The sequence below is a fragment of the Carassius gibelio genome, chromosome A4, assembly GCF_023724105.1.
Source record: "Carassius gibelio isolate Cgi1373 ecotype wild population from Czech Republic chromosome A4, carGib1.2-hapl.c, whole genome shotgun sequence".
Classification (NCBI taxonomy): domain Eukaryota; kingdom Metazoa; phylum Chordata; class Actinopteri; order Cypriniformes; family Cyprinidae; genus Carassius; species Carassius gibelio.
In genome coordinates this window covers 17,414,390-17,558,568 of record NC_068374.1, presented here as the reverse complement: position 1 = coordinate 17,558,568, position 144,179 = coordinate 17,414,390, and the positions used below count along the sequence as shown (strand labels likewise).

At 38.5% G+C, this 144,179-nt stretch overlaps 7 protein-coding genes and 3 long non-coding RNA genes across 17 annotated transcripts in view; 4 read left to right on the top strand and 6 right to left on the bottom strand.

Moving 5' to 3' along the window:
• LOC127972132 (transcription intermediary factor 1-alpha) overlaps positions 1–12,338 on the bottom strand; it is a 12,564-nt gene extending 226 nt beyond the window's left edge. Inside the window, exons 1-19 of one of the 4 annotated variants that reach the window (XM_052575440.1) lie at positions 11,796–12,338; positions 11,428–11,546; positions 10,278–10,425; positions 9,936–10,068; positions 8,852–8,968; positions 8,372–8,486; positions 7,750–7,896; positions 7,406–7,520; positions 6,738–7,132; positions 6,461–6,592; positions 5,351–5,501; positions 5,184–5,229; positions 3,690–3,825; positions 3,236–3,456; positions 2,869–2,901; positions 2,425–2,557; positions 2,231–2,305; positions 869–1,015; positions 1–309 (exon numbers count right to left, since the gene is read on the bottom strand). The exon at positions 1–309 is cut by the window's left edge and continues 226 nt beyond it. In XM_052575440.1, coding sequence (XP_052431400.1) covers positions 1–309; positions 869–1,015; positions 2,231–2,305; positions 2,425–2,557; positions 2,869–2,901; positions 3,236–3,456; positions 3,690–3,825; positions 5,184–5,229; positions 5,351–5,501; positions 6,461–6,592; positions 6,738–7,132; positions 7,406–7,520; positions 7,750–7,896; positions 8,372–8,486; positions 8,852–8,968; positions 9,936–10,068; positions 10,278–10,425; positions 11,428–11,546; positions 11,796–12,051 — 2,928 coding nt within the window. In that variant the 5' untranslated portion in view covers positions 12,052–12,338. The remainder of the gene's footprint in view (positions 310–868; positions 1,016–2,230; positions 2,306–2,424; positions 2,558–2,868; positions 2,902–3,235; positions 3,457–3,689; positions 3,826–5,183; positions 5,230–5,350; positions 5,502–6,460; positions 6,593–6,737; positions 7,133–7,405; positions 7,521–7,749; positions 7,897–8,371; positions 8,487–8,851; positions 8,969–9,935; positions 10,069–10,277; positions 10,426–11,427; positions 11,547–11,795) is intronic. The other 3 variants (XM_052575456.1, XM_052575448.1, XM_052575465.1) reach the window with 3 other exon arrangements.
• Positions 12,339–12,889: 551 nt separating this feature from the next.
• LOC127972166 (ras-related protein Rab-21) lies at positions 12,890–21,923 on the bottom strand. Its single transcript, XM_052575496.1, has 7 exons — positions 21,494–21,923; positions 19,683–19,742; positions 18,241–18,348; positions 17,964–18,027; positions 17,658–17,712; positions 15,157–15,245; positions 12,890–14,055 (listed from the first exon to the last, which is right to left on the bottom strand). Exons 1-7 carry the CDS (start codon positions 21,623–21,625, stop codon positions 13,913–13,915), a joined length of 651 nt encoding a protein of 216 aa, XP_052431456.1. The 5' UTR covers positions 21,626–21,923; the 3' UTR covers positions 12,890–13,912.
• Positions 21,924–21,977: 54 nt separating this feature from the next.
• On the top strand, positions 21,978–49,093 carry LOC127972153 (tyrosine-protein phosphatase non-receptor type 5). Of its 2 annotated transcripts, XM_052575475.1 has the most exons (14): positions 21,978–22,287; positions 24,320–24,627; positions 26,346–26,638; positions 34,979–35,122; positions 36,529–36,639; positions 41,609–41,958; positions 42,805–42,994; positions 43,187–43,271; positions 44,616–44,695; positions 44,956–45,093; positions 45,178–45,288; positions 45,572–45,729; positions 46,183–46,296; positions 47,222–49,093. In XM_052575475.1, exons 2-14 carry the CDS (start codon positions 24,570–24,572, stop codon positions 47,313–47,315), a joined length of 1,926 nt encoding a protein of 641 aa, XP_052431435.1. In that variant the 5' UTR covers positions 21,978–22,287; positions 24,320–24,569; the 3' UTR covers positions 47,316–49,093. The 2 variants fall into 2 exon arrangements, with proteins under 2 accessions (XP_052431435.1, XP_052431443.1); XM_052575483.1 differs by lacking the exon at positions 24,320–24,627 and having other exon boundaries at positions 21,979–22,287.
• A 15,536-nt stretch (positions 49,094–64,629) lies between these two features.
• On the top strand, positions 64,630–94,767 carry LOC127972094 (uncharacterized). 3 transcript variants are annotated; one of them, XM_052575390.1, is made up of 10 exons: positions 64,630–65,160; positions 73,739–74,095; positions 74,481–74,892; positions 75,029–75,261; positions 83,653–84,071; positions 92,789–92,817; positions 92,956–93,188; positions 93,297–93,744; positions 94,138–94,406; positions 94,529–94,767. In XM_052575390.1, the coding sequence occupies exons 1-10, from the start codon at positions 65,028–65,030 to the stop codon at positions 94,765–94,767; spliced, it is 2,772 nt and encodes a 923-aa protein (XP_052431350.1). In that variant the 5' UTR covers positions 64,630–65,027. The 3 variants fall into 3 exon arrangements, with proteins under 3 accessions (XP_052431350.1, XP_052431342.1, XP_052431359.1); XM_052575382.1 differs by lacking the exons at positions 73,739–74,095; positions 74,481–74,892 and adding exons at positions 65,463–65,819; positions 66,146–66,710; XM_052575399.1 differs by lacking the exon at positions 64,630–65,160 and adding an exon at positions 73,295–73,436.
• Positions 66,204–86,366, bottom strand: LOC127972120 (uncharacterized). 2 transcript variants are annotated; one of them, XR_008156999.1, is made up of 6 exons: positions 85,271–86,366; positions 76,676–76,999; positions 68,078–68,143; positions 67,250–67,363; positions 66,983–67,063; positions 66,204–66,556 (listed from the first exon to the last, which is right to left on the bottom strand). It is a non-coding gene; the product is annotated as an uncharacterized LOC127972120 (long non-coding RNA). The 2 variants fall into 2 exon arrangements; XR_008157004.1 differs by lacking the exons at positions 76,676–76,999; positions 85,271–86,366 and adding an exon at positions 68,494–68,615.
• On the top strand, positions 67,976–68,746 carry LOC127972107 (dual specificity phosphatase 29). Its single transcript, XM_052575413.1, has 2 exons — positions 67,976–68,297; positions 68,420–68,746. The coding sequence occupies exons 1-2, from the start codon at positions 68,063–68,065 to the stop codon at positions 68,656–68,658; spliced, it is 474 nt and encodes a 157-aa protein (XP_052431373.1). The 5' UTR covers positions 67,976–68,062; the 3' UTR covers positions 68,659–68,746.
• Positions 74,602–75,577, bottom strand: LOC127972129 (uncharacterized). Its single transcript, XR_008157011.1, has 3 exons — positions 75,432–75,577; positions 75,165–75,245; positions 74,602–74,738 (listed from the first exon to the last, which is right to left on the bottom strand). It is a non-coding gene; the product is annotated as an uncharacterized LOC127972129 (long non-coding RNA).
• On the bottom strand, positions 92,515–93,504 carry LOC127972115 (uncharacterized). Its single transcript, XR_008156997.1, has 3 exons — positions 93,359–93,504; positions 93,092–93,172; positions 92,515–92,663 (listed from the first exon to the last, which is right to left on the bottom strand). It is a non-coding gene; the product is annotated as an uncharacterized LOC127972115 (long non-coding RNA).
• Positions 94,768–107,145: 12,378 nt separating the features above from the next.
• On the top strand, positions 107,146–110,471 carry LOC127972087 (dual specificity phosphatase 29-like). The gene is made up of 6 exons (XM_052575369.1): positions 107,146–107,707; positions 107,797–107,924; positions 108,168–108,540; positions 109,377–109,609; positions 109,733–110,140; positions 110,286–110,471. The coding sequence occupies exons 2-5, from the start codon at positions 107,837–107,839 to the stop codon at positions 109,972–109,974; spliced, it is 936 nt and encodes a 311-aa protein (XP_052431329.1). The 5' UTR covers positions 107,146–107,707; positions 107,797–107,836; the 3' UTR covers positions 109,975–110,140; positions 110,286–110,471.
• A 1,821-nt stretch (positions 110,472–112,292) lies between these two features.
• LOC127971937 (receptor-type tyrosine-protein phosphatase beta) lies at positions 112,293–138,349 on the bottom strand. Its single transcript, XM_052575277.1, has 30 exons — positions 137,853–138,349; positions 137,393–137,681; positions 132,470–132,733; positions 131,500–131,760; positions 130,092–130,361; positions 128,550–128,822; positions 127,556–127,822; positions 126,289–126,549; positions 125,133–125,396; positions 123,698–123,961; positions 123,268–123,531; positions 122,848–123,114; positions 121,922–122,185; positions 120,882–121,130; positions 120,335–120,604; positions 119,309–119,587; positions 118,519–118,668; positions 118,127–118,388; positions 117,544–117,650; positions 117,253–117,358; positions 117,099–117,179; positions 116,758–116,839; positions 116,487–116,577; positions 116,151–116,227; positions 115,146–115,280; positions 114,938–115,060; positions 113,691–113,854; positions 113,462–113,597; positions 112,820–112,929; positions 112,293–112,661 (listed from the first exon to the last, which is right to left on the bottom strand). Exons 1-29 carry the CDS (start codon positions 137,904–137,906, stop codon positions 112,822–112,824), a joined length of 5,682 nt encoding a protein of 1,893 aa, XP_052431237.1. The 5' UTR covers positions 137,907–138,349; the 3' UTR covers positions 112,293–112,661; positions 112,820–112,821.
• Between the last annotated feature and the right edge of the window lie 5,830 nt (positions 138,350–144,179).

Below are 144,179 nucleotides of genomic sequence, written 5' to 3'. Positions count from 1 at the left end.
TTTACTGTCCGTTTCAGCATCTACAAGACTGAATCCTGCAGGAGAGCCGAGGCTCTCTGACTTCTCCTCAATGTCTTTAGTGTGTGGTCCCCCCTGAGGGAGATCTTCACCAGAGGGTTTCTCAATCTCCTCTGAAGGACAAGTGTTTTGCGGAGGCGTCTTTGATAAGGGACTTGTAACATCAGGACGCAAAGAAGCAACAGCCTCCTCCTTCACGCCAGGAAATGTCCGGTCTGGATACAAGAGTTTCAGCTGTTCCTCAAAGTAACTCTCTAGATTAGCACCCACACTGGCCATCTCCGTGTCTTCCTACAAACAACATGAATACACACCATTAGATGTCACGTGCAGTAGGTCTCATTCATGCAGTACCACCACCGTTCTTTTGTGTTGAACAGAAGAACGACATTCATATATGTTTGGAACAACTTGAGGATAGGTACATTTTTGTGTGAACTAACCCTTTAAACGAAGTTAAAATATTTTTCACAGCCTTTGAGCAGGTTTCGGTTAACTCGACACATTATCTAGCAGTCAATTAACCTAGAAAACTTTCTGAACTGAAAGAACCCGCCCAAAAATAAATAAATAAAATAATGACACTTCTCTGATGATGTCCAAAGCTTGTCTTATAACCACAAGCGTCAGTATGCTTCCGTATCTCAAATAAATAACTGTTTTAAATATTGTAACTTGTATATCAATCTCAACTATGAAATAACAGCTGAAAGGCTAGGTTAAAATAGATATAACTGCAGATATGTAATGAACCCCTTGAAGATATAGTTGAGAGAAATGCTTTGTTTCACAATTACTACTCATAATATAATAATACAGTAATATTGTAAACTAACGCAAGTCAGCATACCTTGTGGAAAGTTGCACAGTTTTTGAAAATCAACCTGACGTCGTCCACAAAGTCCTCAGTGCTCTTGTATTTGCTGACCTCCAGTTTACTTCTGATCACCGACAGGTCCATTGGCGTCTTTATTATCTCACTGTACTCTGGCATCGACTGCAAATTCGAAGAGTGAACCAGGGACAGATCAGAAACAGTCCTAATCATTAATAAATAAAAAAAAAACTAAAATAAACTACAGCTTTGATCCAAACCCTAGTGAATATATGCGAAGAAAAACCTAATTTATTATATTCATCTTACTGACTGATTAATGAACCTATCAGAAACAACAAATCACAAAAATATATATTTTTTGTACTGTGCCAGTACTTGTCATTTATAAACGCCACCGTTTTTCCATATTTCACTTTGTACTTCCCTCAGCTGATACGTACCTCTCCCGTCTCAGTGCGTGCACTCAATCATTATAGCGTGCGGCACCATGTTAGCATTTAGCTTAGCACCATTCATTCATTGAGATCCAAACAGGGATGAATTTAGAAGCTACCAAACACTTCCATGTTTTCCCTATTTAAAGACGGTTACATGAGTAGTTACACGAGTTAGTATGGTGGCTCAAAAAAAACGTGGCAATTTTCTAAGCGGATAAAAATGATAACTATAATGTATGGTGGAAGAGCACTTTGCAGCACTTCAACCTCGGTACAGTAATATCATCACTCCTTAAAACTCCCCCTAGTCATGTAACCATCTTTTAATAGGGAAAACATGGAAGTGTTTTGTGGCTTCTAAATTCATCCCTGTTTGGATAAGGAATGAATGGTGCTAAGCTAAATGCTAACATAGTGATGCCGCGTGCTACAGCAATAAAGTGCACACACTGAGACGGGAGAGGTAAGTATCAACTCATCTAATCTGAGGGAAGAACATAGTGAAATATGGAAAAACGCTGATGTTTTCCTTTAAGCTAATTTTCCTTTCCAAATTATAATTTCTGTAATGCAAAAGAAATCTCAATACCCTTCTAAAAACAATGATTTGCTTATTTATATCAGCATAAAACAGAACGCAGTAGAAATATTACTAAATGTACAAATATTTTAACATTTAATGATTTGAATTTTTCTTTATTTTTTCGTTACTTAAAATTTTCTTATTATACTTATTTATCATGAAAATAATGTTACAATGCAAAAATTACCATTTATTTTATAAAAACAGGCTCAGATTTTTCTTTACTTGATGCAAAATTCCATTTTTCTTGGGGGTGAAATATGACCCTGACGTGTCTAAAACATTTTTGTTTCCCAAATGAAAATCAAATCTAGTTCATGTGTCTACAATGCCATGTGAGATGCAGGATCTTACCGATGGTGTTACAGGCTCCTGAAAATCCGTGCTGAGCTCATTGCAATAAAGACGAAGCAGTAGCCGCTCGCATTTCTGCATAAACAAAACACAAAATTGAAGCTGTTTTTAAAGATTTTAATTTCAAATTTTAAAACTTAGTAATTCTAAAGTGAAACCTAAAAAAAGCAGAACTAATTGAAAGCAGTTCATACTCTTCTGTCCACAGGAGTGAAAGCCTCAGAATCTGGATCCTGCTTCACATTGTTCGATTCTTCGCTACCACTGATGTTATACTGCATTTCAGGTGAGGTAAGGTCACGGCAGAACGTACAGTACCACTTACCACTACAGATACACACAAACACAACATACATACATGACTGCAATAGAATTAATCAAATAAAACTGTTCTCAAAATCTGACCATTCTCAAAACCTTTGTTGGAAATGTAACAATTTCCAATGAAGATGCTTGCTTTGGGATAATATAACAATTTTTGCTGCTTAACATCTTTGTGGTAACCATCTTTAATTAACAGAAAAAAATTAATAACAATTTATTTAAAATATAAATCTTCTGTAACAGATGTCTTTACTGTCACTTATGATCAATTTAATGCATTTTTGCTGAATAAAAGTAGTAAACATCTTACTTACCCCAAACATTTGAATGGTAGTGCATCATGGTTTCTACGAAAATATTAAGCAGCAAAAACTTTAGTAATACTAATAATAAGAAGAAAACTTTATTGAGCACCAAATCAGCATTAGATTCATTCTAAAGGATCATATGACACATGAAAAATTTAACTTTGCCATGACAGGAGTGAATATTTTACCATATTAAATTTTTTTTATAAATGCAACCTCGGTAAAGAGACTACTAGCCAAAAAATCTGGAATAATTAATATTTATTTGTATGTTTTTGTACAAAGTGTATATGCACACCAAATTAATAAAAACATTTATTTTAAATCCTTACAGTTTAATTGAATTCATATTTTGAGTTGGATCATCTGATACCTTGGAGATGCGGTTAGAGTGGGGATATGGCAGCTGAGATGGAAGACTTTCGGACATCTGTCACAGCAGAGCAGTTCTCCTCCGTTCTGGCACACCGCGCACCAATCCTCATTGGGGTCGTCATCTGCTTCTGGGGTCTTCTCTGACTGCTGCTCACCTTGTGGCATTTGAGACTGAACCCCTGTGCTGTCAGGAAGACTGGCTTTAACACTGCTCTTTACCTATAGATAAAAAAAAATAATAATAAAAAAAAAATTACATGTCAAAAGTGTATATGTATTGTGAAAAACTGTGATTTGGGTGTAAGTGACAAACTATTGAACATGAATTTGCAGTCGCGGTTTTAAAAACAGTTTTGGTCTATTAGGTTGTCAACCAAATGTCACAACCAAATAATTGTGATCTATTCAATCTATTCCTTCCATGATCTGGCGTGGAATGAGGAAAATCTTACGAAATGAACTTCATCGTCATCCTCTGGTTCATCTTTGATGACAATGACCGGGCCTGGAGACGTCCTGCGTCTCCTTTTGGTGGAAGGGTTTGATGGGCCACTCTGCGGGGCTTCTACGCGCTTCCAGGAGCCAGAACTTGAAAAACACACACACACAAAAAACAACTAGATGTGCATTTTGTGGAAGAAACGGCAAGATAGTGATAGAATGGAGGCTTTTCATGTTGTGATAATTCTGAACTAAAATACTAATGTAAATATGTAACACTATGTGTTATCTTAGCTTTTTAAGGCCCATTCAACACCAAGACCGGTAACTAAAAAGAGTAAAAATTGTTCTCATTATTAAAGAATAGCAGAATCCACACTTCAACTATAACCATAAAGGCACAGAGAAACGATTTTGTTGGAATCAGTTTCAGAACTATTTTTTCCAGCTGACGAGCGAAACAACAAATCAGAATCCATCTTGTGCGAAACAAACAATGACAACCAATCAGAATCCATCTTGAGCGAAACAAACATTGACAACCAATCAGAATCCATCTTGTGCGAAACAATGACAACCAATCAGAATCCATCTTGAGCGAAACAAACATTGACAACCAATCAGAATCCATCTTGAGCGAAACAAACATTGACAGCCAATCAGAATCCATCTTGAGCGAAACAAACATTGACAGCCAATCAGAATCCATCTTGAGCGAAACAAACATTGACAGCCAATCAGAATCCATCTTGCTACAACGAGCTCAAAAATGTAAAGCAGCAGACGCACGAACGCTTAGAATAAACAGACAATGTCGTTCACTGGCGTGGACGTTAATATCACTATCTTTATAGTTATCGTTCTTGGTGTGAACGAGGCTTAAATCTGCTGTTATCAATCTTTCTATAGTATTTTCCTTATATGGGGAGTCATGGATAAAAAATAAAAAACAAAATATACAATTTTGTAGTCAATATCATACTCCCCTATATAAACAGTTCTAATGACTGTTGGATACGTAGCACATATTTTGACATTTTTGCCAACTTATTTTTTATTTGATAGGTAAAGTCCAGCTTTACAAGCTCTAAAAGTAATCTTCACATCACTCTCATTATAATGAATAAAGTTACATACGATTGCAGTGTTAACTGCTTCATTAATTAAATGGGAGTGATTAAATGTCGAAGAATCTTCTACGAAGGAAACAACCATCTACACTATGATATACTTTCATCACCTCTCATTTACATCCTCAGCTTGGTCTCAAATGGTTCTAATAATTCAAAACGCAGATAAATGCAAGACTGAAGACCAATCCCAAATCAAGATGCAAATCATTGCTAGTTGATAAAACATCTTAAATCTTTCAAGTACAACAAAAATCTATACGAAGCTAAGTTTATATATGTTAAGCATTTCTAGATTAATTAACTATAGAAGAGAACAAGAACATAACGACTCCAAAGAACTCAAAACTTTTGAGTTAACAGAAGAATATTTACCTGGTCTTTGGTTCTGTTGAGGTCACGGACATTTGTATCCCTTGTACTAAAAGTCCAATAAAATCAAGACAATATTCAGTATTGTAACACAAAGCATTTGATGAACACAGAACATGAACTAGCAAGCCTTCACGTGTCTAATAAACTAAACAAGACAAGGTGGTTACCAATAGCAGCCATTAGTTTTTGCTGATGAAGCGTACCAGTTGGCTCCGTAGGTGTGGAGAGGTGACTGGGTTGATAACTGGGCCTTTGAGCAGACAGCAGCGTGCTGGGTTCACATCTCCTGTTCAGGTACGATGTTGCCTGCATGTTTTGCTTAAAATGTGCAAATGGAATTTTGCGTATGCATTATTAACTATGAGACTGGAGTTATAGAATATATTCACATTAGTGCTGTCAAACGATTAATCGCAATTAAATGGCATCCAAAATAAAAGTTTTTGTTTTAAAAAATGTGTGTACACGTTGCAACATATATTTATTATGTATATAAATATAAATACACAAACATGCATGTATATATTTAAAAAAAGATTTACTTGTGTATAAACATATTCAAACATAATTTATAAATAATTTATATATGAACAAAAAAAATTCTTAAATATAAACTTGTAAATATGTGTATTTATATATACATAATAATTACAGTAAACACACTACACATACATATATTATGTAAAAAAAAACTTATTTTGGATGCAATGAATCATGATTAATCATTTGACAGCACTAATTTACACAGAAACATTATTTTAAATTGCAAAACAATTTCATAATATTACTGTTCTTATCAAATTTTGGATCCTATAAATGCAGCCAAAAAAAAAAGTTTTTTTGTAGCCTGATGTCATTAATACTGTTTATGGGTAATTGACACAAAATGAAACATCTTCATATGTTTTTCTTTCTGAATATATTGAAATATATTTACACTAAACAAACATTATATTTGCAGTAATCATTACATAAACTTACATTTACTGTTTATTTTTAAGAAATGACTTTGTCGAACTATAAGCTGTAAACAAACTCTGTGACTGAATCCTTCCAAATCTTCCATGTCCACTATCGATTCACATGAAACGTTTAGGATCTGCTTTCATAGCCTGACATCATATAAACTACCCATAATCCAGTACCAATTGACATACACAAAACAGCCCACATATACTCAAGGCTACATTTACTCAAAATTGATTCAAAACAGTTGAGGGGTTTTGTAACCTGTACAGTTTTCACCCAGTGCTGATAACATGCCGTCTCACACTCACCTGATTGAACGTCTGTTGAGAGGGAAGTGAAGCGCCGCTGGAGAAAGCAGCACTGTGCGGATAGCGGCTTCTTGGCAGCACCTCCATCGCTTTAGAAGGGTAGGTGGGATTGTTGATGAGACCCCTCAGAGGCTTTAAGAAAGAGAAACAGCAAGTTTAGAATTACACAAGTGTTCCGCCATTCAGAAACGTGCATTATATTAACATGCAGATTTTCAGAAGCTATTACTCCAGTCTTTAGTGTCACAGGATCCTTCAGATATTATTAACACTTCACCTGTGGAGGTGGGTTAGTGGGATGAAGCATAGGTGGGGGGCTCCGTGCACTATATCGCCGTCCGTGTTGTGGCATGCTGGGTAACGTCTGAGATGGCGATCCACCCTGTAAGGGTCTATGTGGAGGTGGCCCTGGTAAGCGCATGCCGTGGTACCATGGCCACTGGTTGGGCGGCTGCTGCTGGCGGTGGGTGTGCTGGGACAGTTTCTCCACCTGCATCTGCAGCTGGGCCAGTGTGCTCTGCCGCTGCTGCTGCTGATGCTGCTGCTGGGACGGGGAGCTCGGGAACCCTGTCTGAAGACCGTCCAGTCTGGGGCCTGGGTTCATCTGCTGGAAAGGAAATGGCTGTGGACCGCTGGGATGACGCACTGGAGTCTTCTCTACGACTAAAGAACCTAGAAAAGATTCAGGAATGCTTCCACTTGAGAAATTGTGGATTTGCAAGAATTTCACACTTTTACTGAAGCAAGCCATTGAAAGAAAGATGGACATATTCGGCATGTGCACACTACTAAGTGGACGTTTGTTTTCGAGGGCTCAATGCACTTGTGCATGTGCTCTTGTCTGTATCTGAAAAGGAATTAAGTTTGGCTTTTTTATCTTCTGGATTTTTTTTACCTAGTTTGAAAACATCACTGGTTGAAAGCCAGTTTTTGTAAGGATCTTACCGAGATCCACATTTGAGGCCCAAAAAGCGGACCGACTGTGGAACCGAACCAAGCTCTGGGGAACATACGTGATGTTGCACTTTGCTCGCATGAGGTACTGGATTTGACAAGTCATCTGAGATGAGAGAAGAAAGATGAGAGACCATCAGCTGAACATCAGGCTCACCCGGCCTGTCACTATTATTACATACAACATCATTTGATCTGACTGGGTTTATCTGTATCAAACAAGATCAATGTGTACATATCGGAAGATGTAGATAAAAATGAAAAATAATCAAAGAAGAAATGCGATATTTGTACACTTTTCATACTAATGTTGACCGATGTAGAAAGACACTTACCAATCGCTTACAGTAAAGGAGGGCCGTCCCGCTGTTACTGGCCGTGGCCCATTTTGTGAAGTTGATCACATGATCGAGATGTGTGGAGAGTGACGTCACATCCTGTTGCTGCTTTTTCAGGAGGGTTTCGTGGTCCTTTGTGATTGCCTAAAAAACATGCTTCTGTAACATCACACAGTTCACACCGATCATATCTGACTGCGTCTAGTTTAATGTAGTCTAGTTGGTATTTTCTTCTACTTTGTGTGGGGTTTTTATGGTTTCTTATAGGATGCTTATATTTTGCATTGTCAATTATGCAGTATTATTTGGTTTTATGACTAAATAAATAAATAATAATAACAAGATTTGTATGCATTTAGAAGTACATTTTATCTAAAGCGACTTACAGTGCATTCAGGTTAACGTTTTTTACCTAACATGTGTTCCCGGGGAATCGAACCCACAACCTTATGCTGCTAACACAATGCTCTACCGCTGAGCCACAGGAACACTATGACTAGTATTAGGTTATTTTTTATTATTATTTATTTTATTTTTTTCTTGCTGTAGGTAACCCATAACACACTCAACACCACCAGTTGGGAAGCACTGCTCTTAATTATGAAATATTGGACACTACCTCGAGTTGATTGACTAATAACTTCCCCTTCCTGTTGATCTCCATTATAAGATTGCAGATAGATTTTTTTATCTCATTGGCCACAGTCTTGCGATTTTCATCCACCTGCTGAAGACTGACAAGAAAAGAAGAAAACATTTGTTTTTTTACATACTAGATTTGTTTACAGTAAGCAGGGTTCCCACATTTTGACAATTTTCCCCACTTCATTTGTCTGTGTTAATATTTCATATAACATTTGATTTAATTAGCTCACGAACCCCCTGCAATTCCCTCATGAACCAGAGACAGTGCACTTTAGAAATGTCCACGATCGTTTAATATATGATCCATTTCCATGTCATTTCTAGGTATTCCACTGAAGAAAACAACAATTTTAAACTTCCTGTATATCTGGATATGCCATGACTGTTATGCCAGTTGGGAACCCTGGCTTTTAATGTTTAGAAGTTGCTTTATGTATATAGGCGTATGACATACCCATTGTTTATGGTATTTGATATGTCCTCTATAGCGTTCTTCTTTTCTTGAAGTTGGCAGGTCATATTTTCCAGATGCTCCTTGTGGTTTTTATATGCATCTTCTAGAAACTGGTAACTGTATTGGGAAAGTCTGTTAGCTGCTATGTTCACTCACTGGTACTGATGAAGCCTTTTACTGCATTCATCAGCAATAAACATTTAATGAAAATGCAGTTTCAGAAGTATAACGCTTTCACACCTGTCTCATATTAACATTAAAAGGGATAGTTCAACTAAAAACTAAGTTTCTGTTAGAATTTTCTCAACCTCTTGTTGTCCCAAACCTGTATGAGCTGGTAAGCAATTGAATTTTGTTATCTAATTAACTACATAATGTGGTGATTATTTAATCAAATCACACATCAAATTTGGAGAAATTGCTCTGAAAATATAATTTAAAGTCATTGTTGTGTAAAGCATCAAAAAGAGATTACAAAAAGTAGGTTCAGCAAGAAATATTTTGTTTGATAAAATTCATTACATATACTCTTTTGGACCATGTGAGTAAATGATGACAGAATTGTCATTTTTAGGTGGATAAATTATCTCTAATCATTTTTTTTCCTAATTTTATTATTATTACTATGAAAATATGAAATAATTCCTTTAATAAAATAATACTCTAAATAATAAACTAAAACTGCCAGGAGGTGGTGGTAATGCCTTAATGATTAAGTCATCGAGTCATTTATTCATTCGATTCGTTCAAATGACTGATTCATTCAGGAGTGAAGTAAATTGTTTCATTGAATGATTCATTGAATCATTAGGCTTGTTCGACTCGAAGCGGTTCATCTTTTGAATCACTCTTCAAAAGATGATGTCATATTGTTTATTTTGATCATCACACTAACCGAAATAAAACAAACACACTAAGACATTTCTCAAAATATCTTCTTACATGTTCCACAGAAGATAGACATTTGAAATGAGCAAAGGACCGAATTTTGGTTGAACTACCCCATTGAACATTATACATGTTGATAAGAGACGGGCGTCATTAGAATGACTTGTTTTGTTAAAGCCATGGATGCGGGTCGTACTTGTGGTCCTTGTGTTTGAGTAGCTGACAGTCTCTGCAGGTGAGGAGATCGCAGGTTTCACAGAACAGCTTCAACGGCTCCTGTCTGTGGATGTCGCAGAAGACGGGCTTCTGTGTGGAAGCACCCATGGCCTCTGTAAACAGGAAGACAAGCTCTTCTCATCTGTGTGACTTCAGAAATGCACTCCTGCAAGTGTCTGTAAAATTCATTTACAGTACTTGCGGTAAAAGACCTAAATCAGTAGAGTAACCAAGAACTCAAGTCACACACGTCGCTCATTATATAAAAACCTTCACCTGGGTCTCACAAGCTGATATCATTTACAAACGTTTAGGGTCGAACCTGAGGACATGTCCGCTATTTGCTGGACTGTGTGATCTCTGGTGAACTTCACACGCTGGTGAGCATCGATGCAGGTGACGCACAGGAACTCCGTGCACTCCACGCAGAAACCGCTGGCCTCCGTGTTATCGTCACAACTCATGCAGAGCTGAGCGCGAAAGATGCAACGTCAACTAATGTATTTCATCACAGACACATTGTATTCGAGACATACAGATTAGAAAAAAAAAAGAAACATTGAAAAAAAAAAAATAAGTTAACTAAAAGATATCACAATACTTAGCCTGTAAATTAATTAATTTATATATATATATATATATATATATAAATATATATATAAATGTGTATATATATATAAATATATATATAAATGTGTATATATATATATATATATATATATATATATATATATATATATATATACACACACAAACACACACATACTATATAGTAATAACTACTATATTAATATATATATATATTATATATATATATATATATACACACACACACACACACATACTATATAGTAATAACTACTATATTAATATTAATATATATATAATATATATATATATATATATATATATATATATATATATATATATATATTAATATTAATATTAATATAGTAGTTATTACTATATAGTACATGTATTTATATATATATATATATATATATATATATATATATATATATATATATATATATATATATTTATTTATTTATATATAGAGAGAGAGAGAGAGAGTATTACAATTTTTCTGAACGAGTATGTTTATGTAAATATGCAAATGAGACATCATCTAATTAAAAATGCCAGGTTCAAAATTCTTAACTTGATCTTTAGAAAGGAGGTATAAAATATTATATAAATTAAGCAAATTACATACAAAAAAATCCCCATGTAAACAAAAAAATAAAAATAAAAACAGGAATGAAACTTTAAAATGCATTGTATGTAAGCGATACAAAAACAACAGAAAAAAAGTAATGCTTTTTAAAAAAAAAAAAACACCTTTACAAAATATGTATTGTATTCGAAAAATACAGACGCAAATCGATAAAGTAAAACAAAATAAACACTTAAATGAGTCTAAGACATACAGTAAGTTTAAGGAGCATGGTCTGACAGAAGTAGACTCACACCTGACAGCTCTTTTCCATCGTGCTGCTCGGCACTTCCACAGAGTCCTTCACAAAGAAATTATCCAAGACTTCAACGTCCATGCACTCCTGCTGACAGACTGGACAGCGGATCGTGCTCACTGATGCAACACAGAAGAGAAGAATGGGAAAACATTTTCAATAACATTTCAAGGACCACACGATGCCCTGACAATGCATCAGCTAATGTCTTACGAAAGGAAAACACTTTATCAGCTGTTAAATATAGATAAATAGCATCGTTCTTTGTTGTAGCTCGTCTTGTCAAGCAGATTTGGGACTCTGCACATCTGTCATTATTAGAGGAATCTGTGATTTGAATAGTAGGTCTTGTGAAAGTGAAGTCTTACCCTGCTGGCCGTGGCTGGCTGTGCTGGCAGGTGTGTTGCGAGAAGGTAAGCATCTCTTACAGAAGGAGTGCAGGCAGGGCAGCAGTTTGGGCTCTCTGCTGCTGAAGCTGAGCTTACACACGGGACACACGTCCATCATCAGAGCCATCACCTTCATCATCCTCACACCCTGCTCTTCATCGGCGCGCTTGCTCTCCGCCTCATTCTCCACGACGATCACCACATCACCGCACTGCATCTTCTCGCTTCCAGCCATCGTTTTACTGCAGGAAGAGCGTCAGAAGAAACATCTTCGGTTCACAGCAGTAACCGCTGCTGTAAGTGGCTGCAGTCCGCGCGCTGCTCTTAATTAACATCGGAATACATCTACACAGCTCTCGTGACAGACGTCACAGACACGAATGCAATCCAACACACAGAATACCGACGGTTTAGTAGCTGACCGATCGCGAATACAGATTATAAACGGGACGCAGCGCTCGGTTATTGACGGACGCAACTAACGACGAGGCCACAGACGCCTCCATTGTGACGTGCCGAGACGGCAGCCGAGGGAGGACAAAACGTCTCACGAGAAAGAAAAAACAAAACAAAAAACGCGCTGTTAGGAAAAAGCGAAAAACAACAACAACAAGAAACGGCTTTATATTAATAAACACGGATCACAATCAAATATAAAGTGTGGTGTTAATTCAATAAATACAAATGTAAGCAACGAAAAAAGTTTGTGAGTTCCACAAAGTGTATATGTAACTTATTTGTGTGTGTGTGTATATACATATATATATATATATCTTAGTTAAGCCCTCAAACAAGCTGAAGTGAGAGAAAACAGAACACTGGTGACACTTATAGCCATGGTTTTATGACTAAGAAGACTTGTAGACAGACGTTTATTGACATGTATGTGATTAAGATTACATAGTGACAGCTTTAATTAGGTTCTGAACAAAGAGAAGGACATTTATGTGTTTTACTCATTTATCCAGTCGTAGAACCATGGTCACATGCGTTACCAATGTCCCACTGTAAAACCTCTTTGAAATTAGGTAAACACAACTTCTTACAAATAATATACTCTGGGAGACAACAGCTGGGTCAAACTAGACACTTTTATTTAAAGGCACAGAAGGCTCACAGCTGCACCTCAGTGTTTACAGGAGATGTGGTTCTGGAAACTATTAGTAATGTCAAAAACCGTGATGTTCAGGTCTTGGTGGGGTAGGGGGGTGCACAATTAACATCATAAAAGTAACAGTTATACAACACAAATACCCCCCCTCAAAAAAGCAATAAAAAAACATTATTACATTCATACAACATTAATATAGAATATTGTACACTTTTCCGACTCACTGTTGCAACTGATAGTTTGAACAAGTAAAGCACACAGTATTGGATATTTTTGGCCGATAGTGAATTTAGCAAGCAGACAATATATTTTAGTTTTACCTTTTCAAATTTTGGATAGTAGTAAATCAGCAAATTAAGGAGAAAAGACAAAATGTACAAGGAGTTTAAACGTTCTAGATTTTAATGTTGCATTTTTAAGAAAGATACAGAAGATATTATGACATACCAGAAGAATGAGACTAGTATAAGAGTGACACAAGCCCATCGACTACGTGAAAAACAAAGGTCTTTGGGCATGTAGATGTTTGATGAAATTGTAAATAAGTTATTAAATAATAAACGATTTCGGTTTCTTTTTTTCGAAGACGTAAAATAAAACGAGGTTTATAGAGATTCTACATGTACAACAACTTGCCGAAAGAAGAAAAAGTGCTACCATATCAGATTGTTAGGGAACTGTATCAGTGCATGTGTGTTTTATATGACTCGGAATCATCATGTTTTACTTATTTGTGATAATATGTTTAAGTGAATATCTTCAGCACAGGTCGATCTGGCATCATTTTGGCCCTAAAGTCTGCCGGCAAATGGATGGAGTCGCAAATCAACCCTTTCAGTATGGACCAAACTGTTAAAGACACGACTGGACAGAGCTGTAGAGCAGTCGTGGATGGCGGTAGATGTGGGAAGTGGCCGTTCTTACACAGAGGAGGGTGAGAGAGGCTGTTATTAGTCCCAGGTTTGGTAAAAGGGGGTAAGTGTGTTTAGCCGGATGTACAGCAGCCTCCGGCGGGCGTGGCAGTCAGCAGCTCATCGTCCACAATCTGTACTCCTCTCCGGGCTGTGCTTGTGTGACTCGCGCCGTTCCCCCTCGACCTCTCCTCTGCCTGAGCCGTCTCCATCATGCCTACAGATGCCAGTGGAAATGACTCAAATTAAAGACAGATAAGTAATAGACTATACAAATATATATATTTTTTAAATGTAATAAACTTTTTGATGTAGCGCTACATGACGCATGATTGTGTGTATGACAGAGTTAAAAAAAAAAACTCCCTGGTTCTGTCAAACATAAGACTCTTGTCCATTTAGGGAACCCACGTCTTTCAATTAAAATAGCCAATCACCTTTTGGGGGAAAGACTTTAAGTTTTTAAGAATAAATTAAAAAAGCCTCATAAAGTAGATTTTTTTTTTTTTACCCCGTTTCTTTCTTTTCTTTTTATTAGCATTTTTTTTTACCTAAATTTATGATACCATCGTTGTGAAATTGTATTGGTCGTCTGACAAATGAAATCCTGACAAGTAGTTCTGGAGAAAAGTCCACAAAAATCAAGACAGGATCATAAAACGAGTGATTAAAAAAAAAAAAAAAAAAAAAAACTATATTCCATAAATGCTAGTTCTGTAATTTTACAGTTGTACTGTAATTATATATATATATATATATATAATTATATATATATTAATCGATTATCGTTAAATATTTTTTAAATAAGAAATATTACTATTATAGATATATTTATGTATTTACTTTTAAACAGTATTTAAAAAAAAATATATATATATATATATATATATATATATATATATATATATATATATATATATATATATATATATATATATATATATATATATAACAGTACAACTGTAAAATTACAGAACTAGCATTTATGGAATATTTTCTTCATTTTCAAACATTACACCAATGAGCTTGAATTTGGGCAGAAAAATGCTGATTTATAAGCACTTCTCATTAAAAACTTGGGAAGAAAGCGGTCATATTTTGTGTTCCTAAATGAATGCCGTAAGCAACGCAAAAGTCAGATGCTGAAATGGGTTTTTTTGCAGAGCAGCATTTACTGTGCCCTGAAAACACACAATAATGAGCTGCTTGTGTGTGAAAGAACACAGTGCCATGTTACACTCTGGAGCACAGTTTCAATGAATCGTGAAGCATTCAACAGACAGACGGATATGAAACACAGCTTCTAAAAACAACTTACGTTTACACAGGTCCAGAAACATCTCTTCAATGCCTTTGTTTAATTTGGCTGATGTGTGATAGTGTTTTGCACCCACTGACTCTGCATATCTGGAAAAAATAAATAAATACATAAAAAATAATTAATAATAATTTGGACAAATACAAATTTCCCAAAAAGCCCTTTAAAGTTCCGCGAGCATTGCTTTTTAATATCACGAATATAATCTCCCTGATAGCTTAAACATTGGTGTTTTTCTTCAATTAAATGTTTGTTGTTTTAGAGATACTTATTTCTTTGTGGAAAACACAACAAGAATGCTGATTAAAAAAACAAAACAAAAAAAATTATATATATTTTTTTTTTTTTTTTTTTTTTTATTAAGGTTGTCTTAAAGGCCAGGATAAAAGCAGGTTGAGAAAAGATATTCATACATTTCTAGGTAAAGATTGTGGCACTTTATTTTCAAATGCAAGACAGAAAAGATCACCATTTAGCGTTCTATTCCTTCCACATCTAGTGGGTAAAGAAAGTATGCCCACATGTTAAAATGAAAGTCTTTTTGAGCTGTAAAAAAATGAATCCAAGATAATTTCTTCCACCTTTAATACAGAATTAAAACCAACAAATTAAACAAACAAATAGAAACTTTTAGGAAAAAACAATGAATGACTTAAAATAAATGGTTGCAAAAATGTGCACAGCCTTCAACTAAATACTTGGTTGAAACACCTTTTGGTTTTAATTCTTTTTTTTGAATAATAGTCCATCAACACAACATCTTGATTTGTCATTTTTCCCACTTTTCCTTGCAGAAGAGCTTGAGATTGATCACATTGCAGGTGGATCTCCTGTGAACTGGTTGTTCAAGTCAATCGAGTTCTTCTTTTTCTCAAATAGATTTAGGTCTGGGTTCTTAACTCAGCAATTCGGATAACTTTCTTCTTTTTCTTCTGATGCTATTCGTGTTTGAGGTTACTATCAAGTTGAAAAATTATATTCAGGTGTGGCCACATGTTTTTGGCAAAATTTAGGTGGGATTTTTTGCAATCAATGACTTAACCCAGATTGACCACATAACCCAGATACTTTATATGAGATAGGTAACAATTACTGTGTCTTTTTTTAACATCTCTAGCACATTTTAACAATACCGTGATAATACCGATAATACGTGATAATTTTGGTCACCATAATCGGGATAAGAAATTTTCAAACCGTTACATCCCTAATATGAAAATTAGATTGTTGCAAGCAAGTTTTTTTGATTAAAGATACGTGCACATGAATTTAAAAATAGTGGGCATAGATTGTTTTTAAACTATTACTTTTCAGTGAGAGTTTGAATGTGATTGGCTTATTAAGTACATTTATTTTTTAAATATCTATCTTTTTACATTCATTTTTGTTTGTTTCAATATTACTTTAAAGGCTAAAAAGATCAGAATTTCTGCATTTTTACATCTCAAAAAGAGAAAAAAAACAGGGGTGTACCGACTTTTTATACCCACTTGTGTGGACTGATCTTGTGACTGTTTAATCATGTGACCAGTCTTTAAGTGCATGTGATCGTCATACACTCATAGCCAAAAGGGTATAATAAACCATGTTTAGTTTGAAAGACATTATAGATTACGTATATACAAAACTGTATGTTTACATTCATAATATATACAAAAAAACAAATACATCGTAGTCACATAGACATTTTACTGTATATAATATCTATGACCAATACAGCCTTTTATGAACCAAATCTGATCATTGATTATCCAATACTGCTCAATGCTGATAAATGGAGCCAAATGTATTTATTTAATGCCATATCATCAGCAAAGATACTTATTGTGAAAACTGAATAACAAATGTCATACATTTAACAAGAAGCTATATAAGACAATTACGATTAAAATAACTACACAGAGAGACAAAAAAAAAAAAAAAACATTCAGGTGATACTTTTTTTAAAAATACACCAGTTCTGAATAAAATTATCTCTGAATAAAATTGTTGTCTATTTACATTAAAAGAGTACAGTCAAATACATTTTTTTAAACAGATTGTACTATGTTCATCTTTTAATAAATAACTGTGTCAGTCTTGTATGCCCTAAACGGCATATAGTAAAAAATAATAACTTAGGTATGATAACTTGATCATACCTAGATTAAAAAAATAAAATAAAAAAAAAACTAAGATTAATTCCTAGGTTTTATTTCAGGTAACTTATTTCCATGCCATTCATCCCATTCCATCTGCCATATGTTATTATTAATGTAAGATTTTAGAAATGGTCTAAGATCAGAAGGTGACTATAAGAGCCTCCTTTTGCAGCGATGCCTGCTTTCTAATTACCAGACAGGCCAATATAACCTAGATTTGAAGAAAAATTAAACCAAATACAGCTCTAGCAAAATTGTAATAAAGTCTTCATTTACGTGTACAAAACCACATTAAACAGAAAGACAAGGTTTCCTTCATATTCCTTCATGTTATCCACAATGCATACTTAAAGTACATACCCCTCTGCTTCCTCCACTGAAACATGTCGCTCTTTTTCCAGGTCAATTTTATTGCCTATAAAAAAAAATATTATAGTAAATGTTCACAGCAGAAAACCATAAATATAATATATATATAATATAATAATATTATATAATATATAATAACATGTTTATATCTTTTTGGCAGATTTGCCACCAAAACCAGTGGAGAACAAGGCATTTGTAGAATTGAACTTCAAACTGTTATACCGAATAAATAAAAAACACAAACAAGTGTTAGACACAAAGCATAAAGCATGTTAACAAATGATGAACGTTGCTCACCTACTATACATAAACAGATCTCATTCCCCAACATTTTCCTTAATTCTTTCACCCAGTTCTTCACCTGACAAGAAAACAAAGGTTAGACTGTTAGTTTACAGCCAGAACAAATCATATTTACCGCATTTATCTACAAGCTACAATTCAGGGGATAATATTGCGTCTTGGAGCACAATAGAGAACTTGCCAACTGATGTAATGCTTTTATTGTTGGTTCTCATATATTTATTATTTGATTTTGATGTTTTAAAGTAGACGTAAGTGAGAAAACATTCACCTTCTGAAACGAGTCCTCATCTGTGACGTCGTAAACCAATATTGCGCCGTTGGAATCTCTGTAGTAGATGGGTCCAAGGGCATGGAAACGCTCCTGACCAGCAGTGTCCTGTGAGAAACATGAACACTTTAAATACCAAAACTGCAACTCTAACAGATCAGAAAACTGTGATTGAGAAAATACTCTTCATCCCCTCAAACAAATTATTTCTCAAACTAGCTTAACCTAGAAGTTAGGTTTATGCAGCTGGATCCTGATTAATGCTAAATAGTAAGTGTGAAAGTTGTGACATTTGACATTTGCTCGGAATTGGTGCTCTGCATTTAACCCATCTAAGTGCACACACACAGCAGTGAGAAGTGAACACACTGTGAACACACACCCCGAGAAGTGGGCAGCTATATATCCAGCGCCCGGGGAGCAACTGGGGGTTCAGTGCCTTGCTCAAGGGTACCTCAGCCATGGGTATTGAGAGAGGAAGAGAGCACTGTTCATTCACTTCCTCCCACCTACAACTCCTGCCAGCACCGAGACTCAAACCAGCAACCTTCTGGTAACTAGTCCAGCTCTCGAACCATTAGGCCACAGCTGCCCCAAATAGGGTCAATTATTGTGTTTGACTCTTTTGACTATGAATTCGATAAATTATTCAGTGTGAAAGCAAAACTGTCCCCATTTACTTTTTTAATACATTTACATTTATTTATTTAGCTGACGCTTTTATCCAAAACGACTTACAATTGCTATATATTGTCAGAGGTGCGCAAATCAATGGTGATAATGAAGTGAATTCACGCACCTGATGGTATTTACCGCTGATTAGAGAACGGGCTTTACTGACGAGATGCGCATTAATCATCGGCCGATTTATATCATGCACACCTAATCTTTTATCCAAAAATTTATTACATAGCTCAGTGAGAACATTTTAATTCGCTTCGCTTCTGACGCATCGATCCTATCCACCTTTTTCTTGTCGTAAAAATGGGCGCGACCATTTGTAAATTCTATGAGTCTTGCTTCCGGTCTCATCTGCGGCCACTCTGTCCAGCTTTTTTTAGCTGAACAAAACAGTTAGCTTTGCTGCTTGATCTATAAAGTTGGCGTGTCTTTTACCATTGACTGCACATTGTTATTCTCCTCGTTATTTACCTATAGCGGCTAATGAACCGGAAGTCTCACCCATAGGCTTACTTCCTCTTTGAAGAAAAAGGTGGATACAGCAGACATGCCCTCCAGTCAGCGGTCTCCATTTAATAATCCATTTGAAATAATATCTTGGACAAACATCCAGTCTTACTTTCTCATTAAATAAGAGAAACAGAATATGAACGACACCAAATTTCATCATCCATCCAAAACACAGGCTTTGCTTAATCTTTTATTCAAGATAAACCTCTACACAAGTGCTACAATCATAGTGTGCAACATGTGTAACTCACCCATATCGCCAGATTTACTCGCTTTCCTGTGATGTTGAGCTTCTTCGTGAGGAATGATGCCTGCAAACATAGGCATAAATTGGTGTTAATTCTACTTCAGAAAACTCATTTGATGTATAGTAATCTAAAGTCATTTAAAGACTTAAATGCAGCAGCTCAGACACCCTACTGTAATATTTAAAAACATTTATAAGAATTAGGGTTGGGTATCGATTGGGTTTTTTTACGATACCGGTGCCATTTCAATATTTTTAAAACGGTCCCGGTGCCTAAACAGTGCCTGAACCGATACGTACAAAAATAAATAAATAAATAAAAGAGCCACAATAAACTATGGATAACATTAAAGAACATTAAAAATATTTAAAATAAATCCATAGCTTTCACACGCTCCTTGGATGCTCTCATTTTCCAAGTTGTGCTTCCCTTACTCGAAGGCTTTTAAATGTATTTCATGATCTGGGTCATTGTTTAATATAAAACCACACATAATGTTTCTACTTTGACGATCACTCTGATATTTATTCTTTAATCAGTTCTGTGATCAACTGTACGCTCATTCTTTTTAAAGTAGCAACAATGTGGTTTGTAAAGTACAGTACTGTGCAAAAGTCTTAAGCACATTAGTATTTTCAAACCAAAAAAAGGTTTTAAGCCAGTTATTTATATATATTGCTGTAGTGTGTCAGTAGGAAATATCAGTTTACATTCCAAACATTCATTTTGCCATTAATTTTAATAATAATCTAGTGAGATATTTTAATGCACAAGCAGATATCCTCAAATAAAGTCTTGCTGAGTGATCTCAAACTGTTGAACGGTGGTGTACAGCACGAGAAAACATTCATCACATGTTCGGTGATCAAGATCTCATCATGGCAAAGATCATTCAAGGGACTTCTGAACAATGTGACATGGACTATTTTTATTATTATTTTTTTTTTTATATATGTATATACGGTACATCATATGTTGCTGTTGTTGTTGTTGTTAATAATACTAAAGTTAACTAGTAGACAGATAACTTTGGGTGTATTTGGTAATTATGTCAAATCAAAAACTTCCTGAAATTTCCTGATCCTCATTCTGTCACTTCTCATCCGCCATAAGCGAATATTAGTGACAATATCCGTGTGTGTGAATATATTGTATATGCAATATTATGTGTATGCATAAATCACAAATAAATTAAATGTTTTGGTTCTCATGAGAAAGAGAAAAACTGATTCTGAAAGCACAGAATATTTGCAAGTTGTGTGATGAATAACTTGGATGTTAAGTCAGCGCCCAAATCAAGACTTGGGGTTAAATGTATGTGAATGTTTACTATACAGTCAAAAGATTTGTAGTAAAAAAAAAGTACAACAATTTCATATTGTAACATGAAAAACGGCAAGCATAACACTCAAAAATCTGTCAAATTGTGTGTATTATAAATCAAAGTATAGCATTTAGCAACGTCACACTGCAGGCCACTGGTTGATATTTCACATTAAAAACCTTAAGTATTTTTTTTTTTTTTTTTTACATACATTACTATACACAGTAATATCAGTAGCCTACACAGTAATTATATATTATTTACTCTGTATTTTTGTACTAACGTAGCGCTATATGATCTATCGCTACAGGCCCATAATCTAGTGCTTCAATGAAAACGAAACTTAAGAGCCAAACAACTTAACAAGCTAAAAAATATTTTAATAAACCGACAAAACCACTCGAAACCACCAATAAACGGGTGAAGACGGAGTCACACACATTGGACAGTTTGATTCGGATTAGCTCATCTGACTCTCTCTCTCTCTCACCTGAAGAGTGGTGATGTGTTTGTCGTTGAATTTGTTCTCGCAGTATCGTAGCACCAGCGAGGTTTTGCCGACGCAGCCCTCCCCCAGCAGCACCACCTTGAACGAGTACGTCTTCCCTCCAGCCGCCGCCATGCCCAAACTCTCCGCCCGACGCGAAAACAAAGCCTGGTTCGAGCCCCTAGCCGAGCACAGCAGCCATTGAGATCCACGGATGACAGCGACACACACAGAGAGCAACCGATCCGCGCCTCGCGTGAAGCCTTCGCTCTGATTCCTCTGTTAAACACTGATTCACTCCTGATGAAGCTTTGCCATCGATCTGGATATAATGGCGTTGAAGCGCTCCGCTCTGTGACGCTACGGGCTGGGGGTCAGGTGATCGACACGGCCAGATTTCCTATCACTCTCTCTCTCTCACACACACACACACACACACACACACACACACACACACGTTCGGGCAATAATTCCTCCAGGGGCGCGCGGTGGCCACAGTAAAAGAAAAGCACATCATTCTTCCATTGAGCTGCAATCATCAGGACTTTTTTTTTTACTTCATAAATTTGTGTGCTAAAATGTATACCTATATTAAATATTTTGTTTAAAAAGCTTTTACTAATCTAAATATATACGTAAATCTGCTTCGCCATCCTCTGAAAAAATGTTTTACCACAAGCCAACAGGTGATCAAAGACGACTGCGATTGGTTTATCCTGATCGGTGCAGAAGCAGAATGACCAGAAACCACGTGATCACCGTGGTCTGGACAGAGATTTGCAGCTGAATAATAGAAAGTACGTTACACACGTAATGGATCATTTAAATTAAAATGTGAAGAGAGATTTTTAGATTACTATTTAAAAATAACATCTCCGACCAATCGGGGATAACATCCGGGCCATTAAGCCCCTCCCATTTCGACACCTTACTTCCATTCTATCAGCTGATTATTTTTGTGTTTTCAGAAGTGACAGTAGTTGCTAGAATGTCATATGATTTTTAAAAGCAGCAGATACCATCTAATTCGCCAGTGGCATATTGCATGTGGAAAATATAAGTGAGGTAAAATAATTAAGATGCGAATGGACGGCTTGTTGTTGTTCATCGACTGTCAAACATCAACTCTTAGTAAACTAACATCCGTTCAGTGTGTGTTTTATTGCTTATTTTTTTATTAACCACATGGAAGCGTTTTATGCATGGGAACATAATAACTAATTAAAATTACAATAATATTAGTAGAATAACTTAGTTTAGTTTTATATATATACCCGCGTGGACTAATCACATAAAACGCATCAGGTCTATTTTGGGCGATGTATTTAGGCAGGGCTGCTTGTTGCTGCAAGGTGAATGTCAGACATCAGATTACCATGGCAACAGCAGAGAGCTGCATGTTTGCCACGAGATGACACAGCAGTGAGACTGACCTGAGTTGTGTAAGAACAGAACAGATAGCATACATCTTCTTGGGAGTGCATGGGTCAAAAATGGAGGATTTGTGATGCGCCTGATGTTTATGATCACAAGGTTTTGAAGATGGCGGTGAGGCGTGCTTGAGGAGATTCCTATAGGGAAACTGAAACAGGATTGTTATTGTTAACATTAAAACTTGAAAATGTTGAAACAAACATTCACTTAAATGAAATATAATAAAATGTAAAACATAAAAGAAAAATCTCAACTTATTTTTCAGCTAGTCGCAAAGGCAGCATTTATCATTTTCACTGAGTTTGTACTAAAATAACTAAAAATAAAATCTCTCTCTCTCTCTCTCTCTCTATCTATCTATCTTTCCGTCTATCCATCCATCCACCTATCCATCCCTCCGTCTGTCTATCTATCTATCTATCTATCTATCTATCTATCTATCTATCTATCTATCTATCTATCTATCTATCCGTCTTTCCATCCGTCTATCCATCTATCTATCTATCTATCCATCCATCCATCCATCTGTCTATCCATCCATCCATCTATCCGACTGTCTGTCCGTCCATCCATCCATCCATCCATCCATCCATCCATACATCCATCTATCTATCTATCTATCTATCTATCTATCTATCTATCTATCTATCTATCTATCTATCTATCTATCTATCTAATTTGTCTGATCCACGCTGTATATAAAAGCCCAACACATTTTATAGAGCAGGAGAACTCTATTGGTCTGTCCTGGATCAAATCTGATCTCTAAAGGTTTTCGCACCAAAGATCCAAGTGATGCTGACAATCAAAGGGCCACATTTCTAGCGAGACCACTCTAATATCTACAAAGCTTTTACATCTTTGGTGCCTTGGGATTTTTTAATCCTCTAAGTGCAGGTACTATTACTACCACCACTACAACAACAACAACCAATAGCCTAATAATAAATTGTTTAAAACGTGTATCATTTATTGAGGGAATTTAATTCGGTCACTGTATAATATTTTTAATGTCTCCATGCTACCTATAAGTGTGCTCATATTGGCAAATTTTCTTTGTGCAAATTTCATTTTTCAGCTTGTTTTTTTTTTTTCTCCACCTACTCTCTTCTGAGAACTATTATGATTCACGAACAAATCGTTTCTCTGATACGGTTCTTAAGATTCATTCGAACATGATTCAAACATGATCGCAGAGTTTGAATCATTGGACGAAATAAACTTTGATTGTTAGGTGCGTGTTTGTTTGAATGCGAAACAAACTAGTATTTACAGTAACACAGCCTACAGACCTAAATATAGAAAACAGCTTAGGTGAACAGTCGGATTAATTCAGAAAAAGCCGCCTTGTTCCGCGAGCTCTGTATGTGTAAAGATGCATTATTTATGTTCTAGCAGGGACCGGACATGACAGGTGTGGATCGGCGTCTGAATTGGTTCTTTGAAACGAATCAACCAAGCGAATCGATTCTCCAAATGGATCCATCCTCTCAGCGCTAGAGTCACATCGGGGTGTGTGATCCTCAGCAGATGCAGAATAATTGTGTTAAACAGTCATCGTTTCAGTGTCTTAACCTTAGAGACACTGTAGCCTCAACTGGTCTTCATAAAGCCACAATGTATTTGTAATACAAGAAGAAGAATCATGTTCGTAAACACGGCATTAGCCGTTATTTCTTCATTGATTGGATTGCACGTCACAGGTGAGGCTAAAAACAATATCGATAACGTGCGTTTGTTTTAATTCCTGCTGTACTATTTTTCTTATTTGCTATTGTAATGAGTGATCTTGGCGTTTATTTGCAAATACATGGTGAGTTTAATAAAGCGGACAATGGGATCATTTGAAGAGGTAAATAAAACCAGTTTAATATAACTAAAACACACAACAAAGTGAAATATACAGACCTTTATTCGACAGGGAAATGTTTGTTTGGTCAACATTTCTTGTCAGTTAGCTCTAAAATGAATAATAATGCACCCATGTGTCTTTTCTGAAGCTTAAACCAGGTAGACTACGGTAGAAATTGAACATTAGATCAATTATGAGGTTGTCTTGTGGCTGTGTATGCTCGTTACTGTAGATCATATTGCATGTGGTTCCCCTCCATAGTTATGGTTTTGCTTCTTATAACAGGCTTAAATGCATCTTCACTTATCAAGCGCTTAATCAACATAACCATATTTGGTCATTTTTTGATGTAGTTATTTATGTAGACTAATTTGAGTGCACTAAAAACTTTCAAACAAAAACTGCTAGCAAATTTCACAATTACAAAGAAACAGCAAGGAACACAATGAATTAAATGTGAAGTGGAAATGTACGCAACATACTCTAATAATGAATGTTATATTTACAAATAGGAAAAACAATGTTTTTTTTTTTAAATCTTTTATCAAAATGTTCATCGATTCACTTTACATCTGTCTACTTACATCTTCTGCTTCTTGACCTGGTGTATGATATTCATCATTTTTATTTCTTCCATTGAATGCCAAAGGAGAAATATAATGTAAATTATATTATAATTATAAAATTATAATGTGTTATATTCTCAGTGTTCTGAAGTCATATGATAGCTTTGTGTGAGGAACAGGCCAAAATTTAATTTATTTACCTCTAATCTTCGTCGCTGGTGCTTTTTTGTCATTTTTGAGATTGACATACCCATTCTCTGTGGCCAGGATGTGCATTTAAAAAAGATGGTCAATCTAGATGAGTAAATTATGACAGACTTGACATTTTGGAGTTAACTGTCCAATAAGCCGCATTTATTGTCATCTTTGGGTTTATCAACACTTTTAAAAAAGGTTTTAAAACAGGGTTTTTACCACAATGTCATAGAAGGACAATTTTGGGTTCCCCTTTCAGTGAACAGTTCTTAAAAAAAAGAAATTCATATATATAAAGTTTCATGTATTAGAAAGTTTCCATGGATATTAATGGCTCTTCATGGAACCATAGAATAGATGCCAAAAAAAAAAGAACCTTTATTTCAAGGGTGAAAGTCATTTATTTCTGTTCGGTTCTCAGGTTTCTCATTTATTTGGCTCCAAGTGTTCCAAGTTTTATGTTTGTATTGGAGATCCATAACCATTTCCTTTATGCATGATCACACAGTGTTTTACATTGTTACACTCAGGTGGTTTGGAGTTCTTCAGAATGGTTAACATAGAGCCTAAGTCAGGTTTCATTAAAATTTTGACAAAGGTATATAGATAAGCTTATATAAAGTTATTCAGCTTTTAACTTTTACTTTTTTCATGTATATATTCACTGTACAATGCACTTGTTCAGTATGCAAAAATTATATTATAGAAAATGGACAATTGACGTCCTGCAATGTATTTGGTCAGTAGGCTATTTCAGTCATTATATAGTAACAACTATGATGTGAAACTCTGTTTGTATATATTTCAGGTGGCATCTCTGTGGACGATGAGGTTTATCAGATTCTGCATCGGCGCATGGTTAATGGAGTGACTGGCCCCGTGTACCAGCACATGGGTGTTCTCAGTCAGGAGAAAGCTTCAGAATTTAATGGGGAATTGCTTCAGGCGCAGTCTCGTGGATGGGTGGCTAAGCTGATGCCCGCAGTGTTTTTAGAAACCCATTTCCAGAGAAGTCCACAGAGGCAATCAGATGTCAGCTTCCTGCAAAACATTGACCATATGGAGAACAAGCCTGTATCTGCCCACGATACGGTCACAATGGTGAGCGCCTACACAACTTGTGATATTTTTGTTGCTTTGAGATGGCAGTGAAAAAATGTAGAAGCCTGGGGAGTAGAATTAATTGATGAAAAAAGAAGGGTTGGATGAAAAGACTGACATCTTTGCCAGTACAAATGTTTCAAGACGTATACACACATATGCATACATAAGCTATATCTATTTAATATTTATATTTTAGATATTTAATAAAACACTACTAAGTAGCCTTCTGTGAATGAAGGCCAGCAACACTAATTCATTTTTTATTTTTATTTCAAGGGATAAAATTAATATTAAGATTAAAATTGGAGAAATTAACTACTCACAACTGCTACTTTATCGCACATCCATTGCTCGAACAACACTGGTTCAACATTATTGAATGTTATTATGCAGGTGGAGTAATAATTTAGAGGGAAAATTCGCCCAAAAATGAATATTTAATGTTTATCTGCTTACCCCCAGGTCATCCAAGATGTACAGTAGGTAACTTTCCTTCAGTAGTAAAAAAAACATCTTAAGGCTAAAAGTAGCTCATAACTAAATAATTTAAAAAACAATGGGCGTGTCAGTACTAAATTAAGGACATTTTTGTTCTACGAGTATTTGACAAAGAAACTTAACTCCTAAATCAGTGAAATGTTAGGAGTAGTGAAGAGGACTCCTAAGTCACTAAGAACAAACCACAACAATCCTCATCTTCTCTTCTAAAATGGCTGTTGTCAGCAGTCTACTTCGGAATATAAACATTTTAGAAACATTTGACGATAATGAGCTTTTTAAAAGCTATATGCTTTGGTAAGGAAGTGCCCCCTTAAAAGTGTTTCAAAATGACCTAGTGATGTACAACAAGCTGAAGGTAGAACAACACTTTTCCAACTCTGATCCCCGACGCATATGGCAGGGCATCCAGGTCATCAGTGACTACAAGTCAAGCAACTCTACTCCAACGGTCACAGACGTCTCCTTCCTTAACAAGCTAAATGACTTTTATGCCCGCTTCTACAGCGACAGCAAGGAGACGGCCACCAAGATCACATTCTCAGCAGACCACCAACCCCTCAAACTCACCTCCACAGATGTCCACACTGCATTGAGCCGGATCAACGCACCCAAGGCTGCTGGCCCAGACAGCATTCCTGGACATGTGCTAAGGGCATGTGCAGAGCAGCTGCAGGGGTCTTCACAGACCTTTTCAACCTGTCCCTCACCCAAGCAACTGTGCCAACATGTTTTAAGTCCACATCCATTGTGCCAGTGCCGAAACACTCCTCCCCGACGTGCCTGATGACTACCGCCCCGTAGCATCCACACCCATCATTATGAAGCGTTTTGAGCGACTGGTCCTAGCACACATCAAAAACCTCCCACCCACACTGGACCCACACCAATTTGCCTACCGCAGAAATAGGAGCACAGAGGATGCAGTATGCACAGTGCTGCACTCTGTTCTCACACACTTGGATAATAACAACACATATGTATGAATGTTGTTTGTTGACTTCAGCTCAGCATTTAACACTATTATTCCCTCCAAACTGACCACAAAACTTGGAGACATGGACATTAACACCTCCCTCTGCAACTGGATTATGGACTTTCTGACCAACAGGCCTCAGCATGTTCTGTCAGGCCACACCTGCTCCACCACCATCATATTCAACACCGGCGTACCACAGGGCTATGTGCTGAGCCCATTCCTCTTCTCCCTCCACACCCATGACTGCAAGCCTGTGCATGGATCCAACTCCATTATTAAGTTTGCAGTTTGCAGATGATACAACGGTGATTGGCCTCATCAGAGACAACGATGAGACTGCCTACAGGGAAGAGGTACAGCACCTGGCCGCATGGTGTGCTTACAAAAACCTGCTCCTTAACACCAGTATGATGATTGTTGAACGTGTCTTCAGCTTCAAGTTTCTGGAAACCACCATCATGGTGGACCTGTCCTGGACACCTCCAGCCTGGTCAAGAACGCTCACCAGCGCCTCTTCTTTTCAGGACACTGAAGAAGAACCAGCTGTCTTCAGGCATCCTGGGTGAACTTTTACCGGTGTCTGATAGAGAGCATCCTGACCAGTTGTATCACAGTCTGGTATGGGAACTGCTCAGTTGCTGACCGCAAGGCACTGCACAGGATGGTGAAAACTGCGCATCACAGGGACACCACTTCCTGATTTTTATGACATTCAGAGAAAACGCTGTCTACGTCGAGCTCAGAGCATTCTTATGACTCCTCTCACCCTGACCTCACCTCTTTAACCTCCTGCCCTCCGGGAGGCACTTCAGAAGCCTCCAGACAAGGACCAGCAGATTCAGGAACAGCTTTTTCCCTAAAGCTGTCTCCATACTGAATGCCGCCCTCTGACACCCCCCCCCCCCCACCCCTCCACCCACACACCAAACACACAGACTCGTCTCCCCTCCTCAAGGTTTTTTTTGGTTTACAAACAAACAAAAATTGTTCACTTGTTATTACTTGCAGTACTGTCTGTTCATCCAGAATACTGAATGATCCATTTGCGCACTGGGATATTTAAAATTTTCTATGCATGTTTTTTTTCTGTCCATTGCACTAGTGTAAATGATGTTCATAGTATCTGCTTATAGTGTACATACACTTGTTACATAATCCATATGTATAGTATGTTCATAGTACACCTATCTGTATATCATGCTGAGAGTATTTAAAATCTGTAAATTATGTCCATAATACTGCCTTATTTTTGTATTTATTGTATATTTGTAACATTGTAGACACTTTTTATCCTGTACTTACTGCTTATTCCACTTCTGGTTCGATGCTAACTGCATTTCGTTGCCTTGTACCTTACATGTGCAATGTCAATAAAGTTTAATCTAATCTAATCTAATCTAATCTAATCTAAGGACTCTACAACCTTACATTCAGTACCTAATTTTGAACAGAGGAGGGCGCCTAACTATAACCTTTAAATTAAGACTAAACATCAAATGTTCTTGTAGAACAGCCTAACAATACTTTTGGGAAATGAATCTCTGGGTTTTTTGTTTGATTATAGCTGTCTAGGCATGAAAGGAGTCCATGCTTGAGTCTCTGTGATTTGCCGGTCTCTATAGCTCTGGTCGCTATTTCAATGCAAGTCTTTAGGATTTTTCATCTGTTTTATTGTTCACCATTGTTCATCACTTAAGTAACAATGAAACTGAAGAAGCGACAGATGTTTTCTTCTGTGTTTGGATGTGTCCAAGTGTGACAGATTTTTGAAAATGAAATAATGTAGTTGCATTGTTTGTGGATTGGATTTTGAGATGTGGGTGTCCTGCATTCGTCACCAGAGATAAATGATGTTTTGAATGATTCAAGGTGTTTTATATGCTAATTTAGAGATATTAATAACAGTAATAGCTATACTTGCCTTAGGTTTGACATTGAGTGTGGCTCTGAACATTTGGCATCTGTCTGTACATACCAGATTGAATGATGTGGATGTATGTTTGTCAGTATCACAGTGTGGAGAATGTGTTTTATGGTGGAGGAAGATGAACTCTCTTGCCCTCAAAGCTAATTACACTAATGCACCTGATGTGAAACCTTTGTAAGCTTCTCCACTCCCACAAGGTGTCCAAAAAAATCAATCATGGCTCGCATATATCACCACTTCAGCGCACAGCACTGCCTGTGAGACTCACACATTTATATAATTATTTGCTTTAATGCCGGTGAAGCTTAATAGGGATGTGCTCAGTACACAAAAGGTCATTGCAATTTGCCCATCAAAATGAATGCAGGTTTAAGAGCAACTTCAATGTGGGTGGTACTTAAAGTCAACACGAAATCAACATCAACCCTGTTCATGTCATATACAGTGGGTATAGTAAATAATAATCAAGTGTTGTTTGCTTTGCAGCCTGAAATGAAGATGGTTTTTGTTTTATTCAGCTGTATTTACTCAGTGCAACTTATAACATCTAAGTCAGAGATATAACATCAACATGTCCGAAAAAAAAACTATTAAAAAACAGAATCACTGAGTTGGAAAATTGACTTGTAAACTCATTCAGGTGTAGCTAATCACCTTTTCATAGGCCCACAAAGCCATTTGACTTTTGCATTTCAGTCTTTAACTATAGCAAACAATCATCTATGGGTGGCAAGGTGCGGTCAAAAGATCTCTGGGATAAAGGTAGGAGATGGATACAAAAACATTTAAAAGGCTTTATTAATGTCTAGAAGCACAGTGAAGTCTACAGGTGCATCTCAATAAATTAGAATGTCATGGAAAATATTATTTATTTCAATAATTCAACTCAAATTGTGAAACTTGTGTATTAAACTCAGTGCACACAGACTGAAGTAGTTTAAGTCTTTGGTTCTTTTAATTGTGATGATTTTGGCTCACATTTTACAAAAACCCACCAATTCACTATCTCAACAAATTAGGTTTTATTAACAAAGTTCGGGAGAAGCACGTGCAGATAATTAACACAGATGGAGAGCACTCAGCAATCAATGTTAAGAGGTTTATATACAGCAGTCTCACCGCAATTCATTTGACAGTCTCACAGCAGTTAGTAGCTTTTTGGTCTCAGCTCTGCTACCATGTCTAAATTAAGCTCTTCATCCGATGAGGACAGAAACATCAACAAGGATGCACTTTCGCATTCTGCCGGTCCCACGACCATCCCTCCAAGGCCAGTCTTCACCGCCCCAGGCAAGGCTTCCACCTTCTTCTCCTACCGCTTGGCCGTCACGATGAGCCCTGTAATTATTTTAACAATGGTAAATGTAACAGAGCGCGCTGCCAGTTTATGCACATCTGTAGTTTCTGTGGCGGCGCTCATGCCCGCATCGTATGTCCAGTTTATAAATCTTTGAAATAAAAATTCTAAAAATTATTTGGCGACTCCTTTAAATATTTTGCGCATGCACTTCGAGCTAGCTCATCACCCGGACGCTGAATTTACTCATTATCTGCTGTCAGGCCTAAAAAACGGCTTTAAACCCGGCTTAGAGTGCCCACTCTCCCAAAACATCACATGTAATAATCTTCAATCTGCCCTCATAGAACCTGAAGTCGTCAACAAACTGATCAAAAAAGAAGTTGAGTCAGGCTTCATGATCGGTCCGTTTGACAATCCTCCATTTGATCTGTTTCGTATTAGCCCCATTGGAGTGGCTACAAGAAAATTCTTGGGTAAAAAAGGGCTAAAAATCGATCTGTCAGCCCTGCACAATCCCCCGTTCCCAAGCGTAAACCGCTTGATCCCTCTCAATTAATTTTTGCTTAAATACCACGACATAGATCAGGCTATCGACATAATCAAAATCGTAGGTCGGGGTGCTTGGCTTGCAAAAATTGACATTACATCTGCTTTCAAAGTAATGCCCATCCATCCAGATTCATGGCATCTATTTGGAGTTTGCTGGCTCAGGAAATATTATTTTGCAGTGCGTTTAACTTTCGGATGCAAAAGCAGCCCTAAAATTTTCGACATGCTATCAGAAGCCGTCTGCTGGATTTAGGCAAACAACTATGCCATTCCCCACCTCATTCACGTGCTAGACGATTTTTTAATAATCTCGCCTCCCAATGGCAATCCCAGCCGCGCACATCCTCACAGTCCAAAACGTTTTATCTGAGCTAGGAATTCCTATCGCAGAGGAAAAAACCATGGGCCCTGCTACATCCATTGAGTTCCTAGGAATTAATTTGGTTTCAGACAAATTCCAAGCATCCCTGCCCAAAGAGAAAATTGACAGAATAATTCTCGTCTCTTCTGCTTTCCTTGAAAAATCTAATTGTTCAAGACGCGAACTCAGGTCAGAAAACCAAATCGCTGACTCCCTGTCTCGTTTTCTGTTTCAGAACCCACTCGTTAAAACCCCTGCTTGACGCATCGCTCGACACTATCCTCCAAGCAGTTTCTCCCAGAACCCTCCAATCCTACGTGACAGCTTGGGGATGTTTTAAAACATTCCATGTCTCTTATAACATGCCTTTGCCTGATTTTTCTCTTCTTTCAGTCACCTCTTTTATTTCCTACCTTAATAGCATTAAGGGCCTTCAAGTCGGGTCCATCAAAGATTACTTGCGCAGCATCCAGTTTTTCCATAAATTGATGTACGGCGCTCCTTCACCTAAGATAAACAACATTGGGCCTCAATCTCAAGAAAACCTCAAGAAAATTCTCCAGTCAAGCTCTCATATTCCTATTTCCTGTTTCCTCTTTCAGTGCAGCGAGCATTTGGTCTCACAGCGGACACAGCAAGAACTTTCCAGGTAGAGCACTTACGTTTTCTCTTTCGTCCAGCGAGTGTTGGGTCTCACAGTGGACACAGTGTGAGGAAAATCTCCCAGTCAAGCTCTCATTTTCCTCTTTCCTGTTTTCTCATTTTTGTCCAACGAGCATTCGGTCTCACAGCGGACGCAGCGAGAACTTCCCGGTAGAGCACTTACTTTTTCTCTTCCGTTCAGCGAGCATTGGTTCTCACAGTGGACACAGTGTGAAAAAAATCTCCCGGTCAAGCTCTCATTTTCCTCTTTCCTGTTTTTCTCTTTCTGTCCAGCGAGCATTGGTCTCACAGTGGAGAAAGGCACAAAAACTCGCCTGATCGGTCACTCCAAATTACAATTGCTCCCCGTTGCAGGCCAGCAGGGCCTGTCAGTCCAGGTACAGTGATCCGCCATCACGGGCCCACTTGCCAAACATTCAGACCCTTTCTCGAGATTCCAGCCCGCCAAACGCGGCACTCATTTGGGGGGGTCTTTAGTTCGGCGGCTGTCCTCTGCTCTTTAGCTTTTTGGGGGGAGTACTCTGGGTTCAGTCTCGCAGCATCCCCCACCACCCCTTCTCCACACTTCTAGTCCTAAACCACTTACATAGGGGGGAGTACTCTGGGTTCGGGCCGAACTCCGAAGCTCGGTGCCCTCCCTCCGGACAGCACGCCAAATAAGCATTAAACTTTACCCCCTCAATTGTATTAAAGTGTGAACTCGTGAAATTAGAATATGGCGACATGCCAATCAGCTAATCAACTCAAAACCCCTACAAAGGTTTCCTGAGCCTTCAAAATGGTCTCTCAGTTTGGAGGGTTAGCCACTACCATTCATTGCCAGCTGGCTGGCTGTTCACAGAGTGCTCTATCCAAGCATGTTAACAGAGAGTTGAGTGGAAGGAAAAAGTTTTTAAGAAAAAGATGCACAACCAACTGAGAGAACCGCAGCCTTATGAGGATTGTCAAGCAAAATCGATTCAAGAATTCACAAGGAACTTCACAAGGAATGGACTGAGACTGGTGGCAAGGCGTACAGATGTGTCAAGGAATTTAGCTACAGCTGTCCTATTCCTCTTGTTAAGCCACTCCTGAACAACAGACAAAGTCAGAGGTGTCTTACCTGGGCTAAGGAGAAAAAGAACTGGACTGTTGCCAAGTGGTCCAAAGTCCTATTTTCAGATGAGAACAAGTTTTGTATTTCATTTGGAAACCAAGGTCCTAGAGTCTGGAGGAAGGGTGGAGAAGCTCATAGCCCAAGTTGCTTGTAGTCCAGTGTTGAGTTTCCACAGTCTGTGATGATTTGGGTTCCAATGTCATCTGCTGGTGTTGGTCCACTCTGTTTTTTGAAAACCAAAGTCCATATTTGTACATGTTATGAATAAATGGTATCTGTTCAAGAGTCATTACCTCACTGTGACCGACACACAGACACAGTGTAGTGTTTCATAATCTAGTAGGCGTTATTGACGTGTAAATGTGGTCATCTGTTAATGTTTGAAAGTTTCATCTGTCATCAGGAAGCCTCAGAAGTTCAGAATGAATGTCGACACCCCTTTGTGTTAATAAAACCTCTTTTTGACTAAGGAGGTGGTGCAGCATTTCATTGTTTTTTCAATGTTCAATGATCCTTCATCTCAAAAGATCAAAGAAAATGTGATTTGAAGCCTTTAAAGTCATGCACATGTTTAATCTTTCATTGCACCACACAGGGTTGTCCCTGTTCTCTTGCTTCTCTCAGTTCCCCTTGTAGGTTGGGAGACTCAGTCATTGAAAGATTTTATGTCTCAAAAAGTTTCTTGTGATCTTTGATGTCAGTGTTTCTCTATCAGTGAGTCCTGATGTTGTAGCTTGTGCTCACACCACCAGAGGGCACCATCCCCAGTCACTCCTGACCCATACATATAGCCCTTGGTGGAAATACAGTCACTTATTGTGAAGTCTTGTTCGTCAAGCTGTAGTCAGATTTTGATGGATTTTTTAAAAATAGCCTAATATTTATATTTAAACCAGTTAAGTTGACTTATGTAATTGTTTAATTGTATAAGCTATTCTTCATTCACGATTCTTCATGGTTTTAGGAGGAAAATGATGACATCGAGTTGTATGTGTCATCTGTTGGAGCATCAGAACCTGTGGCTCATGAGGAAATGATCCGATTGCTCAACATCAACACCCTTCAGCACAGCTCTGGGCCGCTCGCCACCACTGAGGCATCCACTGAGGTTTGTGTCTCAAGAACTCTAGGATGAAGTTACAGTCTGCTGTTAAACTGCAGAATGTTCAGTTGTTGCTTGGCATAGCAGTAGTTGACTAAAAATGGTAGCAGAGTAACAGTCCTGCCTCCTACATATTGACCTTTTCTGGCAAACCTATCCGATTTGCATCAGTGGGCCGTAGTGAAAGCCACTGTCAGCTTGCACCATATTTGTGCTTCCTCTGGCCGCCTTAAGCAGTGTTTCCTGAGACTAATGATTACGAAATAGATTTACATCTTATTTATTTAATTTTATTTCTTAAATGCAAAAATATAAGGGATGATAATAATAATATTACAATAAAGGAATAGTTCACCTAAAAAATCGAAATCTGTCATCATTTTTATTCTAATAGAATTTTCTATTCACCTGCACTTCAATGTATGCAAAGCAGGATTATTATAGATATTTAAAATAAGAAAAGTGACTAAAAAAATTAACTGAAATAATATATTTGAGTTATTTTCCAAGGCATAATTTCTCATTTTTGTTTACTTTAACTTGAAGTACTAAAGATATTAAAACTAATTGAACTGAAACTCATAAATACAAGTAATAAAAACTATATAGACATTTTAAAACAAATAATAATAATAAACAAAAAAACAACAACAAATTATAACTGAGACTTTAAGTGAAAGCAGAAATTAGAAAAATTTAATCTAATATATTTTAAAAAATAGTATATAATTTATAATAAAATAACACTGATACAAAGTTTACTTACTTTAGCTGTATTTTTATATATATATATATATAAAAGGTATAATGCATTTTACCACCTGATAATGAATCATATAGCACATCCTCTTTGGTGCTGACGCTGTTTTGTAATGAATCATTGTCTTTATATAATGGAAATTACTCATTATATAAATTATTCATTGTATAATTATTGTAGTTTTGCCACAATTATTTTTTTTAGCTTTTTTTTTTTTGCAGCATGACAAGTTCATGTTTAAGTACAATTATGTCATGCAGTCTCTTGTTTAATCTGATACAATTAATAGTTAAATAACATATTATTAAATAGTGCGACATCAAGAAAGATAATGTTTCAAATATGATTAAACTGAATAAAGCACATCACCTTAGACGACCCTGCTGCCCAAGTACAGGTGCATTTGTGCTGCAGGACGTGTCAGCTAGTGTGTGTGTGTGTGTGTGTGTGTGTGTGTGTGCATGCGTGGGCAGATTTAGAGGTGGAGTCAGCTTCTGTCAATGTCTTCCTTAAGATCGCACTTGTTGATCCTTGTATCACTTTTACTCAAGCACAGTATAAATGTATGTATATATGCACTGCAGATCAGATGAGGTCTGACATGGTTGGGTCTACAGACTGTTGATGTTCTTTTCTGTCTGGCTTTGAGCAGAAGACTGTTTTCAAAGACCACCATGAGAAGAACAGCATCTGGGGTAAAGACGGCTTCTATGTGCTGCTTACCAGCCTCACAATATTCATCATCGCCGTCACCTGTTTAATGGTACGTATCCCTCAAAGTCTACTACCATATGCTTGATATTCATGGTATATGATGCTACATGGGAAGATACGACCCTATAAAAGCGTGTACGTGTGTGGTGTTGAGGTTGCGTTAATGAAATACTCTTTATTATCTCATTTGGTTATAATATCAATTGTTTCAGAAGTTTATCCTAAAATTCCATCATAGGAATACAAACAGATTCAAACGAGTAGATAATTGTCATATAGTGAGATATTAACATGTGAAATGATAAATATGTTGAGTTCGTATTGAGTTCTCTGACTTTTGATGTGAGATTACTGGAGTATTTCTCAGGAACAACATCTGAGAAGTAGGAAACTTTGGTAAAATCAAGACACATTTAGTTATGTAGGCTTTATACAATACAAGTAGCTTCACGTTAATAAAATAAAACAATCGATGATGCATACGTCTTCAACTATGAGACAAATTCTGCTGAAAATTTGCTCTAAAAGGACAATGGTGCCATTATTTCACTAAAGTCACTTCAGAGTAAGTTCAAATTCGGTCCGATAACTTTCTCTCCATTAACTCTCCATTTCATCTCAGTGCTGTCTTAGAGAAACAAATAAGATATTAAAGCGATCTCATGTTTGATTTAGCTGTTATACCAATCTGAATATTGAATATATATTTGCATGTACCAGTTGAAATAGTTCCTGCATGTCTCAGCAGAAACCCTTGTAAAGTAAACACCTACGCTAATTAAGATTCAAACTCAGATTATTTAAGTGCGTACACACTGAAGACTCTTGGGTTGTATTATACAGTGAGTAATTGTGAGAAAGACCCGAGTAGATGCAGAGACACAGGATACGATACAGAAACAGTCATTGCAAAACGGATGTATTGTGGCAGAGGAAGTTGCATGGTTTCCTCTGGTGGTTCAGCACTTTAAAGGGATCAGCGCTGCCATCTTGATCACACCTGACTCTGCCGTCTGATTGGCCGATGCTTGCTCTTAACGTTTAAGTCTGTCTTAAGTCCGGTAATGACATCATAGAGCGCCCTCAGAGCACACTCATACTCTGGTGCTGACGGACTGAAGAGCTTAAGGAATAATTGCCATGTTAAGCTGTGAGCCGTTCACAATGACAGGGACTGTTGAAGCATCATGAGCATTGTGATTCTGTAAATACAAGGACAGGGCGGGTTTGTAAACGTTCCAATGCCACGGACCACCAAATATAATGATCCTCTTGCAAGGGACACTGCTTAGAAAGGCCATTTTTTTATTTTAGATCAGGGACGATGCACATTAATAATACAGAAATATGTAAAATACCGACCAGATACAATACTGATTTTGGCGGGATTTTTTAAAATCACGTTTATTGTGTTTCGGAACCAAACTCTTCATATATACACATAAACGGACAGAATGCACGTTTTTATGTTGCACAAGGCATGTGGTATTGCGTTTCTGATTGTTAAGCAACACTTTGTAGTAATGCTCACTAATAAGTTATTAATAAACGTTATTGCATGGCTCGCTAGTATACTTGATTGGTAAAAATGCTATATTCCTAAACAAATCATTCAAATGTGTGACATTTTGAACTATTTCAACGTACATTTACAAGGAATCTGCATTAAATAGCAGTATTTATTAAGTGATATCAAGTTATTATTATAATATTATTCAGTGCTACTTTATGATGTAAGTAGGTGTCAATCATGAATCGAGAGACTTGTGAAACTGATTTTAACCCTTATAGAGCTGCCACATGCATTCGCAAGTGTCATTACACAATCCAAAACCACATTGAGGGCCAATAATGAACATAAATTGTTGTTTTACAAAGTTGAAGTTCATTCATTTGAAATCAGGCCCAAGGATGCACTGAAACTTTAAAACATGGCTCATTGCGATGAGATAGAGACCTCTTGTGGGAAACTTGGGAATTCTGTGATGCAGTTGTGAGGGCATTTATGTTCAGACCAGAAAAGCATGTTCGTGTTATTACTGATCCAGTTGCGTTGTTAAAATAGACAAGATTCAGACTGGTTTTACATGGACTGCTTTCATACCTATCATAAAGAAGCTGACTTTGAATTATGTCGATTAAATTATGACCCTCAAAGCAATGTTGTATTAGTTTTAATAATACACTGCATGTTCTTATGCGAAGCAGAGTGTAGTTAAGATTATAATAGCTCATTTAATTTTTAACAAGATTTGAAACTGACTGAAAGTGTTCAGTTTAAGAGACAGTAAACTAGTTCATTAAACAAGTGGGTTAATACATCTAAGCTTAGTCATTTTAAGTAAAAAAAACTCCCAGTTAATTGTCATTGTTTTCTGCAACTTTTGTATATAGTAAAAGTCGAGTATCTATATTATTGTTGTATTATCATTTTAGTCATTGTCTTGTTTTCCCTTAATAAAGCGAACGTGTCTTCTACATGGAATTAATGATTTACATGGGTATAAAATGGACGGATAAGCAGTTGAATTTGGTTAACAGCAGTGACGTGAGTAATAGCAATAAGACATTTGAGGTTAGTGAAGAAATATTTAGAGACAAGAAGTGACGAGGAAGTATCGTGCAAAGAGATGTCCTGTGAGATCTTAAAAGTCATCTGTGCATTACAGGAAACTTTAAGAAGTAGTACATACATACACACACACACATATATATACATATGTGTGTGTATTACTTTTATGCTGAAATTAATAAAAACTGACAATCATTATTCATGAGAGTTATAAAAATGATTTGATAATTTTCTATATGTAATCAAATTTATTTGATTTATTCATTTTAGAGAGAATAAGTTTCTGTGAGATTTAACCTAAGCCTAGCTGTGAGTAATAGATTGTTATAAAGCAAGATTTCAAGTTCAAGTTCAAGTTCAATTTATTTGTATAGCGCATTTACAACAGCCTCCTGGCTGACCAAAGTGCTTTACATAAGAGCAAGAATATTACACATACATAAAAAAAATAGACCAGACAAAAATTTAAAACCACCCATTTCAAAATGTAGCATAACACAGTAGTCAGTACACTAAGGAAAATAAAAAAGTTTTTAGCAAGGATTTAAAAATAGACAAGGAAGGGGCCAGTCTGATCTATAAAGGCAGGGTATTCCAGAGTCGTGGCCCAGCCACTGCAAATGCACGCTCCCCTCTACGCTTTAGCCTAACGCGAGGGACCACCAACAGAGCCTGGTCATAGGAACGTAGGTTTCTTGATGGAGTATAAGGTTGAAGAAGTTCAGATAAATAGACAGGAGCTTTGTTATGAAGGGATTTATAAATGAAAAGGAGAATTTTAAAGTCTATTCTCTGAGAAATTGGTAACCAGTGAAGGGATCTGAGAATTGGGGTTATGTGTTCATGTTTACGACAGTTTAAAAGAAGTCTGGCTGCAGCATTTTGGACAAGCTGAAGTCGTGCAATTTGAGATTTAGATATACCGCACTATAAAGAATTGCAGTAATCTAGACGCGATGTAACAAATGCATGAACAGCCATTTCTAGAGTTTTTGAAGTGAGAAAGTTTTTAATTTTAGACAGTAAACGAAGCTGATAGAAACTGGATCCAATAACAGAAGAGATATGTCTATCAAATTTTAAGTGTTGGTCAATAGTAATACCTAGGTTCTTCACCCGTGAGGATCTAAAAACGGATAAACTTTCTAGCCCAGGGCTTATACACTGAGAGTTATCATTAGGACCGAAAACAATTACCTCGGTCTTGTCCTCGTTTAAGAAGAGGAAATTTTGGGCTAGCCATAATTTCACCTCCTCTAAACATTGGAGAAGAGAAGTGATCGCAGTGGAGTTGTTTTTCTTAACTGGAAGATAGATTTGAGTGTCATCTGCATAGAAATGAAAAGACACACCATGTTTTCTTAGGAAAGAACCCAGAGGCAGCATGTACAGAAAGAATAGAGAGGGAGCTAAAATAGAGCCTTGAGGAATGCCACAGGTCAGAGGAGCAGGGGAAGAGAAATAATTTCCCAGTTTCACTAAAAACCTTCTGTCAGATAGGTATGACTGAAACCATTTCAGAGCATTTGCTTTTAGACCTACCCAAGACTCTAATCTAGATCATAGTATGGAGGTGTCTATGGTATCAAAAGCAGCTGATAAATCTAAAAGAATAAGAACCACAGAGTCCCCGGAATCAGTGGAGAGGTAAATATCATTTAACACTCTCAAAAGGGCGGACTCAGTGCTGTGAGCAGACTTAAAACCAGATTGAAAAACCTCATAAATAGAATTACTAGTCAAAAAGTGTTGAAGTTGATTCAGCACAATTTTCTCTAAAACTTTTGAAATAAAAGGCGAAACAGAAATTGGACGAAAATTTTTTAGAACAGTGTGGTCCAGTGAAGGCTTCTTGAGAATAATTGAAAACAAAACCTTAGGTTTAGAGTGATTTAGTTTCAATTATGTTATGGAAAAGTATGCAGCTTTTGCAGACTTAGCTGCAGACTGCTATGAAGTAAGAGAGTCTCTGAACATTTGAAGAGAGATATGCAGCCTGTCTTTTTTTCCATTTACGTTCTGCCTTTCTACAGTTTTGTCTTAGGAGACGGGTATCAGAGTTTTGCCACAGTATAGATTTTGTTTTCTGCTTGTGAGGCTTAAGGGGGGCAGTTGCATTTGCTGCCTTAAGCCAGGCAGAGTTCAAGAGGCTAAGATGTTGATCAGCATCCAAGTCAGATAACGGTTGATCTAAGTGCAACTGTGAGCAACAATCAGCAAAACACAAGTTGAAATTTGTGCTAAACTGCGGAGAGTAGAAGCGAGAAAGATTTACAGTAGTATTTGAAAAGTAAGAGAGCTCTGGAAGATACAGTGTGAATAATATAGGCTTATGGTCAGAGATCATAAAATCAGAGAGCACAACATCAGTCACATCAAGCCCATATGAGAGTACAAGATCCAACGTATGACCCTGAATATGAGTAGCGTCATTTCCTTTCTTTAGGTGCTTTACCGACTAAAGGAGAAGGAATTCTTGGATCATCAGCTTAAAGACCCATCCCCACCCAGTCTGGACGTGCAGCTGGCACCCATCCCTGCTCATGGTGCTCAGCCCCCTCTGACCCTCAAGAACAGTATGGTCCAGGCCAACCAGACGTCCAAACCCAGTGCCACCCACTCTACCAGCAGCACAAGCACCCCGTCCTGTAACATCAGCATCCATCCGACTCATTCCAGCGTGACGACGACAGAGCCGCAGTGCCCACCCGGCCAATCTGTGGCTGAACTCAAACCCACTGTGACCTCCACACATTCACCCTTCAGAATGAAGTCTGTTGCAGGCCTGCAGGAGCGGTAAGACTTCATCTGTGCATGAAAGACTTTTGATAGAAGTTGTTCAGAAACAGTGCTGACTGATGCATAGAGAACAGCTCCCTTGGGAGTGGACTTTGTGGTTTGTAACTTTGCAGATCTGTTTCATGCTCAAACAGCAACATTACACACTAAAGGAAGTTGAATGTGTAAAAAGCATAATAGGTCATTATGTCATTATTTCTTCAAATTCGCATGGTGTTATTTTAATGTAAACTCCTTTTATAAAGGAGACTTTTAGAAGAATCTGCTTTTGTCAAGGCTATATTTCAAGAGGTTTGATTCTGTTTTTACTAAACATCATCGATTCGTGTGTGTCATAAATGCACACAAATTTGCAGAATCCAATATGAGTCTTTAGCGATCTTAGCTTATCAAGCAACTAGATTTTAATGACATAATCATGTCAAATACACTCTATGACGGGTTTCCCACCTCTGGTCCTCGAGATCCATTTTCTTGCAGAGTTTAGCTCCAAACATGAAGAAACTCACCTACCTGTAACCCTTAATAATCCTGAAGACCTTGTTTGATGAGGGTTAGATCTAAAAATGGATCTCGAGGGCCAGAGATGTGAAACCTGTCTCTATGACTTCATTTTCCATCATAAAATGCTTCTGTTCAGCAAGTCATCTTCAGAACATCCCCACAAAAATGTATGAAATTCAAATTGATTAGTCTAACCGTTCTCAAATAATGCAAGATTGAATGTGTGCTTGACCGTAGTGAAACCAAACCTGGTACCTGTCATGATAAGCATAGCCTGAGGTTATTTGCAACGTTTTATACTCTTCACATATTTTTGTTGTATCTCTCTGTCTCATCCAGACGTGGATCTAATGTCTCACTGGTGCTGGATATGAGCGCTTTGGGTTCAGTGGAGCCTTTGAGTAGTGGGGTCGTGACCCCACGTGAGCGTGTAACTCAGGAATACCTGCAGTCAGCCGGTCGGGTCCTTTCACGGCAACAGCTTCGTGATATCACACTGAACACACAGATTCTGCATGCAGAGTTTGCCGTAAGTAACACACCAGTGCACCACTAATACGTAGCATTAATGTGGTTCAGTTTGGCTTTACTTAATCATGGGAATCACAAACAGTTGGGGTTCAGTTAAGGGGTATTTTAATGATGTAGGAGATCTTTCAGTGCTTATGTATTGACAATTTACCAATTTCCATCGTAGTTAGTATGTAACCTTTATTCGCAGGAAATTCCAATGAACTTTGTGGATCAGAAGGAACTGGATATCCCAAATCATGGATCAAAAAATAGATACAAGACCATTTTGCCAAGTTAGTATCAGAATATTTCCACTGAATAGCATTTGACTGTGTCATTTCACTATGAGCTGAGTGTTTATCTTCTTTATTAACAAGTGTCACAGAAAGACAGCATTGTCGAGTATAATTAGCAACAAGTTTTACAATAGGCACTAATAGGCACTGCTTTCAAATCATATACCCATTTCTGTGCATGCTTTTTGAAGAGTGTCGAAGGTTCATAATCACAGACGTGTCTGTTGAACATGTGTACGCAATGGCCAATCAGAGGTGTTTAAGTTGGCCAGTATCAAGTTTTGTGTGCTTACGAAACCTTTTGTTACAACCAAAAAGTATAAAAGCAGTGTAACTAAGAGATTTATTTTTCGACCGCTGTTTTGATTATGAGAGTTTTTAATATGGTACAATATTGGTGCAGAGAACCATGAAAGTTTTATTGGTTTATGTGCTGCTACATTTAAATGCAACCAAATTAATTAGTAATTGGATTGATTGCTCAATTGGACTAAAAAGCATTCATGTAAACTTATTGGTTAATCCAACCAAACTTGATCAGAGTGAAGTTTCGTCCCAATTGAAAGGGGAGGTTTGTATGTTTGTTTGTGTATTTTTATTTAAATCTTACGAACTGGTCAGTAAAAGAGACTGATTATTTGTTACTTATTTTCCAACAATTTTTATCAGCCTGCATTTAAGATTTAGATTTCCATTTAGATACTCAGTAGAATCTGAAGCTCCCCAACCTCTACTACTCTTTAGATAATGCTAAAGCTACACACTGTTAACCCTTGCTGTAATTTCTAGGGTAAAATAAGCCAGCAAGTTTTTTGCTGTAATATCGTGAGAACAGTATTTTACTGTAAAAAAACAAAAAACCTTAAGTTCTTACAATGCAGCTGAAATGCAGTTTGGTTTTTCACACATTATCTGTTTTCTACTCAATATCGCCAAAAAAGCAGTCCATTTGACAGAAGTAGAGACTGTCTGTGCAGCTAAGTTTAGTCCTGTTTTCCTGATCTGTGACACAATCTTGTATTGGAAACTACTATTTTTGTGTACCGTTGACCAAAAAATCTCAAAAATTCTTAGCATCTCAGTTTGAATATTGTAGTATAGGCTTTAAACACAGGTAAACTAATTTGAAGGTTAAGTTTAAGTTTCATACATTGTCTAATGGTGTAACAAAAAACAAATTTTGAACAGTTTTTACTTCCAATATGGGATAATACACACTGAGCCATCATATTGCACCATCAGTCCATTTTGTGGTGCCATTTATCAGCCACAACAGAGAGTGCATAAAAGCTTACGTAAGTGTGCTACAGAAATGTTCACAAAATTCACATTTAATTTCAGATCCACATTCCAGGGTTATTCTGAAGACTAAGAACTCCAACGACCTGCTCAGCAGTTACATTAATGCCAACTACATTCGAGTAAGTTCAATTTGCAGTGACGCGTAATTTCTTCAGTAGCCCATGACAAAGAGCCACTGAATGTCCTTCATGGGCTAACTTAAATCTACTGGCATCAGAGATTGTAACGGGAAACATTATAACAGCAGAGTTCATTTTGATCTCAGAATTATCCATGAGAGTCTTGCTGATCTAAATTGGCTGTGCTGGTGCTTTATACTTGCAGTTATGCTCTGTGACATGTCATGAAATCTGTTTAAGTTCAGCACTTCTTCTTTCAGGGCTATCTTAGAGATGAGAAAGCCTTCATTGCCACTCAAGGTCCGATGATCAACACCGTGAATGACTTTTGGCAAATGGTCTGGCAAGAGGACTGCCCTGTCATCGTCATGATTACTAAACTAAAAGAGAAAAATGAAGTAATGTTCAATAAAAATGTCTATAATTGTCTTATTATAACAAAATAGACTGTGCATGTGCAACGATTTGTTTGACTTTTTCAGAAATGTGTTCTGTACTGGCCTGAGAAGAGGGGGATCTATGGAAAGGTGGAGGTCTTTGTTAATAATGTGAAGGAATGTGAGCACTATATAATCCGCACCCTTATACTAAAGGTATTTATATTATAAGATAAACACTCTATGAAAAAATGATTAAAAACAGCAATGCTATAATCTGAGTATGTGGCAAGTTTTGCTCAAGGATTCATTTACCTAAAGGAAGTTGCTATTCATTGATAATCCTTGTCTTGTGAATTCTATCTTTTAGCATACATGTATATTTATTTATTTTGGCAGACACTTTTATCCAAAGTCAATAATACAAGTGGAAGTGGTTAATCCAAGAGAGGTATACTTGTCAGATACTCTAATGGAGCATATGTTTTTGTACCCTCAGCAAGGAGGACAGAGTCGTAAAGTACAGCACTACTGGTATACCTCATGGCCGGACCATAAGACCCCAGAGAGCGCAGGACCCCTGCTGCAGTTAGTGAATGATGTTGAGGAGGACAGGAGGGGCTTTACATCCGGTGGGCCAGTTATTGTACATTGCAGGTACAGGAGCTTACCAGCAAAACATTACAAAGTGTCTGCCGGTTAACACATTTCTACTGTTGCACAGTATACACAGTATCGCCTGTTTAATATAGTAAAAAAAAATGTTAACACATTAGTTAAGGGACCAATTCTTACTTTTAACTAATTGCTTATTAGCGTGCATATTACTAGTATATTGGCTGTTTATTAGTACTTATAAATTAATAATATATTATATAATTTCTTATTCTGCATGACCATCTTTCAGATTCTACCCAATACCTAAACCTAACAACTACCTTACTAACTATTAATAAGCAGCAAATTAGGAGTTTATTGAGGCACAAGTTGTAATTAGTTAATGGTACAAATTGGTCCCCATACTAAAGTGTGACCAAAGAAACAATACATCATTCAGTTACAATACATACATAAAAGCAGTTATAAACCATTTAACTTGAACTTTTGTAGCGCTGGAATTGGTCGGACAGGGTGTTTCATTGCTACAGCAATCGGCTGTCGTCAGTTGGAGCTGGAGGGAGTTGTGGATGTGCTGCGAATTGTGTGCCAACTTAGGACAGACAGGTACAACTGGTTCCCTGTTTTGATATTAAGAAAATACAAATGTTGAAACTAACTACTGTATTTATTGGACTATAAGTCGCACCTAAATATAAGTCGCATCAGTCCAAAAATACGTCATGATGAGAAAAAAACATATAAATCGAACTGGACTATAAATCGCATTTATCTAGAACCAAGAACCAAGAGAAAACATTACCATCTACAGCCTCGAGAGGGCGCTCTATGTCTTCAGTGTAGACTACAGGAACACTGAGCAGCATATAGCGCCCTCTCTCGGCTGGAGACGGTAATGTTTTTCATTGGTTAATTTCTCTCGGTTCATGTCAAATTAATTTGGATAAATAAGTCGCACCTGACTATAAGTCGCAGGACCAGCCAAACTATGAAAAAAAGTGTGACTTATAGTCCGGAAAACACGGTACTTAAGATACTGGGATAGTTCAACCAGAAATTAAAATTAATTTCTATGCGAACAAATGAGCACACAGGCAACCAAGCCACAGAGATTGAGATGTACAATTTTATTAAAAAGCATGTATTTTAAACACCATGGACAAGGCTCAAGTGCAAGCACTGTACAGGGCTCATAAAAATGTGGAATGTTATAACCAAAATCCAACAGGAATAACCCAACATTTTCAGCATATTCCATATTCCATGTTCATGTCCTTTTGGAAAAAAGCTGTTACAGATTTTGGACCTGAATAAGTAAATTATGTGCATGCAAACTCGATCATGATGTGTGATTTCCAGAAAGATTAAAATCTATAGATTCACTGTTTTGGAAGAAAATCCCATAAATCACCTTTTTCTTTCGGTAGCAACAAAAAAGCAAAAAAAAAGCAAAATGATTTTCATAAAATTGTGACTTTTATTGTGATTGTTGCAAGGCTCGACTGTAATCATGTGGTGTCTTTTTCCACAGGGGTGGTATGATCCAGACTGAGGAACAATATGAATTTGTGCATCATGCCTTGAACCACTATGAAAGCCGCCTTCCTGTGGAACCTGCACAGTGAACAGCTGGAGGAGCGTCATTTTTCATGCCAAGAGATCTGCTATTGCCATGAGGTCTCTGATTCAGGAGAGAAGGCGACAGATACTGTTTGTGATGATGGATCTTTTTGCTATGTGCGTGTCAAGGCAAGGGTTGCACACATCACACCATGCCGGGCAAATCTATTTTTTGTCTTAACTTTTCAAGGCCACTAGTGTTAAAGTGTATCAAAATACCATTGTACAAGGTCTAGTTCCACTAAACAGTACACACTGCAAAAAGAATGTTCAAAGATGGGTTGCTTCATTTTATCTGAATGTAGGTTTGAAAACATCAATTGGGCATTTTAAAATACTGAACTGTCTACATTATGAAGTATAAATGAGGTAAAGTTAAAGTTCTTTATGTGATAGTATGCTAATCAAATGTTTATTTAGAACACATATTCTTTTTTCACTTTTGTACTTTTACACTTTTGGTTAATGGGTTGTAAGCATATTTTTTTTTTCTGCTGATGCAGAACACAATTTAAAAGTATTCACACTGTGTTTCCTGTGGTGTTGCTGCTCAAGCTCCAGCACTGCAGAAGAAATGTTTTGTTTGAGCTGCAGATTGCAGTATGAATTGAATGTTGAGAGAGAGAAGGACTGGATGTCTCCGAATTTCTATTGCGTTGTCCTTGCTGAATGCGCATAACGTCAAACCAACAGCAAACCCTGAACAAATGACTATTATGAGTGGATTCCTTTAACTAACACATGGAATTCATGATCATTTGAATTGTTCTAGAGACTCACTAAATCTGTCACTGATTCTCAAGGGGATCCTGAATTATCAAGTGAATAAAAAAATAAAATAAATAAATACATTGAATAAATATTCAGTCAAGATTCAAGACCGCTACAAATCCCAAATTAAAAAAAAAAACAATATCAAACACATTTGGGAGGTATTATGTAATTAATGAGATTTTACTTAAGTGTAGAGGTAAAATAATTATTAAATATGAATAATAATACATACAGTTTTAGTGTGAATCATGTTTATGTATCCTGGGACCACAAGGGTTTAGCCGCTAATAATACTGCAATTGTTTATGGCTTTAGGAATTAATATGTTGTATGAAATCGAATATTTCTAATACATTTATTTTCTATTGTATTTATTATTCTAAAAATGATTGTTACTATTTCCTGATACTTTTATAAACTATGGTTATTGTCAGTGTGCACTGTTACGCTATATATATTTTCCACTATGTGGGCTTAATGTTAGGCAGTCTGTGACTTTCCTATTTATGCTTAATGATGATTCATGTGAATTCTGTGAATAATAAACAAACCATCATAACCACAAAAATAATATTTTAAACTGCACATATGGATGCCTCAGACAGTGAGGGTAGTATAAGCAACCCAAACTGATATTGTGAGCTGTTTTTATATCATACTTTGGTTGTGGTAGAATTGAGTCTTGCGTATTGGTACAGTCTGTATATTATAAATGCATAACTTGGTCCAGATAAAACTTTAGAAGTTATGCAGACAGTTCTTTCCATTTACATTGTGTTTTCAGTCCTATAAAAATGTTAAACCATCACCTAAAGCCATATCTCATGTTTACATTTTTTGCACTGCAAGTTCATCCAATGTGCTTATTCTGTTATTCAGCTCTGTCATGTGAAAACACGATTTTGTAGTATAATTAAGTAAAACTTTGCCTAGTCAGAAAGCAAAGTACAGGAATGACGACTAGTGACTTTATGGTCATTTCTGCCAATAAATGGACCCTCAGTTGTCATGTCTGGTTGAATTATTTCTGTTCTAAGACACTTATTTAAATGTTCTTTTCAGATATCACACATTAAGAGTTGTGTGCAATCTGCTGTGACATCACAATCATGTCGCACTGTGGTATATGTGGCCGGCCGAAGTGTACATGGGTTGTTGACACAGCATTTTCACTGTCACACAAGATAAAAATTTATATACGTTTTTTAATATAACTAAAATTGTCATTATTTAAAATACAGTAAATGTTTAAAATAAAAGCTGCCGTGTTTCTCAAATCTCAAAATTGTCCTATTGACCAAACTGACTGTCTCACTGATTCAATAAATTACAACCTTTAAAAAAGAAAAGCATAAAAATGTTAATTAATACCTCAGGCATAATTTTTGTAGTGTCTATTTTAGTAAATGGCAGTCATTTTTTTTCACCCATATATTTCTACTTCTAAAAGTGATGGAACTTGATAATTTTTTTAACTGAAAACCATGTCCCTATATCCTGGTTTTAAATTGGACAATTTTAATTAGTTGAAGGACCCCATTCAAGATCATGTTACTGAAGCCCCAGGGATAGGCAACTTCAGCCCTGGAGGGCCACTATCCTGCAGAGTTTACCCAGCTAACAGGGAACGTTCCCACAACATTCACTAATGTTCTTTAAAAGTTGTGTAAATGTTAGTACAAAACGTTATTAAAATAATGTTTTTGGAACATTCTTATAAAGTTGTTAATGTTCTTGTAAGGTTGATAGAAAACGTTCTTAGAACAACGTTCTCGGAACGTCTTTAGGACGTTATCTGTACTTGCTGAATGTTCTCCAAACCTAATTAAACACACCTGAACAAGGCAATCAATGTTTTCGGGATTACTAGATAGATACAGGCAGGTGAGTTTTTATGAGGGCAGAAGCTAAACTCTGCAAGATAGTGGCCCTCCAGGACCGCAGTTGCCTATCCCACATGCACATAAGTTTTTGTCTAAGAATTGTTCAAATATTTAATTTTTTTGGAACCATTGCAAGGTTGTTATGTTTTGTAGTCCTTTGGTGCAACACCTCTACAATTTTTTTTTTTTTTTTTTATTATTAAAAACTGTATGTTGAACTACAAAATTGTAGAAAATTATACAAATATGTCCTGCTAACTGCTAATGACAGGTTAGTACAGAATAGCAAAGACATTAACTGACACAAAAGGCTGAAACATGCTTTGTACTGTCACACAAGAAGACAAAGATGTCACACAAGAGGACAAGGTCTCTTTTAAATAATTAAATAAGATTTGTTTAACTCCTTTTTTTGGGATTTTTCTTCATCTTGATTGTATTTGTTGGACAGTTATATCTTCTTATTGTAAAGCACATTTGTCGGAGAAAGTGGAAAGGCGGGCTCCGAATCTAAATGCCTCTTTTTGGCCATTGCTTTCATAAGCTCAACAAAATCATCTGTGATTGGTTATAATGTTCAATGCTGAAAAACTGCGAAAAAATAAATCTGATGCCACATGAGCAGATATAAATTCTAGCCTTTTCATTTCATTTTAAATAACTTTAACAGCCCCTAATACATTTAATTTAACTGTGCAAGGGTATTTTTGTCCAATATGGTGGTATTTTTGCTCATAGCGTCCGTTTATTTCTACCACAGTCAGGGCCGTCGCTAGTGGGGTGCAAGATGGTGACGATTATAGGGGGCCATGGTTGAGGGGGCCCCCCCCGGCGATCTCAACTGACTGGCTGAGGCCAGACTGAAAAGACGCTCATGATGCGGGAAAGCTCAACTGAGTAGCTGGTTACTCACACACTGTGTTCGGTGCGCAGAGAACTTCTCACGGAAGTTCGCATTCTCCTGCACCTGAACGAACAAATACAAATCGCAGTTTAAACAAACAGGAAAAAAGATGTGAAAGAGCCCAATTCAGGTCTGATGTTCAGGGCGCACGCAGAGAAGTGTCTAAAACCGTTTAACCAGCCGGCCTCTTCTTGCTTTTGTACTGACAAACTAGTTCATTTATGTAAGTGAGGATAGCAAAATGAAGTGAAGTGTGACATATTATACCCAAACATTCTTCATACTGTACTACCAGTGAAATTTATTTAAAAAAAAAAAACAGTCATTTCCTGTTTGGGACTATTTAACATGTGTCAGCTTGTTACTTCACTGTGAAGTACTGCCAGTTAACCTGCCTTACCAAGCATTTTCCTTGTGAGTATTCTCACTGCCTGTTTGTTCACGATTCTGCCTATTACCTCGTTCACGTCTCTTGGATTGCCCCTTTGGATTTACTGTTTGATTGGACTGATGTTTGTATTTGACCTGTTTGCCTGCCTACTCGTCTCTGCCTACTGGATAACCCCTGTTTATGTTGAAAGATCTGACTGCCCTTACGGTATAGACACTGCCTGGTTACACGACTCTGATTGTAAGATTTTCCTTTAATAAACTCCTGCAAATGGATTCACATTCTGACTCTTCGTTACAGTATACTTCGCCTCAACTGAATCCAGCAGATGTTACTAACATGCAAGCAGCGTTCGCTTATCAAAGTGAAGTCTTAAAGGGGTACCAAGATCATTTGAGTAAACTTCAAGCAGTCAACGAGCACTTGACGAGCTACATCCAGTCACTTCCATCAACCACGCCTAGAGCGGTGAGTTTTGCACTACCCGATAAATTTGATAGTTCTGCCGATAGATGTCGGGGCTTTGTTCGTCAAATGAAGATTTACTTCGACAATCAGGAAGACAATTTTAACTCTGACGAAAAGAAATGTGCCGTCATGATGTCCTTGTTGTCTGGGAAGGCGATCGACTGGGCTGCAGCTGTTTGTGATACTGACATGAGATTGAGACGATCCTTTGACTATTTCCTGCAACAACTTCGAGAAGTGTTTGAATATCCCGCAGGGGCAAGGATATATCAACTCAACTTATGCAAATGTCACAAGGAAACAGAACAGCCGCAGAGTACACCATCTTGTTTTGCACCCTTGCTGCTCAGAGTGGGTGGAATAATGTTTGTCTAAAAGCCATATTCCAGAGAAGCCTCAACACGGATCTCCAGGCAGAGCTAGTGTGTAAAGGAGAAAATTAATCGTTTACTAACTTCGTCACGCTTGCAATCAAGATGGATAATTTGATGAGACAGACTCTGCGAGGAAGGTATGTGAAGGAAATACCGCCTGTTCTCCCGACTGCAGTGAAAACTATAACGCCGAAGAACCCATGCAAGTCAACTTTACCAAACTTTCGGAAAGTGAACGAGCACGGCAATGCCATCTCCATCTCTGTTTCTACTGTGGTGAACCAGGCCATCGTTGCCAGAGATGTCCACACAAGGCCCAGAAGCCCATTTTGGTAAATATGGAACACTTGTCAATACCTAATAATCAATCTTTCAAACTTCCCCTTACCTTGAAAACTGAAGAACTGTCCATCTCATTGACAGCAATGATCGACTCCGGAGCTGCATTAAATCTCATTCATGAAGATATCGTCAAGAAGTATAACTTACCCATCCAACCATGTAACCCACCCATTAAGATCAAAGCAATCAACGACACAGCAATCGGAACTGGAATAATTCAACAAACCAAAACACTTACATTGCAAGTGGGGTTATTTCACCAGGAGTCCATATCCTTCTATGTCGTTAACTCTCCTAAGCATGAAGTCATCCTCGGATTCCCATGGCTGTCCATTCACGACCCCATCCTGTCCTGGCATCAGGGTGAGTTGACCAAGTGGTCAGCCTTTTGTGAAAGTCACTGTTTCTCGTCAGTTCCCCAGCCTTGCTGTATCACTACTGTTGAAAGTCCTTCGAGTACTAAGACTGTCAATATTCCCCCCTGTTACGATAACCTAGCAGAGGTCTTTAGCAAAACTAAAGATTATCAGGTCATGCCGTATTGACTTGCCAACGCACCCACTGTCTTCCAGTCCTTCATAAATGAAATTTTCCGGGACCTGCTTAACCAGTACATAATCGCTTACATTAATGACATGCTCATCTACTCCAAGTCTGAAGCAGAACACACAGACCATGTCAAGACCGTCCTCACTCAGCTCGTGAAGAATCACCTTTACATCAAGGCAGAGAAATGTGAGTTTCACGTCAAGCAGACATCATTCCTGGGTTATCACATTAGTCATCAAGGCGTTAAGATGGACGAGGCCAAGGTCAAGGCAGTAACAGAATGGCCCCAACCTTCCACGGTCAGGGAACTTCAGAGATTCCTGGGATTTGCGAACTTTTACAGAAGGTTCATTAAAAAATTACAGCATGGTTGCAGCACCACTGACATCACTCCTCAAGGGGAAACCTTCCAAGCTCAGGTGGAGTGAGGAAGCTACTCAATCATTCAGTATCTTAAAAGTTTAATTTACCATGGCTCCTATCCTCAAGCACCCTGACCCCAACTTACCATTCATCATGGAAGTAGATGCCTAGGACTCAGGCATTGGGGTCGTACTCTCCCAGCCCCATGGTCAACCGGGTAAACTGTACCCTTGTGCATTATTTTCCAGGAAGTTAACGGCAGCCGAACAAAACTACGATGTAGGGAATAAGGAACTCCTATCTATGAAAGCAGCGATAGAGCAATGGAGGCACTGGCTCGAGGGAGCAGTCCACCCATTCCAGGTGATTACCGATCATAAAAACCTGGAGTACAATAAAAGTGCAAAACGACTCAACCCTTGCCAAGCTCGATGGTCCCTCTTCTTCACATTCTTCCAATTCTCAGTGACTTATCGCCCAGGAAGTTAAAACAGTAAGGCAGATGCTCTATCCAGGCAGTATGATCTCCTTATGGACAATAAAACCCCAGAATACATTCTTCCTCCATCGGTAACCATTGCCCCAATTACTTGGGATATAATGGAGGAGATCCAACGGGAACAGATCCAAGATCCAGCTACTACCAACTGCCCTCCTAACCTCCATTACGTTCCACAAAGTCTGCGCCCCAGAGTCATTCAGTGGGTCCACTCCTCAGTCAGCTCTGGCCACCCAGGTATCTCCCGCACTCTACACCTGGTACTTAACTCATTTCGGTGGCCTTCAATGTCCAAGGACGTCACTAATCACGTCAAAGCTTGTCAGGTTTGTGCTCAAAGTAAGACCCCAAAGAAATTACCCTCTGGACTCCTGCAACCTCTGCCCATTCCACAAGGTCCCTGGTCTCATCTCTCAATAGACTTTGTTACAGACTCACCGCTGTCCCATGGTTTCACGACAATCCTTGTTATCATTGACAGATTATCCAAGTCCTGCCGGTTAGTCCCCTTGAAAGGACTCCCCACCAACATGGAGACGGCACAGGCTATGTTCCACCACGTATTCAGGAACTATGGAGGATTTTGTCAATGACAGAGGTACCAGGTTTACATCCCAAATATGGAGAGCATTCTGCAAACAACTGCATATCAACATCAGTCTCACCTCTGGTTATGATCCCCAAGCCAATGGTCAGGTGGAAAGATTGAATCAGGAATTAGGCAGATACAGATACTAGGTCCTATTGCAGCAGAGAATAGCATCAAAGGTCAGAATTCCTCCCATGGGCAGAGTATGCACAGAACTCACTGACTCACTCGTGAACAGGTCTGACCCCTGTCCAATGTGTCCTTGGATATCAACCCCCTATGTTCCCGTGGTCTTGCGAACCATCATCAGTCCCCGCTGTGGATGACTGGATTTGTTGGAGCGAGAGGGTATGGGACAGTACTCACGTCCGCCTCCAACGAGCTGTCAGAGTACAGGAACTCCAGGCTAACAAGCGACATCAGCCACATCCTTCCTACCAACCAGGACAACGAGTCTGGCTCTCTACAAGGGATCTCAAGTTGCAGCTTCCAAGCAGGAAGCCCAGCCCAAGGTATGTTGGCCCTTTTAAAATTCTACGAAGAATCAATGAAGTCACGTACCAATTAGAGCTTCCTGCTAACTACTGTATCTTTCCCTCCTTCCATGTCTTACTGCTGAAACCGGTCCAAACAGATGCTGACCCAAATCATGAGGCTCAAGAGCCACCCCCGCCACTGGACATTGATGGAGCACTGGCCTACAAGGTCAAGGAATTATTGGACTCGAGAAGGAGAGGGGTCAGCTCCAATATTTTGTGGACTGGGAGGGCTATGGACCTGAGGAGAGGTCATGGGTAGCCGCCAGCGACATTCTGGATCCATCTCTCACGGAGGACTTCCATCGAGCCAGACCCGATCGACCAGCTCCACAACCACTGGGACATTCGAGTCGAGTGCCAGGAGGCACTCCTAGGGAGGGGGATTCTGTAACGCCATGCCAGCAGAGGGAGCCCTAACCGGAGTATTGACTGTTCACCACTCCCTCTGATTCTACAGTCACTTCCTGTTTGGGACTATTTAACATGTGTCAGCCTGTTACTTCACTGCGAAGTACTGCCAGTTATCCTGCCTTACCAAGCATTTTCCTTGTGAGTATTCTGACTGCCTGTTTGTTCACGATTCTGCCTGTTACCTCATTCACATCTCTTGGATTGCCCCTTTGGATTTACTGTTTGATTGGACTGATGTTTGTATTTGACCTGTTCGGCTGCCTACTCGTTTCTGCCTACTGGATAATCCCTGTGTATGTTGAAAGATCGGCCTGCCCTTACGGTATAGACACTTTGCCTGGTTACACGGCTCTGATTGTAAGATCTTCTTTTAATAAACTCCTGCAAATGGATTCATATTCTGCCTCAGCCTCTTCGTTACACATGACCGCAGGTCTCAATTCCCCTCAAACACTTTCCGTCTTTGCTCCTAGTCCTCCAAAACCATTTTTGTAAGTACATGCTTTGTTTGTAACAGCACTATTTTGGTTGTTTTTTTTTCTTCTAAATAATTCTAAGTGATTTATTTTAATGAAAAAATGTGATAGGTGGCTGCTGTCCATCAGTTATGTGGATCTTGTGGTTAAAATACCAAGGGATCAAAGATGGACCACATAATGAGACCGAGGAGTGAGATGATAAACAGGTCATTATATGACAAAAATTTTCAGAACCTTTGCTTTGCATCAGGTTTGTGTGCTCTGATATATGTAATTTATGATTCACAACATACTGTATGCAGTAGATTTGTCATTAAATCTAAAAAACAAAGTGCTGAAATAATTAATGTTAAACCATTTGTTATTACTTAGGTGGCTCTGCAGTTGTTATGTGCCCCTGTGGTGTCGTGTACACCATGAAAGTCTTAATAAAAGAGTAAAGTCTAAAGGACATCACTGACCTATTGCTGTACTGGAAACACCTAGCTAACATAACAATATATGACTTTGCGAGAGGACTGGCCTCTCATGCCAATCTCCATAATCCAGACATAATTCCCTTCAGCCCACATGAGGGTCAGCTTTTGGAGCCAAATGAAGCCGATATTGCAGCAGTGGAAGAGGGAAGACTTAGAGTTTCATTTGAATGCCTTAAAAAGAAAAAGAAGCCTGTTGATGTGAATGGGCATCCATTAACTGGCTCATCTGAACACTATGTACTTTACAACAGATATCATCAAAACAACACAAAAGATTCCTGTGATAAACTTTGTAAAATACAGCTTGTGCCTGAGTTGGCTGGAAGTTTTAAATTTTCAATGTGCTGAGAAGTTTTTTTCTTAAATGGGAAAAAAACAACTACTTTCTAAATGTTATGAAGCCAACAAACCACTTGTTCCTCATGCGAAACCTGTTGCACCATTACAATGTTGCAATAACCACTAGGTTTGCTGATCAACTTACCAAGCATGTTGGTTGCACTCAGGTAGTCCTGAACAAGCATGGCCAAGCACTTTCAGGTAAAAAAAAAATAAAATGGCATAATGTTTGCATTCTTTTGCACCATTTAATGTCATTAGCATGGTTTTCGACTCCCAAACGTTTAATTTCCCACTGGTATTGAATGCTTTATTCTAGGGAGTTCATGTAAAAGCACAATTAAAGTGGATGATGAGCCAAGTACACAAAAGGTGGCTGTGAAGAATGTCTGAAGAATGTAATGTCAAACAAGACCTGCTGGAAACCATTCAGTGAAGCAATGGAAGAAAAGGTGATTGCTCTTTGAAGGTAGTAATGTTATAAGCTGTGAAGAATGAATACCTCAAACATTTTGTAGTGAATGTTGTAATGTTCTTTTTTCCAAATAGCTCAGACGTGATAGACACAAAGAAAAATGAGAGGGAACATGTGGCACGTGTTTATTCTACCACCCTCAAGATTTTCAGACATTGGGATTGCAGCGCAATGTGGAGGCAACAGTAAGGATCATCTTAATTAGTTTGATCAAAATTACATTTTCTATTTATTTTCTTAATTTCGTTTTTAATTGAAGCTGTGGTATCTTAACATATTCTGAACTGCTGTTTCAAGAAAACAGAAGACATCAGCAAATGGCAAGTGACTTTGAGGGAGGGCGAGTGTGCCCGAGCAACTTTAAATAACAGAGCAGCTTATAAAAAAATAAATAAAAAAATAGACCCACAACAGTCAACCAGAGTTGTATTATAATAAACATATTATAAAAATTATTACAAAGCAATAGGCCTAAATAAAAAGTTTTTCTTTCCAATATTGTTTTTAAAGCTGCGGTAGGTAACTTTTGACGCTCTAGCGGTTAATAAACAGAACTGCTTGCTTCTTGCGGAAAAACATTGTAGCCGGAACTACTTCTCTCTGTTTATGTCTATGAGGAATCTCAAAGGTACTGGGTTAGTCCGCCGCAGTACCCCCGAAGCAATCTAAAATAATCCGAATATAAACACTTATTATAGGTGTACCCTAGTGATTCAGGACAAGCTAAAAACACGGTTTGGAAAATGGTTTCATGGTGTACTCTCTTATTATATACATTTTTCTACATTTTGAACACAAACAAAGTTACGGACCGCAGCTCTGATTGGTTGTTTCTTACCAGGAGCAGATGGCTTTCTGCAAATGGCAATAGGACCACTGGGAGGAGCCAGAGGAGCTTGATTTTTTCACAGATTATCTGTCTCATATTCTACTGTCAGGACATAATGACAGGTTTAACAAATATGTAAAAAATATATTTTTACAAAAGTTACCTACTGCAGCTTTAACGAAAACAAAATAAAAATACCTGAATTAATTAAATAAACATAAACTGTACGAATAGGAACGAATGGCAAGTGGCATCAAATCTTGTCAAGATTTTTCGCTAGAAAAAACAGCATGTTTACTTTGTCCGTCTTTAACAGGACACGTTGTGGACCGACAACTTTACCTGCGGTGCTGAAAACCCGCTTCGATGGTGTGCTTGTGGCACAGACGCACAGATACTTTCGTGCCACTCGCAACCATAGACAGTAAAAGAAATGGACACAGCGACCCCATTGGAACTCAATTGAGACAAGTGAAGCCCATTTTTAGCGTTTTTTAGCACTTCCGTTTCTGACGCGCAGACTCAAACGAAGCTTGACGACGTCAGCAACCTGTCTGACAGATGTAGTGGCTGTGCGTGCAAACTGCCATCGTTAATCTTGCAGAGACGGCGAGCTTGAGCGGGGAGTTCTTTGTCATGAGTGAGCAGGAGTAAGTATTCTGATTCATTATTTTGTATAGTATTTTAAAATGCCAGTACGCCATATTAAGTTAATTGCCTGCGAGCTTCTCCTACTGTCTGTACGGCAATGAGACAGAGAGTCGAGTGGTTATGACGCAATCGTTAGCCTATTTTTTACAAAAACTGTTTATACGGGGCCATAATGTAACATAGAAGGTAATGGAGCACTTTATACATTGTCGTGTATCTTTAGAAATAAATAATGGACAAACGGAGTCTTTAAATGCCTCAGATGTAAAATTGTTCGCTGTCAAAGTGACGCCAAAATGAATGGGAGTCAATGGGAATGCTAACGCAAGTGAAGTTCTGCTACAAGATGGCAGCCCCCACCCGACTTCAACTTCCGGTCGACTTCCTTGCCGCCTGCTCGCGACATCTGGGGAAAACGCCCGGCTGTTCACTGGCGGTGGACCTAGATGTTGATCTTGAAGTTGAATTACTGAAATAAATGAACTTTTCCTCGACATTCTAATTTACTAAGAAGCACCTGTATGTTTTTAAGCAAAATGTTGTATTATTTACAAACCTATTGGCAAAAATGGACACAAGAATTACCTGTTCTTAATGATTAAGACATAATCTATTCATCAATAATTGTTTGTTGTTGTTTTTAAAATAAAAAAAAGATATGCTATCAAAGAAAAGCTCATTACTCATTTACATTATTAACATGTTATGATAACTATAATATCCATAACAAGGTGGAATATTTTCATTGCCAGTGTCTAAACAGTTCACCCATAATTATTATTTTTTGAGTCTCCAAATTTGTTAAACATGCCACTATTTTGGTAGAATGCATAAAACATAAAAATCATATAACAGAAAACACTTATGAAGCCAAATTGTTACCGCATACCAGGAATAACCCACATATTATGTATATAAATAGTCTATATAGTAATGTTAGTTCATTATAAAGCTCTTATTTTTTATTTGTTATTCCGAATTGTGCTACTGTAAATTTGCCATTCAGCTTTATGAATGAATATACCTGTTGTATTTTCGGAAAAACGACTAGAATTTCAGAAATAGCCTTCTCACCTCGAGTTGTTTATGAAGAACAGAAAGTCCATACTTTTCTCTACTTTTCACCCATTATTTATTGGACGTCACAAGCCATAGCTGCCACAAAGAAAACAATTTTATCCTCAATATCCATATTTTTATGAATCGCGCGAAACGTAATGCTCGCGACGCGTCAGAGTGAGAAGGGTATTCCTGCACAACCGGAGGCTACAGTTACAGGACCGCAATTCTGTGACCGCAGCTTTAGGACCCTAGTAGCGCCACCTACTGTACTGAATCAACACTAATTAAAGATGGACGACGTGGACAGCAACCAGACGGTGAGTATCGATATTTAATTAAGTTTTATTTTATAACGTTTAAACGGTGCAAAGTTTACATAGTGAGAACTGCTACCTATGAATTAATAATTAATTCCCACCAAATTAAGAATTTGTGAGCTAGTTTTATTAATTACTACGACGTTAATTCGTGGCTATGATTTCATAAATTATAATTGTGTTTTAATGACGAAGTATTATAAGTGAATCTAGCCTGCACATTAATTAAACTTATCAGATGACAAGAGCATGGTTGTTGTAAGGTTTGTAAGATTTACCTGCAGCTTAATGTATTAGAGTGAATACTGGCTTAATAGTCCATAGTCCATTACCATATTTAGGTATAAAATATATCTCATAATTAAACTTCACTGACTGCCTAGTTGCAGTATGTGTTAGCCTGTTGTTTTGGCTTTATTTTGCAATGGTAAACTAGGCATTTGGCAATTTTAATAGTTTGTTACAATTTGGCCTAATCTGCAGGTCTACTCCACATACAGTTATACATTGCTATCATGTGTTAGTTTCTGTCATGTTCTGCATGGCCAATATGAAGTGATTTTATGGATTCGATTAGGCTCATTGTAGGACAGATGATTAAAAAAGGCACTAGGGATATTTTCATGATCTCAAAATATTCTAAACAAGTACACTCTCACTTTTCCAAGATACATATAACAATCAAAAAGGGAAATCCCTGCCCGAATTGAAGAGATGCACCACATGCTGCAAGGACTTTCACTTTCCCCATATATATATATATATATATATATATATATATATATATATATATATATATATATATATATATATATATTCCAGTTGAATATGTTAAACAAATGTTTCTTATTTATCTCTCTCTGTCTCTCGCTCTCTCTTTCTCTAGAGTTGAAGCCTACAGCCATTCTATCCATGCAGCAACTGATGGAGAAGGGGTTCACTTTGGTGCTGTTGTGATGTTGATGCAAAAATGACATGTAAATTCTGTACAGACCAAGAGTTTGGACACACCTTCTCATTCAAAGAGTTTTCTTTATTTTCATGACTATGAAAATTGTAGATTCACACTGAAGGCATCAAAACTATGAATTAACACATGTGGAATTATATATGGAATTATATACATAACAAAAAAGTGTGAAACAACTGAAAATATGTCATATTCTAGGTTTTTCAAAGTAGCCACCTTTTGCTTTGATTACTGCTTTGCACACTCTTGGCTTTCTCTTGCTGGTCTAGACAACTACTGTTGTCTAGACCAGCACGCACTGCCCCATCTGCCCCCTGGCTGTCCGAGGTTCTCCGTGAACATCGCTCTAAACTCAGGGCTGCAGAGAGGAAATGGCAGAAATCAAAAAACTCTACGGACCTCAGTGTGTATCAATCACTCCTCTCTTCCTTCTCTGCAAAGGTCTTAACAGCGAAAACATCCTACTACCACAACAAAATTAACAGCTGCTGTGACGCTCGGACATTATTCAAGACTTTCTCTTCTCTTCTTAATCCGCCGCCTCCACCTCCTCCATCGACCCTTACAGCGGACGACTTTGCAACTTTCTTCACAAATAAGACGAGATCCATCAGTGAACAATTCTCCACACCACAGACTGAGGAAAACTTCACAATGACTGATGCACACTCTTTATCCTCCTTCTCCCCACTCTCAGAGATGGACGTCTCCAAAATTCTCCTGTCCAATCATCCTACTACTTGTCCACTTGATCCTATCCCCACTCACCTCCTTCAAGCGATCTCTTCTTCAGTCATACCTTCACTTACTCACATTATCAACTCCTCTCTTCAATCTGGAACATTTCCCTTAGCATTCAAGCAGGCTCGGGTAAGCCCACTGCTCAAGAAACCATCTCTAAATCCAGCGCTTCTTGAAAACTACAGACCGGTATCCCTTCTTCCATTCATTGCAAAGACACTTGAGCGGGCTGTGTTCAACCAGCTTTCTATGTTCCTTGGACAGAACAACCTCCTGGACAGCAACCAATCTGGCTTCAAAAGTGGCCACTCAACTGAGACTGCTCTGCTCTCGGTTACTGAAGCCCTGCGACTAGCAAGAGCAGCTTCAAAATCCTCGGTACTCATCTTACTGGACCTGTCTGCTGCTTTTGACACTGTCAATCACCAGATTCTCCTGTCCACCCTCAGAAAGATGGGGATCTCTGGAACTGCTCTCCTGTGGGTTAAGTCCTACCTCTCTGACAGATCCTTCAGTGTGTCTTGGAGGGGTGATGTTTCAAAGTCACACCACCTTGCTACTGGGGTTCCTCAGGGCTCAGTACTTGGACCACTTCTCTTCTCCATCTACATGACATCTTTAGGATCTGTCATTCAGAAGCATGGCTTTTCTTATCACTGCTATGCTGATGACACCCAACTCTACTTCTCATTCCAGCCTGATGACCCGACGGTAGCTGCTCGCATTTCAGCCTGTCTGAGTGACATTTCCCGCTGGATGAATGACCATCACCTTCAGCTTAACCTTACAAAGACTGAACTACTGGTGATTCCAGCTAACCCATTGATTCATCACAACTTCTCTATACAGCTGGGCTCGTCAACCATAACTCCTTCGAGGACAGCCAGAAACCTAGGAGTTGTGATGGATCATCAGTTAAGCTTCACTGACCACATTGCTACAACGACCCGGTCCTGCAGGTTTGCCTTATACAACATTAGGAAGATTAGACCCTTCCTGTCAGAGCAAGCAACCCAACTTCTTGTCCAAGCTCTTGTTCTCTCCAGACTGGACTATTGTAATGCTCTCCTGGCTCTTCCTGCATGTACTGTCAAGCCTCTGCAAATGATCCAGAATGCAGCAGCGAGGGTTGTCTTCAATGAGCCAAAAAAAGCTCATGTTACTCCCCTCCTCATCACGTTACACTGGCTACCAGTAGCTGCTCGCATCAAATTCAAGGTACTGATGCTTGCCTACAAGACAACCACTGGCACGGCACCAACTTACCTAAACTCACTGGTTAAATCCTATGTGCCCTCCAGAAGCTTGCGCTCTGCAAGTGAACAACGCCTTGTGGTGCCATCCCAAAGAAATTCAAAATCACTCTCACGGACCTTTTCCTGGACTGTGCCCAGCTGGTGGAATGACCTCCCAATCTCAATTCGTACAGCGGAGTCTTTACTCACTTTCAAGAAACATCTAAAGACTCATCTTTTTCGCCTGCACTTAACCTACTAACACCAGTACTTTTCCTTTTCTTGTCTTTTTCATTTAATTAAAAAAAAAAAAATAAAAAAAAAATTATATACACCTGGCTATGCGTTCTATACTAGACTAACTGAGACTTGTCATGGCACTTGTATTCTGTTGTTGTTCTCTTGTTGACCTGACTGCTTCTATTGTTCTCATTTGTAAGTCGCTTTGGATAAAAGCGTCTGCTAAATGATTAAATGTAAATGTAAATGTGATGAGCTTCATGAGGTGGTCACCTGAAATGGTCTTCCAACAGTCTTGAAGGAGTTCCCTGAGAGATGCTTAGCACTTGTTGGCCCTTTTGCCTTCTGTCTGCGGTCCAGCTCACCCCTAAACCATCTGGATTGGGTTCAGGTCCGGTGACTGTGGAGGCCAGGTCATCTGGAGCAGCACCCCATCACTCTCCTTCTTGATCAAATAGCCCTTGATGCCTTCAGTGTGACTCTACAATATGTATATAAATAAACATTCTTGAATCATTCTTGTGTCTTGTCTTGCTTCTCAACAACTTTTAAAATATTGGCAGTAATTTAGTGACTCCATATGCTGATTCCAACTTTAACTTACCTGATAATGAGCTAATTCACCTTAAGGAAGTGAATAAATATACTGTATAATTCAAGAGACATTTCAAGACTTTTAAGGTTCTTCATTTTTTACAATTGTTTTAACATTGATATACATCAATTTTACAAAATTGATATTTCATTTATATTTTGTGTAAATTCATGTTTAAATTTAAAATTGTGACTCAAAGCACACTTAGTAATTTAACTCTGCTGCATTTTGAAGCTTACATTTAAAAACATGCTACTGAGATTAATATATTGATGCTATATACAAAGTAGCGTGACTGCAAACGTGACTGCAGTTTCAGGAACGCAGTTTACAACAGGATACTAGAACTGCGTTCCTGAAACTGCAGCCATCGCTATATTGGCCAGTACGGTAGGTGGCGCTGTCAGGAAAAACTAGGGTCCTAGAACTGCGGCCCAGATCTGCGGTCCTGAATCTGCAGCCTCCGGTTGTGCAGGAACATACTATTGGTCAGAGTTTGTAAAATCGTAATGATTTCAAGTGTAACTGTCTCCGTATGATTTTCGGTTAAACTCAATCGTGACTTGTGCGCGGGTTCACGAAGTTCCGACCTTCAGAATCGCACCGTGTACTGTACGGCCTTTAGAGATCATTAGCGCTATCGAAGTCTTGCAGGGTTGCCAGGTTTTCACACCCTCCCAATTGCTACTCAAAACTAGCCCAGGCTTTTGAGGGGCGATCCCCCGGTAAACTTCGCGTTCCAGGGGGTAAAATATATTTTTTTTGGTGGGGTCCCCAGGGTTAAATATCACGTCATTGGTGTTGCTTCTCCCCTTAACATTAAACACAGCCCGTGGCAACAGTGTAATGGTTTTCGCGGACTTGGCAACACTGGTGTCTCGGCCGCTTGGGGTAAACATTCCGTTTCTATGGCAACTGTGGAACTTCAACGAGACTAGTCGTTTGATTACGTCATAGAACAGGCTGCTTATAAAGAGCTGCGCGCTCGCAGAAGTTCTGAAGTTCAGTGATAATCCGAGCCGAGGCGAAGAGTCACCGAGCAAAGAATCTAAGCGAAGTCTACGAATACTGAGTACAGTCCAGACTACAGATGGGCCATATTTAGTGTTTATGAAAACATACAGTTTATTCACACTGTCTGTAGTCTCACTCACAGTGTGTATCAGATACAGTTTGACAACAATATCTAACAGCTACTAAATAGAGTACATCAGAAATCATGTCCACAGACTCCACACAAAAGAGAGATGTGCAGCTAAAGGCTGATATCAGCAGCACTGTCTCAGAGAATGGAAATGATCAGAGTGGCATGAATATTTCTCCTGCAACCAATGAGAAGACCAGATCAACAGGTGAATGTCAACAGACCATTTGAAATACATTACAGTGAGATGCAAACACAAATGTGGTCAATTATGAAATATGTGTATGTGTTCTAAATGATATTTAAATATTTCAATCATCATTTAATGCAACAAATATAATGTGTACCACAGAGCAAAAACTGCATGTTGGCTCTGTTAAATAAAGTCACCAATGTCAAACAGCACAACATTAGCACAGTCTTATAAGTTAGATAATTATTCATGTTTAATCTGTGGTGTTTCTAATAGTTTGTTATTTGCTTTCTATCCTCTTTCTGAAAATACTGAAGTGAGGAAGAGCAACAAAACCTCTGCATTCCTCCGAAGAACATGGAAGGCTGTGAAAAAATCCTTTCAGAAAAACAGAGTGGATCCCTTTGGAGTCTCAGCACAGTCTGATCCAGAGCCATCGTGTGTCCCAGATCCTGAAGCAGAAGATAAAGTGGACCTGGTTGATGAAGAACAGTTGTGTGCTGAAGGCCAAAGTGGTGCTAAACTTCAAGTGACAGCAGAAACTCCCAAAACTCAAGTGACAACAGACTCCACACAAAAGAGAGATGTGCAGCTGAAAGCTGATATTAGCAGCACTGTCTCAGAGAATGGAAATGATCAGAGTGGCATGAATAAGGAAAAGACCAAATCAAAAGGTGAATGTCAACAGACCATTTGAAATACATTACAGTGAGATGCAAACACAAATGTGGTAAAAGTTGAAATATATATATATGCACTTTTTATGTGTTTAAATGATACTTAAATATTTAAGTCATCCATTAACACAACAAATCTAATGTGTACTACAGAGCAAAAACTGCATGTTCGCTCAAACTTTAAATAAAGTCACAAATGTCAAACAGTGCAGCATTAGCACAATCTTACAAGTTAGATCAATTATTAATGTTTAATCTGAGGTTAGAGGTGTTTCTAATAGCTTGTTATTTGCTTTTCTTCTTTCATCTAAAAAAAAAAAAAGTGATGAAGAGCAACAAAATCTGTGCATTCTTTCAAACAAGATGGAAGTGTGTGAAAAAATCCTTCCAGAAAAGCAGAGTGGAGCCTATTGAGATCCCAGCACAGCCTGATCCAGAGCCATCGTGTGTCCCAGATCCTGAAGCAAAAGCTGAAGTAGAGCTGGTTGTTGCACATCGTGTCCCAGATCCTGAAGCAGAAGCTGAAGTAGAACTGGTTGATTCACATCGTGTCCCAGATCCTGAAGCAGAAGCTGAAGTAGATCTGGTTGATTCACATCGTGTCCCAGATCCTGAAGCAGAAGCTGAAGTAGATCTGGTTGTTGCACATCGTGTCCCAGATCCTGAAGCAGAAGCTGGAGTAGAGCTGGTTGATGCACATCAGTTGTGTGTCGCAGGTCCAAATGGTCCTGAACCTCAAGTGAAAACAGAAACTCAAGTGACAACAGAGTTGCCAATGTTACATAATGTCCTTCTAAACATTTTCCAACTGGAGCGTCGCATGTGCAAATGTAGAGTTATGTGGACACCTATCGCTGAGGTCTGGCCCAGTGTCTTCATGGGAAATGAGTAAGTCAACACACTTCTATCACATGAACCAAACACTATGCAGTTATATTTCTCTCATTGTCAGGAGTTATTTTTTAATTCTTCACTGTAAATACTATTTAATGAAAGACTAATCGGCTGTTGTGTTCTTCCGCAGGGAGACAGCAATGGACCGAGTCAAACTGAAGGAGATGGGTATTACTCACATCCTGAACACTGCGGCATACAAGGAATATCCAGAAGGAAAGATTAATACAAAAGCGGAATATTACCAAGAAATGAACATCACTTACTACGGCGTGCTTGTAACGGATGAACACAGGTTTGACATCAGCAAGGACTTATTCCCAGCTTCAGAATTCATCCACAAGGTCCTGAGTAACACAGAAAGTAAGAGCTGACACACAAACACAATTTATCATACATCATTTATCTTACAGTGATAAACTGTCTATGGATGAATTTGTTTTGAATGTCTTTCTTTTCTTCTTTTCTCAGATAAGTTGTTAGTGCACTGCATAGATGGTGTCAGCCGCTCTGCCACATTTTTTCTGGCGTACCTGATGATCCACCATGAAATGTTGTTGGAGGATGCCATCGACCACGTCATAGACAAGAGATGGATCAGGCCAAACAGGGACTTCTTGAAGCAGCTGATAACCCTCAATTCAAACCTCGTAACACAGGGGAAACTACAGCTAAGAAAACCCATAAACACAGATAAAACAAAAAACGGAGAGGACGCAGTTGCGCCCCCTGTTCCAGAACCATTGTGTGAGCCAGGTCCGAGCAAACCTAAACCAGAACCTCAAGTGACAAAAGAGCTTTCAGTATTAGAAAGTCATGTCTCTCTAAGTGTCCTTCAACTCCAGGATCGCGTGGATGAATATACACTGTACTGCACACCTGTCACTGAGGTCTGGCCCAATGTCTTCATTGGAAATGAGTAAGTCTACAACACATATGACATATAATACAGTATGAACAGGAATCAAACAGCAGTCATATTTGTTTTATAATTTTTCATTGTGAAAGACTAATTAGTAAATGTGGCAAGTGGGGTGGGGTTGAGAGCTGTGGGAACGGGTCGAGGCCGGTGGAGTAATTGGAAATGAGCGACACCTTGCCACTCACTGGTCTCGAGTCCCACAGAGGAGCTCCAGAAGGATAAAAAGAGGAGTTACGACAGTGAAGGCCTGGGTTTTATTTAGTGTTTCAGTTTTGTTTGTGTGTGGCAGTCATCTGCAAGGGGCTGTCATGCTGTTGTGTGGTTATTTTAATAAAGTTCTGCTTCCTTTTTTCCGAGTTATTACAGTGAAAGTGTTGTGTTCTTGTGCAGAGAGACGGCAAGAAACCGCGCCAAACTGAAAGGGATGGGGATTACTCACATCCTGAATGCTGCGGCAGTGGAGAAGAGCTTGAAGGTCTTGTCTGAAATTCCAAGCAAGAAAAGCCTAAAAGGAAAGGTCAATACAGGAGAGGCATATTACCAAGGCAGGAGCATCAATTACTATGATGTGCCTGCAGAAGACAAATGCTCATTTAACATCAGCGAGTACTTCTTCCCAGCCGCACAGTTCATCCACCAGGCCCTGAGTAACCCAGAGAGTAAGAGCTGATGCACACACACTCACAACATTTATTTGCTTGTCATTTATTAAGTGTCCTACAGTTATAAGCTTTCTAGGAATGACTTAGTTTTGAGTGTCTTTTTATTTTTATTTCCACAGATAAGGTGTTGGTGCACTGCAAAAAGGGTCTCAGCCGCTCTGCCACACTTGTTCTGGCATATCTGATGATTTACCATGACATGATGGTGGAGGATGCCATTGACCATGTCATGGAGGCGAGAGACATCAGGCCCAACATAGGCTTCTTGAAGCAACTGACAATCCTCAATTCAAACCTCAAAAGTCAGCGGATACTACAGTTAAAAAAACAGATCAAAGTTGAAAAAGAAACGGATTAAAAACACTTGATGCAAAATAAAAACAAATATGTAAAACAGTTTGTCTAAATTTTATTAAATTGAGCATTATTTCTTAAGTCCTGTGGAGTAGCATCATGTTACTAAAGCAATAGAGATACACACGTAGTACAAACTAAAAATAAAAAAGTGAAGTAACACCTCGCCTGCAGAAGAAGTAAGTGCCTCTTCAAAAGCACATAGAACTAATTACTTTCAGTCATAGACAATCAAAATTTGACCTACTCCAAACCTACTTTAAGTAGGTTTTTTTAAGTAGTAAACCTACGTTAAGTGGGTTTGGAGTAACGTCATTAAGTACCTGAAATGTTGCTGAAAATGTCAATAAACAATAAATAAAGTCTTTCTAATGGCCTCATGTTTGCTTCATTGCAGAAAGGTTTTATGAAATGTTTCTACATTCTGTGGAAACCTTCTTCATTGGCAAAAGAAGAAAATATTAACGTGATTCCAAACACACATTTCGCATTAAACGGATTGGCTGTTAGGATCTGCTTACAAGCCGTCTGCGATTGCACAGTCCTTCTTAAGTTTTTGCAAGATCGCTGCCTCGAGTCCTGGCTTTTCTGAGGTGGTGTATAGGTAGCCACACTCGCCTTCTGACCTTGTCTCCAGATAGGGGTAATTACTGGGTCAGAAGAGGAGTTTAATGGAACCTGACCAAGGTGGAGATGTATCACTCAAATGCTGCTGATCTAACCTTCGCCCCCTGAAATTCTTATCTACGTCAGTGTGTGGGAAGATTTACATAACGCCGCCCAGATGTTCATGCAAATAAAGTAGGCTTACCTTTTATTGTCGTTGTAGTATTGTTGCCGCTGCCGCCATGTCATATAGACACTGTGTGTTTCACTGTGAAAGCGAACCTACTTTGTTTGGCATTCCAAAGGAGGTCGATATCCGCTTTGTCATGCCTGGAGCTGATCAATGCTGGTCGCTGAGGAAATACATCAACTTTGCATTGTGGATCGCCAAATAAGGTTTCACTGTGGACAAAGCGGCCCGAGGTCGTCACATGTGGTTGCTGCAAGACCAAGGTACGCTCCTTCAAAGAATCCGCCTGCTGCACTGTTCCCAAGCATGACTAGAAATCATGTTTATATCACATTTACAATGGGTTTTATGTTTTTGTCTCGTCGCTCTGGCCGGACAAGGCTTCACACTTATGTTAAGAGGCGTAACATTTCCATCTCAGGCTTGAGGCATTCTGCCAATCACAACACTCTGGACAGCTGGCCAATCACAGCACACCTCACTTTTCAGAGAGATGAGCCTTGTGAAAATCACCTCGTTTCAGAAGGAGGGGCATATGCAGTATGTGGAAAAGAATGTTTTTTTTTTTTAACCTTAAACTGCATAAACACATTTCACTACACCAAATACACCAGAAATTATGTTCTTTTTAGCAGCATAATATGACCCCTTTAAACTAATAACAAAACATACTTACAGTAGCTGATTCAGAAGTGCCGGATTGTTGTTTCAAAGTCAGAAGTACCTCCTCTCCTAGGTTTACATTTACATTTAATCATTTAGCAGACGCTTTTATCCAAAGCGACTTACAAATGAGAACAATAGAAGCAGTCAGATCAACACGAGAACAACAACAGTAAACAAGTGCCTGACAAGTATCACTTAGTCTAGTACAGAACACATAGCAAGTTTATTTTTTATTTTTAAAGAATATCTCTTTGGTTTTGAGACTTTAGTCTTTGCAACTTTAAAAAGTGAAAGTCGTTACATTTGCCAAGTAAGGTGACCCATACTAGGAATTGGTGCTGTGCATTTAACCCATCCAAGTGCACACACACAGCAGTGAGAAGTGAACACACACCCAGAGCAGTGGGCAGCTATAGATACAGCACCCGGGGAGCAACTTTACAGATCTTATTCAGGCACCAAGAGCTTGTAACACTCCAAAGAGAAAGGAAAAATTTTAATTGCACCATTTGACCCCTTTAAAATCGAATGGAGATTTTTGCTTGAGTCTCCCATCTCACAATGGTCTCCTTTAAAGCTTTAAAACAGGATGTGAGGGCTCTAGATACGGCTTTGGATGCGTCTAGCTCAGGGAGTCCTATACATTGTTCGGTTCCGGTAACAGCACCTCTGCAGCAGGGCAACTGGGTCATGGGGTCAAAACACCGCTCTTCTGTTCCGATCAAAATATTAAACAGGTTTCTTCCCACTCAGTGATGCACCCACGGAGAAACCTGATGAAAGTGCTCTAGTTATTGGTGATTCTATTGTATGGAATGTGAAAACGTTGTGGACCGACAACTTTACCAGCGATGCTGAAAACCCGCTCCGAGGGTGTGCTTGTGGCACAGACGCACAGATACTTTCGTGCCACTCGCTACATCTGGGGAAAACGCCTGGCTGTGCACTGGCGGTGGACCTAGACGTTGATCTTGAAGTTGAATTACTGAAATAAATGAACTTTTCCTCGACATTTTAATTTACTGAGAAGCACCTGTATGTTTTTAAGCAACATGTTGTATTATTTACAAACCTACTGGCAAAAATTGGCACAAGAATTATCTGTTCTTAATGATTAAGACATATTCTATTCATCAATAATTGTTTATTGTTTTTAAAATAAAAAAATATATGCTATCCAAGAAAAGCTCATTACTTATTTACATTATTAACATGTTATGATAACTATAATGTCCATAACAAGGTGGAATATTTTCATTGCCAGTGTCTGAACAGTCCACCCATAATTATTATTTTTTGAGTCTCCAAATTTGTTAAACATGTCACTATTTTGGTAGAATGCATAAAACAAAAATCATATAACTTTTTTAGAAAACACTTATGAAGCCAAATTGTTACCGCATACCATGAATAACCCACATATTATGTATATAAATAGTCTATATAGTAATGTTAGTTCATTATAAAGCTATATTTTGTATATGTTATTCCGAATTGTGCTACTGTAAATTTGCCATTCAGCTTTATGAATGAATATACCTGTTGTATTTTCGGAAAAACGACTAGAAATTCAGATATAGCCTTCTCACCTCGAGTTGTTTACGAAGAACAGAAAGTCCATACTTTTCTCTACTTTTCAGCCATTATTTATTGGACGTCACAAGCATTGCTGCCACAAGGAAAACTATTTTATCCTCAGAATCCATATTTCCATGAACGGCTCGAAACGTAATGCTCGCGACGCGTCAGAGTTTGTAAAATCGTAGTGAATTCATGTGTAACTGTCTCCGTATGATTTTCGGTTAAACTCAATCGTGACATGTGCGCGGGTTCACGAAGTTCCGACCTTCAGAATCGCACCGTGTACTGTACGGCCTTTAGAGATCATTAGCGCTATCCAGAGCCATGGCTCTGGCCAAGGGGCAAGGAACTCGACCGGAAGTTGAAGTCGGGTGGGGGCTGCCATCTTTTAGCAGAACTTCACTTGCGTTAGCATTCCCATTGACTCCCATTCATTTTGGCGTCACTTTGACAGCGAATAACTTTACATCTGAGGCGTTTAAAGACTCTGTTTGTCCATTATTTATTTCTAAAGATACACGACAATGTATAAAGGGCTCCATTACCTTCTATGTTACATTATGGCCCCGTATAAACAGTTTTTGTAAAAAATAGGCTAACGATTGCGTCATAACCACTCGTTTCTCTGTCGCATTACCGTACAGACAGGTGGAGAAGCTCGCAGGCAATTAACTTAATATGGCGTACTGGCGTTACATTTTAAAATACTATACAAAATAATGAATCAGAATACTTACTCCTGCTCACTCACGACAAAGAACTCCCCGCTCAAGCTCGCCATCTCTGCAAGATTAATGATGGCAGTTTGCACGCACAGCTACTAGAAGATTTACATCTGTCAGACAGGTTGCTGACGTCGTCAAGCTTCGTTTGAGTCTGCGCGTCAGAAACGGAAGTGCTAAAAAACGCTAAAACTGGGCTTCATTTGTCTCAATTGAGTTCCAATGGGGTCGCTGTGTCCATTTCTTTTACTGTCTATGGCTCTGGCGCTATCGAAGTCTTGCAGGGTTGCCAGGTTTTCACAGCAAAACCCTCAACAATTGCTACTCAAAACTAGTCTAAGCTTTTGACGGGCGATCCCCCGGTAAAGTTCGCGTTCCAGGGGGTAAAATACATTTTTTTTTTTTTTGGTGGGGTCCCCCTGGTAAAACTCGCATTCCAGGGTTAAATATCACGTCATTGGTGTCGCTTCTACCCTCGAACATTAAACACAGCCCATGGCAACAGTGTAATGGTTTTCGCGGACTTGGCAACACTGGAGTCTCGGCCGCTTGGGGTAAACATTCCGTTTCTATGGCAACTGTGGAACTTCAACGAGACTAGCCGTTTGATTACGTCATAGAACAGGCTGCTTATAAAGAGCTGCACGCTCGCAGAAGTTCTGAAGTTCAGTGATAATCCGAGCCGAGGCGAAGAGTCACCGAGCAAAGAATCTAAGTGAAGTCTACGAATACTGAGTACAGAGTCCAGACTACAGATGGGCCATATTTAGTGTTTATGAAAACATACAGTTTATACACACTGTCTGTAGTCTCACTCACAGTGTGTATCAGATACAGTTTGACAACAATATCTAACAGCTGCTAAATAGAGTACATCAGAAATCATGTCCACAGACTCCACACAAAAGAGAGATGTGCAGCTAAAGGCTGATATCAGCAGCACTGTCTCAGAGAATGGAAATGATCAGAGTGGCATGAATATTTCTCCTGCAACCAATGAGAAGACCAGATCAACAGGTGAATGTCAACAGACCATTTGAAATACATTACAGTGAGATGCAAACACAAATGTGGTCAATTATGAAATATGTGTATGTGTTCTAAATGATATTTAAATATTTCAATCATCATTTAATGCAACAAATATAATGTGTACCACAGAGCAAAAACTGCATGTTGGCTCTGTTAAATAAAGTCACCAATGTCAAACAGCACAACATTAGCACAGTCTCATAAGTCAGATAATTATTCATGTTTAATCTGTGGTGTTTCTAATAGTTTGTTATTTGCTTTCTATCCTCTTTCTGAAAATACTGAAGTGAGGAAGAGCAACAAAACCTCTGCATTCCTCCGAAGAACATGGAAGGCTGTGAAAAAATCCTTTCAGAAAAACAGAGTGGATCCCTTTGGAGTCTCAGCACAGTCTGATCCAGAGCCATCGTGTGTCCCAGATCCTGAAGCAGAAGATAAAGTGGACCTGGTTGATGAAGAACAGTTGTGTGCTGAAGGCCAAAGTGGTGCTAAACTTCAAGTGACAGCAGAAACTCCCAAAACTCAAGTGACAACAGACTCCACACAAAAGAGAGATGTGCAGCTGAAAGCTGATATTAGCAGCACTGTCTCAGAGAATGGAAATGATCAGAGTGGCATGAATAAGGAAAAGACCAAATCAAAAGGTAAATGTCAACAGACCATTTGAAATACATTACAGTTAGATGCAAACACAAATGTGGTAAAAGTTGAAATATATATATATATATATATATATATATATATATATATATATATATATATATATATATATATATATATATATAAATTTTTTATGTGTTTAAATGATACTTAAATATTTAAGTCATCCATTAACACAACAAATCTAATGTGTACTACAGAGCAAAAACTGCATGTTCGTTCAATGGTTTAAATAAAGTCACAAATGTCAAACAGCGCAGCATTAGCACAATCTTACAAGTTAGATCAATTATTAATGTTTAATCTGAGGTTAGAGGTGTTTCTAATAGCTTGTTATTTGCTTTTCTTCTTTCATCTAAAAAAAAAAAGTGATGAAGAGCAACAAAATCTGTGCATTCTTTCAAACAAGATGGAAGTGTGTGAAAAAATCCTTCCAGAAAAGCAGAGTGGAGCCTATTGAGATCCCAGCACAGCCTGATCCAGAGCCATCGTGTGTCCCAGATCCTGAAGCAGAAGCTGAAGTAGATCTGGTTGATTCACATCGTGTCCCAGATCCTGAAGCAGAAGCTGAAGTAGAGCTGGTTGATGCACATCAGTTGTGTGTCGCAGGTCCAAATGATCCTGAACCTCAAGTGAAAACAGAAACTCAAGTGACAACAGAGTTGCCAATGTTACATAATGTCATTCTAAACATTTTCCAACTGGAGCGTCGCATGTGCAAATGTAGAGTTATGTGGACACCTATCGCTGAGGTCTGGCCCAGTGTCTTCATGGGAAATGAGTAAGTCAACACACTTCTATCACATGAACCAAACACTATGCAGTTATATTTCTCTCATTGTCAGGAGTTATTTTTTAATTCTTCACTGTAAATACTATTTAATGAAAGACTAATCGGCTGTTGTGTTCTTCCGCAGGGAGACAGCAATGGACCGAGTCAAACTGAAGGAGATGGGTATTACTCACATCCTGAACACTGCGGCATACAAGGAATATCCAGAAGGAAAGATTAATACAAAAGCGGAATATTACCAAGAAATGAACATCACTTACTACGGCGTGCTTGTAACGGATGAACACAGGTTTGACATCAGCAAGGACTTATTCCCAGCTTCAGAATTCATCCACAAGGTCCTGAGTAACACAGAAAGTAAGAGCTGACACACAAACACAATTTATCATACATCATTTATCTTACAGTGATAAACTGTCTATGGATGAATTTGTTTTGAATGTCTTTCTTTTCTTCTTTTCTCAGATAAGTTGTTAGTGCACTGCATAGATGGTGTCAGCCGCTCTGCCACATTTTTTCTGGCGTACCTGATGATCCACCATGAAATGTTGTTGGAGGATGCCATCGACCACGTCATAGACAAGAGATGGATCAGGCCAAACAGGGACTTCTTGAAGCAGCTGATAACCCTCAATTCAAACCTCGTAACACAGGGGAAACTACAGCTAAGAAAACCCATAAACACAGTTAAAACAAAAAACGGAGAGGACGCAGTTGCACACCCTGTTCCAGAACCATTGTGTGAGCCAGGTCCGAGCAAACCTAAACCAGAACCTCAAGTGACAAAAGAGCTTTCAGTATTAGAAAGTCATGTCTCTCTAAGTGTCCTTCAACTCCAGGATCGCGTGGATGAATATACACTGTACTGCACACCTGTCACTGAGGTCTGGCCCAATGTCTTCATTGGAAATGAGTAAGTCTACAACACATATGACATATAATACAGTATGAACAGGAATCAAACAGCAGTCATATTTGTTTTATAATTTTTCATTGTGAAAGACTAATTAGTAAATGTGGCAAGTGGGGTGGGGTTGAGAGCTGTGGGAACGGGTCGAGGCCGGTGGAGTAATTGGAAATGAGCGACACCTTGCCACTCACTGGTCTCGAGTCCCACAGAGGAGCTCCAGAAGGATAAAAAGAGGAGTTACGACAGTGAAGGCCTGGGTTTTATTTAGTGTTTCAGTTTTGTTTGTGTGTGGCAGTCATCTGCAAGGGGCTGTCATGCTGTTGTGTGGTTATTTTAATAAAGTTCTGCTTCCTTTTTTCCGAGTTATTACAGTGAAAGTGTTGTGTTCTTGTGCAGAGAGACGGCAAGAAACCGCGCCAAACTGAAAGGGATGGGGATTACTCACATCCTGAATGCTGCGGCAGTGGAGAAGAGCTTGAAGGTCTTGTTTGAAATTCCAAGCAAGAAAAGCCTAAAAGGAAAGGTCAATACAGGAGAGGCATATTACCAAGGCAGGAGCATCAATTACTATGATGTTCCTGCAGAAGACAAATGCTCATTTAACATCAGCGAGTACTTCTTCCCAGCCGCACAGTTCATCCACCAGGCCCTGAGTAACCCAGAGAGTAAGAGCTGATGCACACACACTCACAACATTTATTTGCTTGTCATTTATTAAGTGTCCTACAGTTATAAGCTGTCTAGGAATGACTTAGTTTTGAGTGTCTTTCTATTTTTATTTCCACAGATAAGGTGTTGGTGCACTGCAAAAAGGGTCTCAGCCGCTCTGCCACACTTGTTCTGGCATATCTGATGATTTACCATGACATGATGGTGGAGGATGCCATTGACCATGTCATGGAGGCGAGAGACATCAGGCCCAACATAGGCTTCTTGAAGCAACTGACAATCCTCAATTCAAACCTCAAAAGTCAGCGGATACTACAGTTAAAAAAACAGATCAAAGTTGAAAAAGAAACGGATTAAAAACACTTGATGCAAAATAAAAACAAATATGTAAAACAGTTTGTCTAAATTTTATTAAATTGAGCATTATTTCTTAAGTCCTGTGGAGTAGCATCATGTTACTAAAGCAATAGAGATACACACGTAGTACAAACTAAAAATAAAAAAGTGAAGTAACACCTCGCCTGCAGAAGAAGTAAGTGCCTCTTCAAAAGCACATAGAACTAATTACTTTCAGTCATAGACAATCAAAATTTGACCTACTCCAAACCTACTTTAAGTAGGTTTTTTTAAGTAGTAAACCTACGTTAAGTGGGTTTGGAGTAACGTCATTAAGTACCTGAAATGTTGCTGAAAATGTCAATAAACAATAAATAAAGTCTTTCTAATGGCCTCATGTTTGCTTCATTGCAGAAAGGTTTTATGAAATGTTTCTACATTCTGTGGAAACCTTCTTCATTGGCAAAAGAATAAAATATTAACCTGATTCCAAACACACATTACGCATTAAACGGATTGGCTGTTAGGATCTGCTTACAAGCCGTCTGCGATTGCACAGTTGAAAAGATTGCATATTGGCCAAGATGACTTGTCTAAGATCCTTCTTAAGTTTTTGCAAGATCGCTGCCTCGAGTCCTGGCTTTTCTGAGGTGGTGTATAGGTAGCCACACTCGCCTTCTGACCTTGTCTCCAGATAGGGGTAATTACTGGGTCAGAAGAGGAGTTTAATGGACCCTGACCAAGGTGGAGATGTATCACTCAAATGCTGCTGATCTAACCTTCGCCCCCTGAAATTCTTATCTACGTCAGTGTGTGGGAAGATTTGCATAACGCCGCCCAGATGTTCATGCAAATAAAGTAGGCTTACCTTTTATTGTCGTTGTAGTATTGTTGCCGCTGCGGCCATGTCATATAGACACTGTGTGTTTCACTGTGAAAGCGAACCTACTTTGTTTGGCATTCCAAAGGAGGTCGATATCCGCTTTGTCATGCCTGGAGCTGATCAATGCTGGTCGCTGAGGAAATACATCAACTTTGCATTGTGGATCGCCAAATAAGGTTTCACTGCGGACAAAGCGGCCCGAGGTCGTCACATGTGGTTGCTGCAAGACCAAGGTACGCTCCTTCAAAGAATCCGCCTGCTGCACTGTTCCCAAGCATGACTAGAAATCATGTTTATATCACATTTATAATGGGTTTTATGTTTTTGTCTCGTCGCTCTGGCCGGACAAGGCTTCACACTTATGTTAAGAGGCGTAACATTTCCATCTCAGGCTTGAGGCATTCTGCCAATCACAACACTCTGGACAGCTGGCCAATCACAGCACACCTCACTTTTCAGAGAGATGAGCCTTGTGAAAATCACCTCGTTTCAGAAGGAGGGGCATATGCAGTATGTGGAAAAGAATGTTTTTTTTTTAACCTTAAACTGCATAAACACATTTCACTACACCAAATACACCAGAAATTATGTTCTTTTTAGCACCATAATATGACCCCTTTAAACTAATAACAAAACATACTTACAGTAGCTGATTCAGAAGTGCCGGATTGTTGTTTCAAAGTCAGAAGTACCTCCTCTCCTAGGTTTACATTTACATTTAATCATTTAGCAGACGCTTTTATCCAAAGCGACTTACAAATGAGAACAATAGAAGCAGTCAGATCAACACGAGAACAACAACAGTAAACAAGTGCCTGACAAGTATCACTTAGTCTAGTACAGAACACATAGCAAGTTTTTTTTTTTTTTTTTTTAAAGAATATCTCCTTGGTTTTGAGACTTTAGTCTTTGCAACTTTAAAAAGTGAAAGTCGTTACATTTGCCAAGTAAGGTGACCCATACTAGGAATTGGTGCTGTGCATTTAACCCATCCAAGTGCACACACACAGCAGTGAGAAGTGAACACACACCCAGAGCAGTGGGCAGCTATAGATCCAGCACCCGGGGAGCAACTTTACAGATCTTATTCAGGCACCAAGAGCTTGTAACACTCCAAAGAGAAAGGAAAAATTTTAATTGCACCATTTGAAACCTTTAAAATCGAATGGAGATTTTTGCTTGAGTCTCCCATCTCACAATGGTCTCCTTTAAAGCTTTAAAACAGGATGTGAGGGCTCTAGATACGCCTTTGGATGCGTCTAGCTCAGGGAGTCCTATACATTGTTCGGTTCCGGTAACAGCACCTCTGCAGCAGGGCAACTGGGTCATGGGGTCAAAACACCGCTCTTCTGTTCCGATCAAAATATTAAACAGGTTTCTTCCCACTCAGTGATGCACCCACGGAGAAACCTGATGAAAGTGCTCTAGTTATTGGTGATTCTATTGTATGGAATGTGAAAACGTTGTGGACCGACAACTTTACCAGCGATGCTGAAAACCCGCTCCGAGGGTGTGCTTGTGGCACAGACGCACAGATACTTTCGTGCCACTCGCGACATCTGGGGAAAACGCCTGGCTGTGCACTGGCGGTGGACCTAGACGTTGATCTTGAAGTTGAATTACTGAAATAAATGAACTTTTCCTTGACATTTTAATTTACTGAGAAGCACCTGTATGTTTTTAAGCAACATGTTGTATTATTTACAAACCTACTGGCAAAAATTGGCACAAGAATTATCTGTTCTTAATGATTAAGACATATTCTATTCATCAATAATTGTTTATTGTTTTTAAAATAAAAAAATATATGCTATCCAAGAAAAGCTCATTACTTATTTACATTATTAACATGTTATGATAACTATAATGTCCATAACAAGGTGGAATATTTTCATTGCCAGTGTCTGAACAGTTCACCCATAATTATTATTTTTTGAGTCTCCAAATTTGTTAAACATGTCACTATTTTGGTAGAATGCATAAAACAAAATTCATATAACTTTTTTAGAAAACACTTATGAAGCCAAATTGTTACCGCATACCATGAATAACCCACATATTATGTATATAAATAGTCTATATAGTAATGTTAGTTCATTATAAAGCTATATTTTGTATATGTTATTCCGAATTGTGCTACTGTAAATTTGCCATTCAGCTTTATGAATGAATATACCTGTTGTATTTTCGGAAAAACGACTAGAAATTCAGATATAGCCTTCTCACCTCGAGTTGTTTACGAAGAACAGAAAGTCCATACTTTTCTCTACTTTTCACCCATTATTTATTGGACGTCACAAGCATTGCTGCCACAAGGAAAACTATTTTATCCTCAGAATCCATATTTTCATGAATGGCTCGAAACGTAATGCTCGCGACGCGTCAGAGTTTGTAAAATCGTAGTGAATTCATGTGTAACTGTCTCCGTATGATTTTCGGTTAAACTCAATTGTGACATGTGCGCGGGTTCACGAAGTTCCGACCTTCAGAATCGCACCGTGTACTGTACGGCCTTTAGAGATCATTAGCGCTATCCAGAGCCATGGCTCTGGCCAAGGGGCAAGGAACTCGACCAGAAGTTGAAGTCGGGTGGGGGCTGCCATCTTTTAGCAGAACTTCACTTGCGTTAGCATTCCCATTGACTCCCATTCATTTTGGCGTCACTTTGACAGCGAATAACTTTACATCTGAGGCGTTTAAAGACTCTGTTTGTCCATTATTTATTTCTAAAGATACACAACAATGTATAAAGGGCTCCATTACCTTCTATGTTACATTATGGCCCCGTATAAACAGTTTTTGTAAAAAATAGGCTAACGATTGCGTCATAACCACTCGTCTCTCTGTCGCATTACCGTACAGACAGGTGGAGAAGCTCGCAGGCAATTAACTTAATATGGCGTACTGGCGTTACATTTTAAAATACTATACAAAATAATGAATCAGAATACTTACTCCTGCTCACTCACGACAAAGAACTCCCCGCTCAAGCTCACCGTCTCTGCAAGATTAATGATGGCAGTTTGCACGCACAGCTACTAGAAGATTTACATCTGTCAGACAGGTTGCTGACGTCGTCAAGCTTCGTTTGAGTCTGCGCGTCAGAAACGGAAGTGCTAAAAAACGCTAAAACTGGGCTTCATTTGTCTCAATTGAGTTCCAATGGGGTCGCTGTGTCCATTTCTTTTACTGTCTATGGCTCTGGCGCTATCGAAGTCTTGCAGGGTTGCCAGGTTTTCACAGCAAAACCCTCAACAATTGCTACTCAAAACTAGTTCAAGCTTTTGACGGGCGATCCCCCGGTAAAGTTCGCGTTCCAGGGGGTAAAATACTTTTTTTTTTTTTTGGTGGGGTCCCCCTGGTAAAACTTGCATTCCAGGGTTAAATATCACGTCATTGGTGTCGCTTCTACCCTCGAACATTAAACACAGCCCATGGCAACAGTGTAATGGTTTTCGCGGACTTGGCAACACTGGTGTCTCGGCCGCTTGGGGTAAACATTCCGTTTCTATGGCAACTGTGGAACTTCAACGAGACTAGCCGTTTGATTACGTCATAGAACAGGCTGCTTATAAAGAGCTGCACGCTCGCAGAAGTTCTGAAGTTCAGTGATAATCCGAGCCGAGGCGAAGAGTCACCGAGCAAAGAATCTAAGTGAAGTCTACGAATACTGAGTACAGAGTCCAGACTACAGATGGGCCATATTTAGTGTTTATGAAAACATACAGTTTATACACACTGTCTGTAGTCTCACTCACAGTGTGTATCAGATACAGTTTGACAACAATATCTAACAGCTGCTAAATAGAGTACATCAGAAATCATGTCCACAGACTCCACACAAAAGAGAGATGTGCAGCTAAAGGCTGATATCAGCAGCACTGTCTCAGAGAATGGAAATGATCAGAGTGGCATGAATATTTCTCCTGCAACCAATGAGAAGACCAGATCAACAGGTGAATGTCAACAGACCATTTGAAATACATTACAGTGAGATGCAAACACAAATGTGGTCAATTATGAAATATGTGTATGTGTTCTAAATTATATTTAAATATTTCAATCATCATTTAATGCAACAAATATAATGTGTACCACAGAGCAAAAACTGCATGTTGGCTCTGTTAAATAAAGTCACCAATGTCAAACAGCACAACATTAGCACAGTCTCATAAGTCAGATAATTATTCATGTTTAATCTGTGGTGTTTCTAATAGTTTGTTATTTGCTTTCTATCCTCTTTCTGAAAATACTGAAGTGAGGAAGAGCAACAAAACCTCTGCATTCCTCCGAAGAACATGGAAGGCTGTGAAAAAATCCTTTCAGAAAAACAGAGTGGATCCCTTTGGAGTCTCAGCACAGTCTGATCCAGAGCCATCGTGTGTCCCAGATCCTGAAGCAGAAGATAAAGTGGACCTGGTTGATGAAGAACAGTTGTGTGCTGAAGGCCAAAGTGGTGCTAAACTTCAAGTGACAGCAGAAACTCCCAAAACTCAAGTGACAACAGACTCCACACAAAAGAGAGATGTGCAGCTGAAGGCTGATATTAGCAGCACTGTCTCAGAGAATGGAAATGATCAGAGTGGCATGAATAAGGAAAAGACCAAATCAAAAGGTGAATGTCAACAGACCATTTGAAATACATTACAGTTAGATGCAAACACAAATGTGGTAAAAGTATATATATATGCATTTTTTATGTGTTTAAATGATACTTAAATATTTAAGTCATCCATTAACACAACAAATCTAATGTGTACTACAGAGCAAAAACTGCATGTTCGCTCAAACTTTAAATAAAGTCACAAATGTCAAACAGCGCAGCATTAGCACAATCTTACAAGTTAGATCAATTATTAATGTTTAATCTGAGGTTAGAGGTGTTTCTAATAGCTTGTTATTTGCTTTTCTTCTTTCATCTAAAAAAAAAAGTGATGAAGAGCAACAAAATCTGTGCATTCTTTCAAACAAGATGGAAAAGCAGAGTGGAGCCTATTGAGATCCCAGCACAGCCTGATCCAGAGCCATCGTGTGTCCCAGATCCTGAAGCAAAAGCTGAAGTAGAGCTGGTTGTTGCACATCGTGTCCCAGATCCTGAAGCAGAAGCTGAAGTAGAACTGGTTGATTCACATCGTGTCCCAGATCCTGAAGCAGAAGCTGAAGTAGATCTGGTTGATTCACATCGTGTCCCAGATCCTGAAGCAGAAGCTGAAGTAGATCTGGTTGTTGCACATCGTGTCCCAGATCCTGAAGCAGAAGCTGGAGTAGAGCTGGTTGATGCACATCAGTTGTGTGTCGCAGGTCCAAATGGTCCTGAACCTCAAGTGAAAACAGAAACTCAAGTGACAACAGAGTTGCCAATGTTACATAATGTCCTTCTAAACATTTTCCAACTGGAGCGTCGCATGTGCAAATGTAGAGTTATGTGGACACCTATCGCTGAGGTCTGGCCCAGTGTCTTCATGGGAAATGAGTAAGTCAACACACTTCTATCACATGAACCAAACACTATGCAGTTATATTTCTCTCATTGTCAGGAGTTATTTTTTAATTCTTCACTGTAAATACTATTTAATGAAAGACTAATCGGCTGTTGTGTTCTTCCGCAGGGAGACAGCAATGGACCGAGTCAAACTGAAGGAGATGGGTATTACTCACATCCTGAACACTGCGGCATACAAGGAATATCCAGAAGGAAAGATTAATACAAAAGCGGAATATTACCAAGAAATGAACATCACTTACTACGGCGTGCTTGTAACGGATGAACACAGGTTTGACATCAGCAAGGACTTATTCCCAGCTTCAGAACTCATCCACAAGGTCCTGAGTAACACAGAAAGTAAGAGCTGACACACAAACACAATTTATCATACATCATTTATCTTACAGTGATAAACTGTCTATGGATGAATTTGTTTTGAATGTCTTTCTTTTCTTCTTTTCTCAGATAAGTTGTTAGTGCACTGCATAGATGGTGTCAGCCGCTCTGCCACATTTTTTCTGGCGTACCTGATGATCCACCATGAAATGTTGTTGGAGGATGCCATCGACCACGTCATAGACAAGAGATGGATCAGGCCAAACAGGGACTTCTTGAAGCAGCTGATAACCCTCAATTCAAACCTCGTAACACAGGGGAAACTACAGCTAAGAAAACCCATAAACACAGATAAAACAAAAAACGGAGAGGACGCAGTTGCGCACCCTGTTCCAGAACCATTGTGTGAGCCAGGTCCGAGCAAACCTAAACCAGAACCTCAAGTGACAAAAGAGCTTTCAGTATTAGAAAGTCATGTCTCTCTAAGTGTCCTTCAACTCCAGGATCGCGTGGATGAATATACACTGTACTGCACACCTGTCACTGAGGTCTGGCCCAATGTCTTCATTGGAAATGAGTAAGTCTACAACACATATGACATATAATACAGTATGAACAGGAATCAAACAGCAGTCATATTTGTTTTATAATTTTTCATTGTGAAAGACTAATTAGTAAATGTGGCAAGTGGGGTGGGGTTGAGAGCTGTGGGAACGGGTCGAGGCCGGTGGAGTAATTGGAAATGAGCGACACCTTGCCACTCACTGGTCTCGAGTCCCACAGAGGAGCTCCAGAAGGATAAAAAGAGGAGTTACGACAGTGAAGGCCTGGGTTTTATTTAGTGTTTTAGTTTTGTTTGTGTGTGGCAGTCATCTGCAAGGGGCAGTCATGCTGTTGTGTGTTTATTTTAATAAAGTTCTGCTTCCTTTTTTCCGAGTTATTACAGTGAAAGTGTTGTGTTCTTGTGCAGAGAGACGGCAAGAAACCGCGCCAAACTGAAAGGGATGGGGATTACTCACATCCTGAATGCTGCGGCAGTGGAGAAGAGCTTGAAGGTCTTGTTTGAAATTCCAAGCAAGAAAAGCCTAAAAGGAAAGGTCAATACAGGAGAGGCATATTACCAAGGCAGGAGCATCAATTACTATGATGTTCCTGCAGAAGACAAATGCTCATTTAACATCAGCGAGTACTTCTTCCCAGCCGCACAGTTCATCCACCAGGCCCTGAGTAACCCAGAGAGTAAGAGCTGATGCACACACACTCACAACATTTATTTGCTTGTCATTTATTAAGTGTCCTACAGTTATAAGCTGTCTAGGAATGACTTAGTTTTGAGTGTCTTTCTATTTTTATTTCCACAGATAAGGTGTTGGTGCACTGCAAAAAGGGTCTCAGCCGCTCTGCCACACTTGTTCTGGCATATCTGATGATTTACCATGACATGATGGTGGAGGATGCCATTGACCATGTCATGGAGGCGAGAGACATCAGGCCCAACATAGGCTTCTTGAAGCAACTGACAATCCTCAATTCAAACCTCAAAAGTCAGCGGATACTACAGTTAAAAAAACAGATCAAAGTTGAAAAAGAAACGGATTAAAAACACTTTAACAAATATGTAAAACAGTTTGTCTAAATTTTATTAAATTGAGCATTATTTCTTAAGTCCTGTGGAGTAACATCATGTTACTAAAGCAATAGAAATACACACGTAGTACAAACTAAAAATAAAAAAGTAAAGTAACACCTCGCCTGCACAAGATGTAAGTGTCTCTTCAAAAGCACATAGAACGAATTACTTTCAGTCATAGACAGTCAAAATTTGACCTACTCCAAACCTACTTTAAGTAGGTTTTTTTAAGTAGTAAACCTACGTTAAGTGGGTTTGGAGTAACGTCATTAAGTACCTGAAATGTTGCTGAAAATGTCAATAAACAATAAATAAAGTCTTTCTAATGGCCTCATGTTTGCTTCATTGCAGAAAGGTTTTATGAAATGTTTCTACATTCTGTGGAAACCTTCTTCATTGGCAAAAGAAGAAAATATTAACCTGATTCCAAACACACATTACGCATTAAACGGATTGGCTGTTAGGATCTGCTTACGAGCCGTCTGCGATTGCACAGTTGAAAAGATTGCATATTGGCCAAGATGACTTGTCTAAGATCCTTCTTAAGTTTTTGCAAGATCGCTGCCTCGAGTCCTGGCTTTTCTGAGGTGGTGTATAGGTAGCCACACTCGCCTTCTGACCTTGTCTCCAGATAGGGGTAATTACTGGGTCAGAAGAGGAGTTTAATGGACCCTGACCAAGGTGGAGATGTATCACTCAAATGCTGCTGATCTAACCTTCGCCCCCTGAAATTCTTATCTACGTCAGTGTGTGGGAAGATTTGCATAACGCCGCCCAGATGTTCATGCAAATAAAGTAGGCTTACCTTTTATTGTCGTTGTAGTATTGTTGCCGCTGCCGCCATGTCATATAGACACTGTGTGTTTCACTGTGAAAGCGAACCTACTTTGTTTGGCATTCCAAAGGAGGTCGATATCCGCTTTGTCATGCCTGGAGCTGATCAATGCTGGTCGCTGAGGAAATACATCAACTTTGCATTGTGGATCGCCAAATAAGGTTTCACTGCGGACAAAGCGGCCCGAGGTCGTCACATGTGGTTGCTGCAAGACCAAGGTACGCTCCTTCAAAGAATCCGCCTGCTGCACTGTTCCCAAGCATGACTAGAAATCATGTTTATATCACATTTATAATGGGTTTTATGTTTTTGTCTCGTCGCTCTGGCCGGACAAGGCTTCACACTTATGTTAAGAGGCGTAACATTTCCATCTCAGGCTTGAGGCATTCTGTCAATCACAACACTCTGGACAGCTGGCCAATCACAGCACACCTCACTTTTCAGAGAGATGAGCCTTGTGAAAATCACCTCGTTTCAGAAGGAGGGGCATATGCAGTATGTGGAAAAGAATGTTTTTTTTTTAACCTGAAACTTCATAAACACATTTCACTACACCAAATACACCAGAAATTATGTTCTTTTTAGCAGCATAATATGACCCCTTTAAACTAATAACAAAACATACTTACAGTAGCTGATTCAGAAGTGCCGGATTGTTGTTTCAAAGTCAGAAGTACCTCCTCTCCTAGGTTTACATTTACATTTAATCATTTAGCAGACGCTTTTATCCAAAGCGACTAACAAATGAGAACAATAGAAGCAGTCAGATCAACACGAGAACAACAACAGTAAACAAGTGCCTGACAAGTATCACTTAGTCTAGTACAGAACACATAGCAAGTTTATTTTTTTATTTTTAAAGAATATCTCTTTGGTTTTGAGACTTTAGTCTTTGCAACTTTAAAAAGTGAAAGTCGTGACATTTGCCAAGTAAGGTGACCCATACTAGGAATTGGTGCTGTGCATTTAACCCATCCAAGTGCACACACACAGAGCCGGATTAAATAAATGGACTACACTAGGGAGGCTGCATTTTTTGGGACCCCCTTCATCGATGTTATTTATGAATTGAAATCTGAAACTTACCAAAGTTACTAATAAAAGTTAATTCACATTTTAAATAGCCTAGTCTTTGGTTACAAATTGGTTGTGTTGTATATTAAACAGTCTATCAGACTATTTTTTGATATTCATTATTTATACGCCATTACAAGGCTCTATTAAATGCTGTTAAATTATAAGTCATGGCCGCAGGAAAATTTTAGGTGGGGGGAGTGCATGCCATGTACAGTGCTCTCTCCACCCTCAATACCACGTAGTAGGTGCCCTTGAGCAAGGCATCGAACCCCCAACTGCTCCCCGGGCGGCGCAGCATATGGCTGCCCACTGCTCCGGGTGCGTGTTCACAGTGTGTGTGTGTGTGTGTGTGTGTTCACTGCTCTGTGTGTGTGCACTTCAGATGGGTTAAATGCAGAGCACAAATTCTGAGTATGGGTCACCATACTTGGCTGAATGTCACGTCACTTTCACTTTCACATTCACTCATCCATTGGGAGTGTCATTGTTAAGGCAGTAGTACCAGTAAATAACCAATAGGTGTCAGTAAGCTATGTAAACAGAGCAAATAAGATAAACTTTATCTTAATATATTAAGATTATATTATTTGCTCTGTTTACATTTAATCAACACATTCAATTAAGATTTTTTGCAAAATGCAATAGCTTACAACAGTGGTTTTCAACCTGTGGGTCGCGGTGGTATTGCGGGGGGGGGGGGGGGGGGGGGTGCCAATTATAATATCGTTAACATATATAAAAATGTCTAAGTCGTAACATAATAACATCATTTCATATATATAATTAAATAACAAAAAATAAATATAAAACTGTAACTTTGCTTCCACTATTCGGGCTGGCTGATTGGTTTAAGAATAAACCACCAATTTATATTTTTCCTGCATATGCTACAGAACAACAAATTCAAACATGAATAAATGGCTGTCAACATGTTTCCTCCTAACGACTTGCTCTGCTGTCTACCGCTGCCGAGCTCTGCCTGGATCTGGTTTTCCCGTTTTGCTGAGCGGTGCAGCCAGAGTTATTTTCTGTTCGTTGCCAGTTCATTCTAGGGCTGTGCGATTAATAGAAATAGTCATAAAATCAGAACCAATCAGATTGCAACAAAACAGAACAGACTGGGCATATGCCTAACTCCAGGTTCACACTGATCCCATGTTAACGGATCAGAGCGTTCACACTGCACGCGCTAAAAGGCTAGAAATAAAAATGTGCGAAAATAATTAATATCTAGCACATGAGCGTAGATGGAGTTGTGAGTGCACAAGACACAGTTTGAGTGACAGGAGACATGTTTTAAGTGCGCGAACTCTCTCCGGGCGATACAGAGTGTATCTGAGCAAGCACGTCTGTTTTTGTGACAGAGAAAAAGGAAATCTGCATGCGAACAGAGAGATTCGCACTCGTGCATTATTTTGATGTGCTTTCGCGTTACAATAACGCACTCTCACTGCTGCTTACACAGTATACGCACTGAAGACGGAGTAGGCCTATGTGTGAACCTGTATTACAAATCTATTTTAACACCTGAGGTACCGCTACAATTAATGAGGTCTATGAACAATGCATTGCATTGCATCTTCCACCGCGTTTTCGGGCCGTGTCTCCGGGCCTGGCTCGGCCTCTGGCTCCGCTGACTCGAGCAGGTTCACAGCTGTCGGACGGCTGCCCGACAGAAACTTCTGTAAAGCCCCCCGCTGTCTCTTCTTTTGTTTCTCTTTATTTTTTTTATTTTTACGTTTCGCCGCACCCGAAAGCATCTTGAATGTTAGCCTACTCAAAACACACCTGCCTGCTAGCTTTGTTGTCCCGCTCTGACCGCCGCTGACGTCTCCTCGGATTTAACTGGCTGGCGCCTCTATATAAATACAGTCATGGGCTGGCGTTAATGTCACGTAATGTAACAGTCTATGGTTAAGATAAACATTGTCACTATTTTTAGTTAATTAATAAATATTGATATAAATTGTAGATAGGACATTTGTACATTTTATTTTATTTTTTATTATTATTATTGTTTTATTTATTTTTTTTGTCCCTCTGTCTGGGCCCCATCCTGCCAATCGGGCCCTAGGCACGTGCCTAGTTTGCCTTTGCGTTAATCCGGCTCTGCACACACACAGCAGTGAGAAGTGAACACACCATGAACACATACCCAGAGCAGCTATAGATCCAGCACCCGGGGAGAAACTTTACAGATCTTATTCAGGCACCAAGAGCTTGTAACACTCCAAAGAGAAAGGAAAAATTTTAATTGCATCATTTGACCCCTTTAAAATCGAATGGAGATTTTTGCTTGAGTCTCCCATCTCACAATGGTCTCCTTTAAAGCTTTAAAATAGGATGTGAGGGCTCTAGATACGGCTTTGGATGCGTCTAGCTCAGGGAGTCCTATACATTGTTCGGTTCCGGTAACAGCACCTCTGCAGCAGGGCAACTGGGTCATGGGGTCAAAACACCGCTCTTCTGTTGCGATCAAAATATTAAACAGGTTTCTTCCCACTCAGTGATGCACCCACGGAGAAACCTGATGAAAGTGCTCTAGTTATTGGTGATTCTATTGTATGGAATGTGAAAACGTTGTGGGCCGACAACTTTACCAGCGATGCTGAAAACCCGCTCCGAGGGTGTGCTTGTGGCACAGACGCACAGATACTTTCGTGCCACTCGCGACATCATGGGTAAAACGCCTGGCTGTGCACTGGCGGTGGACCTAGACGTTGATCTTGAAGTTGAATTACTGAAATAAATGAACTTTTCCTCGACATTCTAATTTACTGAGAAGCACCTGTATGTTTTTAAGCAACATGTTGTATTATTTACAAACCTACTGGCAAAAATTGGCACAAGAATTACCTGTTCTTAATGATTAAGACATATTCTATTCATCAATAATTGTTTATTGTTTTTAAAATAAAAAAAATATATGCTATCCAAGAAAAGCTCATTACTTATTTACATTATTAACATGTTATGATAACTATAATGTCCCTAACAAGGTGGAATATTTTCATGGCCAGTGTCTGAACAGTCCACCCATAATTATTATTTTTTGAGTCTCCAAATTTGTTAAACATGTCACTATTTTGGTAGAATGCATAAAACAAAAATCATATAACTTTTTTAGAAAACACTTATGAAGCCAAATTGTTACCGCATACCATGAATAACCCACATATTATGTATATAAATAGTCTATATAGTAATGTTAGTTCATTATAAAGCTATATTTTTTATATGTTATTCCGAATTGTGCTACTGTAAATTTGCCATTAAGCTTTATGAATGAATATACCTGTTGTATTTTCGGAAAAACGACTAGAAATTCAGAAATAGCCTTCTCACCTCGAGTTGTTTACGAAGAACAGAAAGTCCATACTTTTCTCTACTTTTCACCCATTATTTATTGGACGTCACAAGCCATAGCTGCCACAAGGAAAACTATTTTATCCTCAGAATCCATATTTTCATGAATGGCTCGAAACGTAATGCTCGCGACGCGTCAGAGTTTGTAAAATCGTAGTGAATTCGTGTGTAACTGTCTCCGTATGATTTTCGGTTAAACTCAATCGTGACGTGCGCGGGTTCACGAAGTTCCGACCTTCAGAATCGCACCGTGTACTGTACGGCCTTTAGAGATCATTAGCGCTATCGAAGTCTTGCAGGGTTGCCAGGTTTTCACAGCAAAACCCTCAACAATTGCTACTCAAAACTAGTCCAAGCTTTTGAGGGGCGAATACTTTTTTTTTTTTTAGTGGGGTCCCCCTGATAAAACTCGCATTCCAGGGTTAAATATCACGTCATTGGTGTCGCTTCTACCCTCGAACATTAAACACAGCCCGTGGCAACAGTGTAATGGTTTTCGCGGATTTGGCAACACTGATGTGTCGGCCGCTTGGGGTAAACATTCCGTTTCTATGGCAACTGTGGAACTTCAACGAGACTAGCCGTTTGATTACGTCATAGAACAGGCTGCTTATAAAGAGCTGCGCGCTCGCAGAAGTTCTGAAGTTCAGTGATAATCCGAGCCGAGGCGAAGAGTCACCGATCAAAGAATCTAAGCGAAGTCTACGAATACTGAGTACAGTCCAGACTACAGATGGGCCATATTTAGTGTTTAGGAAAACATACAGTTTATACACACTGTCTGTAGTCTCACTCACAGTGTGTATCAGATACAGTTTGACAACAATATCTAACAGCTACTAAATAGAGTACATCAGAAATCATGTCCACAGACTCCACACAAAAGAGAGATGTGCAGCTAAAGGCTGGTATCAGCAGCACTGTCTCAGAGAATGGAAATGATCAGAGTGGCATGAATATTTCTCCTGCAACCAATGAGGGCCAGATCAACAGGTGAATGTCAACAGACCATTTGAAATACATTACAGTTAGATGCAAACACAAATGTGGTCAATTTTGAAATATGTGTATGTGTTCTAAATGATATTTAAATATTTCAATCATCCATTAATGCAACAAATATAATGTGTACCACAGAGCAAAAACTGCATGTTGGCTCTGTTAAATAAAGTCACCAATGAAATAACACAACATTAGCACAGTCTTACAAGTTCGATAATTATTCATGTTTAATCTGTGGTTAGAGGTGTTTCTAATAGTTTGTTATTTGCTTTCTATCCTCTTTCTGAAAATACTGAAGTGAGGAAGAGCAACAAAACCTCTGCATTCCTCCGAAGAACATGGAAGGCTGTGAAAAAATCCTTTCAGAAAAACAGAGTGGATCCCTTTGGAGTCTCAGCACAGTCTGATCCAGAGCCATCGTGTGTCCCAGATCCTGAAGCAGAAGATAAAGTGGACCTGGTTGATGAAGAACAGTTGTGTGCTGAAGGCCAAAGTGGTGCTAAACTTCAAGTGACAGCAGAAACTCCCAAAACTCAAGTGACAACAGACTCCACACAAAAGAGAGATGTGCAGCTGAAAGCTGATATTAGCAGCACTGTCTCAGAGAATGGAAATGATCAGAGTGGCATGAATAAGGAAAAGACCAAATCAAAAGGTGAATGTCAACAGACCATTTGAAATACATTACAGTGAGATGCAAACACAAATGTGGTAAAAGTATATATATATGCATTTTTTATGTGTTCTAAATGATACTTAAATATTTAAGTCATCCATTAACACAACAAATCTAATGTGTACTACAGAGCAAAAACTGCATGTTCGTTCAATGGTTTAAATAAAGTCACAGATGTCAAACAGCACAGAATTAGCACAATATTACAAGCTAGACCAATTATTAATGTTTAATCTGAGGTTAGAGGTGTTTCTAATAGCTTGTTATTTGCTTTTCTTCTTTCATCTCAAAAAAAGTGATGAAGAGCAACAAAATCTGTGCATTCTTTCAAACAAGATGGAAGTGTGTGAAAAAATCCTTCCAGAAAAGCAGAGTGGAGCCTATTGAGATCCCAGCACAGCCTGATCCAGAGCCATCGTGTGTCCCAGATCCTGAAGCAGAAGCTGAAGTAGATCTGGTTGATTCACATCGTGTCCCAGATCCTGAAGCAGAAGCTGAAGTAGATCTGGTTGATGCACATCAGTTGTGTGTCGCAGGTCCAAATGGTCCTGAACCTCAAGTGAAAACAGAAACTCAAGTGACAACAGAGTTGCCAATGTTACATAATGTCCTTCTAAACATTTTCCAACTGGAGCGTCGCATGTGCAAATGTAGAGTTATGTGGACACCTATCGCTGAGGTCTGGCCCAGTGTCTTCATGGGAAATGAGTAAGTCAACACACTTCTATCACATGAACCAAACACTATGCAGTTATATTTCTCTCATTGTCAGGAGTTATTTTTTAATTCTTCACTGTAAATACTATTTAATGAAAGACTAATCTAGGCTGTTGTGTTCTTCCGCAGGGAGACAGCAATGGACCGAGTCAAACTGAAGGAGATGGGTATTACTCACATCCTGAACACTGCGGCATACAAGGAATATCCAGAAGGAAAGATTAATACAAAAGCGGAATATTACCAAGAAATGAACATCACTTACTACGGCGTGCTTGTAACGGATGAACACAGGTTTGACATCAGCAAGGACTTATTCCCAGCTTCAGAATTCATCCACAAGGTCCTGAGTAACACAGAAAGTAAGAGCTGACACACAAACACAATTTATCATACATCATTTATCTTACAGTGATAAACTGTCTATGGATGAATTTGTTTTGAATGTCTTTCTTTTCTTCTTTTCTCAGATAAGTTGTTAGTGCACTGCATAGATGGTGTCAGCCGCTCTGCCACATTTTTTCTGGCGTACCTGATGATCCACCATGAAATGTTGTTGGAGGATGCCATCGACCACGTCATAGACAAGAGATGGATCAGGCCAAACAGGGACTTCTTGAAGCAGCTGATAACCCTCAATTCAAACCTCGTAACACAGGGGAAACTACAGCTAAGAAAACCCATAAACACAGATAAAACAAAAAACGGAGAGGACGCAGTTGCGCACCCTGTTCCAGAACCATTGTGTGAGCCAGGTCCGAGCAAACCTAAACCAGAACCTCAAGTGACAAAAGAGCTTTCAGTATTAGAAAGTCATGTCTCTCTAAGTGTCCTTCAACTCCAGGATCGCGTGGATGAATATACACTGTACTGCACACCTGTCACTGAGGTCTGGCCCAATGTCTTCATTGGAAATGAGTAAGTCTACAAAACATATGACATATAATACAGTATGAACAGGAATCAAACAGCAGTCATATTTGTTTTATAATTTTTCATTGTGAAAGACTAATTAGTAAATGTGGCAAGTGGGGTGGGGTTGAGAGCTGTGGGAACGGGTCGAGGCCGGTGGAGTAATTGGAAATGAGCGACACCTTGCCACTCACTGGTCTCGAGTCCCACAGAGGAGCTCCAGAAGGATAAAAAGAGGAGTTACGACAGTGAAGGCCTGGGTTTTATTTTGTGTTTTAGTTTTGTTTGTGTGTGGCAGTCATCTGCAAGGGGCAGTCATGCTGTTGTGTGTTTATTTTAATAAAGTTCTGCTTCCTTTTTTCCGAGTTATTACAGTGAAAGTGTTGTGTTCTTGTGCAGAGAGACGGCAAGAAACCGAGCCAAACTGAAAGGGATGGGGATTACTCACATCCTGAATGCTGCGGCAGTGGAGAAGAGCTTGAAGGTCTTGTTTGAAATTCCAAGCAAGAAAAGCCTAAAAGGAAAGGTCAATACAGGAGAGGCATATTACCAAGGCAGGAGCATCAATTACTATGATGTTCCTGCAGAAGACAAATGCTCATTTAACATCAGCGAGTACTTCTTCCCAGCCGCACAGTTCATCCACCAGGCCCTGAGTAACCCAGAGAGTAAGAGCTGATGCACACACACTCACAACATTTATTTGCTTGTCATTTATTAAGTGTCCTACAGTTATAAGCTGTCTAGGAATGACTTAGTTTTGAGTGTCTTTCTATTTTTATTTCCACAGATAAGGTGTTGGTGCACTGCAAAAAGGGTCTCAGCCGCTCTGCCACACTTGTTCTGGCATATCTGATGATTTACCATGACATGATGGTGGAGGATGCCATTGACCATGTCATGGAGGCGAGAGACATCAGGCCCAACATAGGCTTCTTGAAGCAACTGACAATCCTTAATTCAAACCTCAAAAGTCAGCGGATACTACAGTTAAAAAAACAGATCAAAGTTGAAAAAGAAACGGATTAAAAACACTTGATGCAAAATAAAAACAAATATGTAAAACAGTTTGTCTAAATTTTATTAAATTGAGCATTATTTCTTAAGTCCTGTGGAGTAGCATCATGTTACTAAAGCAATAGAAATACACACGTAGTACAAACTAAAAATAAAAAAGTAAAGTAACACCTCGCCTGCACAAGAAGTAAGTGCCTCTTCAAAAGCACATAGAACTAATTACTTTCAGTCATAGACAATCAAAATTTGACCTACTCCAAACCTACTTTAAGTAGGTTTTTTTAAAGTAGTAAACCTACGTTAAGTGGGTTTGGAGTAACGTCATTAAGTACCTGAAATGTTGCTGAAAATGTCAATAAACAATAAATAAATAAAGTCTTTCTAATGGCCTCATGTTTGCTTCATTGCAGAAAGGTTTTATGAAATGTTTCTACATTCTGTGGAAACCTTCTTCATTGGCAAAAGAAGAAAATATTAACCTGATTCCAAACACACTACGCATTAAACGGATTGGCTGTTAGGATCTGCTTACGAGCCGTCTGCGATTGCACAGTTGAAAAGATTGCATATTGGCCAAGATGACTTGTCTAAGATCCTTCTTAAGTTTTTGCAAGATCGCTGCCTCGAGTCCTGGCTTTTCTGAGGTGGTGTATAGGTACTATCTTAGATAGTCTTAGAGTTTATACCTGACTAACTGGGGCCTAGGTCAGGAAGCAGAGAGACTGGCTAAACCGACCCTCTGCTAGCCGCCCCACGCCACAGAAATCAGTTAATACACTCTTTCACCTATATATGTCTGTTCCCTGAACTGGAAAATACAAGGCTAAAACCTGATGATAACATTATTTTAAATGAGTCTACCCCCCTCCTGGGGTGGTGCCGCTCTTCTCTCTAGAAATATGGCACATGTGAAAGCCGTGACATTTTGCCAAGTATGGTAACCCATATGCAGAATTGGTGCTCTGCATTTAACCCATGCACGTGCACACACACAGCAGTGAGAAGTGAACACACCATAAACACACACCCAGAGCAGTGGGCATCTACATCCAGCGCCCAGGGAGAAACTGGGGGTTCAGTGCCTTGCTCAAGGGGACTTCAGCCATGGGTTTTGAGGGAGGAAGCACTGTTCATTCACTTCCTCCCACCTACAACTCCTGCCAGTACTGAGACTCAAACCAGCAACCTTCGGGTAACTAGTTCAAGTCTCTAACCATTAGGCCACAGCTGCCCCACATAGTCTTAAAGTTTGTACTTGACTAACTGGCACTGCATGAAAAGAAGAATATCTGGGACAAATCTGACATGGGAAATTGCAGTTAAGGTGTACGACCCATGTACGAAAACTTCCCAAGCAAGTGTGCTGAGTCCCGTACACGACCATACACTTGAGATGCACAGAGATTTCCGAATACAGGATATTTCTGATCGCATACATTGGACGAGTTCAGAGATTTCCAGTACAACAGCCCTCATAAAAATTAAACATGGTTTTATAATTGTGAAAGTGTATACTATGTTTTTTGGCAAATAAGCTACCATGAAAAAAGATGGTTAGTGTAATATAGTTAATTTATGGTTACCATGGTGAGTACAAAATCTATTATTATTATTATTATTTTTTTTTACAATTTATTAATATATTAATTAAGGGAGCAAGCGCTCTCATGTTTTTTTTTTTGTGGTGTTTATCTTTTTGCAAAATTTGAGTGAGATTAATCAAATAAAGTCCACACTATTCGCAGTAGTGCTGTATCTCGAGGTTTGTTGTAGTTTGGTAATAGAAGTAATGAACAGTAATATTCATGCACTGACATTCCAGGCCTCTCATTCACAGACACAACATTTATTTGCTTGTCATTTATTAAGTGTCCTACAGTTATAAGCTTTCTAGGAATGACTTAGTTTTGAGTGTCTTTCTATTTTTATTTCCACAGATAAGGTGTTGGTGCACTGCCACACTGTGATGAGCCACACTGATGTTGTCAAGTGCCCAGAGGTCACTCCTGTCATGTCCACAGATATTGTGAAGTGCCCAGAGGTCACTCCTGTCATGTCCACAGATATTGTGAAGTGCCCAGAGGTCACTCCTGTCATGTCCACAGATATTGTGAAGTGCCCAGAGGTCACTCCTGTCATGTCCACAGATATTGTGAAGTGCCCAGAGGTCACTCCTGTCATGTCCACAGATATTGTGAAGTGTCCAGAGGTCCCTCCTGTCATGTCCACAGATGTTGTCAAGTGTCCAGAGATTACACTTTGAGAGGTTGCCCCAACCTACTTTGTCTGTTTGGCCATCGAGATTGTTCCTGTCTTGTCAAGTTCTCATGTGTTTGTTCCTACTGGTCACATCTGGGCCATGTAAAGTGTTCCTGCCTGTCCTGTCAGACCTACAGAGGTCATTCCTACCTGTTGGGTCAAGACCGTAGACGGTGTATCTGCCTGTCAAGTTATGGTCATGTAAAATGTTCCTGTCGGTTTGGTTATGTCCTGACGTCATCTTTGCCAGGTGGGTCATGGCCATGGATATGTGTTCCTGTTTGCCTTGTCAAGCCCATGGAGGTTGTTCCTGCTAGAGGTTGCAACCACAAGATCATACCAGACCAACTGTCTGCTGCTTCTGACGAGTCCCTCTGAGGATGCTCCTGCTAGTTGTCAGCCATCTGAAGGGGCTATCTTGTCTGTTATCTTGTCTTTTAAAGGTTGTTTCTGTTTGTCTTGTCAAACTCCCAGAGGTAGGCCCCTTCCTGGAGCGTCAGGTGATCCTCCTGGGAGAGGGGGTACTGTCAGGGTTCGGGCTAATCACCTGCCTTTTGGGGTTGTGACCATGTGTTTGGATGGTTTGACAGCTCTCTGTGTCCACCTGTTTGATTTGAGTTTTCCCCGCCCTCCTTGTTTCTCCGTTGTTAACCTTAATTGTTTGCCGCCACCTGTTCTCAATGCTCTTATTTTTTCCCTTTATAATTCCCTGTGTTTCGCTGTTCATTGCCAGACTGTTGTAACTCTTACCAAAAGCTCGAGCTGGTCTGTGTACTCCCCTTGTCTTTTAGGCTCCAGTGTCTTTTGCTGTTTTGCTCTGTCTCTTGTTCTCACGAATGCAGTACAAGAGGAAGATTCCAGCTCTCATGTCTCTGGTATTCATCTGTCGAACGAGCTAAACTGTGGAACGATACTCATCTGCTTTGTCTCATATGCTTTCAATAAAGCTGTGTAAACCCGCAACTGAATCCTGCCCGTTTCATCCTGACAATCTAGTGTTACATTTGTTTAAAAAAAAAACAATTCTTATACTGAACATCTTGTAAATTCTTTCTTGTGTATTTGGAAAATGTGGTGTATACAATATGCTGAACATTGAAGATCCATTTAAACACCCAGACATCATTCAGACAGCAAGTGTCATTTGATCAGTACTTGTCTTTTGAATATCTAGGGATTGTGCTGAAAGGTGCTCCACACATTCTGTTTATTATTTACAGTAGAGCTGCACGATTAATCGTTAAAAGATCGCGATCTCGATTCAGACACCCTCTCGATCTCATTTCTAAAAGACAACGATTCCCCGAGTCTGTTAAACCTTTGACAAAGTCTTACCGGATCATTCAAATCCGTGCGCGCACTGCCGCTGACACAGAGAGAGCTCTTACCATGTTTGGTTAAGAAACATCTTCACAAACAGTCTTTTCAACTACACAGTATTATATCTGTCTTACAGTCATTTATATTATCACAGAAATACTGGGATAAAGTTTATAGTTTAAATATAAACATTGATGTCTATATGGCAGCGATCAAAATATAACAAATCCCCTTTTGAAAGTACTGCGCTTTAAATAACGTTTGTGTCGATTGCATTGTTTCACCAATAGGTGGCGACAAGTGTCTTAATTTATTTGTCAATGAATTAATTTTTCATTCAAGAGAATCGTTCAAAAACGCTGATTCATCCAGAAAATGAAACAAGTGTAGTAGGTTTATGAGTGAGTCGTTGAATCAGTGATCTAAACAACTTTTTCATCATTCTAATATTAAAAAAACTGGGGTTTTAAATATATTATATATACACTACCAGTCAAAAGTTTTTGATGTGTAAGATGTGTAATGTTTTTTTTAAAGTCTCTTCTGCTCACCAAACTATATTTATCTGATCCAAAGTACAGCAAAAACAGTAAAGTTTTGAAATATTTACCATTTAAAATAACTGCTTTCACTTGAATGTATTTTAAAATGTAATTTATTTCTGTGGTGTGCAGCTGTATTTTCAGCATCATTACTCCAGTCTTCAGTGTCACATGATCTTCAGAAATCATTCTAATATGCTGTTTTGCCGTTCAAAAAAAACATTATTATTATTATTTATTATTATTATTATTATTATTATTATTATTATTATTATTATTATTATGTTGAAAACAGATGAGTAGATTTTTTTCAGGTTTCTTTGATAGAAAGTTCAGAAGAACAATAATTGTGTGTAATAGAAATATTTTGTTATAAATGTCTTTGTCACACTTGATCAATTTAAAGAATCCTTGCAAAATAAAATAATTAATTTATATACTTGTGATAATGATAATGTTAATAGTAATAATAATAATAAAGAATCGTAGGAGAATCGTGATCTCTATATGAGATCAAAAAATCGTGATTCTCAATTTATCCAGAATCGTGCAGCCCTAATTTACAGGCCTCAAAAATACTCTCCAGCCTTTGTTTGAAGAGGTCACAGAAATGTTATCAATGATTTCCTCAGAGTTTGACTTTTGCTATAGAGCATCACAGTCCTGCCCACAGCAGGTGCCGGAAGTAAAAATTCAATGCAATTTCTGCATTGACATTTGGGGTATAAGCCATAAAAATGTAACCATACATGGTAGACTTGAAACCAGCTACGGCTGTACTAAGCGATAGTATATGCTCATATAAACGCAAAAGGATCATGGGGCACTAACCTTGTTTTGATATAAATGCCTCTTATTCGCGATGTCTTAGCTAAGTACTTCATTACCCACAATCCTGAACAATCCCACAGTGATGCATCTGATTGGTGGAGCTCGTGTAACCATCTGGTTAAACCCCGCGAAGGTCGAAGGCGTTTTTGCACGGTAGACTTATCAGTGCAATCATGATCTCCATGGCAGCCACGAGAGTTTTGCAGGGAGGTTGGTAACTTTAGTTAGCATTATCGTCAACTTTAGCTATGCTTCTGTAGCCTTCATATGGTATGAGTCATATCAAGCATTTTATAATGCCACTGTAAAAACAATATTTAGCCTAGGCATGTGCATTTACTAAACATTTGTGTAATGGCAACGACATGTGTAGACGACTGAGCGGTGATTGCAGTCAGGTACAAAGCACTGCACCATGTTGCTGACGTTGTTAACAACTTTCACACACGCACACAATATATAAAATACACAATGATAAATATAAAAATCAATACATAATACCTATATTAAACACTATTTATTTACACAATTGTAAATTCACTACATTCACTATATAAAATAAAATTCACTAGAGGAAAAAGTTTGCGCGGGCGGCCATCATCAGATTTGGATGTTGCTCAAAAGGCTCGTTGCCTCGTTTGCGGCTGTGGGCTTCAGTCGAATTCAATGAGGTGCGGTGGTTTATGGGATGAGTAGTTCCTGTGCTCGAAATGAAAATATGTACACAGTCTTGTACCTTAGACTTTTTTTGGATTTTCTCTTAATTTTTTCACTCGAAATGATATGTTATATGCTTATGAGTTCAGCTGTAGCTGGCTATCCTCACACATGCTCTAAAACTCTTTAGATACGGATTTTTCCGAAGGTCAATGGGAGAAATGAATGAGAAATTTACTTCCGGCTCCAGAGCTCTCTCGGGCTTTGGGCGGGACTGTGATGCTCTATTGCAGGTGATTTTAATATTCACATAGACAATTCCGAAAACAAAACTACAAAAGAAATAACGGTTTTAAATACTTTTGACCTGATTCAGCATGTGCATGGACCCACACACAAAGGTGGACTCACTCTAGATTTAATCATCAGTAGGGGTCTAAACATTTCATCCATTGTTATTAAGGATCTGATCAATTCTGTATTGATCTCTGCTACCTCTGTCAGAAGGAGATGCATGAACGAGAACACAAGTGTATTATTTATGGAGGCTATATCTTTAACACAAAGCATTTCTGCAGACTCTGTTGATATTCTCCTTGATTCATTCAACTCAAAAGTTAAGAATGTTATTGATGATATTGCTCCAATAATAGTCAGTAAAAAACAAACAGACAAAAATCAATTAACAAAAATCTAAAATATTTAGTGTTCAAGACCTTTTTCTTAAGTTTCCCTCTTATGGGAAAATTTAATCTTTGGCTTTACTGACTATTGTGAAGAAGAGGAAACCTTCTTTTACTTGATTAATTTACTTTTACTGCTGACTAAATTTTACATTCATACAAATAAATATACCAATAAAAAAACAGTTGAATGGTTTTGTTGACTTGTTGGCAGTATCAGAGACGAGATAAATAAGAGAGCTTTAAGAATTTGTAAAGCTTGTGATCTTCATAATATATTAATTTTATTTTTATGTATGCATTTATGTATGTATACGTATATCTTGTATCTGTGTTTTGAATACTTTAATAATGACCTCCCCCCTAGTTATTTTAGATTTTCCTTTTCTTCTTTTTTAATTGCTGTAAAGCAAAGCAAAAGTTAGTGAAATTGAGGAAAAAGGCGGGCTTTATTTATTTATTTATTTATTTGCTAAGAAGGTACATAGAGGTATGTAATTTTACAGATCACCTTTCACAATCTTCGGTTAATTATTATTATTATTATTATTATTTTTCAAAAATTACATATGGTGCGACCCTGATTAGTCAAGCCTTTCTAATGTATTTCACATAAATAAATAAATACATAAATACATAAATAAAATGTATAATATGTGTGAAACAAAGAATGCAATAACGTTATGAAATCGAGTCAGTAAATTTAATCTGATCGCAGGGATTTGTCAACATGTTAGGGAATTTAAGCAACAGCCTCTGGTGGAACCATACACAGTAAAAGAAACGTTGTATTGCGCATGCGCGAATTTAACTGCTACTTTGTGACGTTCTACTTTAACGGTCTAGTACGGGAGAACAGCTGATTTGCCGGAGTCGCTACAACGTGAGAGATTAGGTAAATAAACGTTATTTTTTATGGCATATGACACTGTAATTTGCATCAATTTATGATTGTACCACTAGTGTTTTACATAATATGTGTTAAAATGTTTTAAACTTCAGCTAATTTTAAAGATTTTTTCCGTTTGTATAAAGATATGTCTGTTGTTAGCAACAATACCTCAGGCTGCATTGAGATTAGAGATGATGTGAAGCGAACAATGTAAGTATTGCATTTATCCTTCTCAAAATCCATGTTAAATGTATTACTATTACTATGCTATTAAAATATTTTTAATTGGGTAAAGTAGATTAACAGATTAGAAATACATTATTAGTAGATGTAATAGATGTATTAGTTATTTTTATTAGTAATCTATCAAGACTGTTAATTATACTTACTTTTCAAAAATTAGCTATATTTACTTCATGTTTCTTGTTGATTAGAGTCCCTATGGAGTGGAAAGAGCAACACGATGTGCTTCTCTGTAGAGAAATCCTGCTCACAGAACCATACAGGTACAAAAAGGGAAGTGTTGACAAGGGCAAGGCCTGGTCAAGTATAGCAGACACACTGAATTGCTCTCAAGAACCCAAATTCAGAGTTATGCAGAGGTCAGTGAGGGAGAGATTCAACTTGATTCAGACGAAATACAAGGCCAGAAACAATAAAGACGAGAAGAGCAGTGGAACATCTGCAGAAATAACAGAACTTGATGAACTAATTGAAGAAATAACAGAGAAAGAAAGAGCAGCTGAGGAAAACAAAGGGAGTGATGAGAGTATGAGGAAGTTAGAGACGGACAGGGCCAAAGCAGAAGAGGCAAGGAAGAAGGCCATGGAGATGGTTAGCCAGACCAACAGGAGGCTTAGTGGAGAGGGAGAGGACTGGACAAACAACAAACGTAGGAGAAGGAGTGGGAATGACACCATTGAGTTTTTGAGGGAGAGAAGCCAGACTGAGAGGGTTCTAAGAGAAAAGGAATTGGAATTGAAAAAAATACAGTTTGAAGAGCAAGCAAAAGCAGCACAACAAACACAAAAGCAGATGAGTGACATGATGCAACTAATGCAACAACAGCAACAGCAAATGCAGGCATTACTTAGCCTCATTGAAAATATGTCAAAGAAATGATTATTCTTTTGCAATTTAAAAACATTTATTTGTGATTTCATTCATAAAACATTTCAATGTATAAATCCTTCTATTAATAATAAAATATTAAATCTGTTAACATAAAATAGCATATTTTTAATAACATGTAGCCTATACTTTATTACTTTACTTTATGTATATTGTGTATTTGTGTAAACTAACTATGTATACTATATTTTTGTTAATAATAAAATAAAAAATGTGTTATTAGAAAATGTCTCATTCTTTTTAAATACAATTCTGGTTTTATATTGTGTGTTTGTATACTATGTTATATTTATTTATCTTTATTTTTAAATGTATTTATATATGCATAGGCCTACATAGCAGTGTATTTTTGCATGTATGTGTTACCTCATGAAAAATAGTCACGAATGTGTGGAGGATCCAAGTTAAAAAACTGCGATGTCTGATTACCGTACAGACAAGTTAGTGCATTTCTTAACAAAGCAGATACAACATACAATTTTCCAACACTACTCAAACCAATTTTTAAATTCTTTTTGAAGTCCATGAACTTGAAGTAGTTTGCTATGTCCCCAAACAACCACTCCACAGACACTCTGACTTCACTCATTCGTTTGTTGTATTCCATCATTTGAGGGGTGAGATGAACATGTCGAAATGGGGCTTGCAGATGCACACGCAGTGGGTATGCTGGGTCCCCATACACACACATTGGATGGCCATCTACAGAGATGGCATGACGTTGCAGCAATGCCAACAGCCCAGACTCTGCCAGCATTCCAGAGTCATGCTTCTTTCCCTCTGTTAAAATATATTTTTAAATTAAAAAATGTTTTTATTTTATTTTATACATTTTAAAGGGAATGACAATGTTTCCATAGATGGTAAATTATTCAGACATACCTACAGGGCCGTACAGATGAGCAATCAAACCATTAGGGATGGCTACAGCCTGGTATTTTAGACTGTGGATGCGTTTGTGTCCATTATATAGGATCCTCTGTGTTACACCTGGTCTGGCAATGGGTCGTACAGTGCCATCAATAAACCCAAAGCAATTATCCAGAGGGGCTCCCATTTGGAGGATGCAGTCAGCATTAGAGTTGGGTCCGAGTCCACCTTTGTCGAGTACGAGTCAAGACCAAGTCCACAAACATCGAGTCCAAGTCCGAGTCCGAGTCCAAAAGAGGCCGAGTTGGACTCAAGTCCGAGTTCTTAAAGGCCGAGTCCGAGTCGAGTCCGCCCGAGTCCAGAAAGTAATTAAATTAAAAAAGATTATAAATTGGTATTGTACATTTTTACATTCTATTAATATTTTAACCTTTCAACCCATTAAACCAATGGCAATATAAAAAAGTAATAAAAAAAAATACCACTGTTACATCTAGTCATTGCCATTGAACATTTTTATTTTATGTCAACAGAACTAGTTTCCTATCAAAAAAGCTTTCAAAGGTTTTTTTTTATTACAAGTGCATGAAAATACAAATGAACCTATTTTATTATTGTATCACACTATATTGTCCTCCAGTTAAAGATGACATTTCAGTTATTTAATGCCTCTCCCCCACATTTGACAGAGGTAAAGTGCAGCCAATGAGGAGATCCTTAATGATGACATTATGAATTTCTTGTTGTCTTGGAGAACTTGCATCATAAAGTAGCACTGCTTGTTTGGTCAGTTCTGGTCTTGCAAATCCTGCAATGCTGAGCTGTGCAGCATCTGTTGGTTGCTGCTGCTGTCTTTGGTACTCGGTTGCATCGATTTTCGGATCACCAGTACACTGAACCGAAAACCGTTTCTTTCGGAGGCGTCCGACGATGAACTGATGATACTGCGCATGCGTGTAATTTTTCAAGTATTTTGTTAAACATCGGAAAGTGTAATAAAACTATATATATATATATATATATATATATATATATATATATATATATATATATATACGTTTTTTTTTAAGATAGGGGCTATAGGGGCTACATGTTCTAATCTGTATATTGTAGATTATGTATGGGCCAAAGGGGTTTTCAGGGAAGTTGGACAATAATTAAGACTCTAAAGACTCCATGTTTAATATGAATAAGGGATGATTTATGAAATATCTGTACTGTATTTATAGTTAATGATGACAGATTCACAAACTGAGTTTGTAGTTAACAGAACATGAACACGAGTAGAGCAGCTGATGATACTGAACTGCAGCATGTGCCGGTGTCCTGACATTTTATCCTACCCTGTCAGATTTTCCTACCCGGGTTTTGAGCGATTCTCGTTCTCGAGTCAAGAACCGGTTGTATCAGTTTTCAGATCATCAGTACACTGAACCGAAAACCGTTTCTTTCGGACGCGTCTGATTCGAGAACCGAGAAGCTGATGATACTGCGCATTCGTGATTCAGCATGAAGCCGAATGACTCACAGCGCGTCTGAACCGAACTGATTCTTTTGGTGATTGATTCTGAACTGATTTTGTGCTAATGTAATGAGTGCGGGTAAACCGAGGGCTTGAATGAAGGGCAATCTGACGAAACGTAAGTTCATTTAAATACATCGCAATGGATTATGTATCCGGTGAACTGTTTTTTTTTTTCAACCGGTTTATTGAATCAAACCGTCCGAAAGAACAGGTTCGCGGAAAAGAATCGAACTTCCCATCACTAATCCACATTGATATCCTGTGAGTGGTGCGTGTGTTTCGTCTGCAAGCATGAGACTTCTGCCTGCCGGTGTGGTGCAGTAAAATGACAGAAGGGGAGACATTCATTAATTTATCATTTCAATTTTATGCTGGTTTTATTGTTACACATGACGTGGACTCGACTGTACTCGGAATATTTTCCGAGTCCAAAATGTTCAAGTCCGTGTCAAGTCCGAGTACAAATTCACCCGAGTGCGTGACAAGTCCGAGTTCATTCAAAATTGGACTCGAGTCCGAGTCCAAGTTCGAGTACCCCAACTCTAGTCAGCATAGTTTCTCAATGCTACAGGGTTCAGTATGTTTACATTCCACTGCGTGATCCTGTGATGATGTGCAGAATATATATAGTCCAGCACGGAGTTTGTGGCCATGCACAGGACTGGGACTTGTCGGTGACCAAACCTTTGCATCATGTCACTGTACCGGCGGCAAGGGTATGCCAGCCTCTTAAGGAGCATACACAGCGCCTCGACTCCTCCCACAACATTTCTCTGATCACAAACGATCTCATTGGGAATCCCGAGAACATCTACCAGAATTGGTAGGTCACATTTTCTGACACGAAATTCATTTAAGCATTCGTCTTCCTCCATGTAATCAAGGTTAAAAGGCAAGTATTGCTTACATGGTAAATCTAGGTTTTTAGACTTATTTACATCATGCAATATTAAAAACTCCTCTTCTGACTAAAGATTGATTTTTTTGTATCTCAATAAATGAATTAATGCTGCGTTGCCCTGTCCTGTTTACCGTTGCTTAGTGATTTTTACGTTCTTGGCTACGGCGGTGTGACAGCAAACTTCCGGTCGCTGTAGCCGTTCGCACGTCCTGATTCTGATTATTATTATTGCAGTATATTGATAGATTAATCTTGGTCTAATATTAGATATTGTATTATTATTATTAATAACAATAATAAAATGAAGTGATTAATTACTGTTTGTCTCATATTAGATGAGCTATAAAGAATGACGTCCCTGGGTCATCACAAGAATATGACGTCCCTGGGTCATCACAAGAATATGACGTCCCTGGGTCATCACAAGAATATGACGTCCCTGGGTCAACACAAGAATATGACGTCCCTGGGTCATCACAAGAATATGACGTCCCTGGGTCAACACAAGATATTATTATTTGTATTATTATTACTACAATATAGTGAGAGATTAATGATTGTTTTAAATTGGATATTGTATTATTATAATAATGATTATTATTTAAATACAGTCATTGATAAATGTGTGTCATACTGTATATTGGACGGGTTAATGATGTCGCCGGGTCAACACAATATATTTCCTTGTTTATGGACGACAAACCCCCAATCCATCCGCAAAAGTGTTTAGCCTTTCTTTCACAGAAGGATTAGTATCAGCATCTGCTAAACGAATACATGACAAAAGTGATATAAATAATCGTACAAAAAGATCCGACGACGCGATCACGGGGGAAACGCCACACCGGACCGGGGCAAAACGATCGTGGGCACCTTCCTGTCCGATAGGATCGGGGTTTGGCGATTTGGACCTTAATATATGCGCAGTTCAGCGAATGTTCGCGTCAGTTATGAATAATATATTAATAAAAATAATATATTATGCTGAGCAGGGATGGACACATTTGAAATGGCACATTTTAAATAATATGCACTTACCTTTGTAAAATGAAGGCGACGTCAAAGCACACAATTCAAATAGTGGCGCGCAAGCTGAGGCTGGGCACATGTCACGTGACGTGAGTAATCTGATTGGTTGCTCAAATTTACCTTAAGCACCTCCCTTGTTGACCCAGGGACGCGTCGAACTCGGCAGAATCAGGACGTGCTAGCCGTTCCATTCGCAGCTGTTGCTTAAAGTCCCTATTTCGTAAGATTAAACTCCGCTGTTTTAGCAAACATCCTGTTTCCATGGTAACTTTGGAACTACTAGAAGCGCCGCTTGATTACGTCATAGAACAGGTATACGCGCTTAGAAACGATCAGACCACAGAAACAGACGCCAGCTCATTTAGATAGACTGTATATTGATTTATAGACCATCTGTACAGACACAGAGTGAAGTGCTGGGATTTGAAGGGATCTGAAGATATGACTGAGCCAGCAGGAAGCAGCAGTGGGAATGATCAGGGAGGCATGGACACTTCTCCTACAACCACTGAGAAGACCAGCCCAACAGGTGAATGTCAATAAAACATGTGAAATACATATTATAGTGAAATGTGGACTTTATTACTTAACTCTGCATCAATACTTTTGATTGCTACATTGGCCTCTTGAAAATCACCAATGTCAAGTAGCACAATATATTAGGCCAATTTTATAAGATGGACTAGTTTTTAGTGTTTAATCTTTGGCTAGATATGTTTAAGTTAGCTGCTTATTTGGTTGTCTGGTTTTCTTTTGCTTCTTCTTTTGTCAGAAAATACCAAAGTGAGGAAGACCAACAAAATCTGTGCATTCTTCCGAAGAAGATGGAAGGCTGTGAAAAAAATCTTCCAGAAAAACAGAGTGGCGCCCATTGGGAGCTCAGCACAGCCTGATCCAGAAACAGTATGTGTCCCAGGTCCAAGCGATCCTAAACCAGAACTTCAGATGGATCTGGTTGAAGCAGAGCAATTGTGTGTCCCAGATCTAGTCTGTCTTAAAACAGAACAGCAAGTGGAAACAGAGCTTTCAATATTACAAATGTATATCCCACAAAGTGCGATCCAACTTCAGGATCGCTTGGAGCAATGTACACTGGACTGGACACCTATCACCGAGGTCTGGTGCAATGTCTTCATTGGAAATGAGTAAGTCATCACATTTAATGAAACATATATGACATAATACCAAACATTGTGATAAAGTAATAATGTACTGCAGCAGCAAGCACAATGCAGTTATGTTTATCTCACTGTCAGTGGTGTTTTATACATTGTACATATTTATTAAAAGATTGGGGTGTGCTCAATCATCTTCCTCTGTCTCAATCGCAAAATCCATGCAGCACACTGAAATTTTCGCTCCCTAAAAATCCCACAATGCACTGAAAAAACAAAAGAGCCGAGCTATGTTCTTTTGACTAGTATTCGATCACTTTTTTAAAGCATGATTGTTCCTGTGGCTCAGTGGTAGAGCATTGCGTTAACAGTCTAAAGAGTTGTTGGGTTCGCAGGGAACACTCATACTTGTAAAAAAAAAAAAAAAAGATATAGACGGAATGCACTGTAAGTTGCTTTGGATAAAATCATCTGCTAAAATGCATAAATGTAAATTAAACATAAATTGAACAAGCCAACTCAATAAACATGACACATAATAGAAGTTTTAAAAAGACAATATAAAAAAAAGAAAAGAAACTTGAAATAACACATTGCTAGGCAGGTAGTACACATACTCTACTTAATATTTATGCATACAGTTTGACAAAAATGTTGCAGGAACATAACATAAACAAAACATTTAAAAAGCATATAAAACAATGTCAACCTGTTTTAAAAAAATTCCAGAGGTATTGTTTTACAACAGTGTTTAGTGAGCTAGGACCCTGTACTAATGCCCAAATTTGTATACGCGATTTACTGGTTCACAAGCTAGGGAGCTGATTGCAATGTAACCCTAATCTAGCCTGCTGGGTTTTGTGCAGGGAGACAGCAAAGGACCGAGCAAAACTGAAAGAGATGGGTATAACCCACATCCTGAACGCTACAGCAAGTGAGGAAGATCTTTATGGAAAGATCAGTTCAAGGGAGGAATATTACCAAGGTATGAACATCACTTACTACAATGTGCCTGCAGTGGATGAAGTCTGGTTTAACATCAGCGAGTACTTCTTCCCAGCTGCGGAATTCATCCACAAGGCCCTGAGTAACCCAGAGAGTAAGAGTTGACACACACACACCATGTATCATCTATTATTTATCAAGTCTCTTATGATGATAAATAGTCTGGGATTTGTTTTGAGTGTTGAGATTTGTTTGAAATTCTGTTGCATTTCCACAGATAAGGTGTTGGTGCACTGCATACATGGTGTCAGCCGCTCTGCCACACTTGTCCTGGGATACCTGATGATTCACCATGGCATGATGGTGGAGCATGCCATTGACCATGCCACAAACGTGAGATGGATTGGGCCCAACGTGGGCTTTTTGAATCAGCTGACAGTCCTCAATTCAGATCTTGTAGAGCAGCAAAAACTACAATTAAGAAAGCAGTTAGACAAATCTAAAGAAACAAGGTTTTGAAACAAGGTTTTGAAGCCTGTTTTAAAGCCCCAGGCCCAAAACAAGAACCTCAAGGTAAAACAGAGCTTTTGCTGTTAAAAAAGCATATGAAGCAATGCCAAGAAAAATGTGCACTGGACTGGACACCTGTCACTGAGGTCTGGCCCAATGTCTTCATAGGAAATGAGTAAGTCTACAACACTTTAACTGGCATGTAAGTTACCATAAATTATAGGAAACCAAGTGATAGAGTAATAATGTAATGCATCATTGTCCTACAGTGACAAACTCTTAAGCAATGAGTTTTTGTTTTGTTTTGTTTTCTACATAAGGTGTTGGTGCACTGCATAGATGGTGTCAGAAGATCTCCCACACTTTCTGATGATTCACCATGACATAATGTTGGAGGATGCCATTGACCATGTCATAAAGGTGAGACGTATCAGGCCCAACATGGGGTTCTCGAAGCATCTGATAATCCTCAATTCAGAACTTGTAAGTCAGAGAAAACTACAGTTAAAAACTACATAAAACACACATATAAATAAATTACATGAGCAAAATTAAAACAATTATCCAGCAATCATAAATACTTAAAACCTTTTGACAGAAATATATATATATATATATAGATGAAAAAAAACATTTTGCATAAATTATACTTAAAAGAGCTTTATTTTTTAAACTGTTTCTCTAACTGTCAGAGCACTTAATCTTTCTTGGGTTTTAAAATAGCTCTAAAGCATTTGCATATGGGAACGTTTAGATCCTACCTGTCCGATCGCTTCCATTTTGATTTTTAAATGGGGAGTCATCTCATTTATCACCAGTAAAATATGGAGTGCCACAAAGATCTCTTCTAGGTCCCTTTCTATTTTCAATCTACATGTTGCCCATTGGTAATATTATTAGAAAATACGTTATGCTGATGATAATCAAGTATATATCTCAACGAGACCAAATGAAACGTCTAAATTATCTAAGCCAACAGAGTGTTTTAAAAAATGTAAAAGATTGGATGACCAATAATTTTCTCCTATTAAATTCATAGGACAGAAATATTTCTTATTGAACCAAAAAACAGTACAAACAATTGAGTAGACTACAGTTTGCAACTAGACGGATGTGCTGTTACTTCCTCTATAGTCAAAAATCTGGGTGTTTTATTACAGCAACTTGTCTTTTGAAAACCGCATTTCCCATGTTACAAAAACAGCATTTTTCATCTTAGAAACATTGTTATGAAATATGTTGCCTGTTTCTGATGCAGAAAAGCTAGTTCATGCATTCATGACCTCTAGACTGGACTATTGTAATGCACTTCTAGGTGGTTGTCCTGCTTCGTCAATAAACAAGCTACAGGTAGTCCAAAATGCAGCAGCTACCGTCCTTACTAGGTCAAGAAAATATGATCATATTACCCCAATTTTACAGTCTCTGCACTGGCTACCTATTAAGTTCTGTATCAGTTACAAATTATCATTACTTACCTATAATAATAATTGGTTTAGCTCCTGCGTAACTAACTAGCTTATATCACGTTACAATCCATCACGGACCGTAAGGTCACAAAACGCTTGACTTTTGGTAGTTCCTAGGATAGCAAAGTCCACTTAAGGAGGTAGAGCTTTCTCACATTTGGCTCCCAAACTCTGGAATAGCCTTCCTGATAATGTTCGGGGTTCAGACACACTCTCTCTGTTTAAATCTAGACTAAAAACACATCTCTTTTGCCAAGCATTCTAATAATGTATCTCTTAAATTGTGAGTGTAGTTGCATCTGATCAAATGCACATTCTTATTCTTTAGCTTGGTTTAAACTAATTAATCTTACTTTGTTAGAACAGCAGCTACGCTAATTATGTCTGTATTTGTTTCTCTGTTTTGCCACGGGATTTACATACTGTATGGTAACCAGGATTTACACAAGCTCCAGTCTGGATCCAGAACACCTGAGAAGAGATGATGCTGACCCTCAGAGGACCCCAGATGATGCTAACCCTGAAACAACATACAGAACTAACAAATGTTGCTACTTACTATGCAGTCACATTATAATTGCTGTCAATAGTGTTCATATGCATATAAACTGACAGTCACCACTTATAAGCTACTTCTAAATATTGTAGAAACTTAATTTTCTGTAAAGTTGTTTTGCAGTGATATGTATCGCAAAAAGCGCTATACAAATAAACGTGAATTGAATTTAATTGAACGCCTCTTCTCCAAGTTCAGTTGCTGTTGAACAATAAATAAAGCAGATACCTGTTCAGTTCCATAAGCATTAATAAAAAATAATTAAGCAGCTACTATACATGCAGAAAAGCTAAAATGAGACATTTGTGCATTTGTCATATTTCTTTTATTTAATACTTTTGCTTTAGGTCGTCCATTAAGAACAATTGTGATTTTATATCCAGCTACAGAAGAAAATTCACACTTTGTATTCAATGCATTATGCATTTAAGAAAATTACTAGTAAAGTCCAGTAAGTGCCAGTAGTCTAAATACAATTTATTTAACAAAATTAGCATACAACATAAATAATTATAAACAGAGGTACACAAGTATGAACTAAAGTACATAAGTATGTCATGAAAAAGTTGTATAAAAATAAAGCATATATCTTTGCACTGCTATCAAAACTGTCGATGAAAAACAAAAATGTCTTCTGCTCTTGTTCAATATAGAGGAAAGACTTCATGATCCTGTATACAAACACAGATAAAATAGATACAATTACATAAGATCAAACGGAGCCCCTCTGGTCCCACTTTGTCAAAGAAAAATTATAACTATCTTGTTCTTATATATATATATAAAGAATATGGATATATAAGTCTAAGTGAAACAAACACATACTTACCTTTATAACAAGTTGTTGTAAATGGGGTAAAGAGGGTTATCTTGTTGACAGTGAAGTTTTCGAGCTCTTAAAACATCCCGCACACACTGATGGATATAAGCATATTGAGACTGCAAAAGAGAAGTCCATCTTATTAGGGTGCTTATAAACCAATTCACACATTTCATGAAACCTACAGAGGCAAAATAGTGTAACTACATTGTTATGCAATTCTGAAATCATTGCATAATGATTTATTGCACGTATTGCAATGATTTATTGCACGTTACGCCCCAAAAACATCCATTACTCTTTAAGACAATAGGGACAACCCATGCCCTCGGGCACGCCGATTGTTCTTCCATCATTAAACTAGCAAAAGTGAATTCGGACATGCAAGTACACAGCAACGTGTGTATTAGTCCATGTGCTTATATCACTAAAATAGGGCCCTAATTCTATGAGAATAGACTACAACTTTAATGACAGAAAATCTATCAAAAATGCATTTTTCTCAGTTCCAGTGTTGCCATAGATACTGTGTTTTACCCTTGTATGACAGCAGTACTTTAGATTTACTTCAACTGAAATGATTTTGTTAAGCATTGCTAGTCTGACACCAGTATAAACGTTGCTGATGTCACTGTACAGATATACTCATACCTCAGTTTGTACCATGTATGAGCGATGCAGGCGTAGATCAAACACACATCCGTAAATGTCCACTGTGCAGTTCCTGTCAAGTTGCTGTAAAACACGATCCAGCACAATGAAAGTGCCAGTCCGGCCCACACCAGCACTGAGGGAGAGAAAAGCATATCCATTGTAAATATATTTTGAATGTAAACACCCTAAAATGTCTGTTAAAGATGTTTAGATGATACACAGATACCTGCAGTGTACTACAGTGACTCCAGGACTGGTTGTCCTGTCAATGTATTCTCTGACTGTTCGCACAAACTGAACAAGTGATTGGGTTGTTTCCGGTACACCATGATCTGGCCAAATGGTGTAATGGAACTGACGCACCGTCCTGGGATATCTCAACTGACCCTCCTGAAAAAAGACAGTGCATCATGTCACCTCATCTTCCAAAACTATCCCAAATCTACTACTAGTTGCTATTTTCTTCATTCATTCATTCAGTCATTTCATTTCTTTATACAGTATATGCTTAAAAGTGTTTCTGTACCACTAAATTGCAAATTACAAAGTTGCAAAAATAACTTTCCAAACCTGTTGAATCTAGCAAAGAAATGTCTAGATCAAACTTTACCCCAAAAAGGACAAATACAATTAAGCATGATTTAATTACTTGAGTACACAGTGAGTAAATGAGCGAAAAACAAAGAGTGAAAATCATGTCACAATGCAAAAAAACCCTCATTTGTTTATATTTTTCTTTTGATTAAGTCAAATATGACCCAACATTTTTGTTTTACAGTTTACCATTAAAAAAACGACACCATTAAAGGGATAGTTCACCCAAAAATGAAGTTTTTTATGTTTATCTGTTACCCCCAGGGCATCCAAGATGTAGGGGACTTTGTTTCTTCAGTAGAACACAAACCAAGATTTTAAGCTCAAACCGTTACAGTCTATCAGTCTTATAATGTATCTTCCTGTGTGTGTTCTCATCAGCGGGCATGTGAGGCGTCTTTTTCATCATCCACTTCTTCTTCTTCTTCATCCACCATAAAACAAGAAGAAGAAGACGATGCCTCACACACCTGCTGCTGAGAACACGCTCAGGAGAGTTGTACAGTAACTAGTTCTGCCTGAATCAGAGGTAAAAAAAAAACATAAATACTGTTCAGTTTCTTGCACAGACTGATTGTTTTGTGTCTTTATACATCAATGTATTGCCACGAACCACAGAGTTTAATTCGGTTTTGTTTGTGTATGTTTTTTTTTTAAGTTGTATGTTTTAGCCGTGATTCCCATCCACTTACATTATAATACTGATGGACTGCAACGGTAAAAATCTAAGCTAAAAATCTTTGTTTGTGTTCTACTGAAGAAACAAAGTCACCTACATCTTGGATGCCCTGGTGGTAAGCAGTTGAAGATTTTGGGTGAACTATCCAAGTAATAAATAATTGTTTTTCTGTTCAATATATCAATTTATTTGACACTTACAGATGATATCTTGAAGTCCCGAATGGTCCACTCTGGGAGGATCTTCTCAGATTGCAGTTGCACACCAACATCACCATAATATAAAGGCTCACTGTCAGTTGGCCAGTATCCATCACACTTCACCTGAATCAAATACATATCCACAAAAATATGACATGAAACCAGCACACATCACCAGCAAAACAGCACCAGAAGCCTCTGCACTCACCATGCCCCTCTCCACACACTGGGTCACCATTACAAGGCTGTGCACTTTCTGTTCCCACACCATGCGCCAGAAATCATCCTTGGTACCTGGGAGAGGCCCTTGTGTGGCAATATACTCTGATCTGAAATTGTTTCCCTTTTAAACAGACAGAGAAATACTTCTGAGCCTGAGGACAAAAATGACCGTTTACTGCTCTGAGAATACAGTCACAGCGTTAACTTTCAATGAACAGGGTACAAATATCTAGTTTATTCTTTTAGAAAGAAATTGTCAGTAAAGGAGGTGGTCGACCATAAACCGTAAATGTTGGACTTTCAACCTCAGGAGGAGAAAGTTTTTATGACATTTTCTAATCATTTTCTAGTTTCTGTGGTTATTGAAGCCCTGTTACTAAAATCAAATCTGAATACAGAGTGAAGCGCTGATGTTGCCAATTTAGTTTTGAATAAACACCAAAGTAAAATACACACACACAGACACAAAAATCTATTACATATTGAGTAACAGTGTTAAATGTTTCAGTGTTTCACAGTTATAAACTGTTTCTTGGTATTTTATATATGTTTTGTGAGTTATCATGCAGTCATTCCTACATTTTAAAATATTAGTTTGAATTTATTTTTGATTTTTTTGCACAATAACTTGGTTGGTTGAACTTGATGAATGCAGGTAATAAACAGTGTGCTGAAATCGAAGTAGAAATGGTCATAATGTCAGAAATGTCACTCTATTACAATTTTAAGACATTTTATATTACAAATCATGTGGCAATACAAACTGTAGCTGTATTTTTTTTTAACAATAGGGTCCAATGTTGTTTTGAAAAAAATTATAATATCTTCCCATGTGTTCCACAGAAGATAGAACATCACACATATTTAAAATGACATGAGGGCAAGTTCAAACCGAAAGTAGTGATTGTACTTTGAGATCACATTACTAGATGAATATTACTAGATGAATAATCCTCAATAAACCTCCAAAATCAGATGAAGAACAACTCACAGGTATGTAGTTAGCATTGATGTAGTCTGAATAGGGGTCATCCTCCAAGTAAGACAGTCTTACCCGTGTTGAGTCGTCTGCAGTTAAATCAGTAAGGAGGTTAATGAGCAGAGGGACTAAACTACAAGTAGTCCATGTTTAATTTGACCACACAAATAAAAGGATTACAACTTTTTAATAAAAAAAATAGTTCAAGCTGCTTTGCATTTGGAAAAGACCACAAAGCACCAACTAAACCAGCACCAACTATACTGGTATAAGTAGAAGTCTAGTATACCTTGAGATGTAAATGTATAATACTTGTATTTTACATAAGAATCATTTGTCTTTACTTACAGGGCAGTATATTGTTGTAGCGATTTTTGCTTCGGTTTTCGGGTAGACGTGCAGCATTCTGAGCTTGGGTCCGTCCCACGTCCTTTAGGCCCTTTTCAACATTGCATAAATGTTGAATGCAATAATCAATAATGCATTCAGATGTTAAAGTTTGGCTTATTATCTGATAAATGGTCTTTTAGATTAAAGTGGAATGATGTCTTGACTAGGCTATCAACTATACTATTCTGTAACTGCTTTGATACATATTTAGTGTTTGATTTTTTATTACCTCAAACTCTTCAGATAGAAGGTAACTGCAATCAGCTTGAAGTTTAGCAAGATGTGACTCAAACTGGGCTGCGTGGACTGGGCTAGTGCATAATAGCGAAAATGCATGCTTACAATAATAATAATGTTTAAAACAAATGCTCCAATTAATGAACAAACTTAAAAATATAAAACATTATTATGTATTTGTGGCGAGTGGGGCGGGGCCGAGAGGCGTGGGAACGAGGAGTGAGGCCAGGTGTAGTGAGCTGCACCTGGCCTCACTCCTCGTTCCCACGCCTCTCGGCCCCGCCCCACTCGCCACAGTATTTTCCTCTCATTTAAATAAACAGATTTTGGTACCTCCTTATGCCTGAGCACATCTGTGAAGTAGGCAACTCTTTCCACATGCACGTTTTCATCACGGGACTTTCCTGCACGGCTCTTGAAGAACAGTAAAACACAAATAAACATCAGTAACAAATGTGTGTTAACAAGAGTGTTTGCGTGTACTCACATTTTGTGAGCCCTCTTTCTGTAAATTAGTAAGGCAGTCACAGCGAACACCATGGTGACTAGTAACGTAGCAACGGTGATTCCTCCTGTTAGGCCATTTCGTGGAGCTGAATGACAAAAACTTGAGAAATTACACTACATAATAAAAATTAGGTTGGAGTCATGGCAAAGTGGTATTGCACATGGGGAACTGGTTTGAGTCTGACCTGAGTCATGTTCTCATCTCAACAACCCTAAACTCAACTGTCCTGTTGATTCTTAACACTAAAAAAAAACGTCGACGGTTACTTACCTGATTGAGTTAATAATGGGAGGGAAAGGTAAGTGTCGGTGTAAAGGGGATGCGCACATTCGTTGTTCTCTTCATCAAACAATTGAGTGAAGGCACGGACACTTAATCTGAGAGAGTAAAGTAAGACGTTTAAGAATTACACATCTTAAACTTAATTTGAAAACTATTTCAGTTAAAAATTGAAAGGTTGTCCTCATTTACTCATATTCACGTCACATTAATACAATAATTTGATGCTGTATCATTTTAGTGATATCACCTTTTGATCATTTTTAGATCTTGCCATCAACATTCTCGTCACTTTACCGAAAAAGAACACTATGAACATTATTCTAAACATCTCCTTTGATGTTCCACAGAAGAATTAACATCATACAGGTTTTGAAAAATATGACTGACTATGAGCATTTTTTAAAAAAAAATGCTTATTATCAATTTTGTTATGCTTCAGCATACAATATTTTTATATGAAGACAAACTTATTTTTAATAAAACACAATGATATTGAGATGGATGAACATTAAAATCTTCAGTTTAAAGTAATGTACTACAACAAATAATACATAAAGCTATTCAATAGTACCGATATGAGGTTCTGGGTCTGAGCGGCCCGTCACAGAAATGTGTTCCATGTTGGGTAGATTCTGGATCCCGTTTGCAAGCTCCCCCCAGATGTTTCATCCCTGCTCCGAGGTTGATCTCAAAAACACGGATCTTGCTGTCAGATCCCTCGGCACACAGGCTGTGGAAGTAGCCGGTCTGGTATGCTCTGATGGAGAGGTTTTGTCTGTAGTCTAGATAAGATGGCAAAGGATGTCTTTGCTCTGGGAGGATATTATCAACATCTGTAAATTAAATTAAATAAGACTGGATTCAGATTCAGAGTTAAGACATAACCACAGACAAACAGCAATAATATTGGCATAAATTCTGCTAATCTCAGTTTAAGAAACAGAAATGTAAAATGATTGGTACCATTTGACTCGGTGACGATTACTGTGAAGAAACGAATAGCCCCATTAGCATCACTGAACCAGCTGCAGTTGAACTTAAACAGGATGGAGAAATGGCTGATGGCCGTGGACTGCTCACTGACCCGTACTGTCACCGGTGGGACAGGGGGCCCTGAAAAACCAATATGGACCTCTTGAGATTCTATTGTAACATTTTGACAATTTAGGTATATCTCAATCATATATTAGAAGTATTCTATATAATTAGGCTATTAAAAGCTGGAATAAATTTAACAACTTTTAAATATGGAACAGATTTTAAAACACTTGGCCTCATAAAGTTTGTCTGCTTACTTTGTAAAGGGTTCAAGACAAAAACTGGCCATCATAAACTAAATGACTGAAGATCACACGGTACTAGACTTTTTTTTATTATTATTGTTCCAGAAGCAGCAAACCCACAAAGAAAATGGTGCCTTGTTGCTAGGAAATGCAAGACAAATTGAAATAATATGCATTCTAAAATTGGCTCAAAATATCAAACATGACTGACAGCCATGATTGAATCGGCTGAAAATCTGGGCAGAAGTCGGTGGAAAAGTCATATTCCAGCTGTACATATGTCATTCTTTAAATTCATTTAAATTTTGTATTCTAGAAAAGATTGTTTTATTTTCATGGAGTGGGTCACCCTTCACAATGGCTGCCATGTTGAGAACACATTATGCAGTGATGTAGAGCACCAAAGTGACCATAAGTCATTCATTTCCATTCATTGGTGATTTCAAGAAGAAATTTATACTGTCACTTACTGTCGATCATTGTGATAACGCTGGTTTTTGTGGTTGAACTCTGCTTGTCTCCAGACATCACTGTGATGTAGATGGTGTAGTTTCTAAAGGGTTCCAGCCTGTTAAAATGCTGCGAGAGATCATCGTGTCCCAGTGTGTAGTTGTACACCGGCTTCCTGGACCCTTGTTTGTGGCATTCCACGACATAAGAGTCGAAATCAGACTGTGGGGTTGCCCAGGAGCAGGAGACAGAAGTGGAGCTCAGGGGGAAACAGTGGATGTTTTGAGTTGGATCTGGAGCTATAGAGAAAAGGAATCTCTTATGAACACTTTTGTTATAATATTCCCAAAGTCCTTCTCCAAAACCTTCACCCTCTCTGCTCCTCCCAAGTGGAATGAGCTGCCAAGATTGCAAACATCACATCTTTCAAAAAGCACCTAAAGACATACCTCAAATGCAAGTCTTTAGTTACTTAAACCAATGGTCTTGCTTGTAAGTCGCTTTGGATAAAAGTTATTTCCATGTCATGTTGGTGTATCTAAAACCACAATCCAAAACTCACATATGTTTCCATTATTCTTATGAACTGAATAAGAAATCAAAAAACCCAGGATAGAATGCTTTCAGTTCATTTATACATTTTGCTGAAATTAGTTCCCAATTTTATACTTATTTTTATCGACCCTCAAACCTCCCATATACTATGGCTGGAAGTTGATCCAGAAAGTGTACATTATCTTAGTTACCAAACTACTGCACATTCCAGAAGAGCTGGGATGGGAATTATTCATTATGATTTGACACTTTTTTGATTTGATTCTCTTCATCAAAAACACTCATTCAGATTCATTCTCTGCTTAATTTTTTAGTTGGATACATAATTACACCAGCAGGTGGCGACCAGTGCACGCTTCCAAGTGAGTGAGCTTTACATAAATAATACTTTATTTCAATACTGTAGGATGCAAAACTTGCCACAAGTGACTTTCGGCATATATTTTAGCAATGCTGGTGTGATCTCGAGTGGTCGATGATTCTGTACTCACGGATTCTGATGGTGTGGTAAACAGGACTGCTGTAGGTCACAGGACCCTCTTTTGTCCCACTGACAGTCCGGAGGCTGATATTATAGAGCCGCCCTGGATAAAGTCCTTCCAGTGTGCGCCAAGTGGGATGAAGAACAGAAACATGCAGTACATCCTGAGGAAACCATGCCACTTCAAAATCATCACAGTCTCCTGTTTCTGGGACATGCCACTTTATCTGCACCGAGCCGGAAGAACTGCTGACAGACACCGATGATGGCGGTGCAGGAACTGTGGTGATATAATAGAAGTCATTTAGCTTTCAGGACTGTGATGCACTGGTTTCGCTTTGGTTTAAGCAAAATGTCCAAGTTGTTCTTTAGCTGCTGAGCTCCAAGAAGACCACAAATCAGTATACAAGCATCACAAATGTTTCATTAATATGACTTGGGCACTATATTTCAAGTCTTTTCAGATTGTATGATGCTTTGAATAACTGGAAATGAATCACAGAAGACATATCTTTTAAACATATCTTCAGGGCTTTACGGTTTGCAGCAGTACTGACCTGTACGCCCTACTGCTGTCGTAGTGTTGGTCAGATCTTCACTCCAGCTCTGAAGGGTAGCAGAATAAAGCCGACCAGCTACCAGCCCGTGGACGACCACCTGTGTGCTCTCTGGACCCAACCGCTGTTTAAAACCATCTACAGTGACAGAATATCCAGTAAGTCCTCCAGGACCACGCATCCAGCTCAGAAGAAGACTGTCCATTTGACCCTGATTCTCAACATGGAGGTTTATGACAGAGGCAGGAGCTGTAAAAAACAAACAAAAAAGACTTTAAACATCCAAACAAAAAATAAAGATAAAGATTTTTTTTTATTTTATTTTTTTATTAGAGAAATTAAAAAGAGTAAGAGTCAGAAAGTACCTTAAATTAGGAGGTCAAAGTGAGAAAAATGCCACAGGCTTTCACTGTTAATATACATTTTGATATACGATACAGTACTATCAAATTAAATTCTGCGCCTATTACAGTTTTGTAAATTGGAAGCTTTGGAAGTGTATGTTTTATGTAGTTTTATTTTGTTTTTGTTCAGAAACAGTTTTTAGTTTGTTTGTACTTTTGGAAAATTTGAACTTTTGTAATTTTAGATATTTTACATGCCGATCAAACAGCCATTTATTGTTTAATAGCACAGAATACTGAAAATTGGGTTTGAGAGATTGATTAATTAACTAACTTCGACCACTATTTGAAATTGTCAAAACTAAAGTCATCCTATGCAATTTCGTTCATTTTTATGCATATTCTAGCACACATTTAAGATTTTTTAAATTACTCTTACGTTTTACTGTAGTCAGATATAGTTTACTTCTAATTTTAGTTTTAGTAATCACTTTTTACAATAATATCTTTGATATATACTTATTTGGATTGAAACTAATCAAACATAAAGGTGAAACTGCTCCTAAAAATTAAATCCAAGTATTGGTTTTTAATAAATACAATTTCTGAAGAGTGACGGGATACCGATAGCAGGTAAATGCTGTGAAGCATTTTAACTAGGAAACATTACATACAGAGCAGAGCTTTGGTACTCACCTGTACGTGCCCATATAGATGACTGACTACTCAGCTTCCCACTCCTGCTGATGATCATCATCTTATACAGCGTCCCCGGCAGCAGGTTTGTGAAGGACCATTCCAGGGCATCTTCTCCCAGTGTCCAGTGTGACTGTATTTCCTCAACCTGATCATACAGGTACAGATCAAACCTGTCCACCCGGCCCTCCGGTGCAGCCCAGCAGAACGAAAGTTCAGTGCTCATGTTGGAGCATATGTATAGCCCGGTCACTGCTGCTGGACCTGAGGAGATTAGATTAGGACATCAAGTCGTGTAAACTTGCCATGACGTGATTCTGGGAAACACTTGGAATCTTTGTTTTTCCATTAACTTGTTTGGAACATCTGTGGAATTCTGCAGAATTGATCTATTTGAAGTAAAATGTGCTAAACAGAGCTCAAGTGTTTTAAATGCTAGATAGTAAGATATGTTATAATGTAGATAAAAATGTCATGAGAGCCATTTTGTTCAAATTAAATACATTTGAATAAGATATATATTTGCAAGCTTGTTTTTCCTGTTTTAATACGACATTTCAATAAATCTCAATAATATATATATATATATATATATATATATATATATATATATATACATACATATATATATATATATACATACATATATATATATATATATATATTCTAGCATTTAAAATAACTTTTATATATATATTAAATATATATATTTTTAATGTTTTTATATTATATATATATTACAGGTTACTGGTAGGTCTAAGAATGTTAATGTAATGTAATGGTTTGGTTTTATCCATGTGGAATTAACTGGATGCCTCAAAAAAATATCTAAACTCAAAATACATGTATGGGTCTAATTTTTCTTATTTTTTATCATGTGAGTGATTCAGTCATGTGGTGAACTGATGACAAGATGAGTGTCTTACATGTTTGTCCCTCGGCAGTGATGTCCTTGCTTTTGGCAGTGCCACTGAGTGTCTGAATGTGTGCTGTGTACCACCTTCCTGGAGTTAACTTTTTAAACAGGTGGTGCTTGTTAGTAGCAGGTACAGAAGCGCTGGCGATAACTGTGTCACTCTCATCTAGTAACTGTAGACTGTATCCATCATAAACACCCAGAGCTGCCTTCCAGCTCACTAACAGACTGTGTGTGCCGAGTTCATTCAGTTGCAGGTTGGTGACTGTGGAGGGGTCTGTAACACACATTAGCACACATTAGACTATACTTTATGGTTTCAAACACTTCTTGTCTCCCTGAGACAACATTATTGTATTAATTAAATTCATGTTTCCACTAAAAAATCTGGTTTTGACTTGTAAATACAGTTAATATTTGTTATTCCCACCTGTTCTGCCACTAGCTGTACTGTTGTTTGTATGCGTTCCACTGACCGACTGCACAGTAACTGAGTACAGTTGACCAGGTACCAGGTTGTCAAATTCTGTCTGTGTGATGTGTTTAGGAACATGTATGATGTCCTTGACATGTGTCTCATGAAAGAGATACACTAAGTGAAAGTCCAAGTCTCCTTCACCAGAGGACCAAGAGACTCTGAGACTGCTGTCTGTGGAGCCAGCGCTGAGACGAACACTTCTAACCTGACTGGGTTCTGGGTGGGAAAAAAAGGCACAGCTGTTACACAAAGGATATTGTGATGATGATAATGATACATTAGGGTTCAAATCCTGTCACGTTCAACTAACATGTGATTCAACACATAATCAGTGTTAAACCTTGAACAATAAAACGTTTTCCACTGTAAAACCTTACAGTACCTGTGTGGCCCTCAAGGATCTCTGCACGCTGGTATGACCCGCTGTGAGTAGACAGCACGATCTTGTACAGCCGACCTGGTGTGAGCGCGGAGAACGCGTGTTCCCTAGCCGTACTGCTCAGATTCACAGCTGGTGACACCTGCATGTCATTGAAGAGAATCTGAACCTCATAGTTATCGACATCTCCTGGTGCAGACGTCCAGTTCACTCTCAGAAAACTTGTTCCATACTCTGCTAGGGTCAAATTACCCACAGCACCCGGAACTGAAAAACACAAGGGTGAAATAAGATTGTTTATTGTAGTTCACTGATAACCGCTTTACTCCTACTAGAAAGTAGAAAGAAAATAAATAAATAAATAAATACATACATAACCAGGAATTTAACGGCGCCATAAAATGGAAAATCTGAATTTCCTTGAAATTTACACATTTGAGATCAAGAACATTTACATAGAAATATAGGATAAAGAGAGTAAGAAAAAATATCAAGAGGATACAAATAAATAAATATATAAGTAGAATATAAATAATGTTATATTTAATGTTAATGTTAGTAATAGTTGTTTGGTCTTTTTATTCATTTATTAATTGTTTGTTTGTTTGTATCTCTCAGAGTCTCAATTTACTCTGATAGGAATGCCTTTGTGCTCTGCCATTGTGAGTCGAACTGTAAGCAGAAGTTTAGGATAAATGTGCATTACATTACAATAGGTGACATACATGATCTATGTCGCCAATGTGAAAGAAGACTTAGTTCTTGTTGGTTGATTGTTGAGACTGTTCTGAACTCTAGAACTGCCTCAATGAGGACAAGAGTACGCTTTGAAATTGAGACTCTTTACTTTGTGGTGCAGAGAACACCAGATGAACTCAGTTAGCTGCCTGATTGATTCAGTGCAAGAGATTTTTCAGGATTGCTTTTCTGCTGAGATATCCCCCCCACCACACTTTAAAGGTTTGCATGACAGCCATCAACCCTTAGGTGGTGATTCATTCGGAAATGCAATACAGCTCATCTTCTAAATAACACCATTCATACTATACAGCATTAAAAGGGTTCGATCCTGTTATGGGAGTGTTCCTCTGCAGCATGGACTGCAGCACTTTTCAAGATAGAACAAAAAATGGATGGGGAAAAATACCATCATATTCTTGAGAAAAATCTGCTGGTCTTCTTCAATCAAAGGAGAAAAAGGTTAATGTGCTTGCATGGCCTAGTTAGAGCCCAAACATAAACCCCACTGGAAATCTGACATGTTGGTGTTCTAGCTTTCATTTGGATGTTATACTGTAATGCCTAGTTTACACTACAGGATTTTAAGCCCTCTTTGGAAATTTACAGCTGGCCGACATCGGGGAAAAAAAAGACAAAGACTATGATTCATCTCTGCCCCTGATAATGGGAAAGAAGCTAAAAAAGTGATGTCACTCACATGTTCGGCCATGTATAGAGACAGTCGAGTTGTACTGGCCACTCCAGGTGCTGATGGTCACAGTGTAGAGACGTCCTGGAACCAGATCACTGAACTCACATTCACTTTGTGTCCTACTGAGCTTCTGACTCTGAAGACGTGTGCTGTTATACTCGATCACCACTTCATAATAATCACAATCCCCAGATGCATGATTCCAGGAAACCTTTAGAAAGTCATCTCTGGCTGAGTGGATGGCGGTGGGGTTCTGGACTGTAGATGGCTCTGAAAGAAGAAACGGTGCAATTTTAATATTCTCAAATTATTGTGAATATAATGCAATATTTTAATTTTTTTATTTTATTTTTTTTTATAAGTGATTTATTTAATTTCGGTCCTCACAGACAATTAGTCATACAAAAATAAATAAAGTTGTACATAATAACCGAAAAGGTGTAGGCTGAAGCCTCTGCTTATTAAGCCTACCCTTTGTACATAATTATCAATCAAATGAGCGGCACTTTTTCACTAGTAGTGAGTTTTACTTCAATTCAATGACAATCTATTATCATCAAACCATTTTTTAAGATCATCAATTCAATTTCCACTGTATTCAGAAGCTGTTCCAATGACAATATTCCTGAACAATATAAATTAGTGTCATCAGCAAACAAAACCATTTTTTATATTTTTGACACTTCACGAATATCATTTATATACAGTACAAACATTATGGGGCCTAACACCGAGCCCTGTTGAACACCACAAGTAACTTTCATTAAATCTGATCTAACATAATATTAAAAACAACACATTACACTTTAATCTTTGAGGGGAAAATAAGCTTTATGGAAACCCCTCAAAAACATTAAACTTGTCAAGGGCACTAAAATATAATACTTGACAAGATAATTAATGCTACTTCAGTTATTAGTAGCCAAGTGTAAAGGTAAAGTTTAAATGTGGAACAAAATATATATTAGTTGAATTATAAAAATATATTTTTAAAGTACAACTCAAAGTATTTGGGGAGAACAAAATGATTTCATTCATTAATTAGAGTAATGATGATTTAATGAAAAGCATTGTGATGGGAAAGTGTGTTCGAAGTTTTTGTTTTGATTTTGCTATGAAATTTCTGTAATTTAAGAACTATAAGAACAATATTATTGCTTACGCGTTCTCTCCTGCACACTTGTTTGGTTTGTGTAACTGCCGCTGTGTGTGGTAATGGAGATGGTGTAAAGTCGGCCAGGAACCAGACTCCTGAACACAGACTCTGCGGTTGCTTTAGACGCAGTGAGTGTGTGTACAATCTTCTCCTGGTACTTTAGCATCACCATGTAATTGTCCACATCTCCTTCTGCTGCCTTCCACGACACATTCAGAAAATCTGGACCACTGTTAGCGACAGTTATGTCAGAAACAGCAGCGGGCACTAAAAAAACCACAGAGAGAAGGATACAGTACAGCAAGAATACTAATAATAATAAATAAATGATCAATCGGTTATTCAAACAAAGGTGCTCGCTGCCATTTGAAATGATTAAACTTCTCAAAATGTATTTTTTTTTTTAATTCAGACAGATCAATGCTTTATTTGGGCATCCCATAGTCCCATAGTGTTAGACTTTTTGGAATATGAGAAAATATTGTAACATAAAAAAATGATACATTACATGTTTAATCAATACAAGTCTCTGGCACATAGTGTATCTAGCTGCTGTAGAATGTGTAACTATCCTGCATTGTTTGGGCAACATCACAAAGAGTTCATTAAACACTGGCTGAAAATAGAAAGAGCATTTCAGCCCGACAGGATGTGTTTATTATGACCTGCTCCTATTATGCAGGGCTTCCTGAAATTCCATAAATTCCCCTTGTACTGAACTTCAAATTGTTTTGCAGCTCTTTCATAATTTAATCTGTGGGAAAATAGTTATGGGGAAATATAAAATCTATATTAGTAGTTTATTAGTAGGATATTTTACATGACTGGAAATATATATATATATATATCATATATAACCAAAATACATAAAAATGTGTTTTTCGCCTATGTGTTAAGACTGTAATACAATTCTAACATGGTAACAATTGGGCATGATAACATAGTGTTCCTGTAGCTCATTTGGTAGAGCATTGTGTTATCAAGTGCAAGGTTGGGGGTTCGATTCCCCGGGAACACATTATAGGTAAAAATTGATAGCCTGAATGCACTGTAAGTTGCTTTTGTCTGCTAAATGCATAAATTAAATAACATGCAACCAATTATAATGTATAATATTTTATTATAAATGCATTGGGATCTCTATATAATGCAGTATAGGCTTAAAAGAACATGCCAATACTTATGAAGACATGAAGTCCTGCATAGCAACAGAGTAAGAGAGCATAATAACAACACTTATTTCATTTAATGTGTTCATTTTAGTTAATTTTACCCGTACGACATTCGGCCTCAGCTAGTTTGGAGGTCTGTGATCCGCTGACAGTGGTAACCATCAACTTGTATAAAGCACCGGGTCTGAGGAAGGGAAGCAGGGTGGAGGTTGTGTTTGCTGAAACAGAAATGTTGTCCACTGTGCATCCAACCCGTAACAGCACCAAGTTGTAGAAATCCAGATCTCCAGATGGTTTCTCCCAGCTTGCATTCAGACTATCTGATTTCCCCTCGTTCCTTAGATTCAGATGATTCACCTTTAAAGGTACTGAGAACACATCATTTGATTACAATCAGATTCTTTAAATATGTAATTAAACAGTTCTATTTGTTAAAATTTGTTGAAATGTTTTTTTTTTCAAGTTCAATTTATAAATGTTACTTTTCATTGTATAATTGACGTTAGTTCATAATGTATTGACAAGCTGAACTATGATGTAAAAATGTTAAAAATAAATGTAGACATCATCAACAACATCATCATGAACCAACATGACAGAATTTTACAGAAGTATTGTTAATTGTTTTCCTATTAGTTCACTAACAGTTCACATGCGTTTATGTTTACATACATCACCCTATTGTTAAGATGTACTGAAAATCTCTTTATATTTTAGTAAGTTTCATTTAATACCTACTCCACAGATGAAAGTAAATTAGGTATTTTTTTTTTTTTTTTACGTTTTACAATAAGGTTTCATTTGTTAGCGACATTTATCTACACGAACTAACCATAAAATACTGCATTTATCTATTCTATAGTTAATGTTAATCTCACCAATTGTTACTACATTATTAAAATCAAAAGCTATATATGTAAATATGATTTCATGGACCTGAGCGAACATAAACAAAACAAACCAAAAAACCTAGAATATTCATCATTTTTGAAATTGGACATGAGCTAGACTTTTAGACGGTTAACAGTTTTTACTTCTAGGATTAGATGAGGGACACTGAATCATTTTTATTAGAAAATTTTAAGATAACCTTACATGTTCTTCCCATTACTGTAGCAGAACTACGCAGGTTCTTCGTGGTCGTGGTTACAGTAATGTCATACAGGCGACCAGGCGTGAGGACATTAAAAGTGCACTCTCTCATATCACGGCTCAAGGTTCGAGTCTGAATAGCTGTAGTTGTGTTGCTTTGGAAAAGCTGTACGGTGTAGCCATTGCGGGATGATGAGCCAGAGGCGTGAATCCACAGAGCACTTAGGGAGGTCTCGTCTGAATGACGGATGTGCAGTTGAGATACTGGCGGAAGACCTGAAAAAAGCAGACCAAAAGAAAGCTACAAAACAACAACTACAATTTGAAACAATGCTATGTTAGGAATAACATACAAAAAATGAGGGCAATTTAGTGAGGATTTATGTAGATGCAGAAATGTGAAGCTTATGTTATAAAGCACTTAATTTTAGGGTTAACTTACTGTATGTTGTCATGAAGTCAAAATTGTAAAAATGTAATATTACTTTACAAAGTTAAAGAGTACTACAGTAATAGATGTCTATATTATGGAATATATATGTATGTCAAACTATCTGTCAAACTGGAGAACAGACCACAATAACGCAGTATCTGTTGTCTTTTTCATATATGAAATATGGGAAACAAAATTAGAATAGTATGGACAAACAGAACAAAGTGGGCTGAAAAGGCTTACAAGTATAGCAATGTTAAAATTAATTAATTATCAACAGAAAACAATTTCAAAAACAGGTGTAATGTGTCTTCTCCTTAACAAAATTTGAGATTTTTATACATTTTTAGAGCAGAAATTCGTAACTGTGCTCCTGGAAACCCACTGCTGTGCACATTTTGTATGTCTCTAGAGAGAGATAATTCAACCATTATCATGCCGTATTTGATTTTTCTTGTTTACCACAGGGCACATAATTTTATTAATAAGCTGTCATGCACAAAGATTCAATAAAATTATCATAAAAGTATTCTAATTGTATCCAATTCGTCGGTATCCAAGTGATGCTTTGTGTGAGGAACAGATCCAAATTCAACTTCAGTGATATTTATCTCCTTTCTCTGTGGCGCTAGAAACTATTTAAAAATTTGCTGTTTCAAAAAGATTTACAACATATTTTAAGGCAATGATATCAAGTGCTCATTTACTCTTTCTGTGTTTCATCACAAATTGTGACATGCCGTGTTTCTGGAATGTGTGTGTTTGAATGAGAAATGTGCCCCTTCACAGAATGAATCAGGATAGTATTTTCAGTGTTTAACAACTTAAATTATGCTTTTTAAATTATTACACACTAAACTTTTATATTCCACAATGTATCCATGTTTTTATTCCAGATCTGGGCCACTCCAGGGCCATCATTCTTTGCAGTGTGTGGGCAGAGGGAAAAGGGTTTGTGTGGACCAGAAAAAATGACTATGTGGGCAGCCAATGATCAGAATCAGGTGTGTTAAATAAGGAAGACATACAAAATGTGCAGAGTGGTGGGACACCAGGACTGGAGTAACTGGAGTTGAGAACCACAGATTCAGAGTATTGACACATATTGTTACCTATTTCCTCCTCGTAATAGACCGTATTAGCCAGGCCTCCAATCTCCACACTGACCGCCATTCTGTACACTTTGCCAGGATGCAGATTTAGCCATGACAAGAGTGTTCCCTTTGCTGTTCTGTCCACTGTTTGGTTAGCAAGGATTTCACTTCCATTTGAAAGCACCACACGGATGTGTTCCCATTCTCCGGAAGGGGGTGTCCAGGTGATCTTTAGGGCACCACGATCAGACAGGTTCTCCATCACCAGGTCTGACACCTGCCCTGGTTCTAATAGGGAAAACACAATGTTAAAGCTGCAGTAGGTAAGTTTTGTAAAAATATATTTTTTACATATTTGTTAAACCTGTCATTATGTCCTGACAGTAGAATATGAGACAGATAATCTGTGAAAAAATCAAGCTCCTCTGGCTCCTCCCAGTGCTCCTATTGCCATTTGCATTTACGGACCGTTCCCGGTAAGAAACAACCAATCAGAGCTGCGGTCCGTAACTTTGTTTGTGTTCAAAATGTAGAAAAATGTATATAATAAGCGAGTACACCATGAATCCATTTTCCAAACCGTGTTTTTAGCTTGTCCTGAATCACTAAGGTGCACCTATAATAAGTGTTTATATTCTGACTATTTAAGATTGCTTCGGGGGTACCGCGGCGGAGTAACCCAGTACCTTTGTGATTCTTCATAGACATAAACAGAGAGAAGTAGTTCCGGCTACAATGTTCTTCCGCAAGACGCAAGCAGTTCTGTTTATTAACCGCTAGAGTATCAAAAGTTACCAACTGCAGCTTTAAACACACATTCTACTAACTGTAAGTAACTTTGTAACAACAATTCAACTAATTCCCATTTATTCGCAACTACATGTCTACTAACTCTCAGAGTAGACTGTTAGGGTTGGTTTATGGTTAGTATAAGTTGACAATAAGTTAACAAAGATAGTGTTAGAAGATATTAAGCAGACAGTCTACTAATACTCTACTAACTGCTATTTAACGTAGTTGCAAAGATACTTACTGTAGTAGAATGTCTAAAGTGGACTATCAAAAAAAAGTGTTACCAATACAAATTATAAAATGCAGCTTTTAAATATAACAGCGTTTTGAAAGTTTAAACTGACAAGACTTTAAAATGCATGCATGCATTCATGCAAAAAAATTAAAATAAAATAAATGACACTACAGTGTCACAAGAAAATTATTTTTTTGTTTGTGACGAGTGGGGTATATACTTTTAACGACGTTTCTAGTATGCCTAGTAAGACCTTGATTAGACAAAATTTTAATTCTTGTCTGAGTAGCACAACATGTCCCAAAATGATTACGACCACATGAGCATCAACTGTACAAAAGCAAAAAAAAAAAAAAAAAAAAAAATGATTGGATTGTTGATCATTTAGATAAACTGTACCTGTTTTAACTGTGATCCATGTCTTATTTGAAAGTTCTCCACTCCTGGTGCTTACTGATACTTGGTAGGTCTTTCCAGGACTCAAACTGTCAAACACCACATCTGTACTATTAGGGGACATGGCTTTTTCAATAGAGTTTGAACCAGGTAATGTCAGACTGACAAGGTAACTGTCCACATCACCAGAGGCCTTATCCCACAAAACTCTGAGGGTGTTCTGGTCATTGTTCTCCACTCTGAGGTTAGAAACAGCAGCTGGTACTGTAAAGAGATATGAAAGTCAGTTACATTACTTGCTAAAGATGTTATAATGCCTATGTTTAAAGTCCAAAAAAGAGAGATCTTCATAATCTTTCATCAAAATGTAACTTGCTCCATTTTGGTATTATATAATACATACTTTTTCAGCCAATTGCTGGATAAAATCAGAACACCATTTGTAATGGGTGTTAATGTTTTTATCTGGTTGTGCTGGGAGACTGCAACACATCATGACAAGGGGCGTAACATTTCCGTCACACGCACATGATGAATGACTGAACCTGACCTCATTTGATCTATAGCACTTTATGCAATTCAGATTGTGTCAACGCAGCTTCACAGTGATCATGTTAAGTATGTTTGAGGATTTGCTGTGAAGTTCACAAAGATTGACAATGAATATAGCCAATCAAACAAAATGGCACAAATTAAATGAATGTAGGAGTTTCTAACCAATGCATGTTTCATGACTGAGACAGCATGATGTAACATTACATAACACAAGGAGTCAAAAGTGATGTTTCAGCACTCAAAACAGGAAAGGGTGTTAATATGTCTGCCTAAAATACAGCAGAGGAAATAATACAGCCAAATATATGATCACATTCACATTTATTAAAGAGTGATGACAAAAGCAACATTTTAGTGTCTATATTGTCAAAGCGGTTCATTTGTTATTTCTTTCATTACTCGATGCGATGCATAATACCTGTTTGTGCTTGTCTAGACGTTGAATTCTGTAGCTCGCCAACCTCTGAAATAACAGTGACATTGTAGAGTCCACCAGGAATCAGCCCTTTTATTGTACACGAGGTTGCTGTGCTAACAGCTGTTGTGTTCCAGATTGAACCAGTGCCTTTGCTGTCTATAAGCATGATGTGATATCGCTCTGTTTTGCCTGGACCAGGCAGCCATGAAACTTCCAAGCTGTTGGTATCTCCAGAAACCCAGAGATTTTCCACTGCTGAAGGTCCTAACCAAGAGACATAAAGAAATCATATCAATAGTGTGAAGTAAACAAAAAAATAAATAATAATAATAATAATAATAATAATAATAATAATAATAATAATAATGAATATAAATAAGGACAATTTAAAAATCATATTAACTGAAGCACTAAATATGTTAAAATGCACATTGAAATATATTAATGTGAATCTGTCTGTGCTAGAAATAAACTATAATACACTTTTTAGAACTTTGGCTGTAACTTAACTCTTTAGTGCCATGACTGATGCTGATGCATTTTTCATGTCAAGGTAAAAGTAATTCATACTGAAAACCTCTAAAATGTACTTAATTGACTAAAAGCATGTTTTAGAAAGAGTATGTATATGACACAATTACATTTGTTGAAATGAAGTAATATTTATAGACTAAATGGTGCAAGTCATGCAGATGATAATCAGTCATCTTTTTGGTTCTTAGCTTCTGACAGACGTTACAATCATTACAATCCTTAAAATATGATAGATTCATTAGAAACAAAAAGGTGTGGACACAATGTGCCCTGCAGTGAATTATTCTCAGTGAAGGGAACAGAATGTCTAACAACCTATGTGCAAACATGATAGCGCTGCTCTTTGCTTTTTTAAGAAAGCTCTTCCTAATGAGGCTTTGTTGGAAGGGCATCGTGAGGAAACAGGATAGGAAAACGTTAAGGTTGAAGGTCAAATTCAGGCAACCTCTGCTAATGACATTTTTCACTCTCTTTCACCTTGAGACCCAGTCATTGTTTATTTAACAATTTTTGATCATGTTAATCATGTTAATTATCTACGATAGCTAATAAAATAGAAATCTGTATGTAGCAGCCTCTGTCTAATATGCCTAGAGATATTTTAATGCATGTTTATATTTACAGCTACAGATTTTTAGTCACTTTCTTTTATATTTTGTTCTTAAATGCAACCATAAGTAACCTATATATATATATATATATATATATATATATATATATATATATATATATATATATATATATATATATATATATATATATATATATATATATATATATTTAAAAAAAAACACCTTTGGGGTCCTCTGTACATGTTATATAAGTGTGACTGTAATCAGATCTCTGAGAGCTAACAAGTCTTTGTATATATCAGAACAAAAGAACAATTAGACGGATGGGAGGGGGTGAACGGACTGAAAGAAAGAGTTTAGCCCAATTGCATATACACAGCACATTATCAATACAGGCCAACCTTTCCTTATAATTATAAGAGCTTTTGACACTTGGCCAACTGGATTTGCTCAACACATAGAACTCCAGATCTACATATGTGTGTTTTTTTAAAGTTCTTTCATCTAGTTGCTCCCATTAAGGGGATATAAAGGTCGAAAGTGTGTTAACACTTCAACTTTATACTCAAAGTGTACAGAAATCCAAATTTTGAACATTTTATTTTATTTTTTTATGAAAATATGAATTTAGGAATTTCCTAAATGGGTCAGTTCAGACAAATGTGCCAAGTCATTTTGTGCCGACTCTCTCTACTTGCTCCAAAGAAAGGTTATGTTTATTTAAAAATATATATAGTGCTGCAGGAATTATATAGTTTTATAGGTAAAAACCTGAAACGAGTTAGAAATTTAGCACTTCCTGTCCCAATGGTCTGAAGAGGGATTTTGAATAGGTTCTTGGTTACATATCTGAAATAATGTCTGTAGCCGCGTTTCCACCGCAGGAACTTTACCCAGGAACTAGGGACTTGGTCCGGTACTTGGTGTGTTTCCACCGCAGGAACCAGGAACTAAATAAAAGTTCCGGGTAAAAAAATGCCCCCCAGAAAGTCCCTGCTGGCGAGGTGGTACTTTTTTAAAGTTCCGGAACTTTCGGGGGCGGGACTTTGGCGCTAAACATGCTGATTGGTTGAGTTCACGCAGCATTGGTTGAGTTCAACCACCATTTATTCGGATCAACATTTTCAAAATATTACTGTTATTGTGTCATGAAATGTAATTTTAAAAGTATTTCAGGCGAGAATGTAGTTGTATGAAACTCAAATCTGTTGTTTATTTATAAAGACAGCGCCTATTTAAAAATGTGTTTCGCCGATCTCGTAGACGGTGAGCTCCACTCGATCAGCGGGAGTTCAGTCCTCATGTATCCACAGAGAGCAGCCTCTCCTGGGATAGACCTTCTGATATGTGCCGCTGGCTCTGATGTGTCTTTAGTGGTTAAACATAAAATATAATTCAGCTGCGGGGTAAATCTAACAGGTTTTCTTTGGTCTGTATTCAATTTATCTATATGTTAAAATGAAAATAAAAAGGCAAGTCTATATAATATTTCTTTCATTGTAATGGCTGCATATAACGTTACACTTATCCCTGAACTAAGTACATTTCTGCAGCTGTTATTATGTTTAAATGAAAATGAAAGGAGGCAGTGGTATTTTATATCCTATTTAGTTTTATTGTAAATATACTGAGGGGAAAATTGCAGTAGCCAAAGCGATCTGAGTTCACGCAGCATTGGTTGAGTTCAACCACCATTTATTCGGATAATTTTCAAATATTACTGTTATTGTGTCATGAAATGTAATTTCAAAAGTATTTCAGGCGAGAATGTAGTTGTTTAAAACTCAAATCTATGGTTTATTTATAAAGACAGCGCCTATTTAAAAATGTGTTTCGCCGATCTCGTAGACGGTGAGCTCCACTCGATCAGCGGGAGATCAGTCCTCATGTATCCACAGAGAGCAGCCTCTCCTGGGATAGACCTTCTGATATGTGCCGCTGGCTCTGATGTGTCTTTAGTGGTTAAACATAACATATAATTCAGCTGCGGGGTAAATCTAACAGGTTTTCTTTGGTCTGTATTCAATTTATCTATATGTTAAAATGAAAATAAAAAGGAGAATTTATATAATATTTCGTTTCATTGTAATGGCTGCCTATACACATTTTCCTGAACTAAGTACATTTCTGCAGTTGTTATTATGCTTAAATGAAAACGAAAGGAGGCAGTGGTATTTGATATCATATTTCGTTTTATTGTACAGTAAGGAAAATTGCAGTAGCCAGGACGAGCAGACTGAAGTTATCAAGTATGCTGCTGTTTATAGATTTACCGGACTTGCGTCTTCGCGGACATCACACTCCCGAGAGGAATGCACAAAGTCTGAACCAACTACCGAGGATGCACGTCCAAAATCAGCGTACTTTTTTTTTTTTTTTTTAATCAGCGGTACGGTATTGAGAAACGCGCGCAGACCTACGTCACCAGTCTATTTGCCTAAACTACCCGGTACTTTACACCGCGGTGGAAACGCAGAAAGCAACAGGTCTGGGGGGAAAAAAGTTCCTGGGAAAAAAAGTTCCTGGTACAAATGTTCCGGGTAATTTCGGTGGAAACGCGGCATGTGTCTGTGGTTTGCACACGTTCAAGATATTTTCATGTTTTATCCTACAATACCCCTTGTGATTAAAGCTTTTACTTTACTACAAAAAGAGGGTTGCTAACAAGTTAAAAGGGGCTACAGAGTCATTCGGGGTCATAAAATATCAAGTCAAACAGGAAAACTCATGAATCCACCTTTAAATCAATTCATGAATGTGTTTTTTTTTTTTTTTTTTTTTTTTTTTTTGGGCTGAAGGCTGAAAGTTGTTGAAGCTTAGTGGTGGTGACATTTAAAGCAATGCAACTGTGGTGTAGTTAGTTTATAGCCCACATTTAACTTGTTACTTAACTTGTTAAATTCATTAAAGTTTTCAGTTTGTGAAAATTATCAAGAAGAACAAAATGTGTATAAGAATAAAAAAAAAATTGTTGGTGGGGGGTGATGCTAACTTCCAGAATGGCCTACAAAAATATGGCATCACTGCAGGACTTTACTAAGAACATATGTGCCCTATTGATGAGGCTTCAGTGGCTGTGACATATTTAACACAATATTATTTTATAGAATTAGTTTAATTACAAATACTGTTGAAACACGGCAATTTTATTTGATTTTACACTCTCACCTCACACATTGTGCAAATGCATCAATAAGTTTTTTTTTATTAATATTATTTATTTTTAATAATTTTTATATAATGTATTACAATAATAAAAATGCATTTGTGATACATCTCATCTTACAACAAATATGGATGCAAAATGGCAAAGAAATATTGTACAGGCATATTATCTTTGCAAGCACAGAACGTTTTAGTTAAAGTAATTTTCCTTTTTTATTTATATATTTATATATATAATGTTTGCATTAATAAATAGATACATATTCAAATATAGGGTTAAAAAATATTGCACAACCACTTCTTTACAAATCTTTTTTATAAACTGACAACAGTGAGTAAATAATGTTCTTTGTGGTAAGTTCTTTGCTTTCCAAAATCACGTCACATTTTTGTGCCAGCCACAAAAAAAAAAAAAAAAAAAAAAAAAAAAAAATTAAATACCATCACTCTATGTCAGCATTAAAATTAGTATTGAAATGACAACATAATAATTTTTTGCAAATTTGACAAAAACAATAATTTTTATCTTTAGAATCACCATTGTTGTGTATCTTTTTAACTGCATCTCTGTAATTAACCACTTCTAAGTATTAATCCTTAGTAAAATAGCATTGCTCTTTTCAATAAACAACATAAAAAGCAGGATTCTTACTAGTTGGCAGAGAGACAGTGTGTTGAGTCTGTTGTTTTTCATCCACTTTTGATATTATGTTGAGGTGATGCCATGTTCCAGGATCTAGATTCTCAGTTTTGCACTCAAAATGTGTGTAATGTTTCTGGTCTCGATGACAGTCTTTTGAATCATTGTGTCTGTCCCTGACAGAAACTGTGTATTGGCATTTTACATCTTCATTGTCCAGCGTGATGCATACTGAGTCCGTGGTAGAAATGGCCTTCACAACTTTAATGCTACATTCCTTTGTGTCTACCGCCACGGTACTCTACATAAAAAAATAAAAATAAATACAAGTTAGAGAGACTGGGACTCATTAAACAGTATGCATAAGTCCAACTTATAGAAAAGTATTTTTTTTTTAAAAAAAGCAATCAAATTTTTACAAGAAGACTATTAGTATTAGTATTATTTTAAATTTATTTTTATTAAAACTTACCAATATTCCACATGCTACCCAAAGAGCTACATGAATGGTTTTTCTTCTCAGCATTTTTTAAAAATGTTTTTGATTAATACACAGAAATCCACTTCAACAAGGCACATCATCCGTTAGTGTATATTCCAGAGTGTTGTTTTAAAGTACATTTCTGATAATCCAGTCTGGAGGACCTCTGTGGGAACTGCTCACTTTCACTCATTAGCCCACAACAATCAGGAAAGTGTGAAGGAAAACAATCCCGTCTCTAAAGGATATCCTCAAATAAATGTCTACAGAAGCATTGTTTTTTCGTAGTCCAGTGGAGACACGTTGCAAAGGCTCTCTGATGGCAGTCTTTTGCCTAAAATACTCTAAACTCCACTATAGTAGCACAAAAAAGAGACAAAACATTTACTTCAGCATACATGCTCCACAAGAAGTTTTAAGGTCATAAATGGCAGTGAATTGGAACTTTTGCTGGAACAATAGATTTGTCAATGACTTTGGGCTCCATGAACATACAGCACAGCCCAACCCCACTTCCTTCCTGTGTCCTCAGTGCTCCCGCAGAAGGATGTGTTGAACAGAGGAATCTTGTACTAGCAATTGGTTTGTTAAGGTTCTTGCATTAAGAGAGATACATAAAGGAAAATTATTTAATTTTCAAGATCATTTGCTAATGATAGATATTTGAATGTAAAAATAAAATGAAACGTTTTTTTAGGAGACATTTCGGGTCTAACATCAAAGAACAATTCGAGAATGGTAGACATAATGTATAAAAGTTAGTCCAGTGTATACATTTATGACAGAGTCTTTGAAGGTTCCCTGAGATATGGGAACGAGTACTGCGTCTTGCTAGGACGCTATGACATGCACCAGTCACTTTGTGCATCATTGGTCTGCTCACTACCTCATTCTCCATGGAACTGACATCATTCCACTACCTCATAAGTCAGTTAAATAAAATAACTGCTATTGAGCCCTTTATCACTTAAATCAGACTTAATAAGCTTTTGTTTTTGCACTAAAAACCTTTTATCTGCACTGTTGTTCACTTCATTGGTTTGCACTCTATCTGCCTTTTGCCTTGCGCTGCTTTATTTAACTTTATTTTTAATTGTATTATATGTCTTTTTTTTTTACATTCCCTTATTGTATAGTTGTATCTACATTTTATATTTTTATCTAGATTTTTAGGCTTTAATGTTAATGTTATCTGTGTGCACTGGGGGTCTGGAGAGTAATACAATTTTGATTCTCTGTATGTATGTACTGTACTCATTCCCATATCCCAGGGAACCGAGATTACATTAGTAACAGAGTACGTTCCATGTGGATACTACACTCGTAATGCATCTGCAGGACCGTTTGGCCCGCAATAGGGGCATGAAATGGCGCTATTAGCCGCCACAACTTTTTTTGAGAGTGGATGGAGAGTGTCCCTTATCCAGCATCTCTTGCAGGAATGACAAAACCTCTGACATATCGGAAGTAGAAGTGTTTTTGCCATGGTTTAGAGCATAGGGCATAGAGGCATCTCATAGGCTGAGAGGCTGTAGACTCTTGCATTTACATCAGGCAATGAGACAGTGTAAAAAGCTGCAAAGTACGGACTGAGAAAAGCCATTACAGCAGCCGAGAGACAGTACAGAGAGAAGCTGGACAGTTTCTACTCTAATGCTGACGCTGGTCAGATGTGGTAAGGCATGCAGCACATCACAGACTTTAGACACCAAGAGCTGAGGAAAATCAACACCCGCAAAGCAGCAGGGCGAGACAACATCCCGGGACAGGCCCTCAGAGCCTGTGCTATGAAGATGGCTGCACTTCCATCTTCAACCTCTCCTTCAGTCAGAGCATCATCCCCACCTGCTTCAAGACCATGAACACTGTCCCCCTTCCCAAGAAGAGCCCCCCGACCTGCCTGAACGTCTACAGGCCAGTAGCACTCACTCCAATCACCATGAAATGTTTTGAGAGATTGGTGCTGACTCACGTTCAGAGCAGTATGCCGGACATATTGGACCCTCTGCAGTAAGCATATCGGCCCAATAGGTCCTCCTCAGACGTCATTGCTACTACCTTAAAAACATTTCCCTTTCTCACCTGGAAGATAAGGACACTTATATCAGGATGCTCTTTTTGATTATAGCTCCACCTTCAATACGGTCATCCCTCACAAACTCACCAAAAAACATCTCAGGTTACAAATGTAACCTTGGTTCCCTGAGAACAGGGAACGAGACAATACGTCTCCCAGCCATGCCTCAGGGTCTGCCTGCCAAACAGTCCCTTCAGACGAAAAGGATATTGTCATGGTTTCAAGGCGCCCTTTTTATATCCAGGTTGCATGCTCATCATTCAAGCTGATGATTCACGGCTGTCGCCGGTCAGCATGATTGCTGTGTGTTGATATTTGATTTCAGACACCTGTCACACCTGAGGCGCTCCCCATAGCGTCGATGACGTATTGTCTCGTTCCCTGTTCTCAGGGAACCAAGGTTACATTCGACAATACGTCATCGACGCTATGGGGAACGAAATACCCACGCCGCCATGCTAAAGGGAGTGCATGCCCAATGGCAGTGACAACTGTCAGAACCAGCAATTCTATGAACGCTAGAACCACTCACCCTCAGGTCACACAGGGCTGTCAGTGACAGCACTCCCTACAGTCATAGCCCAAGCTATATGATACCACAGAAAACCTCCATAAACATAGTTTAGTGAAAGGTCTACCTGGGCCTGCTCAAGGGCCTAGGACCACAACTTCAACTTCTTAGAAGGGGTCCCTTCTAGGGAATGTGGCTAGGGAACCCGAGGGAACCCCAGCCAGTCACTATTCAGGGGAATGTACCACCTGAAATGCCACCAGGCAGGACTGACCTGGTGTCACTACATAAGACACTACAGACTGGCCACTTCCTGTCTGTCCGAAGACAGAGCCTCTGGACACTTGCCTTTAGGAAGGCATCCAGCCCGAGGAACTACGGAGCAGGCAGTGAACCACTCGGCCTGGTTAGTATATCCAGATATCCTGGAGAGTATGACTCAGCATAGTGCTTTAAAACCCTTGCCAGTGAGGGGAGTTTCTCTACTTGGTTCACGGATCTACCCAGTGTCTGTGTTTCAAAAACACTGAGGAGGCCTGTGAGGGCCTGAAGACTGATCTAACTGGGAGGCCTCATGAGAGGCCTACGACCGACTGACCAGACTCAGGAGACCACATACTCACATTGACCCTCAGTGAGGGGAGCATAAGATCTACCTGGTAGGCAACCAGGCTGTAGCAGGATAAAAAGGTTCCAGGAGGGAACCTGTAGCAGAGAATAAAAACTTGAGCCAAGCCAGGGCACAAGCTTACCTTCGGTAGCTGCCTGATAAGGACTGCTAAACTAAAAGTAAGCGGCCACTAGCTTACAAAACCCAGCATCACCGTGAAACTACTCCCAGGGAGACCTGGAGAGGCCTACTACCTGACAACCACAGTATGTTGGAGCTCACCTTCGGAGAGGCCTGGTGAAGCCTACTACCCGATAACCACAATATGAGGGAGTTCACCTACAGAGAGGCCTGGAGAGGCCTACTACCTGTTACCAGATAACCACCTTAAGTGGAAACTGAAAGTAATTTGGAACTCAACTCCAGGGAGGCCTGGTGAGGCCTACTACCTGACAACCACAGTATGTGGGAGCTCACCTTCAGAGAGGCCTGGTGAAGCCTACTATCTGATAACCACAATATGTGGGAGTTCACCTACAGAGAGGCCTAGAGAGGCCTACTACCTGTTACCAGATAACCACCTTAAGTGGAAACTGAAAGTCATTTGGAACTCAACTCCAGGGAGGCCTGGTGAGGCCTACTACCTAACAACCACAGTATTTGGGAGCTCACCTTCAGAGAGGCCTGGTGAAGCCTACTATCTGATAACCACAATATGTGGGAGTACACCTACAGAGAGGCCTAGAGAGGCCTACTACCTGTTACCAGATAAATACCTTAAGTGTAAACTGAAAGTCATTTGGAACTCAACTTAAGGGAAGCCTGGTGAGGCCTACTACCTGACAACCACAGTATGTGGGAGCTCAACTTCAGGGAGGCCTAGTGAGGCCTATTACCTGATAAACACAGTGCAGGAAAGCTTACTTTCAGGGAGGCCTGGAGAGGCCTACTACCTGAAAACCATAGCTGATAGTGAGCCAGACTGGCAGTCCAGTTGACTGTCTTTGGGGCTTTGCCTTCAGGGAGGCCTTATGAGGCCTACTACCTGACAGTTCAAAGAAGCGGAAAATTCAACTTCAGGGAGGCCTGTGGGGCCTGCCACCTAGTAACCACAGTATGTGGGATTAAACCCTCAGGGAGGCCTAGTAAAGCCTACTACCTGACCACCACAAAATGTGGGAGCCCACCTTCAGGGAGGCCTGAAGAGGCCTACTACCTGAAACAGTCTAATCAGCTGGATTTAACTGCTGCTGGGGACTCTTCTAACAGGGAGTCTACTAGCTGATAGCGAGTCTATTCTGCTACTTTAACGAACACTGCTGGAAACATACTATTAAAAAACTTTTCCTATAGTTCTGTCCTAGTGTATGTTCCACAATGTTGTGACCCACCTCCGAGGAGGCCTGTTAAGGCCTACTAATCGGCAGTGAGCCTTCTGTCTGAACTACCAGGGCCAACCACCGAAGGTGAGCTGGCCTAGGAGCCCTATTGGGGGCTATTCGGTCAAGGAGGCCTGCTGGGGCCTACTACCCAACCGTGCAGCCTTCGTGGCAGAAAGCTGTTGCTACAGCATCCTGGTACCTACCTGGTACTCAGCAAATAGCAATACCCTTATAGCAGGGGAGTACAACATACGCCATTCTGCCTAGTGGAGGCCCCATAAGGGGCCTACCTACTAAATGCATAGGCGTCAGCCCATGGCAATGCTCGGGCTTCAAAGGGAGCGGAGTTCAAAAACCAGAATGAAATGTAGTTTAGAACTCCCTGCTCAACCGGAGCCATCGTGGTGTGAGGTAGATAAATACAGAGATGAGAATGGACTACTCAAAACTACCCTGAGTTAGCGGGGGAGTAACAACCATATGCCCCTGCAATGTTAGACAGGGAACGGGCCTGCAAGTGGCTCCAAGGGTTACAGGGATTTGTCCTGCGCCCAGCCTAGGGCAGCGGGGGGCTAAATTTCAAGCCAACCCACTTCAACCCATCGGTCGAGTGATTAGCTCAACGGGCTGAGTGGAGCCAGCTCTAGAGGCCCAAACATCTCTGTTCGGCAGGGTCTGACAAACTGTCATTTCGCAGAGCGAAAGATGGCCTAACCCTGCCAGACTGATCCTACCTCAGCTACAACCCTGCATTACTCTATCACCCCTGAATGCAGAGAAAGGGGCGGGCCTTGGCCAACAACTCCCATTTAAGGGAGGAGGCTGAAATCTAGGGGAGGAAGCCTAACACATAATGAATGCGGCAGCTATACTTAGCAACACACCTCCAACATCCCTAGCATAGCCTAGGCCAGCTACAGAGGCTGCCCGGATGAGGGCCGACCTACAAGCATAGATCTACCTGAGGGCTCGGAGGAGCCACAGCCTACTTGATTGAGAGGCTGTGAAACACTCAACCTACTGAAACCCTACAGAGCTCAGGGGAGCGAGTACTCAGGATACCAATGTCACAAACCGATAGGCAGGACATCTATCTGAAGATCTATCTGAAGCGCCAGCGTCAGTCTAAACCTAAAGCAAAAAAGTTTTTTTTTTTTTTTTCAGGAAGACCAACTACTCTACCCCTGGGTGGCTAATAGCCCTGAGGCTAAACAGAAATGAGCGGTGGCCCACCACGCATTTAAAATGTTATGACAGGAAGGCCATCACATACTCAGCACAGAAGCCAAATCTTCTTTGAGCTTCTTCCTAATTCGTTCTAGTCACCAACTGGGGGAGGCTTCAGGGCCCTAAAGTCCATACTTTAATTGCTCCTCTAAGAATGACCCCCTAGGTCTATACAGGGAACAAGGTCTGTAGAGAAATACAATCTGTTAGTTATACACACAGAATTTTACAAACCAAAAAGTTCACCTGCGGCATGCGGAGTGAAGACTCGCCAGAGAGTTCTCAATGAATCTGGGGTCCACCACTTTTACATGCCTAAAAGAGGCGCTCACATCAACCAGTTGCTACGGCGGGCCATCAGAACATAGTTCTCATCATAAGGCCCATCCCCAGGGCTGGTGTAACGTAAACGCCTGGGGAGTCAAGAAGAGGGAGAGGGCTGGTAGAAAAGGCCCTCCAGGGAGATCAAACCCTACTTCCGCTGAGCGTTGCAGCGCTTGTGCTGAATGAC

Coding starts and splice junctions, on each gene's coding strand:
- LOC127972166 (XM_052575496.1), bottom strand. CDS start 21,625: ATGGCGGCGGCTGGAGGGAAGACGTACTCGTTCAAGGTGGTGCTGCTG. Junction 18,349..19,682: donor GAGTAAATCTGGCGATATGG/GTGAGTTACACA, acceptor TGTTTCTCACAG/GACACTGCTGGTCAGGAGCG. Junction 17,713..17,963: donor GATCTGTTTATGTATAGTAG/GTGAGCAACGTT, acceptor TTTTTTTTATAG/GCAATAAAATTGACCTGGAA.
- LOC127971937 (XM_052575277.1), bottom strand. CDS start 137,906: ATGCTGAGAAGAAAAACCATTCATGTAGCTCTTTGGGTAGCATGTGGA. Junction 130,362..131,499: donor ATGGATCACAGTTAAAACAG/GTACAGTTTATC, acceptor TTTCCCTATTAG/AACCAGGGCAGGTGTCAGAC. Junction 117,359..117,543: donor CCCATTATTAACTCAATCAG/GTAAGTAACCGT, acceptor TTTGTCATTCAG/CTCCACGAAATGGCCTAACA.
- LOC127972094 (XM_052575382.1), top strand. CDS start 65,028: ATGTCCACAGACTCCACACAAAAGAGAGATGTGCAGCTAAAGGCTGAT. Junction 84,072..92,788: donor ACTGCACACCTGTCACTGAG/GTCTGGCCCAAT, acceptor CCTATCGCTGAG/GTCTGGCCCAGTGTCTTCAT. Junction 93,189..93,296: donor GGTCCTGAGTAACACAGAAA/GTAAGAGCTGAC, acceptor TTCTTTTCTCAG/ATAAGTTGTTAGTGCACTGC.
- LOC127972087 (XM_052575369.1), top strand. CDS start 107,837: ATGACTGAGCCAGCAGGAAGCAGCAGTGGGAATGATCAGGGAGGCATG. Junction 107,925..108,167: donor TGAGAAGACCAGCCCAACAG/GTGAATGTCAAT, acceptor TTCTTTTGTCAG/AAAATACCAAAGTGAGGAAG. Junction 108,541..109,376: donor AATGTCTTCATTGGAAATGA/GTAAGTCATCAC, acceptor GGTTTTGTGCAG/GGAGACAGCAAAGGACCGAG.
- LOC127972107 (XM_052575413.1), top strand. CDS start 68,063: ATGGGGATTACTCACATCCTGAATGCTGCGGCAGTGGAGAAGAGCTTG. Junction 68,298..68,419: donor GGCCCTGAGTAACCCAGAGA/GTAAGAGCTGAT, acceptor TTATTTCCACAG/ATAAGGTGTTGGTGCACTGC.
- LOC127972153 (XM_052575475.1), top strand. CDS start 24,570: ATGTTCGTAAACACGGCATTAGCCGTTATTTCTTCATTGATTGGATTG. Junction 41,959..42,804: donor GTTGCAGGCCTGCAGGAGCG/GTAAGACTTCAT, acceptor TGTCTCATCCAG/ACGTGGATCTAATGTCTCAC. Junction 42,995..43,186: donor TTCTGCATGCAGAGTTTGCC/GTAAGTAACACA, acceptor CTTTATTCGCAG/GAAATTCCAATGAACTTTGT.